This window comes from Doryrhamphus excisus, chromosome 17 (assembly GCF_030265055.1).
Source record: "Doryrhamphus excisus isolate RoL2022-K1 chromosome 17, RoL_Dexc_1.0, whole genome shotgun sequence".
Lineage (NCBI taxonomy): Eukaryota > Metazoa > Chordata > Actinopteri > Syngnathiformes > Syngnathidae > Doryrhamphus > Doryrhamphus excisus.
The window spans coordinates 6,487,692-6,609,587 of NC_080482.1; the positions used below are offsets into that span (position 1 = coordinate 6,487,692).

The 121,896-nt window shown below is 39.2% G+C and overlaps 1 protein-coding gene across 10 annotated transcripts; it reads right to left on the reverse strand.

Moving 5' to 3' along the window:
- Window positions 1-2,232: 2,232 nt before the first annotated feature.
- On the reverse strand, window positions 2,233-121,271 carry adgrb1a (adhesion G protein-coupled receptor B1a). Of its 10 annotated transcripts, none has more exons than XM_058052772.1 (31): window positions 120,871-121,267; window positions 100,915-101,760; window positions 79,740-79,850; window positions 77,682-77,843; window positions 77,277-77,441; window positions 73,029-73,193; window positions 72,778-72,942; window positions 72,541-72,642; window positions 72,365-72,471; window positions 70,851-71,045; window positions 70,136-70,204; window positions 68,775-68,883; window positions 68,510-68,653; window positions 60,905-60,980; window positions 56,388-56,490; window positions 56,254-56,297; window positions 47,789-47,915; window positions 39,684-39,787; window positions 38,191-38,293; window positions 37,960-38,110; window positions 35,879-35,948; window positions 35,611-35,677; window positions 33,431-33,516; window positions 26,727-26,825; window positions 20,206-20,377; window positions 19,230-19,325; window positions 17,126-17,165; window positions 13,794-14,455; window positions 8,518-8,553; window positions 6,763-6,921; window positions 2,233-3,848 (listed from the first exon to the last, which is right to left on the reverse strand). In XM_058052772.1, the coding sequence occupies exons 2-31, from the start codon at window positions 101,639-101,641 to the stop codon at window positions 3,651-3,653; spliced, it is 4,614 nt and encodes a 1,537-aa protein (XP_057908755.1). In that variant the 5' UTR covers window positions 101,642-101,760; window positions 120,871-121,267; the 3' UTR covers window positions 2,233-3,650. The 10 variants fall into 10 exon arrangements, with proteins under 10 accessions (XP_057908755.1, XP_057908756.1, XP_057908757.1 ...); XM_058052773.1 differs by having other exon boundaries at window positions 6,763-6,918; window positions 77,682-77,846; XM_058052774.1 differs by lacking the exon at window positions 26,727-26,825 and adding an exon at window positions 31,365-31,424 and having other exon boundaries at window positions 77,682-77,846.
- Window positions 121,272-121,896: the final 625 nt, after the last annotated feature.

The window sequence follows — 121,896 nt, forward strand, 5'->3', positions numbered from 1 at the left end:
CTTTTATTGACGTTCTTCTTATTTTATACTCAAAAACATATGACTTATGGTACCCATTATGTCATTGTATGGTCATATCACCTCTGTACTTTGGTACGGGACAAAAATATATAAAAAATTAAAAAAAACATATTAAGAAAGCAGGAAGTGAACAAATGTAACAGTTACTGATTGTAAAAGTACCAGATGGAGGGGTAGGATTTAATAAGCTTTGCTTCTTCCTACTCCTTTTGGACATGTGGAACTGTGAACTGATTATGGGATGCATTCAATTGTAATCTGATGCATGTTCAAATGAAATAAAACCATTACAATTACCATAAATGTAAACATTTGAATTTAGTTTCCCTTTTGCGATCATTTTTTCTCATCACAACGCAGCTAAGATGTCAGCAATACTGAACAGTAATACACAAACCAAAGTCCCATGCATGCTGTAGAGTCGTGTCAAACCAATCCATCCAGATTTCATGCACCCCAGGGGGCCTACCACCTCGGCAACCTCCTCATTGGAAGACATATTGGTGGGATGGAGTGGATGTTTCCTTGTACTAGTCCACAACATCTTAAATCCAGGTCAGCAGCATGTTGGTTTATTTTAATCAGGACTGTTAAAGCGACTTGCTATGGTTTGATTTATAAATCCGACAGCTTCCGAAAAGAGAAATGACTGCCGTATTGCACCTAATAAATGTTATCCATCTTACAAAGAAATATTCCACAAACAAAAGAAATGTGTCCTTACAACAAATGAATAAAGTTATAAATGTTGATCTGCTGTCACATAGATAAATGGGACATAGGGTTTTTATTTTTGATGCCTTAACAAATGTTTGATCTCCGCCATCCTTCTCACAAATTTACCAATACTTTCTATGTATTTTTGTCCAATATGACGATCTAAGGCATTTATATTGGAATCAATCAACAATGCCAGAGGCTGTAACTTTCATTGGCCTTATTGATTCTATTTGATGAGAACACATGAGTGTTCTTCCTGGCAAAGATAAATGAGAGAAATAACTGGAGATGAAAGCATGTTTGTCCATTCATGCATCAGACAAACTGCACACACACCGAAACGTTATTTCCGTGTAATTGGATATAGACTTCTTCTGTAGATAATTAGTCTTCTCATGTGGAGCAAACACAGTGTGTATACATTCGACTAGGAAATAAATGACAAGTGGATCAAAAAATATTGCACACACAGCTCAATTTCTTCAATTATCATCCAGGATCTCATTCACGTCTTGTTTTATAATCTAAATAAAGAAATGTAAACGGCAAAAATGAGCACATTGTTACATTTTCATTCATTATGCTTTCATACTAAATTGAAAGCCATTCTATTGCTTTGCGGGTATCCTTGAACACTTGTACACACAAGTACACTTGTACCAAGTAGTGCTAATCTATTTCAATGGTGGGCTACTAATAACATACTTCATGTCATGATATAAGGGCTGCACGGTGGTTAAGTGGTTAGCAAGCATGCCGCACAGCTAGGAGACCCGAGTTCGATTCCGTACTGTGTGGTGTTTGCATGATAATTGGCGACTCCAAATTGTCCATAGGTATGAATGTGAGTGTGAATGGTTGTTTGTCTATATGTGCCCTGTGATTGGCTGGCGACCAGTCCAGGGTGTACCCCGCCTCTCGCCCGAAAGACAGCTGGGATAGGCTCCTGCAATCCTTGTGAGGATAAGCGGTAGAAAATGAATGAATATCTTTGTTTTTCTGCAAATAGTGACAGCATGCTAGCTCGGGTCACAGGTATGCTGGAGCCTATCCCAGCTGTCCTCGGGCGAGAGGCGGGGTACACCCTGGACTGGTGGCCAGCCAATCACAGGGCACATATAGACAAACAACCATTCACACTCACATTCATACCTATGAACAATTCGGAGTCGCTAATTAACCTAGCATGTTTTTGGAATGTGGGAGGAAACCGGAGTACCCGGAGAAAACCCACGTATGCACGGGGAGAACATGCAAACTCCACACAGAGACGGCCGAGGGTGGAATTGAACCCTTGTCTCCTAGCTGTGAGGTCTGTGCGCTAACCACTCGACCGCTGTGCCGCCCACATGCCATTATAACTGTCAATATTTTAAAATATGATTTTTTTTTGTAGTTTGTAAGTCATCTATCAAAATGGGCTCCAGGAAAAAAGTGCAAAATACAGTAAGCATTTTACGGTAGGAGGATTAATACCCTGTATTTATATATAACCGCAGCAATAAATCATGATGATTGCTTTTGTTTTGGTATATAGATATGTTTTTAATAGAAATAAGACACATTCATTGTGTGCTCTGAAAACTGTACATTAAAAACAGGCAACCCCAGGTCAAATCAAAAGGCAAGTAAGGACTTGTGGGGAAGGGGCCGTATATATGACAGGCTGGGGGCACATGATTGTGATTGGGGCAGATGAGTGAGGGGGGGTGGGCGGGGGCAAGGGGAAAGCGTCTTAAAGGTAAAGCTTCCAAAAAGAGTAAATGGCGGTGATATAAAAACACGCACGATTACGATTGTGATACAGAACACACATGTAGTCCGGTATCCTGAAAAAAAGACAAGGGTAGATTTCTGTTCATATTTGTATATCAATGATGATATTGATATTGTATCAATGATGACAACTATTCCCCAAGCACATTATGAAAGACATTGAAAGGCTAAAATCCGATCTGTAGAACTCTGTGAAATAATTACAATGCTGTACATCATTGTGCTTTCTTTGCAAAACCCATTGTTCTTTTAAGTCAACTCTTCCTTGTATGTATCATCATGACATTATAGATATATATTTATAGATCCATTCACGTACACATCTTCCATTACCCGCACTCACATTCCTTATTAGCTTGTTCATGAAGTGTAAAATGTCAACAAATGAAGAAATAGCATGAAGTCGGATGTGCTGACGGCTGTCTGGATGCAGCAGCAAAGTCGTTTCTGTGGGTGGCACCGAGGTTGAGACCCAATTAGATAGTTATGTGCCATTTTGGCTCATGTTTTTTTTTTTTTTTTATCCTATTTCCCCCTTTCACTTGTCTTGCCGGGGTGGATAAAGTACAGGAGCCAAAAGGATGTAGTAGTAGAGGAGGCGTGAAGGGGGAGGGGATTGCATTAAGGGGCACAGCGGTGGATTCTTGGCAGTCTGCCTCTTCAAAACTTCTTGTTGAGATTTCATTCCATTACGGAAACGGAAAAACTTGATCCATGTAAAACATCAGTTTGGAAGAAAAAAGCGAATGCAACGGAGATGAAGTAACACTTTGATCCAAAAATGAAAAAAAAAAAAAAAAAAGGGATACATGACTAATTACATTACAACCATTACATACATACTAGACAACAGGTCATTTTACCTTCATGTATGATACACAAGGAGTCGCTGAATCCCCCCCCCCACACACACAATCTGACACAGTTTGGTATGCATGTCCATATTCAGAGGGAGATAAGTTCATATCTGATAAAAAGACCATCGGAACGTGATATGAAAATGACGTACAAATAGACATCATGATGCCAGTTCCACTTCCCACTTTTCCTCGTATTTTCAGTGCCCTCCATCCAGTACATGTGGCGTGTTGCTGTTGCTCGTTTGTCCAAAAGCCAAAGTGAAATATGATTTATCACACCTCCGTCTGCAGGTCCATGATCTCCTGGCCCACTAAAGGGATGGTTGCACTTGTCTTCTCCCACTCCACCGCCTGCATTTCCAAAGGGGAGGGAGCCGCTGCCGTGGCCAGGTCCTTCCTGACCCAGGATGGGGGGGAGTGGGTCTTTTTGATGCCTTCCCACACCCTCTTACTTGGGGTGTGCTGCTTATCCTGATCATAGGAAGAGAAAGCGTTTGCTTGTCAAAATAAGTATGTTTAAATCGTCTAATGTGTAATTACTATAGCAGTTAAAAGTCTGTGTGTTCAAACCTTTGTGTTTATATTACAAGGTAAACAAAAATGGCCGACAATTATTCACTATTATAACAACTTATGCGTTCTTCTGTGCCGAAACTATGATATAGCTAACATTAATATTGACAGGGATGCCCCTCCCTACACGAAGAACATGCGCTTTACACAGGGCTTAAAAACAAAAAAAATTCCTAAGCCTGAACCCCCCCCCCCAAAAAAAATATACCGTATTTTCCGGTTAGCTGTTCCTGCAACTTATACACCAGAGCGACTTATAAATGAAAAAACTGTTATGTGTTACGTTATGTTATGTTACATAAACAACTTTTCTGTTTATGTTTATTTTTTGTGTAGCTGAATAACCATTGTGTTAGCATATCTTAGCATATCCTAGCATATCTATATTCTTTTATTAATATTAGAACTTGCCTTGCAAAATCAAGTAATGTCTGATTTGGTCAAGTAGTTTGTAAAATAAATTCCCCGCAAAAAATGTGACTTATACTCCAGTGCGACTTATGTATGTTTTTTTTTCCTAATTAATTATGCATTTTTGGCCTTGTGCGACTTATATTCCAGTGCAACTTATGTATGTTTTTTTCTAATTAATTATGCAGTTTTGGCTTTGTGCGACTTATACTCCAGAGCAACTTATAAATGAAAAAAATGTTTATGTTCCATAAACACTGGACACCTTTTCTGTTTATGTTTATTTTTTGTGTCGCTGAAAACCATTGTGTTAGCATATCTTAGCATATCCTACTATATCTATATTCTTTTATTAATATTAGAACTTGCCTTGCAAAATGATGTAATGTCTGTTTTGGTCAAGTAGTTTGTAAAATAAATTACCTGCAAAAAATGCGACTAATACTCCAGTGCGACTTATGTATGTTTTTTTTCTACCTAATTATGCATTTTTGGCCTTGTGTGACTTATACTCCAGTGCGACTTATGTATGTTTTTTTTTCTAACTAATTATGCATTTTTGGCTTTGTGCAACTTATACTCCATCAATATGATGAGACCAAGTTGCAATTGCATAAGACAGCCGATCCATTGGCTAAAAATTGCTTCAATGGGTCGACTGTATTTTATAAGGAGTTTCCCGCTTTGTCTGATTCCCTTATGGAATGACGTGAATTCCAATTATTTGAAGCATAGGCACACTGTAGACGGAGAACAGTAAGAACCTACTTCACAATACAGTATTAGAAATAATAAAAAAAAAAGAACTCTTGGTTCGGTTGCGTGTTGTTTCACATCAAAACTGTACATGACACCAACTCATTAAAAAAAACTTCTAGATCTAGTATGTATCAAAATGGGCCTTGGGTGTAGCACCGCTCTCAGATGCCCTACAGTGTCCACTGTAATCATACATTTCTTTCCTGATCTGTTAAGCAGGGTAACAGTTGCTTATGCTTAACAACAAAATTCTAAAGGGCAGTTATGAAGGGGGGGGGTTGCAATTTCTATGGTTGCATAAGCATGAACAGAACTTAATCTCCCAATAGCAACCCGGGGCTCATTTGTCACACACACATCTTTTTTTTTTTACAGCACGAAAACAGAATCTGAAATGAAAAAGGAAGTTAAAATGATTGTAAGAACTGAAAGAGAAAGCTGGAAAAATGAATGCATATCATTCAACCAGACCATTTAAAAAATGTAGTAAAAATAATTTTTTTCTAATTAATTATGCATTTTTGGCCTTGTGCGACTTATACTCCAGAGCGACTTATAAATGAAAAAAAATGTTTATGTTACATAAACACTGGACACCTTTTCTGTTTATGTTTATTTTTTGTGTAGCAGAATAACCATTGTGTTAGCATATCTTAGCATATCCTGGCATATTTATATTCTTTTATAAATATTCTTTTATGAATATTAGAACTTGAATGATTTTTTTTGGTTTTATTTTGTTGATATAAGAGTTTCCTGACAAAGTCAAAAAGCCTTGATGCAATAAACAAATGTTATGTGATTATTTTTATGATTTAAAATGTAAAACCGGTCGGTTAAAAACCTAGTTCTGAGAAAAACAGGGCGTAAGACGTCATCCTTCAGTACTTCTAACCTACTATGACGCCTCAGGAGGAATCACTGAGTTCTATGCAGCAAAATAATGATAAGCAGCAACCAACACTACTGAAAAAAAAACTACCTACCCAGCTATAAAGTTTAGAATTTCACACATCATATTAAATTCATATTAGTCATTGCATCAGTTCAGGTTAAATAAATAGTTCCAAGCTGAAACACAATCACACATGCAGTACCCGTTTGCTTAATGAAATCCAGGTGGTGACCTTTTTGTGGGGCCAGGCGGTGTATGAATTGTGGCAGCTGCTTTGCTATTCATCATCAAGTCTGCAGGTCCATCATGTGTGCTTTTATTGTTTGCATGCAAAGAGTGCAGCATGAATGGGTTGATTGCATGCCAATGAAAAAAAAACAAAGCATGCATTTGCCTCTCCAACAAAAAAAAAAACACTATGTGGACAAAAGTATTAGGACACAGGAACTATGGAGCAGGTCTTCAATAAACTTTACTCTTTTTACCCTCTCACCAGGAAAACACTGAATTCCATCCAAGCATACTTTCATGGACGATCAGGGTTGAAAAGAAAAGGACTTTTCCTAATCCCTTACCATAAAATTGTATACCCAAAATGTGGAAAATGCTAAACTAATTGGGTTTTCATACACAGAAACAGGTTTTGGATTTAGGCTCGTGTTAGGTGAAAGGAACACAACATTAGATAGGAGGAAAAGGGGGGTGTGTGTGGGAAGGGGCAGAACAGAATAAAGTTAAACTCTTTACACTTATGTTGGTCTTGTCGCTGCTGGCAGAGGACACACTCCATCTTTTGGTAGCATTGGCATCAACAGGTGGAGAATCTCTATCCTTGTCTGCACTGTGAATCTTCCTGTTCAGGTCCTGAAACATGTCCTGGTGGCGTTTCCGGGTGTGCATTATCTTCTAACACAGGAACATTGTGTATTACGCAAGGGAAACAGCACAGACTACTATGAATTTTGTCCTAATTCTCAACACTGAAGTCCCAATCAAACACTAGCCACGTATACATGGACCCAAATATTCCAACTCCAATGGAAAGAATGTAACCTTTGTATACACCTCATTCCGAAAGAAAAGTGCCAATCCGAATGAACGTATAATCGGATTCACAGGGGTGGAATATTCCTTTCCCCAATCCGATTGAGGTATCTTGTACCCGCTCAATCGGAAAGTTTATTGGCGGTTGGCAAGCAGCTTTCGTGTGCATTAGCGCCATCTGTGGAACAGAATCTAAACCCTTCTATACGCCATTCACAAGTCCAGTTGTATTAAAAAACAAAATATATATCTATATAAAACATGTGCCGAGATTAATTATAAAATATTAGCAAGATTGAACTTTATTTTTTTCCTGTTCCCGGGTGCGTTCTTTCAGCGAATGCTGAGATATGACGTAACACGCAGTTCGAGACGTTGTTACACCCGCAAACGTAATAACTGCCCACAAACGTAATACAAATCTGCAGCTTTGAATGTAATAATCCCGCAAATGTAATAAATTTCCCACAAACGTAATAAAATTTGTTTGGAAAATTGTTACATTTTGTTTGTGGACGTACATGTGTGTTTTAGTTACAGTATATTATTGTATGTGTGATTTTGTGTGTATATGGGGAAGAAATAATCAAAATAAATAATATAATAATAATAATAATTTTATTAAAACAATCGCAATTATCATAATTATGTTAACTTTTTTTTATTTAAAATAAATTATAATTTTATAATTAAAGATTTTCCTTTAATGTATTCAAATGATACTCTTTGAATAATATTTTTTCCACAAAAAAAGAAATAAAAATTTCTTGTTAGAATCCTCAAAATGACATCTACACCTTCTCCCATATTAAAAGAAGAAAAGAAAAAAAAAGAAAAGAAAAATCATTATTTTGTCTCATATTACATTTGTGGGAAGTTATTACATTTACAGATTTTCACTTTCCCACATATGTGATAATTTTTAGAATTATTTGTATTTGTAATACTATAGAATAATAGAATAGAATTATAATTATATTGTAATATAATTATTTGTATTACGGGATTATTACATTCAAAGCTGCAGATTTGTATTACGTTTGTGGGCAGTTATTACGTTTGCGGGTGTAACGGACGTTCTTCGATTTAAAAAAAAAAATGGAGTCGAGCAATCGGCACTGGACTGCTGCGGAAAGTTTGTTTTTGATTCAAAGTAAATTTCAAGACCGGACGAACGAAAAATTGTCAATACAGACAAGTTTCAACAAGTTTCAACAAGTCGGTATCACGTGATGTTGGTGTTTATGCTTTACTGGGCATGCCCCATTGACTATTCTGATTGATTATAGCGGCGCATGTAGACACGCGATTGGAATATTCCTTTCCATGGATACCATTGTTTTGGGAAAGGTCATTCGGAAAGAGAAAAACTCATGTAAACGTGGCTAGTGATTAATACATAAGTGTAATAATCGTAGCAGTACTAAGGTCTGTATGAATCAAAGAGACTAAAATTACCTCAAAGTCAAGCTCTGCATAGCGTGATTTTCGCCTCTGGGGGGTGGGAAGGGGGAGATGATACAGACAGATTAAAGATATGCCTCGCGAGCAGACAAACGCTCAATCTTAAATACATTTTTCTTCTAGTCAAGCGTCAAAAAAAGTGTTTGTGCGTCTCAGAGGCAAGCGAGTGAGTCACCAAAAGAAGGAAGACAAGGTTTGTTGCTGGTCATTCCGACCCCGTTGGCAAAATTTTGCTGTTAACGCATTGTGACCAAATGACCTTTAAGTCAGCTGTCACCGAATCGAGAGGGGAAAAAGCTGACCTTCAGGCTGCTCAGTTGCTGTGGCAGCTGCTGCCTCGCACGCCATTATGGAAGTGTGCTTTTGCCCTGAAGTGAAAAGACACCAGCAGGCAGATGTCTCGGCCGCTGCGTGCTGATCGCTGTCGCCTCATCCTGCCACTGCGGTCCGTACTAGAAACTGGGACTAAACGCTAACCTTTTCAATGTTCAGTGTTTTCCTGTGCAATGAAAATCCTCTCTTCGACTTTAGATGTCGTTGTGTTTGCCCGTGAAATAAAAACAACATTTACTTTAAATCATCAGTGATGCAAAAAACACCTGAGCATGCATGAAATGGCTAAAAGCTGATATGTGATGAGGCAAAAAGGAATGATTAACCACAATGAAAAACATAAATGCATATTTGGCAACCTTGTCATGAATATGTCCTCCATTTTGTGTCATTTCACCAAATTTAACACGACAGTGACACCACTATATAAACAATGGCAATGTTAACAGCAAGAATCCAGTGACAACCATAGGACTCGATTATATAATTGGGACATACGTATGAACACCTAGAATTCAGGATTCTACTGTAGTTTAGGAAACTGAAAGTAAAGGCAGTTGTGGATTTGAGTATGTAACGTAAACCCCGCAGAACACGCGCATTGGTTAGATTTGTTGTCTGCTAACAATAGCGATTTGGCCAAGTTCAACTTCTCACATTATCATTGAATGCATCGTAACAACAACATGAAATTGCTTACAGTTCCTCTAAAAACTGTACGATTTAAGAGACGTTAGCATTCGTCTGGTATATTTGCGTTGAAGTGCAAAAATTTTGGGACCACCTTTCGTTTTTTCAATTGCAAAAAATGCAAAAAAAACATTCGTTTTTTCACCCCAGTAATTTTGACACAGTTAAAAAAAAGTCAACAAACTGAAGGTAAAGACGGTTGTGGATTTGAGTATGTAAAGTAAACACCGCAGAACACACGCATTGGTTAGATTTGTTGTGTGCTAATTGCTTACAGTTCCTCTAAAAATTACGATTTACGAGACATTAGCATTCCTCTGGTATATTTGCGTTGAAGTGCAAAAATTTGGGACCACCTTTCGTTTTTTCGCCCCAGTAATTTTGACACAGTTAAAAAAAAAGTCAACAAACTGAAGGTTGTGGATTTGAGTATGTAAAGTAAACACCGCAGAATACGGGCATTGGTTAGATTTGTTGTCCACTAACAATAGCGATTTGGCCAAGTTTAGCTTTGTCATTGAATGCATCATAACAACAACATAAATGCAAATTGACAATTTGTGTGACGCTGTGTTCTTTTAAGCCGTAATTGCTTACAGTTCCTCTAAACTGTACGATTTAAGAGACGTGAGCATTCGTCAGATATATTTGCGTTGAAGTGCAAAAATTTTGGGACCACCTTTCGTTTTTTCACCCCAGTAATTTTGACACAGTTAAAAAAAAAAGTCAACAAACTGAAGGTAAAGGCGGTTGTGGATTTGAGTATGTAAAGTAAACACCGCAGAACACACGCATTGGTTAGATTTGTTGTCTGCTAATTGCTTACAGTTCCTCCAAAAATTACGATAGCGAAGAGACGTTAGCATTCGTCTGGTATATTTGCGTTGAAGTGCAAAAATTTTGTGCCACCATTCATTTTTTCACCCCAGTAATTTTGACACAACAACATGAAATTGCTTACAGTTCCTCTAAACTGTACGATCTAAGAGACGTTAGCATTCGTCAGATATATTTGCGTTGAAGTGCAAAAATTTTGGGACCACCTTTCGTTTTTTCACCCCAGTAATTTTAACACAGTTAAAAAAAAGTCAACAAACTGAAGGTAAAGACGGTTGTGGATTTGAGTATGTAAAGTAAACACCGCAGAACACACGCATTGGTTAGATTTTAATAGCGATTTGGCCAAGTTTAGCTTTATCATTGAATGCATCGTAACAACAACATAAATGCAAATTGACAATTTGTGTGACAGTAAGTTCTTTTAAACCGTAATTGCTTACAGTTCCTCTAAACTGTACGATTTAGGAGACGTTAGCATTTGTCTGGTATATTTGCGTTGAAGTGCAAAAATTTTGGGCCACCATTCGTTTTTTCACCCTAGTAATTTTGACACAGTTAAAAAAAAAAGTCAACAGTAAGACAGATGACAAAATTTTCCGCAGAACCTTGTTTAGGGGGGGTGGGCAAATCAAGGGCAAATGACTCCAATTATGGTGTGGATTGAGATAAAGGCACAGGAAAGTGTTACAAGCCAATGGGATTGTCCATCCCCCTGAATCATAATAGCACGCCCATCTGTTATCCTCCATGTAAAAGCAAGTAGCCCGCTAACTAACTCACAGATGGACAAAGAAACATCAATACACTCCATTTTTTTTAACTGTTTGACTTTGGCAGAGGTCTGCCAACATCTCTCTATTGAGTGGCATTCTACGTCTAGATGGTAATTAAAGGGGACATTATGGAAAACTGACTTTTTAATTGCTTTTATACACATATTTGGGTCCTTGGAGTCCCTGACCGATCACTCGGTGTCAAATTACACAACCAAGTCATTTCTGGTTACACAACCAAGTCAAGTATTGTGATATCACCGAGTTCTCGCTGCGTTCCTGCTGAGCCTCCGTTTCTTTTCTCGCACAGATGTCACACATCATTGCAGCACGTACCTACCAGCCACAGATCACATTTATTAGCCATTCTTTGCATATCTTCATTAGGAAGATCCCCCCCCCCACCCCCCGCCCCCCAGGTTGTAGTTTTCTGGCTGTAACGTTGAAGGAGCGAGATGCGCTAAGCTGCTCTTTACTGCTCTCCCTCACATCACTTCTAAGTGCTACTGCAGTAGAGGGGCCAGGGGGAGTAGTCACACAAGACCCCCCCCCCCCAAAAAAAAAAAAATCTGCTGATCTGAATAGGGCTTTTTGAGGGTTGTTAGTGTCTGTAATTTGTTATTATTATGTTATTGTTAAGATAGTACATAAAAATACGTATTCAAGTATTGCATGGATGGATGGATGGATGGATGGATTATACGGGAGCCAGGCAATGACATTTCGTTGGCAATTTCACTGCTGTGTTGTTGTGCAATGACAATAAAGATCCATCCATCCATCCATCCTTTTTATGTACAGTAAACCTCGGATATATCGGACTCGGATATATCGGAAATTCGCTCACAACGGACAGATAAAAAAGAACCAATTTTTCTGTAATGCATTTCCAATAAAAATTCATTGCATATATCCGATTTTTTATAACGGATTTCGCCTATTTCGGACAAAATCTCCAGTCCCGTTCCAATGCATTTCCATTAAATTTCCCTCGCATATATCGGATGGCCGCATCGTGGCGCTCCGATTCGCCGAATCGTGACAGGCCGCTATACGACGTCATTTGCAGCGTTTGCAGCGTTGCCTGCGCGTCCAGGTACATTGGAAACATAGTCAAGGAAGTGCCTTTTTATAACGGATAAAATCCGATTTACGCATATACCGGATATAAATCCGATATATGCGTAAAACGGACATTTTCCAGTATACGCATATAACGGATTTCGCTTATATCGGACAAAACCAGTGGGAACAATTGAATCCGATATATCCGAGGTTTACTGTATCTTAATAATAACATAATAATAACAAATTACGGACACTAACAACCCTCAAGATTGATTGATTGATTGATTGATTTATTATACGGGAGCCAGGCAATGACATTTCGTTGGCAATTTCACTGCTGTGTTATTGTGCAATGACAATAAAGAAAGTCTATCTATCTACCTATCTACCTATCTATCTAAAATAACAGCACTATAGGTTTATGAATATATACAGTTTATATAGTTATATATAGTCTACAGTTAGTTATATACGTATATATATAATCTACCTCTATGTGGTTTTACATGTTCTCCCCATGCGTCCATTGGTTTTCTAGGCCAGGGGTCCCCAACCTTTTTTGCACCATGGACCGGTGTGATTTGGGTCTTTTTTTTCACGGACCGGCAATGTGTGGCATAAAAATATAGCAAATATAAAATAACACGAAGGGAATAAAAGCAAATGTTAAGTGCAGGGAAAATATAAATTTCCTGCTGAATCAGTGGGAGGCCTGAGCTTGTTTCGTTTCAGACGAGATGGTCCCAAATGCGTCACAGACCGGTACCGGTCCCCGGGGCCCCTGTTCTAGGGGTACTCTGACCTTCTCCCACATCCTAAAAAAATGCATTATAGTCTATTTGAAGACTCTAAATCAGGGGTGGGCAAACTACGGCCCGGGGGCCACATCCGGTCCGCCAAGTGTTTGAATACGGTCCGTCCGTTCTTTCCAAAGTATTTCATTTAAACTCAACATACGAACTGGCATCATGGCTTGAGCCAACCTTTTGATGGTTTTATCAATTTTGTTATTTGATGTGGTCTGTTGTTTACAAAGTGCTCCTGAAAAAAGGGACACAAGCATAATGATAATGATAATAATAATAATAATAATAATAATAATAATAATAATAATAATAATAATAATAATAATAATAATAATAATAATAATAATAATAATAATAATAATAATAATAATAAATTTTAAAATATTTAAATATAAAATATTTAAATATAAAATATTTAAATATAAAATATTTAAATATAAAATATTTAAATAAAAATATTTAAATATAAAATATTTAAATATAAATATAAAATAATAAATAATAATAGCAGATTGCATGACACTTTTACAGATACAATAATACCAGGTGGACTGTTACGCGTAAAATATATAGTCTGCCCCCCCCCCCCACCCCCCGTTTTGTTAAATCAATGCGGCCCGGGAGTCAAAAAGTTTGCCCTGCTCTAAATTGTCCAGAAATGTGAAAGAATGCTCATGATGCTATATATTTTTTTTTACAAATGAAATATGAAAACGAGCGTGTGTTGCTGAGACAGGATCATAAAAAGAATCGTACTCACCTCCAGGGAGCTCATCGATAGTGTCGAAACGGTCTCGCTCTTGGTCATCACAACAGAGTTTCCGGATTCTGCCCCATCACATTGGCTGCTGGCCGCCTGCGAGTCTCTTGGCACGTTTTGGAGGTTGTGCGCAGGTGAGTCTCTCTCTGAGCATGACACACTGACCTGGTCAGCGGGCAGGCTCTTCAGTCCAAAGCCGGGCACCGGCTCGCCACCGACGGGGTTAGCCAGGTGGATGAGCCGCGTCTGAGGCAGCTGCTCAACACTGATGTTATACTTAGTGGCTTGATCGTCTTTGCCCTTGGCCGGCTTTAGGGTGCCCGTGTTGTTGGTCGGTAAAAGAACTAACCCCGGGGATTTGCCACTGCCCTCATAGCTGCTTCCCTCTCCGTTCCCTCGAGGAACATCTCCATCCAGCTGCTTAAAGAGCTCGCTGTCACAAATGTAAATGGATTTGGCACCTGGCAACTCAGTGCTGATTCCTTTGGTGGTACCTTTCTCCCTGCGTAGAGTCAGTGTGTGGCTGGTGTAGTCCGCCATATTCTGGAGGTGGACTTTGGCCATACTGGCTGGCATGGTGTTGAAGTTTGATCCCTTCTGAAGGGTGAGAGCTCCAGAAGAAGTTTTTTCCTCTCCGTGGACGGATGAGGGCTTCACAGTACCTAAAGATGAGTGGAAATGGACGTTTATATACAGTATACACATCTTCGTTTTGAGCTTTTAATGATGTCTTTGTCGAGTGAGCTGGGAGATCTGAACCGTCAGATGTTGAGGGGACTGTGAGTGGGTGCATTTTTTTGTTATAGCAAACAAAACAAAGCAAATGTTGCAGGATGTCTTTACAGATGTGTATTCTTGATCATCTGGTCCTGAGACAAGAACTCCCAGTGGACATTGCAACATCAACAGTCCTTTAGGACATACCTCATACTGTAATCCCTTTATCGTGGTACCTTTAACTGGTGCTCGATTAATTAATTTCTGTGAAGTGGGATTCATTTATTTATAGGGATGTCCGATATTGGCTTTTTTGACGAAAATCAATATGCCGATATTGTCGAACTCTCAATTTCCGATATTGATATCAGTCGATACTACAGTATTAATTGGCCATGTACCCTAGAAACCGCCCATGAATGATAAGACAAAAGGCCGAAATGATACTGTGTCAAAACCCAGGGCAGTGATACTGATAAAATATAGAGTTTAACCATGTCCAGTATCAACCCCCGTAGCTGTCCACTCAGAGCACGCTGCTCTGGTATCGTGCCCGTGAAACAACCAATCAGAGAACAGCGCACGAGCGTGAACACACAGTTTACACTGTTTAGATATAATACATGTAATAAACTGAACATTTTCTGGAAACAAATAAATACGTAGTACAGTAAACCTCGGATATATCGAATTCAATTGTTCCCACTGGTTTTGTCCGATATAAGCGAAATCCGTTATATGCGTATACCGGAAAATGTCCGTTTTACGCATATATCGGATTTATATCCGGTATATGCGTAAATCGGATTTTATCCGTTATAAAAAGGCACTTCCTTGACTATGTTTCCAATGTACCTGGACTGGGCAATGAAAAGAGACGTAAGGTAATGAGAATTTAACTTTATTGGACTCTGAGAATAACAAATTGTTAATTAAGCTAGGCCCTGTTACGCCCGTCAGGCCTACGTTATTTCCAATAGTGAGGTTAAGATCTCATTCACTGCTGTGCTAGTATTATTGACGTCACTCACTTTTATATTTGTCCTAAATCTGGAGCCAGGAGAAAGACAATAGCCAGTGACATCAACAAGATTAGCATAACGATGCGGCCATCCGATATATGCGAGGGAAATTTAATGGAAATGCATTGGAACGGGACTGGAGATTTTGTCCGAAATAGGCGAAATCCGTTATAAAAAATCCGATATATGCAATGAATTTTTATTGGAAATGCATTACAGAAAAATCTGTTCTTTTTTATCTGTCCATTGTGAGCGAATTTCCGATATATCCGAGGTTTACTGTATGTGATAATAAGATCATCGCATGGTTTGTCTGGTATCAGGCCAGGTATCATGTCCCCCCAAGTGTCAGTATCATACTGGCACCATGTGATAACCTATAAATCTAACATGACATATGGTGGAATGCACATATATGTGATGTATACAGCATTTTTTTTAAATTGTTTTTTATGATCGGGATTTATATCAACCAATATCGCATTTTTATACTGATAATTATCTGTACCAATATTAATCGGACATCCCAAATTATTTATAAATGGAATATTCTCATAGCTAGAGCATAGAATACCAGTTTATGACCTTCTACATACAATTTTCAGTATTACCCAATATAGTGGATATAATACATAAGACATAAATAAGACTTCTTGCTAGTATGGCCACAACAATATTATTACAATTATGATGATGACTATTATTATTATGCCTGTTGTGGATTAATTCAAACCTGCAATATTTTTTATTGACAGTGAGCAAATCTGAGTGTTACTAGTGATATCTAGTGGCCAGTGTAGACTACAGTTCTTTAAACATCTTTAAATTCCTTAATGTGTATTTCTGTTTCATCATTTTTATGCTTGAAAATGCTCAATTTAAGGCGAAAATACATAAAAATTACCAACCTCATTTATGCTAGATATAGAGGGCACAATGTTCGAGCCACTAAGTGAAGAGAAACAACCGTATATGTGAATAACCACCTTAGGAATTGTATGGTATTCCATATTTTTTATTTACCTGATTCATTTGTATGATTTATGTTGTAAAAACACAAGAGGGTAATGTATGCCCACTTTCTATTCTATAGCATGCTTGCCATCAATTTTGCAGCCCCAAACTTGTATTGCTAAAATCAATAACAATTGAATGCAGAGGCAATTATCCAATAGTGTCGTGCGTCTTATATTGTTTACTGGTATATCAGACAACTATAATGCCGCAGTGAGACATAACAAATGTGTTTTGATAGTGTTCTCGAACCTCAGCTGTATTGATGTTAGCGCTTGTCCGAATGACTCGAAATCCATAAAACGTTCATTTATACTGTTTCTGTTTATGCCAAGATTATTTGATGTGACACTTTGTAGGGACTTCATGGGAGACGAGACTCAGACGAGACGCATCCGTTCTGTGTATCAGTGCATGCTGACTTTTGTTACGTAACTCTTGTATGTCTCTAGTCAGGTCAAAAACCCCAAGGCAGTCTGCCCCATGAATGTAGCGCAGACTGAGAATAAACATGCATTGTCTGTTCCAGTCAGGTTTTGAATGCAAAATGACAAACACTCCCAAAATAAGTCATCTTACCTGATCTGCAAGCCATATCAACATCTTTCTCAAAGTCAGTCTGCGAAGAGAAAATGTCAATGAATACATTTCATTTGTTCAAAACATGAACAATTGATATTAGACAGGGATGCAGAATAACTGGTGATATGATATTGCAATTTTTTATAAATATATAAAAATATTTTTTATAAATATAATATATTTTTTTTATATTTTTCTATTTTTTTTAAATTTTTTATATTGTGATAACATCACAATCAAGCAATTACAAGTTAGAAGAACTTAGTGGACTTAGGTTCATTGCTTGAATTAAAATACTATTGAATTCAGTCCATGTCCACAGCAGCCTTAAATTCAATTTTTTCGTCATTTATATTTATTTTGCATCATCCGGTATGTAGAGAGCACGACCCAAATTCGTTTAAAGGTCTATTTCTATTAATAGTCACAATGCAGCAGGGAAACAAAAGTAACTGGCATGCATGAATGGATGATATTTTTGGGCGGTTGAAAATTATTTCCTAAGGAAAACAAATCATCACTTTGGTTTTCTTATCAAAATCTTAAGACCAGTTGAAAAATAGCTAGAATTTTTGCACATTCGGATCTTAATGAGGTTTTAAGTATACAATATGCAAAAGCAAGAAAGGGCCGTTCAAGACAAGTAAAAAAAAAAAAAAAACCTCAGTAATGAGTAGCTTGTTAAACCATTCTTGTTAATTACTGGTAAAATTGGTTTGAGCATAATTGATACGAGTGTTTCCAGGAGGCAAACATTGCTCCAAGATGGCATCACAAAAGACATCAACTGTCTGGAACTGATGGCCGTTTTTGTAAACTTCCTTTCCCATATCTTCTCTATGGGATTTAAAATCAGGAGAACATGCGGGATGGTCCAAAAGATTGATATAATTTTCCGTTGTCCTGTCCAAAAATCCAGCTGTTATCATAACGGACCCGCCCTATATCAGGTGGGATCTCCTTGTCATGACGCTAATGTTGGAAGCCATCTGGACCGTCAAGATTACAGTTTTTCCACCTTTCAATATCCCATGTTTGATACTAAACTGGCAGTTTTGTGGCATTTGAATTTGTGTTATATTTTTGAACCCCCTTTACCCGCAGATGATGTCTGATGGTTATTATATGGTTATATTCATCACCAATAAGGACCTTCATTTGGGTCAAGGACCGCCCTGTGTCTTGATAGACATCCAATCGGTTCTACCACTTGACTTTTTTTGTTCCGTAATGCTCAGGATCTTTCCAAAAATGTGGAATAACTGTCTTACTACGTCCAACCTCAGCAGCAATGGCATGTTGAGAGAGGCCTTGCTTATGCAGCTCCACGTTCCGACTACGTTCAAGAAGAGAAAGCATCTTAGCTTTAGCCATGAGGAGAGCATGACCGTGTGAATGCCTGACAGAAAATTAGAATTTTGTGCATATTTTGGCCTTAAACTTTTGATCAGGTGAAAAACAAGTTTAACAAGTTTATTTCCAAATATTCCAAATGTTTTTTGTCTGACTTAAAACCTCATTAATGTTCAAAATGCATATTCTATACATTTTTTTAACTGGTCTTAAGATTTTGATCAGGTCTGTATTTGGTTTTCATTCATTCATTCATTTTCTTCCGCTTTTCCTCACGAGGGTCGAGGGGAATGCTGGAGCCTATCCCAGCTGTCTTCGGGCGAGAGGCGGGGTACACCCTGGACTGGTCGCCAGCCAATCACAGGGCACATATAGACAAACAACCATTCACACTCACATTCATACCTATGGACAATTTGGAGTCGCCAATTAACCTAGCATGTTTTTGGAATGTGGGAGGAAACCAGAGTACCAGGAGCAAACTCCACACAGAGATGGGCAAGGGTAGAATTGAACTCGGGTCTCCTAGCTGTGAGGCCTGCACGCTAACCACTTGTCCTCCATGCAGCCCTATTAATATACTATTAAGAATAATTCGTTTTTCATGCAGAAAACAATGCAAAAATCATTCTAAATGTCGCATGGAACATGCAAACTCCACACAGAGATGGCCGAGGGTGGATATTTGTTTTTTGGAACAAATTAAAACCGAAAACATAGAAAATAGATATAACATTTCTATCCATACCACAAGCTGAGCATGGCCATTCTGGAAAGATCCACCTGAATCCCCGTTACCGTCTTCCTGACGATCCACCACTCGACACTTTACCGCCTCCTGAACCTGTTTGAGACAGTAGAGCTCATGGAACAACACTTCATCATTCATTCATTCATTCATTTTCTACCGCTTTTTCCTCACGAGGGTCGCGGGGGTGCTGGAGCCTATCCCAGCTGTCTTCGGGCGAGAGGCGGGGTACACCCTGGACTGGTCGCCAGCCAATCCCAGGGCACATATAGACAAACAACCATTCACACTCACATTCATACCTATGGACAATTTGGAGTGGCCAATTAACCTAGCATGTTTTTGGAATGTGGGAGGAAACCGGAGTACCCGGAGAAAACCCACGCATGCACGGGGAGAACATGCAAACTCCACACAGAGATGGCCGAGGGTGGGAATTGAACCCTGGTCTCCTAGCTGTGAGGTCTGTGCGCTAACCACTAGACCGCCGTGCCGCAACACTTCATCAATAAATCCAATTTAATGAATAACAAAATCAATTTATTTAATAATATTCCCTGTTTTATTCATATGGAGTCTTTCTACCTGTGAAATATTCCAAATGCTGTTTTCCAACGTAATGATAACGGTGCACGCTGCTAGGCAAACAGCTCATTTACACCCTGATAACACAATGTCAAGAGTAACTGGGTTTGAGTTTCTCGCTTCAGGATATTCTAACGTGTAAAAAAAAAAAAAAAGGGGGATCGACGTAAAAACTAAAAATTTAAGAGAGGACGACTGGCGCACCTGACTGGCTGCCCTTGGCTCGTAAATGCTAATGAGACATTTAGGAGCTAGAATATGGTGGGGGGGAATGAGTCCAAAAACCTTTAAAAATAATCCTCTGAGGGCTGACTATATAATGGCGCTATGCGGCAGGAACATGAATATGAACATGAACATGTGCGGCGGCGTGCTTTACATGTAAAGGTACCTCTCGTCGCAGGATGCAGTGCACCATGACAATGACAAAGCCTTCCAGTGAGTCAAAGACGGCAAAAAGAATCTGGAATAGTGCGGAGCGCCGGTCAGTGATGGCGAGGACGGCTGACATCCACGTGAGAGCCAGAAGGGGCAAAACCACGCAGGAGCTCCACAGTGAAGCCCTGCAAGACGGGAGTAGGCCAGCAGTCAAAGATGATGGCAATACGCAATACATTGTTAGCAACACGATACAAAAACCGAGCCTACTTCCTGTTGACTATGCTATGCTATTTAAATATACAGCGTAGTTATCTAAGAAAACATTACAAATTTGAAAATCATAAAAAGCAATAATGCTACATCTTATCTGCGAATTATTAGGCACTGCGCAAAAATGTCTCACAACAAATCATACATTCATTATTCTCATCTTTATAGTTGCGGCCAGAAGTTTCCATACACTCATCATATGGGCTTGAATGTCACATTTTTAATCATTCTAATTCAAGGGTGGAATGATTCATTATGCAATGTGCTACAGTGTATTGTGACTTTTAGAAACGAGAACTCGGTGCAACAGGTATAATTAATTTTTTTAGTTTTTTTAATGTAAATTACAAGGTGTAATAATTGTACATTGATAGATTCACCTAAATCGTTGAAGTAGTGGTGCTTAACAGTCCTTAATTGACAAAGCCAAGCTAAATAAGTCCTACTGAAATTTACAAAGCTACAAACTCATTTGCATAATCCAAATGTGGTCTGGATAAATTTTTTTGTGGTCAAATTCCAAAGTTTCAACCAGCTGTCACGCTCCCAAAATACATGGAACAATGACGGAGGTCCATGTCCAATAATTTTTTTCAATTTTTTTTTCACATCAACACGTCAGATGGCTAAAACTTGAGGCAAAATGTTGTGCTCCAGCAGGACAATGATCCCAAATAAAAGCACGCTAATATTGGACACACCGTTTTTCACACATATATCCCCATCTCCAGTGTTAAAAAATATCCATTTATACAAGTGGAGCTAAAAAAAAAAAAAAAAAAAAAACACATTCACTGGCTGTCGTGCACATTTTGGAAGCCTGGAAAAGCAACCAGATAAAACATGGTTGCACTTTATAATGCTTAATGATATATTAAATGTACAATGATGTGTACTTCAGTGCAAATTTACACGTAATCGTAGTACTGCTGCATGAATAACTTCATGTTCTGTTGTTAAATAAAGTTTAAAAACATGATACAACATTGTACATTTCGTATGATGCAAAAAAAAAAAACATGTTATCTAATTATTCTACCCTGAAAAAAAAAATGCATCAAATAAAGCCCAGAATGAATATGACATTCATGAATGTATGTTAACTTCTGACTGCAACTGTATGTACTGTGTATATACAGTATATATGTATGGACATATATCCCATGCATGCATGTTTGACATGGGTCAAACCATTTAAATTCTAGTTCTATAAGGTAGAGGAGGAGGAGTAAGGTTGAGTCAAAGGAAAAACATGAGTTATGACGCTGGTACAGAATGCAAAGACAAACATAAGACAGGCAGGACAGAGCAGTAATGTAACATTTTGTTGAGTATCAACACAGGGTAGTAGTATTCATAAAAATGTTATCGTAAAAGACTTTTAGATTTTTACATAGTCACGTTTAAACAAACCAAAATTATGTTATTTTACAGTGAATTATTAGTTAAGTTTGATTTGATCCTCTGATGATTTTGTCAGTTTACTTCCTTTTTTAAAGATATGATATGAAGATCCAAAAAGGTAACTCAAGGATCTTTAATGTCCTACTTTTTAAGCAACTATTTTATGTTTTGTTATGCAACATTGCCAACAATTCCATGGTACAGGGTGAAGCAAAATGATCTGACACATTTGAAGGTTAAATAAAAGGCAAATAAAGTAAAGTAAACAAAAAAATGTATCATTTTCGAAACGTACATATAGTGCTATTTTGCTTTGTTTCTTTATAATGCCTTTGGTTTTCGTTTCTTTTTCAGTTGCTGCCATAAATTGGACTTTAATTTTGGAAATGTTTATCAAAACAAACAAATCTGTAACTGCGACACAACAAGCGTTCCGTTTGCACTTCAATCTTGGTCGACATGATCCAGTACCAACTCGAAACACCATCTTGTTATGGGTTACCAACTTTGAAACGAAAATCCACCACCCGACCTTGCACTGCTGGAACTGATTTAATTTTTAAAACAGAATATGTACTTTTCGAAACTAAAGACATGCTTTTGTTCATTCATTCATTCATTCATTTTCTACCGCTTTTTCCTCACGAGGGTCGCAGGGGGTGCTGGAGCCTATACCAGCTGTCTTTGGGCGAGAGAGGCGGGGTACACCCTGGACCGGTTGCCAGTCAATCACAGGGCACATATAGACAAACAACCATTCACACTCACATTCATACCTATGAACAATTTGGAGTCGCTAATTAACCTAGCATGTTCATGTGGGAGGAAACCGGAGTACCCGGAGAAAACCCACGCATGCACGGGGAGAACATGCAAACTCCACACAGAGATGGCCGAGGGTGGAATTGAACCCTGGTCTCCTAGCTGTGAGGTCTGCGCACTAACCACTAGACCGCCGTGCCGCCCCACGCTTTTGTTACTTTACTTTATTTGCCTTTTATTTAACCTACAAATGTCTCAGCTCATTTTGCCTGACTCTGTACGTCGCCCTGTTCATCACCACTTGATGCGGTGAAGTCGTCCTGCACCCTTAGCAGAGAAACAGCCCCACTGCAGAAGGTTTTCCCATCTCCAATCGCAATTGCTTTGTTGGCTCCTATTCAGAATTTCTCAAGTTGAAGCTCAATTTTGATGTCACGTATGACTCTTGTATGAGTCCAAGTGTTCACAGGAAAATCCCAGAATAGCCTGTACCTTTAATCCATTAAAATGATATGTGTTACCATGTGTTACAATGGTGCCGGTGCTCCCAACTCCCTTGACATTAACAACCAGTCCCTCTCTTATAGTCCCTTATCAGATCTCTGTTTTTTTTGCCCCATACTGATGAAAAGGTTTGAATGGAAGAGACTATTTCTGTGTTTTTTAAATTGACATCCATACCTGTTTCATTATGTCACTGAACCGTTCATCAATAAATGTATTTTTTAGACTAGGACCCATAGTGTCAGATATAAAAATATATATAACATAAAAAAATATACAAGCATTCTGCTTTGGGGATGTTTCTCTGCTATAAAGACTTTATCACCTTTACGGGGGCCATGAAGTGTCGAATCCTACTTGCCAACAAGGGTCTCTCTGGCAAGTACTAAGTCATGTTTTGCTCAGGGATCAAATATAATAAATCCCTCCATCAAATACACATGCATTCAAATTCAAAAGTTGTCGACTGTTCATATGGATGCATTTCCTGTTGAGATATCCAATTCTATTTGCAAGTGGACTAGCATGATCGAATGAAAAGTCAGGAATATTGCATTTTGTTTGGGGTTTTTTTTCAATCCGGGGTTGACTTTGAGTCGAACCAGTACCTTTTATTGCAAACTTGCTGCTTTTACTCGCAACACAGAGTCTGAGGGTCAAAGTCCAAACCTATGAATGTGCCAGTTTCAAAGGTAGTCTGTGAAAAAGCATTCCGTCTTGCAAGGACTTGGGTTGTGTTTAACACTGAAGACTCAGCGGCCATTGAATAAAAAAATGACACTCTCAACCTGTATTGTCAACCTCACAACATACGCTGACAGGGACCAAGCATGAATCGAAATATCCTGATGCATCAACAGTGAAGAGGCACATTCAGGATCCGGGAACACATGGCAGAATAACCAGGAAAAAAACAAACCTCGGGTTGGTCAATCAAAGGGAATAACTGAGATGGATAAAAGGGCACAGATATCGAACATAGGAAGACTGGACTAAGGTGTTATGGACAAATTTGAGGATATAGAGGTGCCTCTTCACTGTCGATGCTGACATCTGTGTATTTAATGGTGCACTATTTAGTGCCGCTGCAACCTGTGAGGTGTCTTTGTCTTAAACACCGCATGACAAACTACACACGTCCCTTGTTTGAACCACTTTGCGCAGCACCCTGAAGGGCGTCGTTAACAGCATGCAAAAAGACGTCTCCCGATTCCTCACATTAAAGAGCCTTCCTTTTAAAGCAAAAAAACAATAAGACTGCCGGGTCTCGAAAGACAGTTCCTTCGTTCCTCTTTGAGCCTGTAAACAATCTCCGATGCTTCAGACACTAAACTAACAAAGAACGGTATGCTCGCTTGTCTAACACAATTGAAAAAGTTTTCTAATAATGGTTATTCTGATTATGAATTAGAATTATAACATGGTGAGTTTATGTTAGAAGCCGTACTCGGTGCTTGGTGCAGAGGATGGACAGATGCTTGCAAAAACAGATCACTTCCCATTAATTGTAACGTTAAAAATAGTTTCTGAATTGCATGAATAATTTACACAGGGTCAAAATGTACATAGACATTTTAAGACTAGTTGAAAAATTGCAAAAAAAGTACATTTTGTACTAATGGATCTTAAGGAGGTTCTACATAGAGCTTCTAAGCTTTAAACCTTTAAAAATAATGTCATTTTCTGTCAGGTATTCACACTGTCATGATTTCAAAAAGCACAAAAAAAGCTAAATTTCCAATATTTAGATGCTTGGAAGGCACTATTAAGTCATGATTTATATTAGGTTTGTATTTTGTTTTTTTAATCCTATGTACATAAACTTTAATACTATTTTTGTTTTATTGGAGACATAAAGAAATTTGTGATTAATTAATTTATGTGTTTGTTTCGTCGTGATAGTCAACTGCCTAATCAATGAAATACATTTTGTGAGAACGTCTTGTCATTTAGCAACAAAAAAAAATAACCGCTAAAGCCTGTGCTCAACAGTTCCCCAATGTTCTCCATGAAAGCGGTGGTAAACTATGTGCAATATGTTGGAACACCAACGATGAGTTGACGATTGATTTTTCTGCAAAACACACACAGAGAATGGCTGCAATTTGTGGACAACAGAGCAGACAGCAAACGATAAGGGAGGCTCTTTCATACAGAGAGATGTGAGGCCAGACAGTCGGGGCAAGTAAAAATCACTTTTTGACGTCCGTATTCCAACATCCAAACTTCAGCACCTTGTTAAAATGTTAGAAAAAGATTTAAGATAGTGGAAAATTGGATGTGAAGTTTTTTAATTGCAACATACTGTAGGCCAATGTTGGTTAAGATACAATTTATGAAGTACTAATACAGTAGTACCTTGGCTTTCCTTATTAAGTAGTTAGAAAACCAAAACGTACATACATTTTTCCCATAGGAAATAATGTTAATCCTCTCAATCTGTTCCAGACACCCAATAATTAGAGCTGTCAAATGATTAAATTTTTTTAATCAGATTAATCACAGTTTGATAATTAATTATGATTAATGAAGAATGAAAATACATTTTTTTGTATGTATAAACAGCTCAAAATGCAATCAAAATTTTAATCACATTTCCTGCGATCTCTTTAATGGTAGAATATTTGAATAAAATGCTAATTCATTATGCTTAATTATTAATTATGAGCATTATGAGTATAAATTACGTTCAAAAGCACCACATAATTTACGTGTTTTAAGTCTGTGATTTTAAAAAAATTTGTGTCCAAAACCCAATCATACCTAATCTGGGACATACTAAAACCGAGGGTTGACTGTATATTTTAATACTTTATATATATATTTAATATTTGGTTTTGCATTTAGTCATCTTCAGTATAAACGATGCTTAAACTTAACGTTTAACTGTTTTTCTTCTTTTCTTTTTTAATGCAAAGATAAATTAAAGGGTAGTGACAAATTGTTTTTTGTTCTTTAATATTGATTTCATTAGTTATTCTTCAACAAAGTTTTTATTACAGTTTTTTTGGCAACATACACTAAGAACAACAAACGCCTAAGAACACAACAACTTTTAGGAAAAGTGCCAACAAAAATTAGACACGTATGGCCGCACCAGCCAGTGAAGCTATAAAATGGAATTATGCCAGTATGTATACATTTGACCCAGTGTAAATTGGAGAAAATCCAAAAAAACATTGATTATCTAACCTCCACCCTAGAAAAAGAATGAAAAAAGTAAAAAATAGTAGATCCTTAAGGGCCCAAAATGTATATGACATCCATGATGAGTGTATGCAAACATTTTGTTGATGTTCCTGAACACCAACACAATAAAACCATGTAACATCATGCTGTAAAAAATAACATAAAATATCCATCCACAGTGCACAAACAAGAGCGCTAACACGGTTTTGTAACCTCACATTGAAGCAAACATCCCTGCTAAGGAAATCAGGGAAGGGGGAAAAAATGACAGTAGGATGAATAAATGTGGGACCAATTAAGTGAAGAGAGGGGTGGGGGGGGGGGGGGAGGACAAGAGAGGTGTGAGGTTCAGGAGAAGATAGAGGATAAGAAGAGTTGAAGATAAATAATTAGCGGACTAACATGGCGTTACTGGTAGCTGTGGTGGATACGTCAGCCGACGAGATAACTCCACACTTGGCACATTTGAGCGTCATATTGTACAGTGGCACTGTCATCTGACTGCAAAGTCAAATTAACACGCTGTAACAACAACACAAACAGATACAAATGCACCTATACACAGACTCAGATGTGTGTGTGTGTGTGTGTGTGTGTGTACACAAGCAAACAAAACAGTCACGCAAACAGTGAGTCACAGTGGTCTCACACAATCTCTCTCTCAGGGTCGTGAGCCAGCTCAGAGTTCAGTGTGTGCGTCTGGGATTTATCCCTGAATGACTTGGAGGGTGTCCTAATTTTTTCACACAGTCACGTATCGAATTTGCTTAAAAAAAGTTTTTTCTACCACTTACCAAAAGTCAATATTATAGTGTCTCAATGCCATATGCGTAATACTACATGTACAAAACAACATTTATAGTCGTCACAAAGTGCAATTAAATACCAAATGTATATCTATATCCAACATTAATATCAAAATATCTCATCTTTGCCACAAAATCTTCCTTTCTGAATGTTTCAACCTCATTAAAACTTGTAAAAGTAAAAATCCACCAATCTGACCTTTTAACTTTAGCACCTCCACCACCATCTACATATTAAAAATATAAAAATAGAGTTATTATTTTCCGAGTCGTGCATAAGGTTACTATGTCTGCCTCAGAGACAACAAAAACCAAAAGGGTTGATTTTTTTGTATGCGACTTCAGATCTCAGTTCTGACCTCTTCTATGTGGAGTTTGGGATTAAGAAGTTTGGAAGTTCTGACCAGGAGCGTGGAAAGTAACATGCAGTATTCTATTCATAAATACTAGTTTGTCTCTTCACTGTATGGTAATGAAGTGAATCTGCAAATACTAATGTAACCAAACAATAAACAGAATCTATTATACATTTTATACCAAAATATACTGAATAAGTACAACAATGGACCTGATGTTAGAAACAAGGCAATTAAAGGCTTACTACTATTACAGTACATAATAATTCATTCATTCATTCATTTTCTACCGCTTTTCCTCACGAGGGTCGCGGGGGGTGCTGGAGCCTATCCCAGCTGTCTTTCGGGCAAGAGGCAGGGTACACCCTGGACTGGTCGCCAGCCAATCACAGGGCACATATAGACAAACAACCATTCACACTCACACTCATACCTATGGACAATTTGGAGTCGCTAATTAACCTAGCATGTTTTTGGAATGTGGGAGGAAACCAGAGTACCCGGAGAAAACCCACGCATGCACGGGGAGAACATGCAAACTCCACACAGAGATGGCCGAGGGTGGAATTGAACCCTGGTGTCCTAGCTGTGAGGTCTGCGTGCTAACCACTCGTCCACCGTGCCGCCTAGGATTCAGTTTTCAACCAGAATACATCTCGGTTGTCATAAACCCACACGGTCATCATATGACCAAACAATTATTAAGTGTGTTTATTTGTTTATATAAAGTACATAGAACAATGAACAAATTTGTATCCGTGTCATTACTTTGTGTTTTTGAGTACCATGTCGTAAGATGGTGAGACGTTCAACCGTATTGCGAATTTCTGAGTGTTAGAAGAATCAATGTTTTGAAAAACATGTGTGAAAGTTCCAGAACTTGAACAAAGAAGGTGAGAAAAATAATATAGATATAGTATATATAGTTTTCTGCTTGTAAAACTATACTATAACTACGTGTTTCTGTTAATATTCTTAGGTGTCCGGAACAGATTCATTGATATTATTTCTTATGGGAAAAAAAATGATCCTGTTTTTGTGTGTTTCAATTGTAACGGATTAATGACAAAGAAACAAGATTACTGCGTGCTAAGAAAAAACCGCTTAACATAGTCATCATAAATACATAATGCTAATAAATATTGATTACTTTCAATTAGCCCAAATCCTAAGTGTTTCATTTTGAATGTTAGTATGCATGAATCGTATGAATCAGAGTGACGAGAATGCTGAAAAAAAACATTGCATGGTTTGTAGCAAAGCAATCTGGTATGTTGTCTCCTGACAAACACAATTACCGCTGACAAACTGAGGGAATAGAAATTTGTAGCCTGTGGATGCCCGGATTAAAAATCACATCATGGAAGAAATTCAATTTCAAGTAAAAGGGCAATACACCTGCTAAATGTATGCCGGAGGCGGTGATATTAAAAAGCAATCAACACTTTTTATTGAAAAACACAATTTACCTGGACAGGAGAGTAAAGAGGCAAAATGTGTGTATGTTGATGGATTGAAAAAATACCACCATTTCAAAAACAAATATCACTATAAATACAATGTACGTATTAAAGTCAGCCGCCTCTCCACTGTTTAACGTTTTAGTGTTCTCTAATTTTGCGAGGTCAAGCTAATTTGTTGTGGGGGTGCGAATGGCGGCGAAGCCTGTCTCTGAGGGCAAATCTGCCTAATTCAAATGTTGCTGTGTGCTTAATTGGATGCAGCACAAATTAATTAACTTCAATAAACTTGTTTTCAATTTGAACCTTGAGCTAAGATCAACGCATGTGCTAGAACTGCTGTCTCTGGTGACGGCACACACGGCGCAACTCAAAGTTTTTTGGAACTTTGCAGCTTTATACACTTTTTTTTGGGGGGGGGGGGTAGATACATGAGGCAGCATGCAAATTCAGATATAATTTTTTTATGTTTTATTGTTTTTCGCTCTGAAAATAGGTCGTTTTAGGGGAACTGTTGAGACTTCACACTTGGCTCAGCGGTCCTTGAATGCACCATCATTGCTGTGAGATACAAACGTGAATATCTACACCGTGACTCATCTGTTTATATGTTATGTTGTTATTATTATTAGTGGTGAGTAGATATACATTCATTCATTCACGAGGGAAGGGAGGCTGGAGCGGGGGATGCTGGAGCCTATCCCAGCTGTTTTCGTGCGAGAGGCGGGGTACACCCTGGACTGGTCGCCAGCCAATCACAGGGCACATATAGACAAACAACCATTCACACTCACATTCATACCTATGGACAATTTGGAGTCGCCAATTAACCTAGCATGTTTTTGGAATGTGGGAGGAAACCGGAGTACCGGGAGAAAACCCACGCATGCACGGGGAGAACATGCAAACTCCACACAGCCTAGTCGATATACATTTTATCATTTAAAATAGGTTTAATATTTGTGTGAGTCATATTGAATAGAGACGATGGATGGATCTAATCTAATAAAATTAATATTATTGTAATTGTTGATCAAGGGTTTGGTGGGTGAGTGAGCCGTATGAAAACACATTTTTATGGGTATTAAGAATGTATCTACTATACATGTTTTGTTTTGTTTTTTGGCGTAGGGTTGGTCTTTCAAACTTTCATTTACATTCCCGAGTTGTTTACTTTTCAGGAATAACATAACAAAATGTTGAAGAATTTACAACTGCCTCCACTTATGACTGACTTTGTGACAATGTGAAGGGCTCAGCCATCTTCTACACATCCCCTATACCAAAATCACATCATGTGCTGATGCTGGGGATTGAACAAGGTCCAAAAAAAAAATCTAAAATAACGTTAAAAGTAGCGCTTGACAATATCGATTCGTTATCTCGATGCATCAAACTCACTGACAAACCGTAACACTTAAAATTCCAATGATATTCCATTAACTTTCCAATAACACACACACTGGTGATGTCATGTATTGTCAGGCAATGATAGCGATTTGACAAAGTTTAACTACTAACATTAGCTGTCATTGAATATATAAGTTATCATAACAACAGCAAGGATAAAAATTGATGAGAATGCCACGGATATGTACGTTAATACCAGAAAAGACATTTTTATGCAGTATAACCTGGTAATTCAACAAATAATCTGTTCTTTTATACCAACATTGGTAACATACAGTACTCTAGCCAGTGGTAGTATATTATATTTTTTATATTTTTGAGCCAAACAGTGATAAATGTACTGTATTTGCAAAATGCACAAAATATATTTAATTGTCCTGTTTGAATAAATTTGTTAATTTGTTGCACTAGTTTTCTTTACATGGGGGTCAGATAATTTTTGCGTGCAACGCTATACGGTAAATCACTTCAGTTCTTACGTGGCGCCTTCTACGGGTCAAATTTCTTCAAAACCAACACGGACGACGCTATCCAAGAACCCTAGTGAGATCATGTCATTATCCGATCGGGAACACAAGCTCGTAACCAACTGGACAAAGTCAACTGGAAGACTAGCATCTCATCATGCGGACTACAACGAACCGAGTAAACATAAGACAACAGGAAGCCAACACAGCAACCACAGTACTCCAAAAATATATCTGCCAATGAGATGAATCATAAAAACAGCTCAATATCTTCAATAATTGAAGCTAACAAAGGTCAATATTCCATGCGGGGTCGTGCTACTCTATGGTATAAAACCTATTTGGTCGTCGATTTCCCAACTAAGGCATCGATATGTTGTTTTCTGTAAAGCGTACACAAACTGAGATAAATAAAAAAAAGATAAATATTCCAAAATATCTAAGATTAAATGAAAAAAAATCTAAGATTAAACAAGTGTGGTAATGGGCGGGGCTGGAACTGTCTTTAGAATAGAATGGGATGGGCATCCAATCAATTTACCCAATCATTGATGGCATGGGGAGGGGCTTCTGAAGCTGATGTGTTCCTGATTGAGGAGCCCTGAGTGAGAGAGAGGGGATTCTGTGCAAACTCAAACATGACATTTCAGACAGAAACAACAGATGCAGTCGAACAGAGAGATCAGTGGAAAAATCTTACATCGTTTTAGAAGAGAAATAGTAAAACATTTGAATGTACCAACAATGCCAGAATCGCCGACTACGATTAGGGGGGGATTTATAGTCATTTGAATTTGAATTTATAACTCCTTACAAAGACATGAATAGTCCAGAATTGTCATGGTAGGTTTATTATAACAGAAAGAGACAGAAAAATAATAATAATAATAATTAAAAGGTTATATGTTGGTTAGTATTTGATGGAGGAAAGTAAGTATTTAATACCCAAGCAAAACTTGACATATAGGAATCCCGAAGGACTCGTTTCCAGGTACTCTCCTATCGGTGTATATCTTAAAGTTTTCACAGATTTTTAATGTGGTTACGGTCCATTTACTGGCTAGGATCTTAATACGCTTCGTTTTGAGTCACTACTTTGTTGACTTTGCGGTATTTTGGGATGGAAGACGCATTCAGTTCGTTTATCCACCTTTCAGTGCAGTGAAGACTTCCTGTCTATTAGAACCGCCATACTTTGACAGTCGAGATGATTTTGTTGGAGTCATCGTCAGGATTTATCTGCCTAGCAACACATGTTGATGTGTTCTTCAAAGAGCTTAATTTTTGGTCTCATGTGACAACAAGTCTTTGGGAGTTTATTAGCCAATTTACATCCTCCTGTAATTCTGGGTGAATCCTTCCAGAACTGGTTTGATTATAACTATTTCTTCACTTTCCGAATAATTATCATGCCAACAATGTTCTATTGCTGATGTTCTTATAGCCCAATCCAGGTCTACAATCTTGTCCCTTAGGTTCTTTGACTAAACACGTGTCTTATGTCAACTAAAAGAAGTTTCATATGTGAAGGTCAGGATGATTTCTGGTTGGCATGGCAATGAAATACTTATTTCCTTTAATCATATACAACTTCATTTAGAACCTTTATGTCATTTGTATCTCTCTGTTGCAATAATTCTACCATATGAACTAATTATTCATATCTTTGGAAGGGCAAAATCAGCAGGATCAAATACTTATTTCCCCCACTATTTGTAAAGGAGAGCAGGGTGAACGTTTTTTGAAAGTTTTTTTTTTTTTTTACAAAATCAAGTGTTTTACCAACAAAAAAAATATTATTTGTGTCAGTTTTTCCATCTGTTACATGTCAGCACTTGAAATTTAGCTCATTAAATTCAAGGTAGACCCATTCATCAAATTATTAGACTTTAAAAAATATATATTTTAATGTATTATTGTCAACATTTGGCAAAGGTATTGCTTTTAAGTTGGGAGCCAATATTTTTTCACTTGCAATGTAAATGCATTTAATGAATTAGCTAATTCAATAACCTCAAAGAACACCTTAAATAGTGTCCTCAATGTACAGTAGGCTATACGGCTAATAAAGTCAGGACGTAGTGATATGGGTGTGGCCTCAGCGCCAATACAACATGCTCTTTATGTCAGCATACCTGGCAAGAATCTTCTGCCAAAATGTAATTGAGTGAAAAACAAATAACAATAAAACCTGCTCTCTTATCCCTCATTATATTGATTTTTGCGGTGCAAAACATTCCCCAAAAAATAACATTTTTCCTACAAAAATCTTTTCTTGAAGCCCTGCTTCCCCTTACTAGAAATGACCATAGAGGAGAAAAATAAATAGAATTAGAATTAACACCGAAAACAGCAACAACACACAAAAAAACGACGATAGGTCAATGCAACAACATTTGGAAAGCAATGAAATACTACTGTCAATTTCATCATCTGCCAGATTATTAAAAAAAATATTTTCCATGATGTCAATTAAGGCGCATATTGATTGAATTTTGAATATTAATGAATCCAAAAACAGTCATTGCATTTGACCCTTGATGGGCGACATTAGCAGGCTTTTGTTATAGGTGACGGTGTAAAATGGATGTGTGGTATAAGGCATACCCCGCCCTCTCCTTTAGTTTCATATCAGTAATGCCGTCTTTGGACACCAGTTTGTTAAAAACGAGAATCCCAATAACCATGTTAACCTGCCGAGAGAAGAGGCACATGATTAATACACATAAAGACCGTTTCTTACTGGAAGAATAATGATGTTCATGGCAAGATGATGAACTGCAGCAAGCAAAGAATAATACATAAGTATTTTCCGGATTATAAATCGCACTTTTTTTTATAGGTTGGCTGTTCCTGGGACTTATACTCCAAAGCGACTTATAATTGAAAAAATTATTCACGTTACATTAACACTGGTCACATTTCTGTTCATGTTTATTTTTAGTATAGCTGAATAACCATTGTGTTAGCATATCTTAGCATATGCTAGCATATCTATATTCTTTTATTAATGTTAGAACTTGCCTTCCAGGATGACGTAATGTCTGTTTTGGTCAAGTAGTTTGTAAAATAAATTACCCGCAAAAAATGCGACTTATACTCCAGTGCGACTTATGCATGTTTTTTTTCTACCTAATTATGCATTTTTGGCCTTGTGCGACTTATAAATGAAAAAACTGTTTATGTTACATAAACACTGGACACCTTTTCTTCTTTTACACCTATTCAGCCTGTTCTATATTATTTTATTAATGTTAGAACTTGAACTTCCAAGAGGACGTAATGTCTGTTTTCGTCAAGTGGTTTGTAAAATAAATTACCCGCAAAAAATGCGACTTATATATGTTTTTCTCTACCTAATTATGCATTTTTGGCCTTGTGCAACTTATACTCCGGAGCGATTTATAATCCAGAAAATACGGTAATTGTTTTACTGGTTGTATTTAGTGACTGTACTTACCGTAGGGACCAACTATCATAATAATAATAATAATAATGACTGTAAATAGGATGGGCTAATGACATATTCATGTAATGTAAACAGTACAAACCTGAAAAAAATCTGCATTATGGAAGGATATACTACTGATGATATGATTGCAAATCCAAAAAGCACATTATTACAAATTTTTGTTAAAGTTTCATTGAAGTATTGATTGTTGTGAGAGTTATTAAACTGATTTTCAGTAATTTCTCACAAGGTCATGGTCTACCACCATCGAAAATTAGTCAGCCGGGCTCACATTAACGCAGTGATTCTGAAATAGTGTAGTGGACCGCCCCTGGGGAAGCGCAGTGAACTGTCAGGGGGGGGTGCAAGGCAGGGAGAACTTTCAGTATTAGTGTATTGTATTTTTTAATGTGACTTTGATCTGGAGCTGTCCTCCATGTGTCCTGTGTCACATTGTCCTATGACTCCCATAGTGCAGAAGTAGTGGGAGTGGGCGCCAAACTAGATTGTTGGATTTTTTTTTTTTTTATGACATTTGGAAGTATTTAAAAAAAATTCTGCATCATTACTGGAACAATTGCACACTCCCCTTCATCATCTCTTTTGGAATTTAACGGCCCTAGTTACCACCATTTTATTACACTTTTATTCCTTCCAAAGCCAGCATCCAGTGGAGGACACCATAAAAGAAAAAAATGTAACTCTCTAATTAATCGCATTAATTGTATTACATATACAGTAAAAATTTAGCCTCAGTTCAGTGAGTGTACTATGAGTTCAAAGTGGACCTATTATGCTCATTTTCCGGCCCTTTGTATTAAGTTGCAGACTCCTATAGAGCAGCTACATACAATAACCCGACAGCTTTCTAGATCTTCCAGAATCTGCACTTATTCCAGTTGTATTTCCTTGGATTACCAAAACTGTGTGTTTTAATTTATTCCACCCCAAGGCTTGCACTCACTGTCGACACACTGTGACGTCACAAAGAGCGGGTATTAGAAAAAAACGAGCACACAGAGACATCTCAAACTTCTTTCAGGTCTCACTTCCAAATGTGCGCACCTCGTTATCTAAAATTTTGGCATCGTTTAACACAATAATACAACATTCTAACTACATTTAAAGTACAGGAAAAGTGGAAAAAGCATAATAGGTCCCCTTTAGTGATTAATAATAATGATGCAGCTTAATATTGGCATGATGTATTCAAAGAAAAGAGTTTAGTAAATAGGTTTAGTAAAATTACCTAACTGCAATAAAGACAAATAATTACATTTGAAGGTAATTAGATTAAAAAAGGGTAAAAGGCAGAGAAAGAAGAAAGAAGAAATACCAAGACAACAGTGGCAGCGGGTCCAACAAATGCATAGAGAAGACCTCCTTCCAAAGACAACCAGCAGCTACAAGAGAGGAGCAAGCAGATAAAGGTAGTGTGATGGGGTGGAAGAAGAAAAAGAAAGTAAAAGTAGCGGGGAAATGTGTACTCTAGGATAAGATAAGAGTGGATGACGAAGGTAATATGCTAGAAACATCAAGCCTTCAATATTCCTGCATCGTCATAATATACACTACAGTACACAATAATAAACAAGCATACTTACTAGCTGGGTGTTCCATAGCCCTTTGCCTTGGTGAAGCCCACTGAGATTGCAACAACTAATGCAGGGAGACCTAAGAGAGAGAAAAAAAAGACATTAAAATCAAATAAATGAGATAAACCATTCAAAACAGAACCATTATACCATATGTGTCAAACTCAGGCCCCGGGGCCAAATCTGGCCCACGCTGCAATTTCAGAACAGGCCGGCAGAACTGTTTAGAAAATAGCATTGACTTGGCCCAACTCTTGGACCTTATCACACAAAGTGCTTACAGCGATTCAGCGGAATTAAGCAATTCCTCCAGTATAAACTTCTCCCTTGGCATTTTCATTCTAAATGTGGAAGAAGGACTTTATATAGCAGGACACTACCACTACCATTATTAATAGGGGTGCCGGATTCAGACAAAAAGTCTAACTCTACACAACTAAAAACGGCTAAACTTTACCTATTAAACCGTCTTTACAAAATAACACCTTAAAGAGGGATAAGACAGTCAAAAGTGATCATTTTAACTAGAGCAAAGCATGCTGGGAAATGTGTCAATCTGCCCATTCTACAGCTCTTCCGGGTTACACACCTCAAGGATTGTGATGTTTTTGTGATGACATAAATTACTGTGGCGAGTGGTTAGCATGCGGGCCACACAGCTAGGAGACCAGAGTTCAATTCCACTCTCGGCCATCTCTGTGTGGAGTTTGCCTGTTCTCCTCGTGGGATTTCTCCGGGTATGTTGATTGTCCATAGGTATGAATGTGAGTGTGAATGGTTGTTTGTCTATATGTGCCCTGTGATTGGCTGGCGAACAGTCCAGGGTGTACCCCGCCTCTCCCCAAAAGACAGCTGGGATAGGCTCCAGCACGCCCCGCAAACCTTGTGTGGATAAGCGATAGAAAATGAATGAATGTCATAACTATATAATGACTGTTAATACAATGTGAGGCAAAATGATCTGACACATTTGTAGGTTAAATAAAAGGCAAATAAAGTAAAGTAAACAAAAAAAGTGTTTTCATTTTCGAAAAGTACATATAATGCCAGAAAATGAATGAATAAATGACTGTAGCTTTTGCCCACAAATGAGAGAATGACAACAAGTTGTCAACAATCACTGCATTGAAACAACCATAAAACCACCATAGTCGTACATCCGCAGACTATCGGAAAGTAGAAATCTCAAGCAGGAACCAACGTAACCAAAAAATTACACATTTGCCCCACTCTGATGTAAAAAAAAAAAAAAAATTAATCCACACGCATTAAGTTAAAAAAAAATGTATGTCCACATAAAGACACTTTCACCAGCTAGCAAGTGTATTTTCATTCATTCATTCATTTTCTACCGCTTTTTCCTCACGAGGGTCGCAGGGGGTGCTGGAGCCTATCCCAGCTGTCTTCGGGCGAGAGGCGGGGTACACCCTGGACTGGTTGCCAGCCAATCACAGGGCACATATAGACAAACAACCATTCACACTCACATTCATACCTATGGACAATTTGGAGTCGCCAATTAACCTAGCATGTTTTTGGAATGTGGGAGGAAACCGGAGTACCCGGAAAAAACCCACGCATGCACGGGGAGAACATGCAAACTCCACACAGAGATGGCCGAGGGTGGGAATTGAACCCTGGTCTCCTAGCTGTGAGGTCTGCGCACTAACCACCAGACCGCCGTGCGCAAGCGTATTTTGTCCCAACCAATTATATTGGTATGTTCCAATCCCAGCCCTGCACTCGCAGGGAACCAAGACAAAGCTGGGTAGGCTACTTACTTATCTAATTGTCAGTGCTAATTAGACATTTTCTCAAAATTTGACCATACTAAGTAGTATTTTTCCAGCCTGGATAATTGGGCAACGTCCTGTTATTTTATATAAGACATGAGATATGATGTGCTTCATTCACCAATGTTGTTTAAAAGAACAAGAAATGATTATTAATCATTTCAATAAGCAGAGATATACAAGTGTTGAAAATTTCCGGATAAATAATAAGAACAATACACTGTTTTTGAGTTTTACCCCCCTGTGTGATTGAGTTTGACACCCCTATATTAGATGGACAGGAAAAGTCAGACTAACCCCAGCCAAGACAGAGAAACCGCTTGCGTATGATCCGATTCCTTAGGCGACCTGTCACTGCCATGTACGACTGCCATGCCTCCGTCAGGACCCAGCAGAATGACGATAGAAAAAAGAAATGAAGAAATGCAGCAATTACGGTGCATAAAACCTGAACGAAGAAGAAGAAAAAAGATAATCATGAAGACATCACAATACCACACAGCATCGTATAAACCCATTGGGTAGTACCTTATTCCGTGTCTGGGTCTGTCCAATGAGAATAAGGGCATTGGAGGAAATGATTGAGAGGCAGAAGTTGATTAGAATGACTGAGCGTTCAGACCGAATGTACCTGCATGGAAAAATAGATATGACATAATTCAAATACATAATACAATACACTGGTTTCATGATGATGTGGCTATTTTTTGTTGCATTGTTTTGCGCATTTGGAAATTAGAACATTTTAGAAATTTTGGATGGCTCTGCAGGCACAGTTTTATCAAGTTTTTTTTCTAACACCGAGTACTACTGACGTCAGTGCGACCCGGACTTCCTTATATGGGCTTCAGTGAACACGGACCTAGGTTTCCGGAAGTCCTCGGGAGTGCTTGAGGTGGAGTAAATTAAACAAACCGTTTGGGTCGGATGCAGGAAGAGGTGTAGAATTTGTAAGATCCAGAAAAGTTGGTGTTTGCAACTGCTCTATAGAAGTCCATAACTCAATACAACGCACCAAAAATGGGGGCATAATAAGTCCCCTTTAAATTTATTTAATAAAATAAATTAAATTAAATTTATTTAATAAAATTATTTAATTTAATTTATTATTATTTTATTATTTATTAGTATTATTATTTTATTATTATTTATTATTAATTATTATAGTATTATTATTATTATTCGTTAATTTAATTTAATGAATTTAATTTAATTTATTTAATTTAATTTATTTAATAAAATATATTTATTTAATGTAATTAATTTTTAATTAATTTTTTAATAAATTTTTTTTATTTTACATTTTAATTTAAGTGTAATAATCAAGAGAAAGGCCACAGCACCATCAGTCCACTTTAAATTTATTTAATAAAATAAATTAAATGTAATTTAATTTATTTAATAAAATTCTTAAATTAAATTTATTGTAATTTTATTATATTATTATTATTTTTATTATTTTTATTATTATTAATTTAATTATTTTAATTTAATTTATTTAATGAAATACATTTATGCACTTTATTATTTTTTATTATTTTTTTATTAATTTTTTTATTTTAAATTTTTTAAGTGTAATAATCAAGAGAAAGGCCACAGCACCATCAGTCCAACTGTTTGATTCCCTTTTTCCAAGTAAATGATACATTATTTTTTTTACTTTATTAGAAACTTTCTTCTGTCTCCGATTGGCTTAAATGGACATCCAGTAGGTCGCTGATTTATCCTGGCACTTTCATGGAGACATCATTTTGTGTGTCCATACACTTATAGTACAGTACTTTTAAAAACAATGCAGGGACATTGCCTCGGGATTTGGAGTCTATATGAAAAACTATCTGTCAACATTCACAGACAAAGCACTTTGACATAACTCTGGCAGTATGACAGTGGAAATATTACTTTTGATTCTTTTTTAAAGGATTTGAACACTTTGACTTTACCATGACAATGACTTATAAGGTAAATATTGTATACCTGTCTCTGTAAAGCAAGGATATGAACATGATTCACGTTCTCACCTCCAGACAGACACATAGATGATGATGAGCAGCAACAATGTTAGTGAAGATACTCCACAGCCCACAATCATTGTCACAGATGGAAGCTGTGTCTTATCCATGTTCTGAAAAAATAAAACAAAAGTGATTAACAGCCAGTAAAAAGATTTGTCATCATTACTTGTACACGTGTGAAATTGCAGAGTTGGCAATCACCAGCAGGGGGGAACACTGGATAGGGCAAAAGAGCTAAATGGCTTTTTTTTTTAAACGGGTTTTATCTCACAACCCCATGCTGTGCCTCCTCCACTTTGCTTTAGTCTCCACGGCAACCACTGGCACCACTTCCACTATCACACCTCTCCACCTTTACGAGCGTCTCCTCAACACCGTTTCTCCTCCTCCACCTCTGGATTAACATGCACCCGGCGTTACTTTGACAGCTGACCAGGTGAGGAGCAGCCATAAAATGGCCCAAACCTGATCAGTCCCACGGTCCAATCAGCAATTGGGCATCCTGCATCACGACCTTAAACTGGGTCAGATCCAGTGCTGTAGAAAACCTTCTGTTTGGTACCTGAACCCAAGAAAACCACCTCCTCTGATCTCAAATTTACCCTCGTTCTAAAAACCTAGAAACCTGCTCTGGACGCCATGTAGTTGACGTATGAGCCCTTGTTGGTGTGGTTGATGCTGTCATCTACAGTCATGGCCAAAAACATCGAAATATCGATATGCCAAAGATACCAATGCTTTTCGCCATAGTTGTATAAAGTAGGCAGACTTCCAATGTCAAGGATAGCCAATGAGAGCTAGGCAAAATGTGTAAACAAAGTTGCAAGAATAGTCCAACGGAAACACGTTGGCATCAATTGGCGTAGCGTGTGTCATGCTCAATACGAACACACATCATTTTGTTGGCAACCCTATGTGATACAGGACACATATCGTACTTGTCGCCGCATGCCGATCAGTTTTCGGCTTTGAAAAGCGTTTATTTGAGCATCCCTAAATGTAACACATCTGATGACAGGTTATTGTCTCTTGGGGAAACTAGTTCTATTTTAATATCTGGCTAAACGTTGACGTATCATTTTGGAAATAATGTATTATACCCCCTGCAATTCGCCTGCGTACCACTAGGGGTATGCGTATACCTGGTTGGGAATCACTGGTCCTAAACATTGACAAAACCAAAGAGCTTATGACTTTAGGAGGACATGGACCAGCCCTAAGCCCTTTACTATTTTGGAAGTACTTAAAAGTACACATGAACATTGGACTGGACTTGAGTACTAACAGAGTGTACAAGAACAAAATGAGCAGGACGAATTAGACCGAGGTTTGCCAACCCATCGATCGCAATCGACCAGTCGATCTTTGAGTCTCGTCCGGTCGACCAGCCCTAAGCCCTTTACTATTCTGGAAGTAGTGTAGTACAAAGTACTTAAAAGTACACATGAACATTGGATTGGACTTGAGTACTAACAGAGTGTACAAGAACAAAATGAGCCGGACGAATTAGACCAAGGTTTACCAATCCATCGATCGCGATCGACCAGTCGGTCTTTGGGTCTCATCTGGTCGACCAGCCCTAAGCCCTTTACTATTCTGGAAGTAGTGTAGTACAAAGTACTTAAAAGTACACATGGACATTGGACTGGACTTGAGTACTAACAGAGTGTACAAGAACGGAATGAGCCGGACGAATTAGACCGAGGTTTGCCAACCCATCGATCGCGATCGACCTTTGGGTCTCGTCTGGTCGACCAGCCCTAAACCCTTTACTATTCTGGAAGTAGTGTAGTACAAAGTACTTAAAAGTACACATGAACATTGGATTGGACTTGAGTACTAACAGAGTGTACAAGAACAAAATGAGCCGGACGAATTAGACCGAGGTTTGCCAACCCATCGATCGCGATCGACCACTCGATCTTTGGGTCTCGTCCGGTCGACCAGCCCTTAAGCCCTTTACTATTCTGGAAGTAGTGTAGTACAAAGTACTTAAAAGTATACATGAACATTGGACTGGACTTGAGTACTAATCGAGTGTACAAGAACAAAATGAATGAGCCGGACGAATAAGACCCAGGTTTGCCAACCCATTGATCGCAATGGACCAGTCGATCTTTGGGTCTTGTTCAGTCAACCAGCCCTAAGTCCTTTACTATTCTGGAAGTAGTGTAGTACAAAGTACTTAAAAGTATACATGAACATTGGACTGGACTTGAGTACTAACAGAGTGTACAAGAACAAAATGAGCAGGACGAATTAGACCGAGGTTTGCCAACCCATCGATCGCAAGACCAGTCGATCTTTGGGTCTCGTCCGGTCGACCGTGCCTAGGTTCACAGCCAAGACCAGGGATCTTGGTCCAAAAAGTTTGTGATCACTGGTATAACTTCTGCCAGTCTGTGGTCATAAGTGCTATTTACTTTGCTGTTCTCTGCTGGAGGGGCAACATTAGTGTCAAGGACGCTAAAAAGATTAATAAACTAATTAAGAAGGGTGGTGATATCATGGGACTGAAGCTGTAGTTGTTTTGAGTCAACCACAGTCAAGAGATCACTCAGTAAACTGCTCTCCATGATGGATTTGCATCCTTTCAATTAGTACTTGTTTAGTACATTCTTTGTTCCATTTAATACTATTTTTGTCCACAGCTATCCTAAGAAAAAATATGGGAATTATTACTTAGATTACATTATTACTTAGGTTAGTTAGTGTTTCTTCATCAGATACAGCATGGGATCCCGAGTTCATTGCCATTCCCGACTGTGGCTACTTGAGACCATAATGAACATTTAAAAAAAACACAGTAGCTCTAATTTTACAATTGTTGGTCATCTATGGTGCAAGTAAACCATTTGCAGTCTCATTTTTTTGGAGCCCAATACCATAACCAGTCAATTCCACAACATCAACCCTCAACTCTTGCAAGAGATAATTGGCTGAGTTTATAGCCTGTCTTGTCTGCTAGTTTGATGTGTGTGCCGGGGCCAAGTTAATTAAATCCCTCTGATTAATCTGCACTGCAGTGAGTTCCTTCTCTAAAAGGAAATGGGGGAGAAAAACATTACAAGTGCAGTGGACTATAAAGATGTCTGTTGAGAGAGTTTTACTTGTGTTGATGATGGAGCTCTGCTGGAGCTCACACAACAGTACGACGTCACCATACGAGCCGTGATAACGCTTCTATTTCGTCACCGACTATATTCCGCAGGTTCATGTCATGATTCACTTTGGAAATTGTACATTTGGATAAGATTTTACAGTCAATGGAGCGCATCATAAACCTTCAAGTGAATCCATCTACCTGTGTGGCTCAGTAGGAATCAAATCAGCCACGATGGATTAATTACATCCAAACCAATTTGATGACGCTATCCATTTTCCTTAACAAGCGCAATCATGGATCAGGAAATACACTGTCGGCTAGATGTATTATTTATAAATAGATAAAATAGAACCTACTTCAAAGCAAGGTTAAATCACAAACTTCCCAACAGGTGACTTAGGAAATACTACTATTTATATTTCGACTATTTTGTTTTTCCACTTTTCTGACCTATAAATGTAGTTACAATGTTGTATTCTCGGGTCAAACGATGCCAAAGATGCCCAAATGCTCGATTTCACTGAGTTTTGTCTAACACAAGCTCACTGTGATGTCACACTGACTTCCTCATATGGGCATGCCTGGGTACAAGATGTTAACTATAGTAGCTGAGTGGGACCAATCACAGCGGAGGCGGGTTGTGGGTGGACTAAATTAAAACAGACCGTTTTGGGAATCCAAGGAAATAGGTGCAGATTCTGGAAGATCTAGCTTTTTGTGCGGGTTATTGTGTGTAGCTGCTCTATAGGAGTCCAAAACTCAATACAAAGGGCCGAAAAGGAACATAATATGTCCCTTTTCAGTACACCTCTGAAAAAAACTGCAAAATGATGTCTTTGTGACAAACATATTAATCAACAAACACAAAAGATTGTGTCTGGACACACGTAAGACTATCCTTAAAGGTAGAGATGTACGTTGTATGTTGTGCTAACATAGCCTATAAGATATAATAATGCATTGGATTTACTATTGCACTAAAACAGTCATTCATTCATTCATTTTCTACCGCTAATCCTCACGAGGGTCGTGGTGGTGCTGGAGCCTATCCCAGCTGTCTTCGGGCGAGAGGCGGGGTACACCCTGGACTGGTCGCCAGCCAATCACAGGCCACATATAGACAAACAACCATTCACACTCACATTCATACCTATGGACAATTTGGAGTCGCTAATTAACCTAGCATGTTTTTGGAATGTGGGAGGAAACTGGAGAAAACCCACGCATGCACAGGGAGAACATGCAAACTCCACACAGAGATGACCGAGGGTGGAATTGAACCCTGGTCTCCTAAATTGGTCTCAAAATTGTACAAATGTTGACTTGTGGGACATTTCAAAATAAATAGTAACATATCTAAATAACCAATACCCATCACCATTGTATATAAACACAGCCCAGTCAACATTTATCAAAGCTTTAAAAAAAAATCACTGATTTAGCAAAACAATTCATTAAGCAAGACAACAAGAACTGACGCTTGTATTCCTTCAGTGACAAGAGACAAATGTATAGAAATTAAACATTTACTTTAAATGAAACAGTAGAAAAAGGCAGCTTCAGATATTGTTATTGTTATTTTTAGAATGTAGCCTAATTGGACAAAGAGGTATTTGACATTTAAAGGTCCCCTGACAGGAGTCAGAGATGAACAAACAGCCTATAATAACTAGCACTGAATGAAATAAGAAGAATTCAACACACAGTTGTCGCTGTGGTAATGAAATAGGCTAAGGTTCGGTTCCCTTTGACTGCAGAGCATGTTTTCTCCGATTTTTCCTTCCTTACATGCCTGCAGCAAATTTGGCCTGAGCAAAATGCACATGAGATGTAACAGCAAGCGAGCAATACATGAAGCAAGTTGTAGAGGTGGAAAGTGGGATGCAAAAAAAAAAACAAAAAAAAGAAAAATAACTGAGGGTTAGAAAAAGAAAGGGATTGCAGATCGAAAGGAACATGTGAAAAAGGAGAGAGGTGTTTATTATTCTGGGGATGTAGGAGTCTAGCTACAGACAGACTGGCTCGGCCATTTAGAAGCTACTAAGGGTTTCACAGCACATAATTAGCATGGGGCCCACGGATATCGAACAAAATAATAGATGGTAGGAGAGGGGACGACACGGGGAGGAAGACAACTGCTTGCCCCTTCATCCCTAACCCTTGAGGTACATGAAGCCTCCAGGTTGCAACAAAGATGTAGAACTAGTTTACATATTTGGAGGCAGTCAAGAGGAAACAACAACAACAGCCTATATGCCACAGTGGAACACACTTAATAACCGAAACTAACTATTACTTGCATATTTACATGAGAATGGGCAATAATTCAGTATTTTTTAACATACAGCAAGTTGTTCATATAATTTTTAATTTCGTATGTAGCCATTTGCATAAATGTATGTATTTTTATTAAGCATTATGTAAGGTTGCTGTAATTCCAGGGTTGCCCTTTAGGGGGCAGTAGCATTTGGCTCCTCTTTAGCACCAGCCCAAAAGAAAAGAGGCCAAATATTTTATGCTGTGTTGACTATACAGTAGTTACAGTAACAAATTAATAAAATTGATGCATTTTGTTGTAGAATCCAGGTTAGTAATTTAATGTTTTTGTTTGAGGCTTACTTTGTACTGAAGAGGAAGTCACTCCATGCATGTTTTTTTTTGTTTTTTAATCAAATTACTGTTTCAAATGTTTACAACCTCATGACTGTTAATGAAAGTGAAATGTGGTGCGTTATTAAAAAAACGATTTAAAACCATCTGTATGTCACCATTGTTGACAACTACTACTACACAGGAAGCTAAATAGCTAGCCACTCTAAGTGCAGCAGAACTTACGATGTCAGCCTATCATCCATCCCTGTTACTTGATTGACATACAGAACAACCAATCAGATGACAACTGAATTTTGACCTTTAGGTCACCGCTCATGCGTAAACAACGATGCAAAGTGCTAAGCTAGTCGGCGAATTGCGAGATTTTAAAGCCCTCGCTAAAGTTTATGGTCACTAAAATGAGTGAAGGAGCTGGAACAAGTAAAAAGGCAAAAACTGGACCAAGTAAAAAGGCAAAAAACATATAACTTCCATACGGATATGGAATATTATACGGATATTATGATACGGATATTATCCATGACTGATAAACATTTGTAAGTGTGCGTGAGGCTGGCTATCAGCAGCTACTGTCCGGACTATGCATCCCTGGCTGGTTCAATTCAGTGCAAGTCATCAAAGTAAACTCAGGTAATTACAAAAAATGTTAATAGTTAATTATGTGTGTTTCGCAATATTGGCTCATTTGGTTATGTAAGGTACATCAACATACATTGTACGTACAAATAATCCTCAATACATTTGAAAATAGATGTTTTGCATTTTTGTAGTGGGTAGATCATTTTGACTCGGTCATTTTAAAAGTAGCTCGCATGCTGAAAAAGTGTGAGCACCCCTGATGTATAGCATATATCAACTTTGCCTTGTCGGTTCAAGGGTGCAGGGGTTAGAATGAAACTAGAGATGCTCGATATTAGCATTTTTCCCGATATTCGATAATTCGATATCGTCCAGTACTTCATTAGTAATACTGATAGTGGCAGCAAATCTTTCCTCAAACTAATATCGTTTAATGAACACATGATGCTTATTTTGCACAAAATAAGACAAATACAACTGTATACAATACACGTTACAGTAAAACGTGCCATATTTGCCAATTATTAGTTTTTTTTATGCACATTTCGGCAAATTGTACATACTTTTTGCACAAATTAAGCATAAAAATACACAAAAAAAGTACAGTATAAGCCACTAAGACCACAACTTGCGATCACAACCTGTGAAAATTGGCCACTAGGTGTCAGTAATTGTTTGGTATATGAATAATAATACTGTTACTGATGCACCATAGACTACAATAAGCTAAAACTCAACTCTGAACCCCCAACGTCACTTCCTTAATGGCTTATTTTCTATGATACATAAATGTACACTAAATGTGACTAAATGGGTGTTATTTCATGTCTTGATGGCTCTAATAATGTTACAGAATGTACATTAGAAGATTGTAAACAAATTTTCTATGCCATAACTATGAAAATATTCATTTTATCAATGAAAATCATGGAAATTCACTTATCACGATCAAGTCGGGAACCAATTATGGTTCCAATGGTGTCCATCTTGTACACACACAAGTGAATGTAAACACTAGCTTGACATAGCCTTCCACCTGTACCGTAAAAATGGTTAAATTGTACCTGACCATGAAAATTGTCTTTATGGGAGCCCATTCCGTTACCAAGGCAACGAGTGCACAAAATGCTTTTAAAGCAATTTGCAGTCTAATAATAACAAATGGCAATAAATGAACACTCTCCACAAAGAGACACTGTGGGGTTTTTTTTTTTCTGAAGAAAAGAGGTTGCGGGCTTGAGTCCCATTCTGACTTATGCTATGTTTTTTTTTTTTTTCCATCATGACAAATATTTGTGCTCGGCTGTGTCTGGCAGGCATGTCTCTTTGTTACAGAACCGTGGTGTACACATCATGTACACATCATTTCACTGATGTGTAGCTTTCTTAGGGGGGGGGGGCAGCAAATATTTATAAATATACTCTTATTTGTTTAAGATTGTGTATCCATTGAAAGTACTAATATGAAATCAATAATTCTTAATTGCCTTTCCAGAGTAAGACCTCCCTCTTGGCAGAAAACAAAGATCCATGTCATTGTATTTGGAATCTAATTAATATAAATATGCTCGGCATATTGTTATGTTTGCGCAGTATGGCTTTGGCATGCCGAGGCAAAGATTGACAAGGATGGGGAGAGGGGGGAGGATCTGTTGAGGATGCAATAACAATGACGCCCTGGGTTAAAAAAAAAAAAAAAAGAAAGAAAGAAAAAAGAGCTGGTGCATGGACATTTAAACCACACTAAAATGACACTGTCTCCGCAATCATTTTTCTGTCGACTGTCGAAATCAAGGGAGATTTTCACACTTACCATTTCGGGATTAAGCCGTGCTAAAATGGCGAAGGTGGACAGTCTGTCACACATGCATTTGCTTCTGAATGAATCGACGAGCACGGCTTTGCAGACCCTAGCAGACCAGGATCCCAGCAGAGAGGAGCTACAAATAGACACACAATACACACACACACACACACAAAAAACAGGAGGCGATGCAGTAAACGTGGAGACGGCAAAAGGCAAAGAAAGCAGTTGAAAACCCACAGCTGTATAGCGGTTACCATATCCACCTTATCTCAGCTATTTTGCACGCCAAGGAGCTGCGGAAGACGTGAAGGCGGTGATGGGAAGGCTGCGAGGCGGCGTGCTTAGTGCTCTCTGCGTGGACACATTTTCACTCAAACATTGCCCTTTTTTTTATAATAATACGATCAACAATATCTGTATTCCTCACGAGAAAACGAACACAAACAGTAGTATCAATACATTATATCCCCTTTTTAATAATATACGTATTTTTTTTTAATTAAGTCAATCGGAATAATTTTCTTTTCTTATGCAATATTATAACTATTATTATGACTGAAATTCTATTTCATTACTTAATATGGCATCTATTGTGTACATTTGATTATTGTATCCTACTATTTTCGTGTTAAATTTATTATTTGAATATATAAGTATTAATTATATTTATTCCCTGTCAACTTTCCACATTTATACACAAACAGTAGTATCAATACATTATCTTGCTGTTTTAATAATATATGTATTTTTTTTAAATTAAGTCAATCGGAATAATTTTCATTTCTTATGCAATATTATAACTATTATTATGACTGAAATTATATTTATTACTTAATATGGCATCTATTGTGTATATTTGATTATTGCATCCTACTATTTTTGTGTTAAATCTCATTATTTGACTATATAAGTATTAATTATATTTATTCCCTGTCAACTTTCCACATTTATACACAAACAGTAGTATCAATACATTATCTTGCTGTTTTAATAATATATGTATTTTTTTAAATTAAGTCAATCTGAATAATTTTCGTTTCATATTCAATATTATAACTTATTATGACTGAATTTCTATTTCATTACTTAATATGGCATCTATTGTGTATATTTGATTATTGTATCCTACTATTTTTGTGTTTAATTAATTAATTATTTGACTATATAAGGATTAATTATATTTATTCCCTGTCAACTTTACACATTTATACACAAACAGCAGTATCAATACATTATACATTATATCCCTGTTTTAATAATATACGTATTTTCTTTTTTTTTTCAAATTAAGTCAATCGGAATAATTTTCGTTTCATATGCAATATTATGACTATTATTATGACTGAAATTCTATTTCATTACTTAATATGGCATCTATTGTGTATATTTGATTATTGTATCCTACTATTTTTGTGTTTACTAATTATTTATCTATTTATATAAGTATTAAATATATTAATTCCCTGTCAACATTCCACATTTTTACATAATTTTTTCATTCATTTTCTATACCCCTTGTCCTCATGAGGGCACAGCTGAGCTGGAGCCCACCCCAGCTGACTCAGGGCAAGAGGCGTGGTACATTCTGGTCCGGTTTGCAAACAACCTCAGCGCACACTTGATGGAGGAGACCTGTACCAGACAAGCTTGGATCATAACATGGCGGTGTTGTTACAGTGTGGATGAAGATTCGGACTTGCAGACCAGTTGGACTAACAGCCTGATGCAAAAATGGTTCCAAGGCTCCTGAATGATGATCAGAAGCATCGCCGCATGGAGGTGTGTCAGGACATCACCGTGGATCTTCAAACTCAACCATTCATTCGTTCATTCATTTTCTACTGCTTTTTCCTCACAAGGGTCGCTTGGGGTGCTGGGGCCTATCCCAGCTGTCTTCGGGCGAGAGGTGGGGTACACCCTGGACTGGTCGCCAGCCAATCACAGGGCACATATAGACAAACAACCATTCACACTCACATTCATACCTATGGACAATTTGGAGTCGCCAATTAACCTAGCATGTTTTTGGAATGTCGGAGGAAACCGGAGTACCCGGAGAAAACCCACGCATGCACGGGGAGAACATGGAAACTCCACACAGAAATGGGTGGAATTGAACTCGGGTCTCCTAGGCGTGAGGCCTGCGCGCTAACCACTCGTCCGCCGTGCAGCCCCATTCTTCTTCATTCATTCATTTTCTACCGCTTATCCGCACAAGGGTTGCAGGGGTGCTGGAGCCTATCCCAGCTGTCTTCGGGCGAGAGGCGGGGTACACCCTGGACTGGTCGCCAGCCAATCACAGGGCACATATAGACAAACAACCATTCACACTCACATTCATACCTATGGACAATTTGGAGTCACCAATTAACCTAGCATGTTTTTGGAGGAACATTTTGGAGAACATGCAAACTCCACACAGAGATGGCCGAGGGTGGAATCAAACCCCGGTCCTCCTAGCTGTGAGGTCCGCCGTGCGGCCCAAACTGAACCAAACTTGCTTCTGGTGATTAGGATCATGGATTTTTGAGTACGACCCAGAAATTAAGCGTTAGTGGAGTCCAACGTCTCCGAGGCCAAAAAAAGCAAGACAGTCAAAGTTATGTTGATCATCCACTGTTGAGTTCTTGCTACATGGGGGTGGGGGGGTGGGGGGGGGGGGGGGGGGGCGATCAATCAGTCTGTCTCCACAGAGGTCCTGCAGCGTTTCCTTCCTTCGCTCAGTGCGACTATGCACCTCCTCATAACGCTCTGAGCATCTGGCGGTTCATGGCCGAGGAGAACATCACCGTAGTGTAACAACCTTCCAATTCACCTGACCTTGCTCCGTGTGATGTTTTTATTTTAAGAGCTTGGCTGGCATTGTCTATGATGGCGACCAATTTGACAAGTACGCTCTCTACAGCAATCACCATGCCAGTCACAGAACTACACCTACTTGTTAGTTATCCAGCTAAAAAGAAGTTCTTCTTGGAGGTGCTGCCTCCCCAGCAGACCACAATACACACTAGACGGCCATGATGCACTTGAGTCATGAGTCTGTGTCTTCATGAAATTAAACAGGAATTCCCTTGGTCGGATTTCAGGAGGAGGGTTTGGAACACGAACAATGAAGGATGTCCTCCAGTGAGTAAACACTCTCCCACTCTCAGATGTAGACTCATCTGCTGTTGCTTACTTTCAGCATGTTGCTAATCTTATTATAGCTTAGGACGTCTTTGTTGACAATTCTATATGTCAACTGCTCAGACAGCCATGATGTGCCATGTTGGACATCCAGCGGCCAGTATGGGAGTAATATAACAGCTCTAATCCATAATGCACACATTTGTATGGTCCAGTCAAGCAGTTGATGGTAATGGTTTCATTTATTTTGAACATGCCTATAAGTTACATTGGAATACATCACATAGAATCAGTCACAGTTGTCCAAAAAGGAGTAGGAAGAAGCAGAGCTTATTTTAATCCTACCACTCATCCGTTTGATATCAATTGCAATACATTCAAATCCACCTCTGCAGACCTGCATAACAACATTCATTCATTTTCGACCGCTTTTCCTCACAAGGGTCGCGGAGGGTGCTGGAGCCTATCCCAGCGATGCATAACAACATATCTAAAGCAAATAAACCTAATAAGTTAAGCAGCTAGTTTGTAATTCAGCGGCAAAACATTCATTCATTCATTCATTTTCTACCGCTTATCCTCACGAAGGTTGCAGGGGTGCTGGAGCCTATCCCAGCTGTCTTCGGGCAAGAGGCGGGCTACACCCTGAACAAGTCGCCAGCCAATGACAGGGCACATATAGACAAACAACCATTCACACTCACATTCATACCTATGGACAATTTGGAGTCGCCTAGCATGTTTTTGGAATGTGGGAGGAAACCGGAGTACCCGGAGAAAACCCACGCATGCACGGGGAGAACATGAAAACTCCACACAGAAATGGGTGGAATTGAACTCGGGTCTCCTAGGTGTGAGGCCTGCGTGCTAACCACTCATCCGCCGTGCAGCCCCATTTTTATTCATTCATTCATTTTCTAACGCTTTTCCTCACGAGGGTCGCAGGGGTGCTGGAGCCTATCCCAAATGTCTTTGGGCGAGAGGCGGGGTACACCCTGGACTGGTCGCCAGCCAATCACAGGGCACATATAGACAAACAACCATTCACACTCACATTCATACCTATGGACAATTTGGAGTCGCCAATTAACCTAGCATGTTTTTGGAATGTGGGAGGAAACCGGAGTACCCGGAGAAAACCCATGCATGCACAGGGAGAACATGCAAACTCCACACAGAGATGGCCCAGGGTGGAATTGAACCCGGGTCTCCTAGCTGTGAGGTCTGCGCGCTAACCACATGGTCACCCTGCAGCCCGCGCCAAAACATTAATACATGAATATCACCAAAGGACAAATATAAATTATTGCACCAAATCAGACTAGACACCAAACACACACAGTATGATTTTAGACTGCGGTGGAATGTCTGAGTACTCAGTGAGAACCTACAAGAGGGGGAACATGCAAATTCCCAAAACAAGACTCAATGCCACATCCCAGCCAGAACATTCTTCCTGCAAGGCAGATGTGCTAACAGCATGTAGCACTGTGGTACATTATCAATAATTCATTCATTCATTCAATAATTATGCCGCTTAATTCTCTTCTACTAGGGTCGCAGGGGTACGCTGGAGCCTACCTCAGCTGACATCGGGCGAGAGGCGGGGTATAACCTAGACTGGTCGGCAGTCAATTGCAGGGCACATGACAGACAACGACTCACACTCATATTCATAACAGACAATTTAGAGTCACCAATTGATGAAAAATATTTAAGTGTTCTAGTTTTTCTAAGCAATACATAAAATGACAGTTACTATGGTACACATAATGTCATTGTATGGTCATATCACCTCGTACTTCGGTACGAGGTACATTATTTTAAAAAAAAACAACAACAACCTTAAACTGTATTATGGAAAGCAGGAAGTGAACAAATATAACAGTTACTGATTCTAAAAGTACCAGATGGAGGGGTAGGATTTAATAAGCTTTGCTTCTTCCTACTCCTTTTGGACATGTGGAACTGTGAACTGATTATGTGATGCATTCAATTGTAATCTGATGCATGTTCAAATGAAAAAAAAAAACATTACCATTATTTTTTTCTTATTATTATATTTTTTGACACACAAATCCAATTTTAGGTGCTAAAAATATCTCTATCTTCCCTCTTGGGCTTTCACATTGTACTCGCGGGGGTATGCTGGAGCCTATCCCAGCTGTCTTCTGCTAAGAGGCAGTGTACACCCTGAACTGGTCGCCAGCCAATCACAGGGCACATATAGACATGACACCTGCTACCAACACCTGTCACTCATTATTATTTGAGATGCTCGATATTAGGGCGGCATGGTGTTCTAGTGGTTAGCGCGCAGACCTCATAGCTAGGAGACAAGGGTTCAATTCCACACCCTGCCATCTCTGTGTGGAGTTTGCATGTTCTCCCCGTGCATGTGTGGGTTTTCTCCGGGTACTCCGGTTTCCTCCCACATTCCAAAAACATGCTAGGTTCCAAAAACATGCTAATTGGCGACTCCAAATTGTCCATAGGTATGAATGTGAGTGTGAATGGTTGTTTGTCTATATGTGCCCTGTGATTGGCTGGCGACCAGTCCAGGGTGTACCCCGCCTCTCGCCCATAGACAGCTGGGATAGGCTCCAGCATCCCCCGCAGTAGAAAATGAATGAATGCTCGATATTAACTTTAACTGATATTATGTAGTACATGATTACCGATATCAACAAATACCAGTATCGGCAGCAGCTCTTCATATTATGAAGACTGTATTATGCTATTTTTACTGTTATGCCATTGGGTGGATTTCACACATAAACATTGTTTGTGCAAAATACACAAATACTGCAACATGCAATACAAATTATAGAAAAAGTGGCATATTTACTTAAAATTGAAAAATTCATGACCAATCATCAAATGAAATTACAAAAGTATACATTTTTGAGTGTATGTTGATCATATAAATATCGGCCCTCAGCGTGTCTCCATATTGATTTCCACAGCACATGTAACTCAAATGGAATATATTCCAACTCTGTTTCTGTGTATATGTGATTATGTCTTGCCTGCAGACAGTCTCGCTGGATAATTTTTGTGTTAATCCAGCACCCCTACATGGTAAATATCCTCTGCCAAAAAGCAGTCACATGGATGAAAAAGATTTCCCAAATCAAACAGCTACAAAAAAAAATAAAAATATGAGTTCTGTCAGAAAAGTTCCAGGACTGGTGTCATAAAAGATATTTTTTCAAATCCAAACTAAAGGTTTTTCTCCTTTGAAGTAATCCATCTGGAGTCTAACGCACTTTCCCAGCCATCTCTGCCACGCCTTCATTCTTACGGGATCCTTTGCAGCTCTGTTGACACGATCATCTTGATGTTGTCCATGTCTTCAAAACATATCCCATTCAGCTTTGCCAAAGAAGACAAAAATCACATGGTCCTGTAGGAAGGTTATTCCATTTCTCCAGCTCGGCGAAATTTTCCTCTTCTTTGATATTAGCCTTGGAGGCAAGATCTTGCAGTAGACAATGTCCCTCACATTGAAGAATGCAATCAACATCAACAGTTCTGGAACTTTTCTGACACATCTCATACATAATGGGACATTTCCGGTGTAAAAATTGCCATTTATCCTGGAAAGTGTGTACTCATACAGAGTAGTGATGTGAGATTTTTTGCATTTTAGCATGGTGGCAGTTTCCTCCCACAGTCCAAAAAATACAGTACATCACTGATGTGTACAATTATTTTTATGACTAATAAAATCTATGAAAGTTTGGGATCACTTGGATATTTTTTGGCCAGTCTGAGACAAGGCTTTTTCTTGGTAGTCCTGCCATGAAATCCAGCATTCACTGTTGGTACTGACACTGGTCTTTGACGGGTACTATTTAGTGCAATTTTGTCTTAAACTACACTACTTTTTATGTCCTTGTTAGACCCAGTTTGTGCTGCTCTCTGAATGAAGGGAGTAGTGGTAAACTATTTTAGTTCTAGTTTAGATTTTTAGATGGGCTTCATAATAATCTATTAGCCTTATAAAATGATTAACTGATTAACCGATTAATTAACTGGTATGGCTGATTAACAACAGCCATACCAGGAGATTGATGCAGAGGACTGCCAGCTGTTGATAGTGGGCCTCTATGCAAAAATGTAGCTCATTCTTTTGAAAATCATCTGATTCATTTTAATTGTTTGTAAAATGGATAAAAATGTTTATTAAATGCATCAAAATGCGTTTTTCTTTGGAAAACAAAGACATTTGCAAGTGATCCAAAACTTTTTTAACAGTAGTGTATATGTGTTCTGTGATTGGCTGGCGACCAGACCAGGGTGTACAACGCCTCTCACCCGAAGACAGCTGGGATAGGCTCCAGCATACCCGTAACCCTTGTGAGGATAAGCGGTAGAAAATGGATAGATGGATGGATAAAATCTCGTACAATCGCCGTCCCAATTTCTTTAAATAAAAATATCCTGTATATAATGAGTAAGTTCATCAATACTGCAAGTGATACTGATAGTATCCACGCTCGAGCCAGTGTAGCGTATTGTTTAATGGGCAGTCATGTCATTTTTCAGGAAATATCAATTATTTTCAAATGCAAATATTGACAAGTATGACATAGATTAGTGTTTTTTTTTTACATGTATTTCCATTCCAAACCTCACATCAATCACCCACAAATTACTTTTTTTAAACCTTGGTATGCTCACACTATCATTGAGTCTGCTTGTCATTAATGCTGACATTCAAAACCACAAAAGACAGTAAATGGGGAGTCACGGTAACATTAATAGCGAAAGATAATTTTCATTAGCTTACTTTTGCATGCTTAATTTTTGGTATAGACTCTACGCCCGTGTTTCGACGTGACAGTTGACACCCAACTAATCTCTTTGCAAATGTACGGCGTATGAGGAGATTGTACATGTCAGAAAAATGAGAGACACTTCTAATTTTCCACACGCTTGCACCAGTGTTGTAGTACTGACAGTTGGCTGTTAATACTACATTTCACAAGAGAGGAGCTGTCCAACACACTCAGCACTATTGACTTAGATACTGGCACAATAATACTATATATATATATATAAAGATTTCAAAACCAAAGATGGCCGACGGTGCTTGGATTGTTCTCCAGGGTTCGACTTCCATTACGTAGAATATTATTTCCCCCCGGGATAAGTAGAATATTTGTTCAAACAGTCTCAGCGATGCATTTGTGGAATGTTTTGCATGTCAAGGCACGCGAGTAGAAGTAATGCAATAATGCAATGAGCATATTTAGATTTATACTGACTGAATACACACAACCCACGACATAAGAAAATATAGTCTAAAAACATGAATTTAATAACCAAGTGCACCTTACCTCTCACTCTCGTCCCAGGATATACAGGTCTGGTTTGTGGTGCCCTTGTGAATGAAATGTACAAATCAATTAAAAAGGCACAGAGAGCGCGGCTGATTAGCTACTTTGAAACAAAACATTGACTAGTCACTCACGTTGAACAAGTGAGAGAATTCAACGGTAACTGGAGCAGAGAGGGACGCAGGGGTGGGTTTGATGGTGACTGATACAATCTTGGAGTTGAGAACTGTGCTGTTTCTACGGGGACAAAGAAAACAGAATTACTGTGACAAAATCTAGAAGACAACATTTTACAAGACTCACTCGCTCCATAAATGATGAATGGGTGATATAGTTTCATAAGAAGCTTATTTACTCCAACCCCCCCATTTGTAGTTAGTTAAACATGGCTACCGATTATAATAACGCTAATAGTAAGATAACTTAACTAAGTACTCATCGTGACTGGCCTCGGGATGCTCCAGTCAGGATTTTATGGACTGAAATCGGTCAAAAACCAATAACATATCACATGGATTAATTGTATATATATTTTTTTATTTATGATGAGTGTTGGGCTGCAGGGCGTTCAAGTGGTTAGCACACAGGCCTCACAGCTAGGAGACCAGGGTTCAATTCCACCCTCGGGCCATCTCTGTGTGGAGTTTGCATGTTCACAGGGCACATATAGACAAACAACCATTCACACTCACATTCATACCTATGGACAATTTGGAGTCGCCAATTAACCTAGCATGTTTTTGGAATGTGGGAGGAAACCGGAGTACCCGGAGAAAACCCACGCATGCACAGGGAGAACATGCAAACTCCACACAGAGATGGGTGAGGGTGGAATTGAACTCCGGTCCCCTAGCTGTGAGTCCTGTGTGCTAACCACTTGACCTCCATGCAGCCCTATTAACAAACTATTAGGAATAGTTCGTTTTACAAGAAAAAAACAATGCAAAAATCATTCTAAATGTCGCATTGAAGAGATTATTAATCACTGAAGACTGTGAGAGAGAGGGAGGAAGGAGAAAAGACGGGATCCACACCAACATGCATGTTCTCCCCGTGCATGCGTGCATTTTCTCCGGGTACTCCGGTTTCCTCCCACATTCCAAAAACATGCTAGGTTAATTGGCGACTCCAAATTGTCCATAGGTATGAATGTGAGTGTGAATGGTTGTTTGTCAAAATGTGCCCTGTGATTGGCTGGCGACCAGTCCAGGGTGTACCCCGCCTTTCGCCCGAAGACAGCGGGGATAGGCTCCAGCACCCCCCGCGACCCTCGTGAGGATAAGCATGATTAGTGTTATTGCAGCCAGCAGAGTTCTACTGTAATGTCTTGGATAGTGCCCCCCCCCACTTCCTTCACACTACACAGGCACGCAGTGGCAAACCCAACATGTCACCCAACATATCCAATTTGTAAGAGTGATGTAAAGTTTGCATCCTGCAACAAATACCATGAAAAATATCTCACTGGAATAGAACAAACATTTAATAGAGTATGCCGAGTTTTCCAGGCTCAGGGTGCAGCCTGTCAAACGACAGCTAACATAGTCAACATTCCCCCCGTATGTGCGTGACCATCAGAAGGCTAAGCAAATAACCAGAGCAATAATTGAATTCATTGGACTACATGACCAGCCTTTTTCTGCCGGGTTCTACCGATTGCTCTCTTACATGGAGCACCACAAATACTACCTCCACAATGGTTTTGTCTAAAGTGATTTTAGGGTTTGTTTTTTTAGATTATATAGCAGGAATTCTGGGCTCCATCAAAAAAAAAATCACATTGAATATAATATATAATAAAATATCGACAGTCTGTATACTGTATGTCATCAATATTGATATCAGGTAATCCCTGATGGCAGCATCCCTAATACAAAGTCTCAGTAGTGATAGGCAAAACCGTTCATTTCAGTGAACCGGATCATTCCGGTTCATTCAATAAAAAGATCAGTTCATTTTGTTTGGTCAATTGGTCGTTAGCCTGTGATCTCCCCCTGTGCATAGACCCGGTCAGCCGTGTCGAGTCAGTCCGTTCACTCATGTTGACGTTCGTTCTGACTCAACAGTGCAACAACACATGATGACTAGTGGTGTGTCGGTCATGAACGAACGGGTCAAAAGAACTAGTTCTTTTTTGTGAACGGAATGAATGAGGTAAATGACAGTGTCGGTCAATCTCTCGGTCTCGGTCTTTCAGTCAGCTAACCCCACGCACCCGCAAAGCGAGGCGCGACGATAGGATAAGACAGGCAAGCACGCAGATAGTCCCGCCCTGCAAAAGGAACGGTCAACTGACTCTCCAGCCAATCAAAAGAAAGTATTTGTGACTGAACGCACTGAACGGGTATTTTAGAGGCAGTGACTTTGTTCATTCCGTTCACAAAAAAGAACTACTTCTTTTGACCTGTTCGTTCATGACTGACACACCACTAGTTCTCAGTATGGTGCGTCTGAAACGATCAGGTTTTACGGAACTGTCCAGTGCTGAATATCATGGCTTACCACTATTTGTTTTGATTTATTTGGATTATTTAGTTTTGTACGTATTTCACGCTTCTTAATAAAGGCAGTAGCAGATGACAAAGACGATCACTGTCCGTTACTGTGTTTTACTCGCTTCTCTCTCTCCATGTCTCCACGCTTCCGCCTCTTTGGTAGGCATTGTGATTCCTAGTCTTCATAGTATCTATCAATCATAGCGTATGAGGCAATCACAAAGAAATTAATTGCTACTGGAGGTGGTTTTTCTGAAGAATTCTGGACAGCCAAACACGTTCGACGTGTCTTGCTCTGGCTTCTCATATCATCAGTGTATGCTTTAAGCACAATTACCCCTTCACCATTGCAAAACACAATCAGTCACTTTAATCTTTCATGGCATCTAGTCTCTTGCCTCAAACTCATCTCATTTTGCTCGAGGGGCAATCAAATGCAAAAATGAAAAAAAGATAAGAAAGAACGGAAATGGCAGAAGCTGAGGGAGATGAAAGCCGTCCGCAGAGTTTGACCGAGGAGTGAGATTTAGGGTTTGTTTCACTTTCACAATTCAGTATGTTGAAATTCTTACTACCAGCTTGTGATAGTTTTCTACGACTCCAAAATGGTCATTTAGAATATCACCTTAAACATTATACATCATGTATTAAACTGTATATAAAATAAATATAAATAAAATAAATATAAAATAAATGTATAATAAACATGATGTATGACATAAACTGGCTTTCTTTCAATGCAGACCTGCCAACATGTACACATTTATAGTGCTCTTGCATATGTTTGTATGCTCTCCATTTTCCGGAAAATAATTGAGAAGCAATGAACTGGAGGCATATGGAGGAGGTGGCTTTTTCCCAGCGTGCGCATCTTGCTTTTTCAGAGAGGAGCTGCCATCTATCTCCACACATTTAAAATTGATGTGAAACAAAGCTGAACTGATGAGCTGTATGCTGACAGCATTTGTTTCACCGCGTCATAAAAATTCACCACAGAAAAGCTGTTTCCCCAGCAAGAACATGTTTGGTGAACGCATGGCTTGCGTTTACTGCACTCATGCATTGAATTACAGGAGTATCTCTGTTTTCTTCACAATTCGTTCCAAGAGGTCTGACCAAAGATGAAATGACAATGTTTTCCCATAGGAAATAATGTCAACCGTTTAATCCATTCCAGACACGCAAAATATTAACATTCATTCATTTTCTACCGCTTATCCTCACAAGGGTCACGGTGGGTGCTGGAGCCTATCCCAGCTGTCTTCGGGCGAGAGGCGGGGTACACCCTGGACTGGTCGCCAGTCAATCACAGGGCACATATAGACAAACAACCATTCACACACACATTCATTTGGAGTCGCCAATTAACCTAGCATGTTTTTGGAATGTGGGAGGAAACCGGAGTACCCGGAGAAAACCCACGCATGCATGGGGAGAACATGCAAACTCCACACAGAGATGGGCGAGGGTGGAATTGAACTCGGGTCTCCTATCTGTGAGGCCTGCGTGCTAACCACTTGGTCTCCATGCAACCCTATTAATATACTCATTCATTCATTCATTTTCTACCGCTTTTCCTCACGAGGATTGCAGGGGTTGCTGGAGCCTATCCCAGCTGTCTTCAGCCGAGAGGCAGGGTACACCCTGGACTGGTCGCCAGCCAATCACAGGGCACATATAGACAAACAACCATTCACACTCACATTCATACCTATGGACAATTTGGAGTCGCCAATTAACCTAGCATGTTTTGGAATGTGGGAGGAAACCGGAGTACCCGGAGAAAACCCACGCATGCACGGGCAGAACATGCAAACTCCACACAGAGATGGGCAAGGGTGGAATTGAACTCGGGTCTCCTAGCTGTGAGGCCTGCATGCTAACCACTTTTCCTCCATGCAAAAAATAATTTTAAATGTCGCATGGAAGAGATTACTAATCACTGAAGACTGTGAAGATGGTAAGAGAGAGGGAGGAAGGAGAAAAGACAAGATCCACACCAACAACATCTGGCCCGCGGGCCAGTTGTGGACCACATTTTTGATGGGCCTGTTAATGACCCATTATAGAAAAATTGGAGAAGAGTTGAGGAGTTGGTGAGTGGTATATTTTATACAAGATGTTTAAAAAAAAATGTACGCCAAAAATGGTCTTACCTCTGGAAATTCAGAAGGCTTCCCAGGTTTCTGTACAGAACTATTCCCGTTACAAACGTCGAGGTGTCATCTGAATCTGAGAGACAGAGGCACAACAAGAGAGAAACAAGCAAAGAGGTCAAAATCAGAATTCTGAATCTCAATGGTGCATTTTTTTTTTTTTTTTTGAACACGAGGCCTGTGTTAGAGGGAAAAATCCAGGTCAGCCATGCTGTGTCCACTCCTTCAGCCCCCAAGAGCTCTTTAGAATGGAGGTGGCCTACATGACTAGTCAGCTATAAATGGTGTTGCTTTACACAGATTCGCTTGGACATACATTCAGGTCATGTGTTTTCACAAGCTCGCTTTCATTCACATTTATATATTGATAGTGAAAACAGCAACACTTGGCACATACAGTATGACAGCTCATTCTTATTACCTGCTGGAAATATGTACGTATATATATATTTATATATGTATATTCGATGTACTTTTTGAAGGGTGGATTTATTTTGGTCTTGCTGCTACTATCACCGTGTTGCTGTGAAACTTTAATTTCCCCCTGCTGTCAAATGTTGAACATTGATTGATATCTGTGTAGGCTTGGCCTTATGTTCACTTTATAATACAGTATATGCCGTATATACAGTATATAACATATTTCAAATGTTTTTTGTACAGACGACAATCACTGTGTATATTTCCAGTCATCCTCCCATTTAAATTCATTCATTCATTCATTTTCATTTAGACCTAATTTCACGAGGATAATATTTTATTATTATGAGGGAAAATAATGTCATTTTTGTATAATAACGCAGTAATTTTCATAATAAGTCAGAACCAAAAAAAACAACTAATAAACTTGTATTTTTTGGAAAATTAAGTTGTGGTTATGTTAAATAAAATATGAAAGAAAAAAGTTTTAATATTGTGAGAAAGAAGCAAAATAAAATATTACATTTTAGGTAAATCAGGTTGGGAAAATATTTTAATATTATGGGAATACATCAATATATTATGTCATTATATTCATTCATTCATTTTCTACTGCTTTTCCTCACAAGGGTCGCGGGTATGCTGAAGCCTATCCCAGCTGTCTTCGGGCGAGAGGCGGGGTACACCCTGGACTGGTCGCCAGCCAATCACAGGGCACATATAGACAAACAACCATTCACACTCACATTCATACCTATGGACAATTTGGAGTCGCCAATTAACCTAGCATGTTTTTGGAGGAACATTTTGGAGAACATGCAAACTGCACACAGAGATGCCCAAAGGTGGAATCGAACTTGGGTCTCCTAGCTGTGAGACCTGTACACTAACCACTCACACGCCGTGCAGCCTTCCCATTTAAATTCATTCATTCATTCATTTTCTACCGCTTTTCCTCACGAGGGTCGCGGGGCTGCTGGATCCTATCCCAGCTGTTTTCGGGTGAGAGGCGGGGTACACCCTGGACTGGTCGCCAGCCAATCACAGGGCACATATAGACAAACAACCATTCACACTCACATTCATACCTATGGACAATTTGGAGTCGCCAATTTTGGAGAACATGCAAACTGCACACAGAGATGCCCGAATGTGGAATCGAACTTGGGTCTCCTAGCTGTGAGGCCTGCACACTAACCACTCAAACACCGTGCAGCCTTCCCATTTAAATTGTTTCCCGTATTTTACCTTCCTTCAAAAGGAAAAAAAAAATGTAAATCCTCTCAGGTGCTGCAGGTGACAATGGTGACGCGATGCGACTGACAGGCAGTATAAAAGCCCGGTTATGCACAAGTCGCTTGTGACGTGATTCATTCAAATTGACAGCGCGAGATAGAGGGATGAACGTGGAAAAAAAAAAAACATTGTTACATAAAATAAGATGTCGTTCGACAACAGCACTGCTTGTGCTTTCCTCACATGAAAAAAAAAAAAAATCAACCACTCCGGTCGAGACCCCCAATATGTACTTCCTGGAAAGTCTTATCAGGTAATTGTGCCAACATGGTGAATCAAATCATTTGAGCTTGTCAACTCCCAACCAAGCGAGACAGAGTATATACATATAAAACAGGAATGGCATCCTGATTCAATAGGAATGTCAAATCTGGAATTCTGACAACGAGAAGGTTTCAAAAAGGCCTCAGGCAAAAGGAACCCTTTTTTCCTGCTGATGTGTCAAAGGTGAAAAACAACTCCCATCTGCTGAGCCATCTGAAAACATCCAGCTCCTCTACTCAAGCACACTATACGGCAGCTTGAGAGAATGTCGCAGTGTGCCAGGCCGCAGGCGGAGACTATAGCTCCCAGGCAACAGCTGAGCTTTCATGGGCATCAAGGGTGAACCAAGTGAGTAGTGTATGTGTGTGCAAAGCAGATAACGCACTGCATTATGTTTCATATTCATCAAGCTTTTGGCTGGCCTATCTGAAATTCATATAAACCAGATTGTAGCCTGGAGGTAACATAAATCAGTGATTCAAATAATTTCTTCAAAATTAGTTTGGTGTGCTTGAACTGAGTGCACTGTCGACATAATATTAATTCACTTTGTTGCAAAAAAAAGCAATATTTAAGCAACATTTGCATAAATTGGGACTTATATTAGAACAAGCGTGGTAGATTTATTTTAACAGAGAGAGACTGACAATATATTAAATATGAATTTAATTTGTATTGGATATGATTGAAGGAAATAAGTATTTCATCCCCAAGTAAAATCTGATTAATCTAAGTAATTGGTGGGAAAAAAAAACAAAAACAGAGGTCACAGGGGTCACACTTTTTTCGGATGGATTTGGTCTTCTGCTTGCTACAGATACACTCCAAATCCTGAAGGTTTCGAAATTCGAACTTTTAGCTTCCTCCGATTATTCCTCAGATTATCTATGGTATTAAGGTCCAGAGACTGGTCCAGAATAGCAGCACGGTGGACAAGTGGTTAGCGCGCAGCCCTCACAACTCGGAGACCAGGGTTCAATTCCACCCTCAGCCATCTCTGTGTGCAGTTTGCATGTTCTCCCCGTGCATGTGTGGGTTTTCTCTGGGTACTCCGGTTTCCTCCCACATTCCAAAAACATGCTAGGTTAATTAGCGACTCCGAATTGTCCATAGGTATGAATGTGAGTGTGAATGGTTGTTTGTCTATATGTGCCCTGTGATTGGCTGGCGACCAGTCCAGGGTGTACCCCGCCTCTCGCCTGAAGACATCTGGGATAGGCTCCAGCACCCCCCGTGACCCTCGTGAGGATAAGTGGTAGAAAATGAATTAATTAATGTATATGATTAAAGGAAATAAGTATTTCATTCCCAAGCAAAATCTGATTAATCTAACTAAATGGTGGGGGAAAAAACCCTGTTGTTGGCAAAGATAGAGGTCACAGGGGTCACACTTTTTTCAGATGGATTTGGTCTTCTGCTTGCTACAGATACACTCCAAATCCTGAAGGTTTCGAAATTGTCAATCGTCAACTTTTAGCTTCCTCCACAGATTATCTATGGTATTAAGGTCCAGAGACTGGTCCAGAATAATAGTCTTTTTCAACTTAAGGCGCTGTTTTGGTGCCTTGATGCAGTGCTAGCTTTACATTCAAAAGTGCCCCGACCATGGCCCCCCTTGTTTTCACCCTCCTGGCAACTCAGTTTGGTTTTATCCACTAATGCGAGGTGGATGAGATGTGCCAGTAAAGGACGGCCATCCTACACAAATATCCTGAACTGATGAGCAAATAAGTTTCCCCTCCTTCCCTTGTGGCGCTCCCTGGAGAATGGAGTTCCGGGCAAATGCCAATGTTGCCCACAGCTAGAAGGACCAATGACCTTAAGTTTTGACTCATTGTCATGCTGGGAGACTCATCCAAGACCCATCTTCAGGCCCCGTTTTTTGGCCCCTCAATGCAGTTCATTGGTGGAACTAGCAACCTGACTAAATGTGTGTGTAGCACAGCTAAACATGTTGCCTTGATTGTTGCCAGGTGTGTGCCAGAGCACTTTTGTGCATAGGTTGTGTCACTTTGCAGAGTTTTTGTGTGCTACAAGCATCAACACGACATGTCCAGGAGGCATCCTAACCAGATGCACAAGGTCCCCTCATCTGGCTCCTCGAAATGCAGCAGAGCAGCAGCTCTGACATCCTGAGGAAGAAAGTCATTCTGGCTCTCATATCCTTGATCTTGTTCTTTCGGTCACTACCCACCAGACCATAGGCGACAACAGACAGATGCAGAGTCTGCATCCCTGCCAATGCCGAACTGATCCGTCTGTCAATCTCCCACTTGGTTCTTCACTCAATCGTGAAAAAGACCCCACAATATAATCGCTGGCTCAGAGTGGGCACTCTATGAAGACCGTGGACTCGGTTTTGGAGGGATTGATTGTCATCCCAGGCTGTGAACCACTCCGGTGAAAGATGAACCTGATGACAACCTAATGCTAGGAGTCCATTGGGCTTGGCGCGTAGTGGCTTGTTGTGGCGCCGAATTAACGCGTTTGCTCGGCATGTTGCCATGTTGTCGTTATTCAGCACCACAGCAAGCTACTATGCGGCAATCACATAATCTGTGGCGTGAACTGGCACCAACTGGCGCCGGACCAGTAGACTCGTAGCATCATTGGCGCAACTTGGCTCGTGCCATTACATTCCAGTGGATTCAAATAGGCAGATTGTTTGTGACATTTGGTTCCACTTGGTGGACACTTGCATCAAGCAATTGCCGCAATGAAGATTTTAAACATTTTGAAATTTTCTTGCCGCCAAACTGAATTTTTTCCGCCATTACGGGCCACCATGAGCCAGTTGGGAGGCAGTTTGAGCCACTGCACGCCACTAGGCACCTTATTGGCGACACTAGGCGCCACAGCAAATTGTATTGGCGCAAAATGGCACCAACTGGCACCGGCCCAGTGGACTCCTAGCATCATTGGCGCAACTTGGCTCGTGCCATTACATTCCAGTGGATTCCAATAGGTGGATTGTTTGTGACAGTTGGTTCCACTCGGTGGACATTCGCATCAAGCAATTGACGCAACAAAGATTTTAAACATTTTGAAATTTTCTTGCCGCCAAACTTAATTTTTTCCGCCATTACGGACCACCATGAGCCAGTTGGGAGGCAGTTTGAGCCACTGCACACCACTAGACACCTTATTGGCGACACTAGGCGCCACAGCAAATTGCATTGGCGCAAACTGGCACCAGCCCAGTGTACTCTTAGCATTAAGGCTGAATTAAGCGACAGTTTAAGCAACGCTATCTGGCTCCACCCCCTCCAAAGACTCCAGCGGACCTTGACACGCACCTCCAAAAATTTCAGAAGTTGTACCAGAGCTGTGATTGGCCGGCGTTTCTTCTTACATCATTTTTGATTTAGCAATTGCCAACCTTAACGCCACACAAACAGCAGAATCCACAACATCAATAGGTTGTTACGATACATTTGTTTTTTAGTTTCCACATTATGTGGATGGATCTTTTTAGGGCTCTTCTTAAAGACAGAGACCACCCAAACACCAAAATCATTGGGACTGGCAGTGGAATAACAAGCCAGAGACCAAACATGGGCTAAACCAGGGTTTGCATCAACAATGTCATCTTTAACAGTACTGACATTTTCGCAGTATGCCTGAACCCCCTTGTGTGGGACTGTGTTTGAATTGTTCACATTACTCCACTGCAAACTTTCTAATCCTCTCACCTCCTTTTTTTTTTTTTTGAGGTAGGATCATCTTCTGCCGCAGCAGCATCTAGGTTTCGCTTGCCTATATACCCGAGTTGAAAGGAGTAGGTGGAAAGGGCTGACAGCCACCTATAATTGGGTGCATAAGGTTTTGCATAATCTGGACATATGTCATAACTACCTAGAAATCTGTTCCATAAACGTCACAGACAGGTTGTCAGTAATTGCCAGTTTAACGTTAACAATTCTTACTTTTGTCTTTACTGAGCTTATACATATATTCCATGTTATTTCCCAACAGCCCTTATTTAAATATACAATATTTGTCAAAATGGGGCTGCACGGCGGACGAGTGGTTAGCGCACAGACCTCACAGCTAGGAGACCAGGGTTCAATTCCACACTCGGCCATCTCATGCGTGGGTTTTCTGCGGGTACTCCGGTTTCCTCCCACATTCCAAAAACATGCTAGGTTAATTGCCGACTCCGAATTGTCCATAGGTATGAATGTGAGTGTGAATGGTTGTTTGTCTATATGTGCCCTGTGATTGGCTGGCGACCAGTCCAGGGTGTACCCCGCCTATCGCCCAAAAACAGCTGGGATAGGCTCCAGCAGCCACGTCAACCTCATGAGCAAAAAGCGGTAGAAAATGAATGAATGAATGAATATTTGTCAAAATGGGGCTGCACGGCGGTCGAGTGGTTAGCGCGCAGACCTCACAGCTAGGAGACCAGGGTTCAATTCCACCCTCGGGCCATCTCTGTGTGGAGTTTGCATGTTCTCCCCGTGCATGCGTGGGTTTTCTGCGGGCACTCCGGTTTTCTCCCACATTCCAAAAACATGCTAGGTTAATTAGCGACTCCAAATTGTCCATAGGTATGAATGTGAGTGTGAATGGTTGTTTGTCTATATGTGCCCTGTGATTGGCTGGCAACCAGTACAGGGTGTACCCCGCCTCTCGCCCAGCACCCCCCGCAACTCGTGACGAAAAAGCGGTAGAAAATGAATGAATGAATATTTGTCTAAATGCAAACACAATATGGTTAGTTCAAAACATATGCATGTTCGCGTGCATGCATGTGATGTGTTTGCTGTTCTCTCTCTGCACGTTGCTGCAGGGCCTGGAGTTGAAGTAGGGGCTAATCAGGCCAAGTCCCTACACCTGGGCCCAGTGTAGCCTGAATGACTTAAAGCAGAGGCAATGGTAACCCCCATTGGCGACTTCAACTTGCTACTATCGACCTCCCCTGGCCCTTCTGTTTTTGCATGTCGCAATACATCAGATCAATACATCCACATCAGACATGAGCGATTGGCTGGCCGTGACATATTGACATATGAAATATTAGATGTTAGCCAATCTATCTTCCAATGACGGTTCAATTGTGATGAATGACTTCCTTTAAATGTACAACACTATATTATCTATGTTATATAGGTACTGTTTCTGCTATCCTATTGACCGTATTTTCCGGACTATAAGTCGCACTTTTTTTTCATAGGTTGGCTGTTCCTGCGACTTATACTCCAGAGCGACTTATAAATGAAAAAAAACTTTTATGTTACATCATTCATTCATTTTCTACCACTTTTCCTCACAAGGGTCGAGCCTATCCCAGCTGTCTTCAGGCAAGAGGCGGGGTACACCCTGGACTGGTCGCCAGCCAATCACAGGGCACATATAGACAAACAACCATTCACACTCACATTCATACCTATGGACAATTTGGAGTCGCTAATTAACCTAGCATGTTTTTGGAATGTGGGAGGAAACCGGAGTACCCGGAGAAAACCCACGCATGCACGGGGAAAATATGCAAACTCCACACAGCAATGTCCGAAGGTGGAATTGAACCCTGGTCTCCTAGCTGTGAGGCCTGCGTGCTAACCACTTCTCCGCCGTGCAGACACATTTTAATGATATGTTATATTATAATGTTGCAGCTCTCACCTGTCTTTCCCGTTAACAGGATGTGTTTTGGAATGGTGACTTTGTCCTCTGAGTTGCGGGCCCAATCCACCATGCCCCTCCAGCCCTTCATGGGGAAACTGATGTCAGCGTTACCCAGCATCGGACGCTTATGGATGCTCAAAACTGTAGCAGAAAATGACACAAATTAAACTTCGAAGACACTACAGTCCATTTATCAACATTTTCAGTGATTGTACAAGTAAAACAAAAACAAAGTTTTCAGGATTTGACCTTGAGGGCTTACCTAGGTTATCAGTCACTTCATACATGTCCTGAAAGTCTTTCATTCTAAGACCAATGACATCCACAAAGTCCTCAATCAGGCGGAACAGCTCTTTGACATTTGGACCCAGCTGTGAGAACACAATGAATACAAAAATCGGGTTGTTGGATTCGGAGTATATATATACTTCAAAGATGAATGAGAGTCAGGGATAATCTTCTACAAGTTTCTGCATCTTCTGGATGCGTTCCAGAGGACAGATAGCTTATAGCTGGGGTCTCAAACACGCGGCCCGTGGGCCAAATGTGGCCCGCAGGACACAAATTTTGAGGCCCCCGCCTTGATATGAAAGTTTAATGTCAGTGCGGCCCGCGCAAGTTTGATATGGATGCTGTATGGTATCATGTACCCAGAAAAAAAATTATTACGTTTGATTAATGTTCATGTTAAAGGTTAAATAACTGTTAATAGTTATCCTCCCTATCCGTGTGGAAGTGGTAAGTTTTTGGCTATTTAAGTTGAAAGGAAATAACTTGAAGGCTACCGTTTAGGTCGCTAGCTCTCTAGTTTGCGAGTTAGCATGTGTCTCGAGACCCTGCAGTTGCGCAATATGTTGTAAATAAAAAGAGTATAAATGTGACTATAGTCGTGTTTTGTCATGTCTACAGGGCTCTAATAATGCTTTGTTAATTTTAATCTGAAAAAAAATAATTTGTCTACCCACCAACTATATGTGGTTTCTTAAGTTTGTATTATTTGCCGTTTTATTGTTATTATTATATTTATTTATTACTGATTTATATTGATTTTCTTTATTCTTGATTTGTTTAGTTACTTTTCATCTTATTTTGTGCAGAAAAATAATTTATCAGAGCTTTTATTGTAGAAAATCGGAACCAAAGCACTGAAAAAGTTTGTATATTTTTCTGTTTTTAATAAATGCGTTTTTTTTTTTTGAAAAACTGATGCGGCCCAGCCTTGCCCAGACCCTAGCTCCAGTGGCCCCCAGGTAAATTGAGTTTGAGACCCCTGGCTTATAGTGTACATATTCAAGAGTAGACATGATGTTTTTTTTTGATACTCAGAGCTCAGATTTGTCCTAAATCCTTCCTGTTGTGCAAAGTTCCTATATAGATATAAGATGGTATTGCACAAGATGAGGAATACAGCAGATGGAGGAGTGGATGTTTCCTTTAACTCGTCAGCTTTAGCTATAGAAAAAATATACAGGTGTTTGTCAGACTGCTGTAAAACCAAGCAGTCGTGCAAGCACTGTGGTCATTATTATGCAAATTCTGTATAATTCCCTCGTGCTCCACATAAAGTGTAAGTAGCGATTTAGTGATAATGTACATGCAATTTAAAAAAAAGATTATCCTTACCAGTTGTGCTTCTTCCCATCGTTCCCTGTTCTCTTCCATTAGCAAATTGCTGACCGACTGCACAAAGTTCTGGAGAAAAGGAAAATAAGTCTCATTGTCTCTGTTTTCCATTTTGCAAGAGGAAGATTAGCAATATAAAAAAAATGTCATTAAATGTTTTCAAAATGCTACAATCCTTGATAAAACTAAAATCTCCCTGTCTGAGTTCAATTTGAGTACATTTGTTCAGCTTTAGACATTAAATTTGACGCATTAAAGTGTATTATTATACATGTTTACAGCAGGCCTCGTGTTTAGTATGTCGGATTCCTCCCATTTTCCCCAAAAACATGCATGTTAATGCTAATTAGAGACTCTAAATTATCCCCGAGTGAATTCTCCATATGTTCCCTGTGATTGACTGGCACCCTGCCTCGGGAGAACCCTCCCTCTTGCCTATAAGTCAACTGGGATAGGAAGGATTAATGAATGCTAATGACAATATTTAATTATTAAAATGTATTTGGTGCTTCCTGAGGTGACCAGAAAGTTCCTTTTAATGGATTCCAAAGTAAAAAAAAAAAGGTCTTCTCTGGCTCATCAACGATTAATGCTAGTGGGGCAAAACAGTTAATCTGTAATTATGAATGAATAATTTAATTTATAAATTTAAATGGGGGGGTTTGAGAGATTAATAATTCTGTGTTATAACACTATTTAACAAATATGACTTCACCCTCATGTCTGCGCTGCTGGGGCTGTAGTATGCCCTCCTGAAGATTTCAGTCATGTTCTTCAGGACGTCTATAATGGCCAGCAAATCCCCGCTGTAGCTGGTGCCGTCACTGGAAGTGACTCTCAGTTTAGTCATCACTTCCGAGACTCCATCTCCCACAAGGCCTCGCTGTGCTTTGGATAAATGATCCCGTGTCTAAGAGAGAGAGTTAATCAACACCACAATACACATTTTTTGCAGGAGTAACATTATACACAGTAATCTGTTTCATCCCTGGTCATTTTATTTAAGTAACAATGAAATGTTCTATTTTCCTACATTTTCTCACATTGAAAAATTGGAAGAGCCCGCATTTTTTTTTTAACTTGTACCTATCTACATAACTGTAAATGTAAAATTATTCCCGACTTTCACAGGAAGTGCAAATAAGGTCAGGGTTGAAGTGCTTTCCGCCAATTTAACAGCATGATACTATTCTAACAAATTTTACAGCAATCACGCTAATTGATTTTGAAAGGCCACATATCGTGCCAGAAATCATAGTGTAATTTGACAATATCATTTAAATTTGAATTAATTTTTCTATTCAACAGTGCTGTGCAGTCAGACCCAGCAAGGCCTTCTCTGCTGGCCTTCACACTATCATAAGCACAACTTAAATTGTCATACATGTAATATAATGTATAATGCGATATAAGCAGTTTCTTGACAGCGTACTTCCTGCGGTGGCTATTGTTTCATCAGTGTATCATAATGGCGGCTTTACATGTGTATTACCCAATATAGGAGACGTGACAAGAGTAAATTTATGAAGTAACTAAAACTCCTCTTCGTGTCTGTTACAGTAAATGTGTTCCCTAGTTCCCTCGTTGAACACTGCCACCTAGTGGCCGATGTAGAATACAGTACGACATTCACAGTTTCGATGCTTCTTCTGAGTTGTTATATTTTAATTCATTGAGTTAGTTTACTTTTGTCATTTTTCTTATTGAAAATTGTTAATTTAGCGGGGGATATGTACAATTTGCTTAAATTTGCTAAGTTCCCACTGAACTTGGGCCCAGGTACCCAAATGCACCACCCACTACTGCTATTCTATATTATATTATATATTTTTAATATTATTAAAAAATAATTTAAAAATAATATTATATAAATATTATTATATTTTTATTTTTTTCTATTTATTATTATATTATATTATATTATATTATATTATATTATATTATATTATATTATATTATATTATATTATATTATATTATATTATATTATATTATATTATATTATATTATATTATATTATATTATATTATATTATATTATATTATATTATATTATATTATATATATTCTTGATCTGGATTATCCTTAGGACTAAAAGTATTAAAAGTATTGAATGCTCAGCAATTATTTAATTATTTGATGTAATTTTTTCCTTATTTGAGGTTGCAACCATTTTCATATAATACACATTTCAGCTGCTATGAAATGTAAAAGAAAAATATGACACCCACCAAAGTCTGGATGCTGCGATAATCATTGGAAATGCACTTCATATAAGTAGGATTCTCCCAGAATGCAATTCCCTCCTCATCAAGGGTGCAGTGACGGAGAATAAGCCCTGTAATTCAAAAGAGATATCCATTTGGTATTGATACTCAAATATATGAATAATGAACTGGAAACTGACCCATTGCATTGGGAGGACATCGTACTGCTGCCGTATCTCCAGCAGGAGTCATCTTCCAAACAACGTTGGAATAGTTGTCTTCGCCGCATATTTCATGAGGTTCTAGTCACACCAAAATAGAAATCAATTAGTCGCACCAAATTCCGAATCATATAGAGTGATTTTATTTTCAAAATTACCGTCTCTCAAAAGGGCAAACTGGAAAAGCAACAAGCAAGGGTGTTTTCTTTCACTTACCCGGGCATCTTTTTTCATTACAGTGTCGAATCTCCTCTCGTTCTGCAGGGCAAGTCTGCCCTCCAAAAAAGGGCCCATAACATATTCTGTTTCTCTGCTGGCTGCCCCCACCACAAGTTTTGGAACAACTTGACCACAAAGACCATGGCTGCCACCTACCATCCACTGAAAGAATATTAACATTAATGCAACTACACAAAACGTACAACTTAAACAATGAATATGATTATGAAGTTGATTATGTCTCCTACCAGGACATTCCCCGAGGAAGCAGTCCACAGTCTCCAGCCACTCGCCTCTGCATTCCGAACCGCCATACGAGGGGCCGTTACACTCCCTTGTCCGCTGCATTGTCCCGTTAGAACAGGAGGCTGAGCAGGAGCTCCAAGTGGACCACTCATTCCACACTCCATCCACTAAAAAGTGGCAACAACAGCAAAGTAAATTCAAGACATGAATCACATGCTGTTTGGTAACAGCAGAAAGGACGCGCACCAGCAAATACAAATAAACGGTGTAGACATTGAATGGGTGAAAGAAAATACATTTCTGGGGATCACAATAGATGAAAATATGAACTGGAAACCTCATATTACAAATATACAATATATATTATTATAATATATATTTAAAAAAAATATTTTTTTTACGGTTGTGAAAATTAAAAATTAAAATTTAAAATAAAAAAATTTAATTTTTAATTTTTAATTTTTAATTTTTAATTTTTAATTTTTAATTTTTAATTTTTAATTTTTAATAAAATAATTTAAGATTTTAAATTTTAAATTTTTTACTTTTTACTTTTTACTTTTTACTATTTTTTATTTTTTATTTTTTATTTTTTATTTTTTATTTTTTATTTTTTATTTTTTATTTTTTATTTTTTATTTTTTATTTTTTATTTTTTATTTTTTATTTTTTGTTTTTTATTTTTTATTTTTTATTTTTTATTTTTTGTTTTTTTATTTAAACACTTAAACTATATTAGGAAAGCAGGAAGTGAACAAATGTAACAGTTACTGATTGTAAAAGTACCAGATGGAGGGGTAGGATTTAATAAGCTTTGTTTCTTCCTACTCCTTTTGGACATGTGGAACTGTGAACTGATTACGTGATGCATTCAATTGTAATCTGATGCATGTTCAAATGAAATAAAACCATTACCATTACAACTTGTTAAAATGACCACTAACGAGACAGAAATCAGACAGATATACGGTTGTGAAAGAGTACAATGACGTATATGTCTGGCTAAAATGTATGAGATGTATGGGATGTAGAGGTTTTCAGGTAAAGTACAAGATGGCCAATAAAGCTGTTTCAATCTTGAATTGGCCCCTGGGCAGTGCTTTAGAGGTAATAAAGAGTGAAAGAAAGATAGATAGATAGATAGATAGACTCCCTTTATTGTCATTGCACAAAAACACAGTAGTGAAATTGCCAACGAAATGTCGTTGCCTGGCTCCCATATAATAACAGACACAAAAGAAGATAAGTAAAAACAAATAATAATAATAATAATAATGTGGAGAATAAATAGATAGAATAGACACCAAATATGAACAACATAATATAAAGTGCAGCATGAACAGTAAATTGCCCAAATAATTTAAATAATTAAAATAAATAATAATAATGTAAGTAAGGCTTATTTGGCATTGAGCAGTCTGATGGCCAGGGGGAAGTAGCTGTCTCTGAACCTGGTCGTCCTACAGCGGATGCTGCAGAGCCTTCTCCCCGATGCCAGGCGAGAGAACAGTCCATGCTGGGGGTGTGTGGGGTCAGAGCAGATCCGATGGGCTCTAGATACACACCGGCTGTTTGCTATGTCCTTAATGGGGGGGAGTTGGGTCCCGATGATCTTCTCCGCTGTCCTCACCACTCTCTGCAGTAACGTCCAGTCCGAGGCCTTGCAGCTCCCAGACCAGACGGAGATGCAGTTGGTCAGCAGGCTCTCGATGGTCCCTCTGTAGAAGGTGGTAAGGATAGGAGGGGAGAGGGAGGCTCTTTTCATCCGCCGCAGGAAGTGCAGTCGCTGCTGTGCCTTCTTCGCCAGAGCGGAGGTGTGGAGTGACCAGCCGAGGTTGTCCGTGATATGCACCCCCAAGTACTTGGTTGTGTTCACAACTTCTACGGCTGTGTCGTTGATGCTGAGTGGAGTGTGGCTGGGTCTGGATCTCCTGAAGTCGACGATGATCTCCTTTGTTTTGTCAACATTCAGGATCAGGTTGTTCGCCTTGCACCAATCCACAAGGTGTCGCACCTCCTCCCTGTAAGCTAGTTCGTTGTTGTCCTGAATGAGGCCCACAACTGTTGTGTCGTCCGCGTACTTCAGGATATGGTTGCTGCTGTACTTGGGGCGACAGTCATGGGTCATTAGGGTAAACAACAGGGGGCTCAGAACACATCCCTGGGGTGAGCCGGTGTTCAGGGAGATGACACTGGATGTGTTGTTGCCCACTCTGACACACTGGGTTCTATCTGTGAGGAAGTCAAGCAGCCAGTTGCACAGGGAGGTCTTGAGGCCCAGTGGCTCCAACTTGCGTACCAGGTCCTGGGGGATGATCGTGTTGAATGCTGAGCTGAAGTCCAGGAACAGCATCCGTACATGGGTGTTTTTCTTCTCCAGGTGCTCCAGGCTCAGGTGGAGAGCAGTGGAGATGGCGTCTTCAGTGGAGCGGTTTGGCTGGTACGCGAATTGGAAAGGGTCGAGAGATGGGGGGAGTATGGAGGTGATATGGTCCTTAACCACCCTCTCGAAACATTTCATAATGGTGGATGTGAGTGCAACGGGCCGAAAGTCGTTCAGACATGTAATAGATGGTTTCTTGGGCACTGGAATTATTGTGGCGGACTTGAAACACGGGGGGACTACAGCTTGGGCCAGTGAGGTGTTGAAGATGTCTGTGAGCACGTGGGCCAGGATGCCAACAAAATTAACCTCCACCGTGGACAATCCACCTCACCTTCTGAATGTCACTGTGTGGGCTTCAAGCAGCTCCTGAACAGGCTGAGGGATTTGTGGTAAAGAACGTTTTGCTACATTCATTTTATCATCGATCTATTCTGCTGTCAATCTGGAGACGTTCTGGTTGTCTTCTTTTGCTCCTCAAGTCTTCAGAAAACGTATCTCGCTTGTTCATAACAGCTTGGTGTTGCTTATTAATTTGTGCAGTTTCCTGAGAATACTTCTTTCTTTTGGTCCGATGCCTCCTTACTTAATTTACAGATCTCCTTCTTGAGCTGATCTGACATCTGCTTTATTGTCTCCTGCTTTGAATTCCCTTTTGAGAAGTCATTCTTCAGCTCTGCCATCTCCTTCATTATGTTGTTTCTCCATGTTCACTTTGACAGCAACAGTCATAACTCGTTTTTTTTATTATCAATAAATCAGTACCTCGGCCTAGGGAGTTGGCAAACAATACTGCTTTTGGGGTCAAAGTTCGTGGTCAGGAAAGCACCAAAATCTCTGAAATGCAGACCTCCTTTTATCATTTTGAGGAGCAGGATAAAATATAGTATTTGTATTTATATTGTTGATTTATTTGGCTGTATTTAGCTGATTTTGCATTTTAATATTTTGCTGTTTGCCCTGCGATTGATTGGCGACCAATCCAGAGTCATTTTAACCAGTCTAGTCCCTTCTTATGTATTCCAAATAATAAGTTTTTAATTAGATTAGATTAGATTAGATTCAACTTTATTGTTATTGCTCATGTCACTGGTACAGGGCAACAAAATGCAGTTAGCATCCATCCAGAAGTGCAATTTTATAAATACCTTAGTAGTAAGTAAGTATAGAAATAGAATAGAGCTCTAAATGGACAGATATATGTACAAACTATAATAGGCTATGACTATAATACAGTGAGGATATATACAGGGGTATAAATGATTATAATATGGCTATTGTAGATTATACAGACTATAAACAGTATGCACAGTATGAATGTGACAAGATATAATAACAGTAATATGTACAGTATTGCAATGAAGTGACTATGCTACAGTGTGGATATATACAGGGATATAAGTGACTAGAGCAGGGGTGGGCAAACTACGGCCCGGGGGCCACATCCGGCCCGCCAAGTGTTTAAATATGGCCCGCGCGTTCTTTCGAAACTTAGCATACAACCTGACATCATGGCTTTAGCCAACCTTTTGATGGTTTAGGTAGTTTTTTTTTTTAATCAATTTGTTTATTTGATGTGATCTGCTGTTTACAAAGTGCTCCTGAAAAAAGGACACAAGCACATATACATAGCAGGTTGCATGACACTTACAGATACAATCATTCCAGGTGGACTGTTAGAATTATATGCGTAAAATATATAGTCTGGCCCCCTGTCAATTTTGTTAAATCAATGCGGCCCGCGAGTCAAAAAGTTTGCCCACCCCTGGACTAGAGTATGGCTATTGCAGATTATATAAATTATAAACAGTATGATCTATGAATGCATAGGTATGAATATGAGTAAAGCATGAAGATTGTGTCTCACCTGGACAGACAGCTATGTTACAGAACTTGGTCTGTTTCTCTGGACCCTCACAGGGATCTCCTCCAAACTGGGGAGGAGTGCAGGTTCGTGTCCGGGACCTATAACCTCTGCCGCAGGTTGACGAACATAAACTCCATGGAGACCATTCATCCCAAGCACCGGCCACTGTAAATAGAAGAGCTAGATTTACGTATATAGTAAATTTACATATCACAAGATTAACATGAATATAACTGAGTCGTTTGAATGTTATATATTATCATGGCTTGTGATGTAATATCCTTCTTTGTACATGGAAAACAGGTATTATATAGTTTTTCCGAAATATAAACCTTGAGTGCGTCCAGGAGGGGGGGCTTGGCAAGCGCAGAGAGTTGACTGAACAAGTGGGATCGGGGAACTTACCTGGACAAACAGCAGGGTTGCAACTCCTCTGCTCCTGCAGTGGCCCACTACACTGGGTGCTGTAGGAGGAGGACACACAGAAACGAGTGCGACTCTGCCAGCCCTCCCCACATGTGGCAGAACACACACTCCATGCTGACCACTCCTCACCTGAGGCTGAGTCTACTGGGGAGGGGGAGGAAGGGTGGGTCAAGTATGGGATAGTAGAAAAAAAAAAAAGAGGAAAGGAGAGGGGCCGTAACTAATTAGCATGCAGGATGTAGCCTCTGAAGGACTGTTGTGTAATGAGGGATAAATACTTGCTGTGGTACATTGCACCCTCTTATGACATGCACGTTTTTCCTGATAGATGGATCAGGATGTTCAATTCCACAGATAGGAATGTAATTTTTTTGAATGGTTTAAAACATTAAAGCTTATAGGACAAAACACAAGCGTTGTAGGTGGCCCATGGTATAACCAAATCCTTGGTTATCCTTGAATAAAAACAAGTTACAAGGCCTATGAGTATCCTGTATATTGGATGGGTATTACTTATGACTTAAATTTAAAATTGTACAGATATGGACAGTCGTTTCTGCCCTGAACATACAGGAAACCACCCGGTCTTGTAGTTCAGTCCTTATCTACTACAGTGGAACCTCAGTTTTTGTACAGCACCGTTTTTGACAAAAATTATCGGCAAAAATTATCAGCAAAAATTAGCGCCAAAAATTAGCGCCAAAAATTAGCACCAAAAATTAGCGCTAAAAATTAGCGCCAAAAATTTATCTCGGTTTTTCTAAACTGTCTCAGTTATCGTACGACCAAACACTGTGGCTAACAACCAAGTCCAGTGCTCAAACAAAGCATCCACATTGGAGACTCCATCTGTGTGGACAATGGATGGTGGGACATTATAAGTCAGGGAATCCATTAATCATCTTTATTGTGTGCGTTGGTGGGTTCATTTGTATGGATATACAAACAAACTTTGTTTTCTGCATCTAAAACCATAATTTTCTTCTGTGAGAAATGTATTCGGATTCCGAATTTTTCCGGTTTTGGTTTTCATTGTTTTTTTTTGGAATGAATTAATGACAAAAAACGAGCAGCCACTGTGAGGTACTGAAAGGCACGCCACAGAAGTCCGCAGCCTTCCAGCACTGGATTCACACAGGCTAATTGACTCTGGCTTTGTTTGTGTGTTCCCCATAACGCAAACGTTTCAGTCTGGAGGCTGTGAAGAAACCCACCCAGCTGAATAAATTTATGGGTGGATGGATGGATGAATAGACGTTAAAGGAACAATTACGTCATTCTTTGTTCCACCATTACTGTGCTCCAGTACAGAGAGCAAGAAGTGTTGCGAAATGGGGGTTTTTTTGTCTATAAATTGGAACCACGGTAAGCGTCATCAATCCATTCCTGAAGGTCCGACTTAAACCAAAACATACACTAACTGAATACATTTTTCCCATAAGGAATAATGCAAATCCAATTAATCAGTTATGCTCACCCAAAAATGCAATATAAAATGTCACGTAAAACAAATTTTTGACAAATTTAATAATTGAAGACCTTTGTTGACAAAGACGGTGATGACAAGCATGGAGGGAAGATGAGAATTTCACACAGATGACATTTTCATGCTTGGCTACAAGTTTTTTTTTTTTTTTAATTCAATAGTGTTTCTCACCCTCTTATAAAAAAATACCAGCACTTGAAACTTTGTTTGGGTCCATTACGGATTATTTTGCAGCCGTGATCAGTAATAAAAGCAAAGGGTTTTGGCATAACTGTGTTACTGAGAAAAGAACTACAGAGCCAAGCACTGATGATATCATAGATGAGAAACGAGCAAAACGATTTGTCATAAAGATACAAGACAAACAGTGTATCAGTAACACAACAAAGCACCGGGAAACGTACATTAACCAAGGCAATTTTTTTTTTGCCTAAACGAAAAAACACACTAACCGGGGCATATGCTAACCAAGGTTCCACTGTATGACATAGAACAAACAATTGATCAGTTAGTCAAAACTGATCTCACAGGGGAAATTCTTATTGTCTTACCTGTCTGAGGGTTCTGTTGTCCACTGTAGGACTTGTCGACATCTTCACGCTTGCGACTGTCCACTGAACGAAGCGACTGACTGCGGGAAACATGCAGGCCTTTACCTAAGACTGTCAAGCAAAACAAGAAGAAACAGAGGCTAGAAACCAAAGGCTCTTTGATTGTGGCACATTTGCGACACATGCTATAACAGGGGTCTCAAACACGCGGCCCGCGGGCCAAATGTGGCCCGCAGGACACTAGTTTGAGGCCCCCGCCTTGATATGAAAGTTTAATGTTAGTGTGGCCCGCGCAAGTTTGATATGGATGCTGTATGGTATCATGTACCCAGAAAAAAATATTACGTTTGATTAATGTTCATGTTAAAGGTTAAATAACTGTTAATAGTTATCCTCCCTATCCGTGTGGAAGTGGTAAGTTTTTGGCTATTTAAGTTTAAAGGAAATAACTTGAAGGCTACCGTTTAGGTCGCTAGCTCTCTAGTTTGCGAGTTAGCATGTGTCTCAAAACCCTGCATTTGCGCAATATGTAGTAAATAAAAAGAGTATAAATGTGACTATAGTTGTGTTTTGTCATGTCTACAGGGCTCTAATAATGCTTTGTTCATTTTAATCAGAAAAAAATAATTTGTCTACCCACCGACTATATGTGTTTTCTTAAGTTTTTATTATTTGCCGTTTTATTATTATTATTATTATTATATTTATTTATTACTGATTGATTTTCTTTATTCTTGATTTGTTTATTTCTTTTTCATCTTATTTTGTGCAGAAAAATAAAAATTAAGATATTTGAGAACAGTGGAATGTTTTATCAGAGCTTTTATTGTAGAAAATCGGAACCAAAGCACTGAAAAAGTTTGTATATTTTTCTGTTTTTAATAAATGCGTTTTTGTTTTGTTTTTTGGAAAACCTGATGCGGCCCACCCAGCCTTGCCCAGACCCTAGCTCCAGTGGCCCCCAGGTAAATTGAGTTTGAGACCCCTGTTCTATAACAATATTGACTACCTACGTTTTTCTGTTCTCTTGTCTTTTTATAATTGTGACTTAATTACGAGTAAATTGCAATTACCACAGACATTGTGTGAATAGGGAATGATACTGCAATTGAAACGTTGAAGAAAGAAATGCCTTGAGGGATACAACACAAATCATGGCGATACCAAGCATATACCATAAATACATATCCTGTTGGCATAGGCAAAATATGATTAAATGCTTTATATGTTTCTGGGTGATGCCATGACATCAATCCTTCATTGTTATTGTATTGTTGGTTTTCTGTAAAGGATATTGCCTATGTTTGTACAAGGTAAAACTATAGTATTTCAGTAGTATTTCAGTATCTCTCCTTGTATGCCTGCATGTGTGTGGTCTAATCCTTGATTGAGTGCAATACAACATATGTAAACGATTGTACACAGTGACCGTAACCCTGTACTGGGTTTTTGGGGGGCAGTTCCATACCTTTCTGTGCCTCCTTGCTGAGGAGCACCTCAATAAAGATTCTAACATCTTCATAACAGGACTCGGACTGGGTCCCTTGGATTTTGAAGCCATTACAGATTGAGCTATGCATTTTACGGATGCTCTCCACCATCTCTAGTTCAACCAAGGGGCAAAGAAAAAAGAAAGACAAAATCCTTTCTGCTTATCCCTGGTCTGCCCTAAGGCTCTCTGTCGGTTACACTCCTGGAACATCTCACAGGGAGGAACTCAGGAGGTAATCCTTAATGGATACCCCGGAGACTTCAACTGGCGCCTTTTGATATGAAATAGCAGTGGTTCTTGGTAGAAACTGGCAATATAAGACCGTCATCTTTTTGGGTTACCTTTACTACCACCACTGTGGAGGTTTTCAGTCATCTAGGACATGGCTGGGACATGGACTTCCCTGAACTTCCCTGTAGATGACGACGTAATCGAAAAGGCTTCTTTCATTCTAAATGGTTTAATGCATTTAATGCAGTCTTGCCGTATTTACACAACACCCTGGTGTGTGGTCACAGGATCACAGGATCAGGTCTGGAGTACAATGTACAGAACTGTAACACACAACCTTCATCAATTAGATCATAGTGTGCAATTTGCTGTGGCGCCTAGTGTCACCAATAAGGTGCCTAGTGGCGTGCAGTGACTCAAACTGCCTCCCAACTGACTCGTGGTGGCCCGTAACGGTGGCAAAAATTGAGTTTGGCAGGCAAGAAAATTTTAAAATATTTAAAATTTTCGTCCACCAAGTGGAACCAAATGTCACAAACAATCCTCCTATTGGAATCCACTGGAATGTCATGGCACGAGCCAATGATGCTAGGAGTCCACTGGGCCGGCGCCAGTTGGTGCCAGTTCGCGCCAGTGCAATTTGCTGTGGCGCCTACCGTCACCAATAAGGTGCCTAGTGGCATGCAGTGGCTCAAACTGCCTCCCAACTGACTCGTGTTGGCCCGTAACGGTGGCAAAAATTGAGTTTGGCAGGCAAGAAAATTTTTAAATGCTTAAAATCTTCGTCCACCAAGTGGAACCAAATGTCACAAACAATCCGCCTATTGGAATCCACTGGAATGTCATGGCACGAGCCAATGATGCTAGGAGTCCACTGGGCCGGCGCCAGTTGGTGCCAGTTCGCAACAGTGCAATTTGCTGTGGCGCCTAGCGTCACCAATAAGTTGCCTAGTGGCGTGCAGTGACTCAAACTGCCTCCCAACTGACTCGTGGTGGCCCGTAACGGTGGCAAAAATTTAAAATTGAGTTTGGCGGCAAGAAAATTTAAAAATGTTTAAAATCTTTGTCCACCAAGTGGAACCAAATGTCACAAACAATCCTCCTATTGGAATCCACTGTAATGTAATGGCACGAGCCAAGTTGCGGCAACGATGCTAGGAGTCCACAGGGCCGGCGCCAGTTGGTGGCAGTTTGCGGCAAAGATTATGACATTGACACATAGTGGCTCGCTGTGGCACCGAATAACAGCAACATGGTGAGCGAACATTACTTCAGCGCCACAGCGAGCTACTACGCGCCAATCACATAATCTTTGCCGTCAACTGGCACCAACTGGCACCGGCCCAGTGGACCCCTAGCATTAGGGAAAAACCAGCAGCACCAGTAAAGCCACTACCATTGTGGATGTAGAAGTAGCTAGTGCCATTTACTTTGTTGTTGTCTGCAAGGAGCGCAGTATCACTGCCACGGATGGTGGCAAGATTAATTAACTCATTAAGACTCGGTGAGGGACAAAAGAACACTGAGCAAAGTGCTTCCCACTATGGACAATCATTTGCATCCTTTATATAACAATCAGCAGCAGATGAGCTGCTTTCTTCAAAAGACTCATTCAGCTCGTTTTTAATTCTCCATATATTTATAGAACAGTATCTGTCTGAGAGAAGTGTATGTCATATGCACAGTAAAAAAACAAGTATATCGTACATAAGCAGGTAAAAACTATATATATTTACATATACTAAAAGCGGCAGTGCTTAACAAGTAAAACGTGATGAATGTATTAAGTGTGAGTGTGTGTCCCCTGGTGATATACACAAGATCTGTACTGGTATAATAGGCCAAATAGCTGCCTAATTTGGTCATAAATGTTTAATAGCACAGACATACGCCTTCCATCCCCCACAGGCAATGACAAGTGCAAATTAATCTGCATGAATAAATTCTGCATTTTCACAATGTACATAAACACAATTGTGAATTACTTGCAAGTCAGGTACGTTAGGAAGAGGGACTTTGGAACTCAAAGCATGATTTGATGACGGGTGATTTTTCCTCTACCAAATGTTACTGTAGAGCACAGCCTTGTGAGAAGACAAACCAGATTTAGACAAAGTGTCAGGAACATTCGTGTTCCCTTGGTGGGACAGGTGAGATAACTGTGTATAAGCATGGTGAATACAAGGGCTAAACAAAAGTACAAATGAAGAACCTTGGTTAATGTAATTTGTCTTGGTTTGCATACAGTCAATGAGATGAATCTTCATTCATTCATTCATTTTCTACCGCTTTTTCCTCACGAGGGTCGCGGGGGTGCTGGAGCCTATCCCAGCTGTCTTTGGGCTAGAGTCGGGGTACACCCTGGACTGGTCGCCAGCCAATCACAGGGCACATATAGACAAACAACCATTCACACTCACATTCATACCTGTGGAGAATTTGGAGTGGCCAATTAACCTAGCATGTTTTTGGAATGTGGGAGGAAACCGGAGTACCCGGAGAAAACCCACGCATGCACAGGGAGAACATGCAAACTCCACACAGAGATGGTCAAGGGTGGAATTGAACCCTGGTCTCCTAGCTGTGAGGTCTGTGTGCTAACCACTCGATCGCCGTGCCACCTGATGAATCTTCAATGAAGTTTAAAGTAAATTTAAATGTTCATTTCTCCCTTTCATTCATCACTGATACGTTATGTATATGTATTTTGAAGTAATTCCATACACAATATGTCCTTTTATCCAACAATTACAAAGCCAAGCAGAATAACCTCACACAGTGCCACAGTTATCGATGCTGTTTTCACTAATATCATGACAAACCACAACATCAATGGCCTGTTTATATGTGACATGAATGACCACTTATCCATTCTCACTGTTCAAGAAAACCAAATAACACTATAAACTATTAAGGAACCACAAATGGACTGAAAAACTGAACACAACTGAAGTCAATCTTACGCAACAACTTAGTGCAAGCCATTTGTTACGTGCAAAATTATACAAAAACCAGTGCCAAATTTTCGACGAGTCATACAAAAAACAAGGTTTGACTATCAAAACATTACTATAAGGCAGGGGTCTAGAACATGCGGCCCAGGACACTAGTTTGAGGCCCCCGCCTTGATATGAAAGTTTAATGTTAGTGCGGCCCGCGCAAGTTTGATATGGATGCTGTATGGTATCATGTACCCAGAAAAAATTATTACGTTTGATTAATGTTCATGTTAAAGGTTAAATAACTGTTAATAGTTATCCTCTCTATCCGTGTGGAAGTGGTAAGTTTTTGGCTATTTAAGTTTAAAGGAAATAACTTGAAGGCTACCGTTTAGGTCGCTAGCTCTCTAGTTTGCGAGTTAGCATGTGTCACAAGACCCTGCAGTTGCGCAATATGTTGTAAATAAAAAAAAGTATTAATGTGACTATAGTCGTGTTTTGTCATGTCTACAGGGCTCTAATAATGCTTTGTTCATTTTAATGTGAAAAAAATAATTTGTCTACCCACCAACTATATGTGGTTTCTTAAGTTTTTATTATTTGCCGTTTTATTATTATTATTATATTTATTTATTACTGATTGATTGATTTTCTTTATTCTTGATTTGTTTATTTATTTTTCATCTTATTTTGTGTAGAAAAATAAAAAAGTAAGATATTTGAGAACAGTGGAATGTTTTATCAGAGCTTTTCTTGTAGAAAATCGGAACCAAAGCGAAGTTTTTTTTTTATTTTTTTGTTTTTAACAAATGTGTTTTTTGTTTTGTTTTTCACCCAGACCCGAGCTCCAGTGGCCCCCATGTAAATTGAGTTTGAGACCCCTGCTATAAGGTGTTGAGGGACTAAATGGTGCATGATGATGATACAGAAAAATAACCATTATCTGCTCTCGAGACTTACTAAGTTTATTGTAAATGTGTTCTGAATGCAAAAGAAGATTAACCGCAGCTTGGCGCAAATAACAGACAACTCCCTCGATCAAGTGCAGACATGGCCAAAGCAAAAGAAAAGAGGGGATGGGGTCCATTTTAGTGATAAGATTCATTCTACTGCAGGATAAAAAAAATAAAAGACGATGACAAGACCGATGGACTTTTTTTTTTTTTTTTTCGTATTCGATAATCATGCTGTGAGGGAGTGAAAATGTAAAATAGCTCAGTGGTGTCTTTCTCCCTTCGCAAGGACATTTCTTTATGTTCTCAATCATTCAGAAGTGTTCTTTTGTATCCACTCAGCCATTGTTGTGGGGGGCTGCAAGGTCCAAGTTCCAATAATCCTCATCCTCTCTCCATTATTGCTCAAATAACTGCATTACTACGAAAAACTCCCTACTTTCTTCTGCATGGCATACGATTTAGAAAGAATATGATATTCAATAAATATAATATATGTCCATTATAGCACATATATACCAGTATGTAGTGCATTTTGACTGCGTTTTATTACTTCCTGATATCCATTGTCTGTTTCCACTAAGGGCAGTGGGATGAGAGGATAGTTTATCTCCGGTTACAGGTCCAATTTCAACAGCTTTGAAATCAATATCTGCCACCCAACCAGTGCCCCCCCCCAACACATACACACCAATTCATGCACTGCAAATCACACATGCACACACCATAGACATTGTGCACAAGGACTGCAGGTTTTTATTATGGCGTTTGTGTGCATGTGCGTGCGCTCTAAGGAAAGAAAAAGAAAAGGAAAAGAGGAAAATACTAGTTGGAAACATAAAAATGCTGACAGAATAACGGCGGCCAATTCACATGAAGCTGTATGGATGAATGAAGGATAAGGCAAGTGCTGACACCCAGAGGACAGAAGCAGTCTACTGCATGTCGGAGATAACAGGCAGTGAAAGGAAAGCAAGGGGGAGGGGAAGAGAAAGCAATCAGGAGGAAGAGGGAGAGAGGATGGAAAAAATATTAGGAGAGATAACATGAGAGAAGGGAATTGAAGTAGCAAAGAAAAAAGTTTATATACGTTATATATATATACATATATATATATACATATATATATATATGCCCTGTGATTGACTGTCAACCAGCCCAGCATGTACCCCACCCGGCACCTGAAGTCAGCTGGGATAGGCTCCAGCATATACACAATCCTAGTGAGCATAAGCAGCATAGAAGATTGATGGATGGATGTATCCATTTAAAAGTATATATAGGTTTTTATATATACTGTATATTAGGGTATATATATGTATTTTGATGACCAAAAACCAGACCACCAAAATTACTGTCTATAACCAAAGACAAATTCCAAATTATTTCAAAAACTTTTTTTTCAGGATTTAATTGTCCTCCAAATGATTGCTGATACAATATTACAATTAAAATTATTTTGAGACAATTTTTCCATTAATATAATGATAATATATGCCATAATAATGCAAATACACAATATCAAAATAAATAAGCATTAATTACTCAAGAGTTTTTAACATTGTAATTGGAAATTCAAGCGCTTTAAAATAAAATAAATTAAACAAGCAAGGAAATATGATCTAAAACATTCATTCATTCATTCATTTTCTACTGCTTTTTCCTCACGAGTGTCGCGGGGGGTGCTGGAGCCTATCCCAGCTGTCTTCAGGTGAGAGGCGGGGTACACCCTGGACTGGTCGCCAGCCAATCACAGACAATTAAAATTATTTTGAGACAATTTTTTCCATGAATATAATGATAATATATGCCATAACAATGCAAATACACAATATAAAAATAAATAAGCTTTAATTACTATTGAGTTTTTAACATTGTAATTGGAAATTCAAGCGCTTTAAAATAAAATAAATTAAACAGGCGAGGAAATATGATCTAAAACAATAGTTCGCCAATGTGTATTGATTAGAAAAAAATAGTTCAGTAGAAATAACTCTGAATTTTTTACAAAATTTGCAAAGACACTTCCTTGATTGACTTTTTTTATATGCCATAACAATGCAAATACACAATATAAAAATAAATAAGCTTTAATTACCAATGAGTTTTTAACACTGTAATTGTAAATTCAAGCGCTTTAAAATAAAATAAATTAAACAAGCGAGGAAATATGATCTAAAACAATAGTTCCCCAATGTGTATTGATTAGGAAAAAAATCAGCAGAAATAACTCTGAATTTTTTGCAAAATTTGCAAAGACACTTCCTTGATTGACTTTTTGCAACACTGTGTGCCATGCGCTGTTTACGTTTGGTCAAAGTACGTTGCTTTGGATGCATCTTCTTTGTTTTTTTCGGCCGCACCAAATGAAAAACAGCAGCCTCTCAGGGACGACGTCACATGTAGCAGTACCCTCATGCTCGTCAATTTCATATCCCAATGAAAAAAAAACTAAGAAAAATTATGGCACGGAGTCATACTGATTTCCTACACAGTTCATATTTGAATTGAGGGACAGGAAGTGTACATTACGCGTTCCGATGCACCTCCACAAGCCCGGGTAGTACAACATTAAGCGAGACAGTAGGCATGGCAGCAGCAGCGATCCAGGAAGATGAAAACAGTGCAGCCCAGCCTTTTTGGGCGAATATCACGGCTAGCGATAGAGCCAAGGAGAATCCAGGACCTTAGAGAACCTCCTCCATCATTAATGTCTGCTACTTTTTTGAACATTTCACCTCCCGGTGAAATATATTAACGGACAAATACAAGTGGGCAAAACAAAGCAGTGTGTGTGTATTCATTAGAGATTGGACAACAGGGCTTGGAGCTAAAAGTATTACTACTTTCATTTACTACAATTAAATTCACTGTTCAAATTTGTTATTGTTGCATTTGCGCTTTCCTGAAAAGAAAAGTTTAGCATTTTTGTATATCATACACTCCTTAATGCATATGTATGAATTATTTTTGTCTGCATGTTTTATTATATTTGTGCGTGGGTTTTCTCTGGATACTTCGGCTTCCACCCACATCCCATAGGCTCCATATCACCCGGTGACCCTAATGAGGATATGCAATAAAGAAAATCAACATATGAATATTAAAATGATATCACATATACCCCTAATGTATCTTGGGGAATTGTTTTTCAGCACTTTTGCACAACATTCCTTACTCAAGCACCATCGCAAACTGAATTGATGTTAAAAAGAAACATAAAGTTTCTTCCCTTTAAATGCTTTTACGATGACACAATATCCATTAGACGGATGAATCATCCTTTTTTGTGTAATCCCATCAACACAAAGCATCAACAGTCTCAAATTTCACAGAGCATCACCTCAAGAACACCCGACCGCAGTGTCTATAAATACATATCATGTAGGATACTCCTTGGTTTCAGGTGCAGGTCAGCAAACCAGACATTTCAATTCCGAAGATGGATGTCCCATTTCACAGGGAGTGATAAAAAAAAAAAAAAAAAAAAAGGCTCAGAAGGTCTCTTAGCGCAGGTATCAGATTTTCCTGTGTTCTTCACCACCTTGACTGACATATCACTTCGGTATGGCTTTACTTTACTTTTATGTCCTCCTTGACACGGATCCCCTTTTCGGAGCGGATAAAGCTTGCTTGCTCAAACAGCAACCGTGTGAACCCACAGAAGCTATTTTTTGTCTGGGTGGTTATGCAAATATAATGTGTACTATTTATTCATTCATTCATTTTCTACCGTGGGGGGTGCTGGAGCCTATCCCAGCTGTCTTCGGGCTAGAGGCGGGGTAACATTCACATTCTAACAACAAAAACTTGAATTTTTTAAATAAAGTAAAAAATATTAAGAGAAAAAAGATTTAATCTAACGAAAGTAGACCTAATTTCACAAGAATAATATTTTAATATTATGAGGGAAAATAATGTCATTTTTGGATAATAATACAGAAATTTTCATAATAAGTCAGAACATTACGAGAAAGAAAAACAACAAATAAACTTGCAATTTTTGGAAAATGAAGTTGTGGTTATGTTGAATGAAATATGAAAGAAAAAAGTTTTAATATTGTATATAAGAAGCAAAATAAAATAATACATTTTAAGTAAATCAGGTTGGGAAAATATTTTAATATTATGGGAATAACATCAAAATATTATGTCATTATATTCATTCATTCATTTTCTATCCCAGCTGTCTTTGGCCGAGAGGCGGGGTACACCCTGTACTGGTCGCCAACCAATCACAGGGCACATATAGACAAACAACCATTAACACTCACATTCATACCTATGGACAATTTGGAGTCGCTAATTAACCTAGCATGTTTTTGGAATGTGGGAGGAAACCGGAGTACCCGGAGAAAACCCACGCATGCACGGGGAGAACATGCAAACTCCACACAGAGATGGCCAACGGTGGAAGTGAACTCGGGTATCATAGCTGCGAGCCATGCATGCTAACCACTCGTCCACCGTGCAGCCGTTTACTATTTATTCATTCATTCATTTTCTACCGCTTTTAATCACGAGGGTGACGGGGGTGCTGGAGCCTATCCCAGCTGTCTTCGGGCGAGAGGCGGGGTACACCCTGGACTGGTCGCCAGCCAATCACAGGGCACATATACACAAACAACCATTCACACTCACATTCATACCTATGGAAAATTTGGAGTCGCTAATTAACCTAGCATGTTTTTTTTTAAATGTGGAAGGAAACCGGAGTACCCGGGGAGAACATGCAAACTCCACACAGAGATGTCAGAGGGTGGAATTGAACTCGGGTATCCTAGCTGTGAGGCACGCACGCTAACCACTCGTCCAACGTGCAGCCGTCTACTATTTATTGTAACTGAAATTCAACTGTTTTGAAACTTTACTTCCACTTTGCTTCTCTATGTGTAACCTTCCAGTCAGAACATTTATATGTGCAGTCTCTGGCTGTTTATATAAGAAGTGCCTAAGCCTTTGTGTCCATTCCTAGAGTGGCTTCCTCCAGCCTCCTTCTAAATGACTCAAAATCGCCCCCGCTGTGCTCTTGTGTATCGTCAGTCCGCTGCAGATTCTACATCGCCAATTAATGTGTCGTTTTTTTTCTTCATAGTCTTTCTCCAAGTCACTGGCAGTGCATTAACGACTCCATTATAAAGTCATACGGACAACGCTATGTAGAATGTATTCAGAGGCATCCAGGGATCGCAGACCGAGAAGCCTCCGCTCCTTTTGCAACACACAAACATACGCCAGCACACACAAATGCATATCTCTGAGCAATGCAGTTTTCTCTTCCCACACTTTACAATGCTCTCATACATCAGAGGCACTTGTCTCCCTCCCCACACAGTGTGGGATGGTGACTACATTGTGACTCACAGACAGAGAGACAAAGAGTGAGAGAAACAGAGGTAGAGGTGGATAAGGAGTTGGTGGAGGTGGTGCTGGGAGGCTCGTGATGGCAGTGGAAATTAAAGAGGAGCCATATGATTGCAAAGTTTGGATGGGATGAGTAATGGAGAAGTGTGGGTAATGCGGTCTGTGGCGGTGGGAGTCTGATTGGGAGCCAAGTGAACTTTAAAAAAACCAACGTGAGCAGGAGCTTATGGTAGCTTGTGTGGGTGTTTGATATGACATTTGAAATAGTATGCATGTACTATGCAAGACTCTCATATAAACTTGCAACAAATAACAATGAAACAATGAATAATTGATTAGCCAATTAATCGAAATTATCTTTTTTTATTTTATTCAAAATTTTTCTTGTTTTGGCTGCACGGCGGATGAGTGGTTAACGCGCAGACCTCACAGCTAGGAGACCAGGGTTCAATCCCACCCTCGGCCATCTCTGTGTGGAGTTTGCATGTTCTCCCCGTGCATGTGTGGGTTTTCTCCGGGTACTCCGGTTTCCTCCCACATTCCAAAAACATGCTAGGTTAATTAACGAAATTAAAATTGTCCATAGATATGAATGTGAGTGTGATGGTTGTTTGTCTATATGTGCCCTGTGATTGGCTGGCGACCAGTCCAGGGTGTACCCCGTCTCTCGCCCGAAGACAGCTGGGATAGGCTCCAGCACCCCCGCGACCCTCGTGAGGATAAGTGTTACAAAATGAATGAATGAATGAATTTCTCTTGTTTTAATTTCTAAAATGTGAGTTTTTATCCTTTTTATACTCACGAGGGTGCTGGAGCCTATCCCAGCTGTCTTCGGGCAAGAGGCGGGGTACACCCTGGACTGGTCGCCAGCCAATCACAGGGCACATATAGACAAACAACCATTCACACTCACATTCATATCTATGGACAATTTGGAGTCGCTAATTAACCTAGCATGTTTTTGGAATGTGGGAGGAAACCGGAGTACCCGGAGAAAACCCACGCATGCACGGGGAGAACATGTAAACTCCACACAGAGATGGCCGAGGGTGGAATTGAACCCGGGTCTGCGCACTAACCACACGACCACCGCGCAGCCCGAGTTTTTATTTATTTATTTTAATGTGAAGAAAAAGGAGGCAAAAAGGAGGCTCTGGAGTTGCTCGTGTCCGACCCCCGTGCTAGGTCCTAACTGATTACTCGATTAATCGAAACGGCACTAAGAAAATAATCGTTAGTTACAGCCCTAATTTTTCTCAACAACTTTAACGCTCTTTCCCAATGCACCAGAGGCAATTCAAGGACAAAGAATACGTAGTCAAAAGCCAGCCATAAAAATAAGTCTTTAGGTGAGACCTACAGATCGCCACTGAAAGCCACTGAGTCAAAGGTTACTTGTTTCAGAGTTTTCTGACCACAACTAAGAACGCTTGATCACATAGACCTGAGAATGTGAGCATGGATATATGGATGAAGTAGACCATAAGATAAGATGGGGCATCACCATTCAAGGATTTAAATGCAAATACATAAATAATTTTAAAATGAATATGGAAACGTACAGGGAGGCAATGAAGAAAGGTAAGGACAGGGGTGGTGTGTTTTCCCTAGAGTACGAGGGAGGAATCTGACAACCGTGTTTCCATCAACGCTTGTAGGCGGGCAAAAGGCAGTAACATACGCTACAGAAGTCATAGCGAGTTGTAATGAAGACAAGGGGGTTTGATCTCAGACAGCCTCCTTAACTGGGAAAAATATGATCTGCTTATTGAGTTTTGAATAAGCATCTATATCAGGGGTCTCAAACTCAATTTACTTGGGGGCCACTGGAGCTAGGGTCTGGGCGAGACTGGGCCGCATCAGGTTTTCCAAAAAAACAAAAACAAAACACATTTATTAAAAACAGAAAAATTAATAAACTTTGCTTTGGTTTCGATTTTCTACAATAAAAGCTCTGATAAAACATTCCACTGTTCTCAGATATCTTAATTTTTATTTTTCTGCACAAAATAAGATGAAAAATAAATAAACAAATCAAGAATAAAGAAAATCAATCAATCAGTAATAAATAAATAAATATAATAATAATAATAATAATAATAAAACGGCAAATAATAAAAACTTAAGAAACCACATATAGTTGGTGGGTAGACAAATTATTTTTTTACATTAAAATGAACAAAGCATTATTAGAGCCCTGTAGACATGACAAAACACGACTATAGTCACATTTATACTTTTTTATTTACAACATATTGCACAACTGCAGGGTCTTGAGACACATGCTAACTCGCAAACTAGAGAGCTAGCGACCTAAACGGTAGCCTTCAAGTTATTTCCTTTAAACTTAAATAGCCAAAAACTTACCACTTCCACACGGATAGGGAGGATAACTATTAACAGTTATTTAACCTTTAACATGAACATTAATGAAACTAGTGTCCTGCGGGCCACATTTGGCCCGCGGGCCGCGTGTTTGAGACCCCTGCTCTAACATGTAATGTCCCTCTGATGTACTAGTTCCTGATCCTATCCATCCTGGTCACTCCCAATGTGAACCTCAGCATCCTCATCTCTGCCTACTTCCAGTTCTGCTTCCTGTCTTTTCCTCAAAATGGCATTGTCTCCAGACCAAACTGTGGTCTCACCACAGTTTTGTATACATATACAAATACGATCTTTTGGTACAAAACCCAAAAGTAGTATTTTGTAAAGACAGAAGAATAATGGCCCAGGGATCGGGACACCCATGGGACACCGAAAACACTATTGTCAAGGCCTACACAAAAACTCCTGTCAGATGTGTAATATCTAACCCACTTGAGAGTTGCCTCTGTGATGCCCACCCACTGCTCAACAGGGAGGATGCCATCATGCTGTTATACTGTGGTAAAAGCACCTGAAAGGTAAAAACATAATGGCCTGTTTGCATTTGAAAATAAGGGACGTTACATAGGAAACATGAAGGGAAAGACCTGACTGCACCACTGCACCAGATTTATTTTAAATAAAAGTTAAATTCCATGAAATTGACAATAAACTACTTAATCCATCTTCATTCCTTATCCAATGTCGGGATAAGAACAAAGTATCTCTAACGTGTTCTGGGTTTTCTTCAAGGCCCTGAACACCTCCCGGGAGGCAACCTGACCATATGCCCAAGTCACTTCATCTGTCTTCTCTTAGCGGTTCTACTCTGACGTTCTCCCGTATGACAGTTCCTCTCACCTTATCTCTAAGGGACAGTCCAGCCGCCCTATGGAGAAGACTCATTTTGGCTGCTTGTGTCAGCCATCTTGTCCTTGGGTTGACAGGAAGGGAATTATATTCTAAATATATTAAATAGTTATTCATTCATTCATTTTCTACCGCTTTTCCCTCACGAGGGTCACAGGGGGTGCTGGAGCCTATCCCAGCTGTCTTCGCGAGAGGCGGGGTACACCCTGGACTGTTCGCCAGCCAATCACAGGGCACATATAGACAAACAACCATTCACACTCCGGTTTCCTCCCACATTCCAAAAACATGCTAGGTTAATTAGCGACTCCAAATTGTCCATAGGTATGAATGTGAGTGTGAATGGTTGTTTGTCTATATGTGCCCTGTGATTGGCTGGCGACCAGTCCAGGGTGTACCTCACCTCTCGCCTAAAGACAGCTGTCTTTAGGCCTAAAGACAGCTATACCTAAAGACATCCCCCGCGACCCTCGTGAGGAAAAAGCGGTAGAAAATGAATGAATGAATATAATGACATAATATTTTGATGTTATTCCCATAATATTAAAATATTTTCCCAACCTGATTTACTTAAAATTTATTATTTTATTTTGTTTCTTATCACAATATTAAAACTTTTTTCTTTCATATTTCATTTAACATAACCACAACTTCATTTTCCAAAAATTGCAAGTTTATTTGTTGTTTTTCTTTCTCGTAATGTTCCGACTTATTATGAAAATTTCTGCGTTTTCTGCAAGGGTGAGGAAAAAGCGGTAGAAAATGAATGAGAATAAGAAGATGAGAAATGTGTAATTTTTTGACTAAATAAAATAAATACTACCTCATGAACATGAATATTGAGTATGTATGACAGCCAAGTTGGATGAAATGTGTATTTTCCTTGTTTGTTCACACCAACGTCAGCACCAAGCAGCAAGTTCATGTGAACAGGCAGCGTTTGCCAAAATGCACTAAAAAAAAAATGATTGTGTGTTTGTGTGCATGTGTGTACATGTGTGCATCTATATCTTGACTCGGTGTGTATTCTGACAGCGTTTCACCTCTGGGTGTCATTCCAGGTGATATTGCCAAGGAGAGCATCCCTTCCCCGCAGAGCCACCTCCTGCTCTTAACAAGGACACCGTGGAAAACAGATGCAAAAGCACCATTTTTAAATCCACATCTCGAGGCAATAAAAAGGGTAGATCACAGCGTGATCCCAGACTATTCATTTTTATTGTTTATGTCATCAAATCTAATGAACCATAATGAGACACTGAGACCATGTCCTAACAGTCAAGAAAGCGGGATACACACATTCTCTATTTTCTCCTTCACACCCAATTTCACCCTTCACAGACTCACAGTCCTGCAATAATAGAGTATTTTTGGAGCAGTGACAGCTTTTAATATCCAGGATTCCTTCACAACATTGTCGACTGCAAATGGTGACAAATGCTTGTCAGAAAAAGGGGGCTTCCTATGGCGTCCTAATATCATCCGACAACTAGTGTATGCTCCTGCATTTCATATGACATGACTGATGGGGGAGGAAATATTTTTTCTTCTATAATCCTGTAACGCTTTCATCATTCCCAAGTAAGTAGCGACGCTGAAATTTCTCAATTAAAGCATGGATGTTTAACGAACCCCCAGGCCAGATAAAGAGGAGCGTGGCATAGATAATCCATTGAGAGTACATAAGAGTATATAAAATCCCACAGGTGGCATTATTTGGACTTCCCCTAGAATCAGATTACACTATATATATATATATAAACACAGTGTAAGTACAATATAATCATTCATTCATTTTCTATACCCCTTATCCTCACCAGAGGCGAGGTACACCCTGGACTGGTCGCCAGCCAATCACAGGGCACATATAGACAAACAACCATTCACACTCACATTCATACCTATGGACAATTTGGAGTCGCTAATTAACCTAGCATGTTTTTGGAATGTGGGAGGAAACCGGAGTACCCGGAGAAAACCCACGCATGTACAAGGAGAACATGCAAACTCCACACAGAGATGGCTGAGGGTGGAATTAAACTCAGGTCTCCTAGGTGTGAGACCACTCGTCCACCGTGCAGCCCACAATATAATCAAAAAAAAAGTAAAGTGATATCAAATAAATTGATTCATGCCACATTTTGTACAGCATTATCAATATTAATGTAAAGTATTCAATATTGTAAAATTGTAAGTGCAATTTAAGGGGGAGTTACATCACAATATCCATGTTGGCTACATGCAATAAAAATGGAGAAAAATTTTTGGGGTTCACGGCCGACGAGTGGTTCAATTCCACTCTCGGCCATCTTTGTGTGGAGTTTGCATGTTCTCCCCGTGCATGCGTGGGTATTCCGGTTTCCTCCCACATTCCAAAAACATGCTAGGTTAATTGGTGACTCCAAATTGTCCATAGGTATGAATGTGAGTGTGAATGGTTGTTTGTCTATATGTGCCCTGTGATTGGCTGGCGACCAGTCCAGGGTGTACCCCGCCTCTCGTCTGAAAACAGCTGGGATAGAATCCAGCACCCCCCGTGGCCCTTGTGAGGATAAGCGGTAGAAAATGAATGAATGTTTAGTATGTAAATAAAATATTTTTTTTTCATATATGCCACAATTATTGTATATAGCTAATCTAGATACACATATTGAGTATTATACTGAGTATACTGTACTAACTCAACTCACATTCTAAATTCCCCTCACACTCGTCAAGCTTCCGTGCTCAAAATTTCAGGTTAGTCCGTCAGTCCACATCAACAACAACGTCATTCTCCTGTCTGTTTCTGTTTTGGGTCATTTCTATTCTGTTGTGGCATTTCTTCGCATGCATTTTGAGGCGATGTGCAGTCAGGCTTTCACTTTTGCATTTAGTCAAGGTCCCTTTGCTGCTATGCTAAAAAAAAAATTGGGAAAATTTAGCAATTTTTTAATATCATAATAACACTAAAGTTTGGTTTTAAATATATGTAACAAGAATTTTTTTTAGCATTTTAATACAATAATATAGTCTCTACATACATTCATTTTCTACCGCTTTTCCTCACGAGGGTCGGCGGGGTACACCCTGGACTGGTCGCCAGCCAATCACAGGGCACATATAGACAAACAACCATTCACACTCACATTCATACCTATGGACAATTAGGAGTCGCCAATTAACCTAGTATGTTTTTGGAATGTGGGAGGAAACCGGAGTACCCGGAGAAAACCCACGAAAACTCCACACAGAGATGGCTGAGGGTGGAATTGAACACGGGACTCTTAGCTGTGAGGCCTGTGCGCTAACCACTCCACTACCGCGCAGCCCAATGTATAAATTCATTCATTCATTAATTTTCTACCGCTTTTTCCTCATGAGGGTCGCAGGGGTGCTGGAGCCTATCCCAGCTCTCTTTGGACAAAAGGCGGGGTACACCCTGGACTGGTCACCAGCCAATCACAGGGCACATATAGACAAACAACCATTCACACTCACATTCATACCTATGGACAATTTGGAGTCGCTAATTAACCTAGCATGTTTTTGGAATGTGGGAGGAAACCGGAGTACCCGGAGAAAACCCACGCATGCACGGGCACAGAGATGGCAGAGGGTGGAATTGAACCCTGGTCTCCTAGCTGTGAGGTCTGAGCGCTAACCACTCGACCAACGTGCCGCCCCGCTACATACATCATACGTTTTGTGTTATGAAATTTCATGATTATGACATTCTGATGGACCTAAGTGGTTTGGTTCATTAATATGAGACTCTAGTTCAATGCCGTCAGATGAAGAATATGTAATTGCGTGGTGCAGCAACACTGAGGAAGGACAACGTCACGCACGTTTTCTCTTGGCAACCTCCTACCAACCGAGCATGGCAAAAATACTCCGAAAAGGGAGAAACGCAGAACGGTCTAAGCTTCTCAACTACCAGAACCACATCAAGAACCCACTACCCTAAGATTCTGACGTACGTAAGCATATCCGCATTGTTGACATGAGTTCACACACATTTTTCTGTTAGCAGAAAAGGTCTCCAGTCCCTTAGCTGAGAGGTTGTGAAGGGGGCTTCAAGCAAAGTGCAATCTATGAACGCTTCAGTTGTGAAGACCACTGAGACCAACCAGGTCCGGCTGCAAAGTGCCCGATCCAGAACACATACAGTATATCTATCCCCATCAAGCCCCGTCCAGCCATGACAACCCCTCATCAGCCTCTTCACTCTCCTTTATTTTCCTTTGCTGCTCTATCTCGCTCATCTGCGTCTCTATTGTCTTTCTCTCATTCATCACTCACATCTATAAACCTTCTTATTCCACCCTTTTGCCAGCCCATTTCCACACTGAATCCATTACACTTACCCCAGGCACTCTTTATCTCCATCAAACAATTGAATCTACCCAGTCATCCATCCTCGCAGATTTTCACAGACAGTTTGTTTCTCGTTTGAGTGCATCATGAGATACCACATCCCTTTTGAACCTAGCATCGCCCTGTAGGAAAGGCATTCCCGGTGGGATAAAAAGCATATGGAAAAGGAGAGCTTAGTGTGCATTTGTTGATTCTTTTGCATAGAACAGCACCGGGAAGAATATTTCCTTTTTATTTCAAAACACCTTAAAAAAAAAACACACAAAAATCCCGCACGGAGCTGTTAAACAAGATTGTGACTAAAGGGGAGAAGCATGCATCAGCAGTGGATATGAATATAGTATAAGATATGATTTGGATTCAGGCAAGCAGTGGGGAAAATAAGATAGATTTTGCAGTTTTTTGCCAAAAAATTAACAGTTCAGAATTCTATGGTAGGCAAAATAAAAACATTAAACAAGCTATGAATTAAATTGTATTAATAAAGGGAAATACATATTTAATCCCCCAGCAATACATGACTTACATGAGTATTTGGTGAGGAAACATTTGTTAGCAGAAAAGTACGGTCCGGGCCCAAACTCACCAGTAATTTTACAGAAATAAGTCAAAATATTAAGAGGAAAAAGTTGTAATCAAACAAGAACATGTCTTAATTTTATGACAAAAACTAATTTTAGTTCAAATAAAATTGAAATATTAAAAAAAAATATAAAAATATAAAAATATAAAAATATAAAAATATAAAAATATAAAAATATAAAAATATAAAAATATAAAAATATAAAAATATAAAAATATAAAAATATAAAAATATAAAAATATAAAAATATAAATAAAGAAAGCAAATATAGTAGCAGACTGTGATTGGCTGGCAAACAGTCGCCGGAAATCAGCTGGGATAGGCTCCAGCATGGTAATATGTCATACTTGCGAGAAAAAAAATCAAGAAGAAAGTTGAATAGTTGAAAAAAAACATTAGAAATTGAAAAAATTTTCAAAAAATGTAATTTTACGAGAATGAAGTCAAAATATCAAGAGTGAATGTGAAACCGAACGTAAAAAAAATAATAATAAAAACTAATAATTTGTTGCAGTGAAATCAAGTTGAATTAGGAAAAAGTCACATTATGGTCAAAATATTAGGGGAATAATGTCATAATTCCAAATTAGAAAAAAAAATTACCCTTGCATTTTTCCACAATGTGTCTCCAAAAAGAATTATAGCCACTTACAAAACCAATAGGGGATCAAATACCTACTTTACCACTAAGATAGACCAGGATGGCCCAAAAGAGGAACCGCAGCAAAATTGAAAGGTAGAACAATGAAAGGTTAGAATTAAAAAAAAAAAAAAAGTGGAGCCAAGATCTGTCTGAGCCTTCTGGCAATATTCCTGACAAAGTCGGCGTGGAAATGGCAGGCTACATCCTGTCTGCCGGGGGTCAAGGGAATCATGATCAAGTAGCTGACAATTAGACTTCAATCCACAGCCTCTTCCACTGTCTGTCTTGTGGTTCTTTTACATTAGCACCCCCCACTCTCTCTCTCATCCACTGCACTATCCGATATCAGCATTTTATTCTCTTGTGTCTACAAGCCCTCCCAGAAGCTGATCAAGTGTCCCTGCTTGGAGAAAACAGGCATAAAATACAGTATTGACCTTACAAGGACAAAGAGCTCACTTCCACCGGATGAAAGCCTAAACCAGTGCTCTCAAACACGCGGCCCGCGGGCCAAATGTGGCCCGCAGGACACTAGTTTGAGGCCCCCGCCTTGATATGAAAGTTAAATGTTAGTGCGGCCCGCGCAAGTTTGATATGGATGCTGTATGGTATCATGTACCCAGAAAAAAATTAGTACGTTTGATTAATGTTCATGTTAAAGGTTAAATAACTGTTAATAGTTATCCTCCCTATCCGTGTGGAAGTGGTAAGTTTTTGGCTATTTAAGTTTAAAGGAAATAACTTGAAGGCTACCGTTTAGGTCGCTAGCTCTCTAGTTTGCGAGTTAGCATGTGTCTCAAGACCCTGCAGTTGCGCAATATGTTGTAAATAAAAAAAGTATAAATGTGACTATATCATGTCTACAGGGCTCTAATAATGCTTTGTTCATTTTAATCTGAAAAAAATAATTTGTCTACCCCCCAACTATATGTGGTTTCTTAAGTTTTTATTATTTGCCGTTTTATTATTATTATTATTATATTTATTTATTACTGATTGATTTTCTTCATTCTTGATTTGTTTAATTATTTTTCATCTTATTTTGTGCCGAAAAATAAAAATTAAGATATTTGAGAACAGTGCAATGTTTTATCAGCTTTTATTGTAGAAAATCGGGAACCAAAGCACTGAAAAAGTTTGTATATTTTTCTGTTTTTAATAAATGTGGGGTTTTTTTTGGAAAACCTGATGCGGCCCAGCCTTGCCCAGACCCTAGCTCCAGTGGCCCCCAGGTAAATTAAGTTTGAGACCCCTGGCCTAAACCATGCATCTTTCTACATCTGCTAATTCCTCCCTGTTATCAGCGAATCAAGACATATAATTTCACACACGTTTTACAAGCTACAAATTTCCTATAAACGTCTTTTTACTCACCGTTTATTTTAGGAGCGTTTCCACTTCCTCCGACGCCGGTTAAACAGTTATCCAGGTAAACTCCATTGTGGTAGCAGCTGTTGCCATCGCTATGCTGTGGTGGTGACATCCAACACGTACACGGCATCTGCATAATGCCACACGGCCTGCTTGATGTGCTGGGGGCGAGGCAGTCCTCCAGCCACTGGCACAGCATCTGACAGGCTGCCATGCTGGGGTTACGTTTTCCGACAACCAGGTACTCAACTTTGAAATTTCCACGGTCACTGGTACTGGTTGCACCTTTCGGATGAGGACTCTTCGTCATTTGGAGAAACTGCTTCCCGACCTCTAAAAAGGCCATCGGGGTAGACGTGTCGCAAAGTCGTACAACCTCGTCAAAGCTCTCAATTCCTAGGTAGGTACGTGTGGTCTCCAGGAAGGAGTCATATTGGAAAGTACGATGCTGCAATGGCAGGCAGTCCTCGGTAGGTTTTGTTACCTTGATGAAGATGGTGTAACGGCGGGGATCAGGATTCTGCAGGGTCCAAGAGCAAGGCACACTGGGGAATACTGATGATGACAGGAAGAAGCCAAAGAAGCGGCTTTGTACCAATGTAGAACAGGAGTCTGACTCCGGCCCTGAGGGAGATGCGTGGCACCACTCTCCCATCAATAGCAGCGGAAAAAAATACCGGATCACCCCTCCGAGTGGCCATCTTGCCAACTGAAAAACAATGCTTGACATGGTTTCAAGGTAACCAGGAGAATGCGGATTGGTGTTTGAGGTAAAATAAGGTGTAAGAGTCTGGCCCTCAAAGATCCACAGACTGGCGCATGACTTCAATGGTTGTCTTTTCCAGGTATCTGTAAAATAAAGGAAACAAGAAATAAAACTACAGTAAAATGTATGTTGTACTTCTTTCTACATGCCGGTAAAGATGGCTTGTATTTATTAGTTATTTAGTTACTATGGTACCCATTATGTCATTGTATGGTCACATCACCTCGTACTTCGGTATGAGGTACATTATTTAAAAAAAAAACAAAAAAAACCTTAAACTGTATTATGGAAAGCAGGAAGTGAACAAATGTAACAGTTACTGATTTTAAAAGTACCAGATGGAGGGGTAGGATTTAATAAGCTTTGCTTCTTCCTACTCCTTTTGGACATGTGGAACTGTGAACTGATTATGTGATGCATTCAATTGTAATCTGATGCATGTTCAAATGAAATAAAACCATTACCATATTTATCAGTAGTTCAAAACATACCATTCAGTTTTGACGTTATCTTTTTAAGATTAAATTTAAATTAAATTAAAATTTTAGATTAAAATTTTTGGGCCGATCACCGATTCCCAGGGACGTCATACACCTCAATGTTCCAATTTGATTTTGTTGAAAAACATGGAACAACACCAGGAAAACAACACAATCTTTACCGTTGAATTCACATAAGGAGTTATTTCAAATATAATTAGCCACGTTTACAAGAGGAGTTTCCGAACTGAATCTTTCCGAATGACTTTTCCGAAAATAATGGTATACATGAAAAGGATTATTCCAATCTTTGGTCTACATGCGCCGCTATAATCAAACAGAATAGTCGTTGGGGAAAACGCAACATCACGTGATATCGCAAGTTTTTCTTTCACCTGTATTGCGAGTTATTCATCCGTCCAGTCTTGAAATTTAGTTTGAATCAAAAACAAACTTTCCACAGTAGTCCAGTGCTGATTGCTCACCTCCATTTATTGAAAAGCTATTGAAAAGTTTAGAAAATTGCTGTCCAAAGTACTAAATTCTATCAGTTGGATAAGATTAAACTTGCACAATACGATACACTGCAGACCTGATGTCATCCTTTTTACCGAAAATAAAGTGCACACCCATCAAAATTGGCATGAACTCCATAATTTTCCTTGTAGCAGATTTGCTCTTTTCACTGCTCAAAAGCTCAAAAGCTTTAGCTAGCTGTCAGTCTGGCAGAGCTAACAGGGACAGTGGTTGACTTTCAGAGTTTTGTAAAGATGAATAGGATCAGTGGATAAGATCGGTTTCATATGTAAAGTATGTAAACACAGATTCCCAAAAATTTAAGCAAATCAGGGCCGATCAGTCGGTCGATCGATTGGTGCATGTTTACATTTTCCCACTCATAAGTAATACGAATTAATTTATACCACATTCATTCATTTTCTACCACTTATCCTCACGAGGGTCGCGGGGGTGCTGGAGCCTATCCCAGCTGTCTTCGGGCGAGAGGCCAGCCAATCACAGGGCACATATAGACAAACAACCATTCACACTCACATTCATACCTATGGACAATTTGGAGTCGCCAATTAACCTAGCATGTTTTTGGAACATGAGAGAAAACCCATGCATGCACGAGGAGAACATGCAAACTCCACACAGAGATGGCCGAGGGTAGAATCGAACTCGGGTCTCCTAGCTGTGAGGCCTGCGTGCTAACCACTCGGTCGCCGTGCAGCCTGTTTTAGTTCATATTTAACCTTTTTTTATTCATTCATTCATTCATTAATTTTCTACAGCTTTTTCCTCACAAGGGTCGCGGGGGTGCTGGAGCCTATCCCAGTTGTCTTCGGGCGAGAGGCAGGGTACACCCTGGACTGGTCGCCAGCCAATCACACGGCACATATAGACAAACAACCATTCACACTCACATTCATACCTATGGAGTCGCCAATTAACCTAGCATGTTTTTGGAACATGAGAGAAAACCCACGCATGCACGAGGAGAACATGCAAACTCCACACAGAGATGGCCGAGGGTGGAATTGAACTCCGGTCTCCTAGCTGTGAGGCCTACGTGCTAACCACTTCCCCGCCGTGCAGCCCGTTTTAGTTCATATTTAACCTTTTTTTTTTAAATATCCTACTTATTACAGAAGAACACATCACAAAACGAAGCTTCATCTAGTGGATGAAGGAATGCGCAGGAAGTCAATCTAGTTATGACATAACCATCATCAAAGAATCTTCGAAAAATAATGTTTTCATGCACTTTAAAAGTTTATTACGAGTCGCGCAAAAATGTTTTATATCCTATATGTCAACCAAATGAACATGTCTAATAATAGCCGATGCCAACAATACAGTCAATTACACAAGATTTAGTTTCCATCAATTCAACAAATGTAAATTCTAAGTGGGAGTACTTTAGTGGAAGCTACTATTATGTCGTACTCTTCTGCAGTAAATGATCCTGAAGCTATGCAATTATGCATTCATTTCAGCCCATGGCTAGAACAGCAAGCAATTAAGAGAACAAAAGGTGTTGCATTAGCCAAAAGCAGAGAAGAACAAATCTATGTAAACATGCCAAACAAGCTTTTTCTGTCGGAAAAATAAAAACATGTCCCAATCACAAAGATGTAACAGTAATATTTAAACAGTTAGAGGGATAGAAACATAGGAGGGCAATGATGAGAAAATATCACGCAATGAGGATTTTTTTGTGACAGAAGTTAATGAATTGTGTACTGAGAGACGCAAATGGCGACAAATCCCACTGAGGCGAAATTACAGACAGCTTATACTGGCACAGAGTTTGTCTGGCTGTTGTATGTCTGTCGCGATGGCGGAGGTTCGTCCAGAAATTTTTTACACACAAAAAAAAAGAGGAAATTTTCAATTTTTTTTTGAGGAGTTAATTAGCTGTGCTAACATTTAGCACCATTGTTGTGCTAGCGGTAGTCAGGCAACACATAACATTGCGTGCTTTAAGGAACAAAAGCAACATGTGTCTACTTTTTTATTGTAAAATACAAATCATTCTATAGTTCGTACTTTAAAGGGGATAGTTCGGATTTTTTTAACAAAAAATTGTATGATACGCCTATCAGTAATGTAGTACACCAACGTTAGCCACGTTTACATGAAGGGTTTCCGAATGGAATCTTTCCGAATGACTTTGATGAAAACAATGGTATACATGGAAAAAGAATATTCCAATCTCTTGTCTACATGCACCGCTATAATCAACCAGAATAGTCAATGGGGCATGTGCAGTAAAACGTAAACACCAACATCACATGATTATCCTCACGAGGGTCGCAGGGGGGTGCTGGAGCCTATCCCAGCTGTCTTCGGGCGAGAGGCGGGGTACACCCTGGACTGGTCGCCAGCCAATCACAGGGCACATATAGACAAACAACCATTCACACTCACATTCATACCTATGGACAATTTGGAGTCGCTAATTAACCTAGCATGTTTTTGGAATGTGGGAGTACCCGGAGAAAACCCATGCATGCACGGGGAGAACATGCAAACTCCACACAGAGATGGCCGAGGGTGGGATTGAAGTCGGGTCTCCTAGCTGTGAGACATGCGTGCTAACCACTCGTCCACAGTGCAGCCCTCTTGCTAATATTTCATAATTAAACTCGGGACATGTTCCACAGATGGTGGTAATGCACACAAAAGCTACTTGCCAACCGCCAATAAACAACAAAAGAAGAAAACGAAGAAGAACCCACACTGACAACTTTCGGAATGAAGTGTATACAAAGGTTCAATTCTTTCCGTTTGGGCAAATAAACCGAATGCAATTAAAATATTTGGGTCCATGTATACATGGCTAATGACTTACTCCCCCAACCTGTCCAAGGAGTCCAGTTCTGGTTGGATTTCTGTGACGAGGAATATTATTCCGCTTACTTGCTGGGGCCATTTAAATGAAGAATTAAGTGAAAAAATCTAGCTCTCACAACACGGTATATTAGATGCTAGCATTTTCCGCCGCTGTCGAACACATACATCAACAAGATGGCCACAGAAGTAGATGTAAGAAAAGGAAAAAAAAAAGCGTTTTGTGAGGTCTGCATCTTAGCCGCCTTTGTCAACAATCAAGGTCAAATATGTATTCATAGGCATTATGAATTGCTTTCTGGAAGTCTTTTATCTTAAAATGCTTTTTTGTAAACACTGTCAACAATATACAGTAATTAATTTTATATGCATTTTAGGAAATGGGTGCACCACTGCATCACTCTTAGCTGTAAAACTAATCAACATGATGTAGAGTGAAGAACCATTAACAAATATTTAATAAAAATTAAGATTATTATTCAATTGACCAAAAATGTTTTTTTTTCTGTTGTATCGTAAGATTAAACCAAAGACGAGATTTAGCATACATACTAATTTGCTGATAGTGACACTGGTTTCGCCTTGAACATGGCTGCAGTAACTGCAGTAGGAAGAAAAGAGCGCACAAGGGCGAGATTAGAGCCTTGATGCATGTGCCTGTGGGCATGCTTGGGTGTTATCTCTCCTCCCTTATACCATAACTCTCAGTGGGGATTTTACTGATAGCAATGATGGTCCTTTTTTCCATTACTGCCGTAAGACTCAGTATAATGCTTTGTTCTGAGACATAATCGCATTAATATGAAAGGCAATTGCTCTGGATAGCAAATCAAATCAAGATAGATCATATTCTGATGAAAGGAGTTAATTGGACAAGCCATGTGTTTCAGCTCTTGGAAGGGGATTAAAACTGAAAAAGTGACTTTATATGACAGTGATCGCACATTCTATTATTATTATTATGCCGGAGTAATAATGGTAAAATACGGTTTTTATCCACAGAGTTTATCGACAAAATGTGATTATGGTGGCATTAGCTGAAAGGACGACCGGTTGATAAGTTTGTTTATGTATTTATTAAGGATCGACCGATACATCGGCCAACCGATATATCGGGCCGATTTTTGTGTTTTTTACTTGAATCGGTATCGGCCGATACGCGCGTGGGTTCGCCGATATATTTTTCCGCCGCATGATTTAAAACTTGAGACCTGTAATATTTGTTATCATTGTAATTTTTTCATATAAATTGAGGGAGCAAAAGCAGTATCGGCCACAAATATCGGTCCAAGTAAAATCGGCGATGGGAAAAAATCGGTATCGGCATCGGCCGGAAAAAAAACATATCTGTCGATGCCTATATTTATACACTTTGAATACCTATAAACAGGCTGCACAGTGGAAAAGTGGTTAGCATGTTGGCCACACAGTCAGGAGATCAGGTTCAAATCCCCATCTCTATGTGGAGTTTGCATGTTCTCCCATCATCATCTAATTTCACAGTAACACAGACACTCACGCCTTTCAGCGAATTCTCATTTATTTTCTTTTCACATTAATATATGTGGAATTATTATTATATAGATAAATTGTATAACATTCATAAATTGCTCTGATAGTTAATTCTTAAAAAAAAAAAAAAGCTCCAATGAGCAAATCAAGTGCTTCTTTTCTGTGACAGGCTGCAAACGGCCTGCCATAACGTCCCCTGAGCTCACTTGTAAAGAAACATAGCATCGGTCCTGTGGGACTTCTCACTGTTTCTGGCGAAGGTTTTTTATCAATTGTGCCAAATGCTTTGCAGAAATTGTGCCATTAGGGGAATGCGTCATGGTAATGGTTATGGTTATGGTAATGGTTTTATTTCATTTGAACATGCATCAGATTACAATTGAGTGATCACATAATCAGTTCACAGTTCCACATGTCCAAAAGGAGTAGGAAGAAGCAAAGCTTATTAAATCCTACCCCTCCATCTGGTACTTTTACAATCAGTAACTGTTACATTTGTTCACTTCCTGCTTTCCATAATACAGTTTAAGGTTTGTTCGTTTTTTTTTTTTGTTGTTGTTTTTTAATAATGTACCTTGTAGCGAAGTACAAGGTGATATGACCATACAATGACATAATGGGTACCATAGTAAGTGTCAATATAGTGATATGTATAGCACATCATGACTGGTTTCTTGAATTGGCTCATCGTTGTGCATTGTTTGAGGGTCTTACTCAATCCATCCCATAGTTTGATTCCACATACTGAAATGCTATGGCTTTTTAACATAGTCCTAGCATATAAGTGTTTCAAATGTAGTTCTTCCCTGAGATCATATTTCTCCTCTCTTGTAGTGAAGTATTGGATGACATTTTTAGGTAATTGGTTATTTTTTAGCCTTATGCATTATTTTAGCTGTTTGAAGATGAACTATATCAGCAAGTTTGGGTATTTGTGATTTTAGAAATAAGGAGTTAGTATGTTCTCTGTAGGCGGCATTATGAATTATCCTTACTGACCTTTTTTGCAGTACATTTAGTGAGTGCAGATTTTATAGTTATTACCCCATATTCCCACACAATAAGTAATCACATTAAACTTTTTTACCTCCAAGTATGCATAAATTACAGTTAAATAAAAATGTCAAAAACAATAGAAATGAAAAGTTATTGCAGGAAGTTATCAGTATCGTAAAGTATTGTGCATCCTTAATGCCAATGCAAATAAATTTGCTAATAGTGTTTCTCAATTCAACTGAAAATGATGAGCACTACTGAAACCCAAGAAATAGCTCATGACACAACAGGAAGGTGGTGTCCGTGTGGTGAATACATTCAGCACACAGTTGGACTCACGGAGTGTATAAATAACACAAGAAGTTATACCATATTGGATGGAAAATAAACGCAAACCGAGGCAAAATTATAGCATACATTTTCTGCATTAACTGCAAACTAAGATTCCAGCCTAAATTCTGTTGTATTTTGTATGAAATGAAGTATAAATAATATTCATGGCATCTAAAATCCATTCAAAACGGTCTCTCAGCCACAAATTTGTATATGCACACACTTGTAATTGAAGGACTCCTGTGGAATATTACATCAATTTATAGGCTGGGGGGGGGGTGCCCTGCATTTGGAGTCGGTGCTGTGGGAATAAACAGAGAGCAAGGCAGTACAGACTTGCACTGTCTACTGCTCATCATCCAGCTGGTTTGTGTGTGTGTGTACAGAGTGTGTGTAGATTGGCTTGAAGGGTCCCATTGAGCAGGCTATCCTCTTTTCCTGTCATTGCCATGCAAAAGGTACCAGCTGCCTACACTCGGCCATGACGGCTAAAATATTTACCACTCGGTATACCGGAGACATCTTAAAAGACGGTCTCAGACCACCACTTTTTAGCGTTATTATTCCCAAAAATGAACACATCGTTCCTTTTCACCTGTTTCTATTGTACTCTATATGTGTGCTCTCTAACGCTACTGGCTTGGAACATTGATTTTGTCATTAATAGTCATTTTGAGTGACAGAATTGAAACCTTTCCCATTGTAATGATATTTGCTGTCCCCCTCAGTGTGTCATCCACTATCAAAATGTCACAGGCAGATTTACAAGTGCATCAGCTGCCAAACAAAGCTTATTTTCATCTGGAGCTTGAGGGCGGCTAGAAAAATCCATATGCACTACAAATCAATGGGGGGAAATTTAAGGCTGGCGCCTGGGGTTTGAAGATTGCAAGTAACTTTTCCCACAAAACGGTGAATGGGTTGATTGCTTTGATATGAATCAATTCAGTCTTATCTTTTTACATTGTGCAAAAGAAAAAAGGATGACGATGTTGTATTATCTTCACAACTGGACAGTATCCACCGGTCCCACGGCCGCCTGCGCACGTCCTTTTACCTCTTTGTCCCCGGACCAATCGATGCAAATGGATTACCTGTCATCTGATTTCTTTGACACGCATATTCAGTCTGCTTTACCTCAAAATCAATACACCATCTATTTATACCTGTTGTTCATTGTTTTCACAGTTTTTGTCTTCTTTTTTTTTGTATCTTATTGTATATCCAGAGATGATGGCATGCGTTATTAGACCTGTTTCCGTTATTAATTAATTCCAAAATGTCCGAAAACTGAAACGTAAAAATCGTAAATAAATAAAACAGACGAACAGACAAGGTTTATACCATACTGGTTCTAGGCAAGGGTTCTGGATAAGGGAGAAAAGATACAACAATTCCAAGGGTCCCTGAGTGACAGAGGCCTTACAGAATAAATTCCGGAATAAGCCTTTTTATACAGATCCTCAACTAAATTTCAAAACAATCAAACAATACACAACGATTAGCCAATTCAAGAAACAATACAAGCAGATGATGTTTGCTAAATACAAGGATGAAGAGTCTTGAACCAGTCATGATGTGCTATACATATCACTATATTGACACTTACTATGGTACCCATTATGTCATTGGATGGTCATATCACCTCGTACTTCAGTACATGACAAAAAACTTTTGAACAAAATTACTTAAAAAAAAAACTTGAACTATATTAGGAAAGCAGGAAGTGAACAAATGTAACAGTTACTGATTGTAAAAGTACCAGATGGAGGGGTATGATTTAATAAGCTTTGCTTCTTCCTACTCCTTTTGGACATGTGGAACTGTGAACTGATTATGTGATGCATTCAATTGTAATCTGATGCATGCTCAAATGAAATAAAATCATTACCAAATTTAACTTGTCTTTGATCCATGTGTCACATCTCAAAATTGGTTCGTATTGTTTTTTGTGTTGTCCTGCTAAATGAAAAAAAGTATGATAACAATACCAGTGGTGGTGTATGACTTTTACACAGTTATGTATAGTGGAGCCTTCATTTTAGTAGGATTACGTTTTCGCTGAAAATACTGTATGTCTTGGTTTTTGTACACTGTCTTGGTTATCATAGGGCACTGAGCCTAATAAACTAGTCAAGGGCCCAAACAGAGCATCCACGCATTGGTGACTCAGTCTCAGGAAAGGATTAATAGCGGTTCTCTTGGTACACTATAGACAGATTCTGTCCCTTTATCAACACAGGTCGCAGGGGGAATGGTTGAACAGAAACACATATTCACATATCTTTATTAAAGGTAAAAGTCATGTTAAATGTTCATTTATCTTTTCAATTCCAGATTTAGATTAATTTTCTTTGGTTTTCTGAATGTAAAACTACAATCACTATCATTTAAAATGTGTTTTGTGGTCATATTTTTGCATGTCTGGAACACATTAATTGGATATACATTATTGAATACAGGAAAATATATTCTGTTTTGTACATTTTGGCTTTCGTAGGACCTTTCAGAACTGATTAATGTCAAAAGGGTCCACTGTAATATTAAATTGGAAAGAAATAAAGGATGTGGGAGGCGGGAATCACAATGAAAACCAAATTTCTAACAAAACAAAAGCGACTTCTCTCTCCAACAGCTTCTTGACAACCCACTGATTCTTGTGACACCAAACAACTATACTTTTAGTTGAAAACAATGTGAACTACAACTGTACAAAAAGTATCCCTGCTAATTACAGTAAAAAAAAAACATATTACAGTGAAAATGGAGTGTGGGTTGTGTTGACATGTATCAACAGTTCATATAGGAAAAAAACGATATCAGCCCTATGACCGTCCGTATCTTCAATTTCAGCTAGAAAGATGAAATAAATGCTTATTTTAAGACGGCAGGCGATCGGTCTCCCACACTAGCTGTCTAGGCTGTACTCAGTTTAAATGCCTCTGGGGCGCTGGTGTGATTCCTCAACACCAAAATTCTGACATGCCTTTCAGGCACAATTACCCAATGACAGCAACAGTTAAGGAGGTTCTTCTACAACTTCTCCCTGAGGGTATGGTCACAATGTATACGCGGGAGTAAAAATTAAAGAGAACATGCAATAAATAAATAAATAAATAAGTGAGCATAATAGCCGCTGTTTTTCTTCACCTTAACATCTCCTGTCAAAGAAGGGCGCACAAGTTCTTAGCAGGTTTGCATCACCTGAGATCACCTTCAACAAAGTGTCCCTAAAAGCCTGGAAGATGGTTTTGAGTCCATCTTTAATCCCAAAATGTTCCACTTAATACTGAATTAATACCACAAGTCCACACCAGCATGGTGTCCACATCCACCATGCTGGCGTCTGAGTCGAAGGAACTCAATCTATTTGGTCCATCAAGATTTACTCTCATCTCATCCGTACATAATAATAATACCATGACCTTAAAACTTCTTGTAACACATTCACAGAAGGTATTTGATGTTCTAGATATGTCAAATTTTGCAGAGATGTGACATTTACCTGCATTGCAGACTGTAATGCAATTACTCCTTAATTTTTCTAAATGAAAACACCTTTCATAACAAAAATAAATAAAAAGATTCAATTTAATCCGCAAACTGAAGGACCAAAGTACACTGGGTCATGCACAAGTACATGCGTATAATATAAAACAGTGATACAATTATGACTGCTTCTGCTCCACATTATGAATCATAGCCACCATCTCACCCAATAAAAATGAAACAGAACAACTCCAAATAATCGGCATGGTCATCACTGTTTAATGAAGTGATGGCACATGTAAATGAGGCGACGCCTGAATGCCCCCCAGACCAGAGTGGGGAGTCATGCTTAAATCTGGTGAGCTGGAGTAACTGACTTATGATTTACAAAGGTAAGTAGGGCTGTAAATCTGTTAAGATATTTAATGCTGATTAATCACATTTTGTCTGTAGTTAACTCATGATTAATCACAATTAATAGCATATGAAAATACATTTTTATTTATGATAAATATATAGGGGGGCGGCACGGCTGTCGAGTGGTTAGCGTGCAGACCTCACAGCTAGACCAGGGTTCAATTCCACCCTCGGCCATCTCTGTGTGGAGTTTGCATGTTCTTCCCCTGCATGCGTGGGTTTTCTCCGGGTACTCCGGTTTCCTCCCACATTCCAAAAACATGCTAGGTTAATTGGCGACTCCAAATTGTCCATAGGTATGAATGTGAGTGTGAATGGTTGTTTGTCTATATGTGCCCTGTGGTTGGCTAGCGACCAGTCCAGGGTGTACCGCGCCTCTCGCCCAAAGACAGCTGGGATAGGCTCCAGAAAATTAATGAATGAATGAATGAATGATATATATATAGTTAGGAATCCCCCAGTTTGCATGTTTAATGTGAGCGGTGAATTGTCCCAATTTGTTGGACGGTCCCTGAACTCACCTTCTAACTTTCTCCCACATTGCACAGAAGTACTGTACTGTACTTTCACCTCATAATTGGTCCCAAATGCTGATACTATGTGGAAAATGCATAATGTTAAGATTTAATGACCTTACTGAGTGCTAATGTGCGTATTTGTGCGGTGCATCTATCAAAACAAATTCCAGATTCATAATGGAGTTTGTATTCATTTAGTGCTTTTCATTTGATGTTGTTCCTGTCATAAATGAGACGAATTAGATTGCTATGATGTAGATATGATTTGCTGATGTGTTGAAAAACTTTCCCGGTGACTAGCTAGCTCATGATAGTAAGCTAATAGCTGCTAATGCTATTTACATTCATCGTCAGTCATGGTGGCATTGATACAAACCCCCAAATAGCTGTCCTTGGCTATGCCTGCCGGTAGCTCATAACCCAAATTTTAGCTCGCAGTTCAAAGCAAAAAAATTGCCCAAATACGCCATAGTACCACTGTGTAATATATCCAATATAATAAATAAAATGACCATGACAAGTCAACTCACAGTTACAGTAGATACAAATTACGCTGGTCTGCAAGAGCCATCTTCCTTGGCTTTTTTTAGCTAAACTTATCCTTTTCTTGGTCTACTTCTGCTCAATATTTGTTCCCGCTTGTAGCTCCACAACCACTGCTTTCCTCACACAAACAGTGTGGGCCGAGGGTCAAACAGAACGTGTACACATTAATCGTGCAACAAAAAAAAATATTGCCGGTAAAGTAAATTTATGCGTAAACATTGACAGCCTGACAAGAAAATTATTCTTACTTAGTATTTAAACCCTTGTAATTTCCCTCATGTGACAAGGCTTCAGTTGAATTGTTTATTTAGATTAGTTGGTGTGTGCGTGTGCGTTGCCGAGGTGAGGAGAATATCCCGCTTTGCAACAAATAATGCAACAATAAAAAATTAAATCATATATCAAATCATTACATTCCAAATCCGAATATCTCTGATTTGATAATACATAATTGAGACAATTGTGATGTTCTGCTACAATATTTTGCTTCAAGATGAACAGTGAAAAGCTGAACATTGACGGTAAGTATCATTGCAAAAGGCAAGGCTGTCATACTGACACACAGGGCATGGCATAGTAGGACAGAAGCGGAATAGTGAGGAGGAATACTGGAAGACAAGCTTACAAGAGCAGGGGGGGGTTGAAATTTGAGAAATAATCGCATGAGAGGATGGAGACAGCTGGAACTGAAGCCGAGTTGGCTGAGTCAAATAGAACTGAGAAGATAAGTGGAAAGGGGAGAAATGTAAAACAGTGTCAAAGTGAGACAAAAGAGGGAAGAGATTACACCAGGCAGGGTATGAGAGAGGGAGGGAGATTAAACATCTGCAAGGATAGGTTTAGATTTGCAGAGGAGCAAAGGAGGAACAAAAAGAGGGGAAAGGTATTCAAGCTAAATGAAAAATAAAATTGCATGGTTGTCTTTTTTTTTTTTTTTTTTGGAACATTATAAAGCACTTACAGCCAACGGGAATCAGACCTGCAGCCACCTTGTACTTCTAGTGTAACTGTATGTGGTGAATATGTTTTCTTTCAAAGACAGCATATCAATTATTGTAGTTTTCCATGTGCAATATGATGGTGAATTACACTTATTTTCATTTAATTATTGTTATTAATCATAAGTACGATTCATTGCTACTCATGATACTATGTAAGTATATGCTTCCTAAGACTCACATATTACACTGCTTGCACTTAGTTCTTCAGTGTTACAAACAATAGTACAGTGGTCCTCAATAGGCGGCCCGTGATACCTCTTTGATTTTAACCATTTTGTGTTTTACGGCAGGTTCTGAGTGAAAAAATATGAGAAGCACGTTTATCTTTGAACGTAGCATGACTTAGCCGTAAATGCACATTCTCCACACACACTTATGTGACTGTCCGTCAAAATAGGACCGCCGTTTGCCCCATGTCTGCATAAACAAAACAAGAATATCATAAAAAGTACCTTACATATGCAGTTGGAATTGCATGGGTGACTACATCTTCCTTAATCACAAGCACAGGCATTAAAGATTGTTATTATTTAGTAGCAATGCGGATGAGTGGTTAGCACGCAGGCCTCACAGCTATGAAACCCGAGTTCAATTCCACCCTCGGCCATCTCTGTGTGGAGTTTGCATACGTGGGTTTTCTCCGGGTACTCCGGTTTCCTCCTACATTCAAAAAACATGCTAGGTTAATTGCCGACGAGTGTGAATGGTTGTTTGTCTATACGTGCCCTGTGATTGGCTGGCAACCAGTTCAGGGTGTACCGCACCTCTCGCCCGAACACAGCTGGGATAGGCTCCAGCACCCCCGTGTGAGGATAATTGAACAATTGAACAACCTTTCGAAACCCATTGTGGATGATTGGCAGTCCTAGCAGCCCAGAACAGAAGTACATACATAACATAATACAAAGTATTACATAGTACAAATATAATTCTACATCAAACTTACTTTAAGATGCGTCTGATCAAAGATATCATAAGCCTCGTTCACGTCACCATTTTCATGACCTGCACTTGTTTTGGTCTGCTGCCGACAACCCCCTGTTGTCTCTGTTCTGTCCTGCAGCCGACTCCTGCCTTGCTCTCCTAGTCTGCACACCTGTTGCCTATCAGCCATTAGGCCTTCTTATACCACTCCACTTCCATTTTCCCCCTTTCAGATCGTTTGCCTTGTCATGCCTCATCGCTGTCTTGTACTCGTATTTTTGCTGCCTACTGTCTAGAAGTAGTTGAGCAACTTTGTAAATCCTTATTTGATATTTTGTACTCTTTTGTTTGTAATTTTAGCTTCCCGGTGACCTTCTGTCACTGGCCTCTTTGTTTATCATTAAATACTTTTTTACATTTTTTTACATTACATACATTTTCCTTGGTCTCTGGTCTCTAACTACTTCCTGAAGCTGCAATCTCAGCATCATTTGAAATTTGGTTTTTAGCCATAAATGAGCCGCGTAATTGTACAAGCCACAGGGTTCAAAGCATGAGCAAAAAATTGGCATCTTATACACCAGAAATTATGGTTCCGCTTTGTTAGGCACACTGTTTGGCCGTACGATAACTGGGACAATATACAAAAACCAAGACATATTTTTGGCTAAAATTTTCATTGTAAACCAAAATCCTCTGAAAACCGAGGTACCACTGCAACATCCATTATCTAACTGAGCAACAATAGGAGCAATGCCACATCTGGACAAGTGTGCAGTCACACAATACAGAAGCAATAACCCTTAATGAAGATGAACTCATCTATGAATCATAAGCCAACTCCTTCACATCAAAGATTTTCCCTGCACTTTGAAATGATCCTTATGCCATCTTCAAAAAATACACAAATAGTAAACATTTTAATGAGTCTAAGGTATCAGTGCATAATATTTTCATAGGAAGACACAATTCAGCCCAAAACAAGGTTATCTTATCACTGCGTTAGAGTTGAGTAAGCATCTGTGATTTTTTTTTTCCACGAGGGTGTCATATGAACAGTTTGTGCGTGGGGGAAATGCCAGATACCGCGTGGTTATGACCAATTTCTTATACTTGCAGCATGAGCAAAGAAGCTGTGGGAAAAAAAAATGTTATTATTAGCAAATGAAGCAAAAATAGTTAGGCAGCCTTACCATAAACCTCATTAAATAGAAGTTTCTAATTTATGGATAAATGTAATACTAAAATAAGTATTTGAGCAAATATTTTGCCCCCAACAGAGTGGTTATGTCCCTTCAGTGAGACGCTTGGTGAGAAAGAGATGACTGTTGGCGTGATCATTCCAAAAATGGAAGAAATACAAGATAAGAGTCACTCGCTCTTTTCGCTCTTTTGGCTGTGATTTGATGTGAGCAGCTCCACTCACTTTGACGTGATATTCTATGCTTCGATGGGCATTGACTTGTAGATTGGCTAGTCGAGGGTGCAGGCTACTTTTGTGAAACAAATTGCAGAGTTGCTATCCAAATTCTGTTAATATCGTAGTTATTTACATCTCAGTTGTTTATAGGTTTGGTATTACTTATGATGTAGGTGTTTGGTTTTTGGTTTGAATTGTTTTGGTGGTAGTGATGTCATTGGTGGGTGATGTGGGTGCTAGTATTGTCAAGGCCATATCTGGGCAAAGTACTGCAGTTGCAGGTCTTGGGTGGATGGGGTCAGTAAAGTCAAGACTCCGGGTACTTCGGTTTCCTCCCACATTCCAAAAACATGCTAGGTTAATTGGCGACTCCAAATTGTCCATAGGTATGAATGTGAGTGTGAATGGTTGTTTGTCTATATGTGCCCTGTGATTGGCTGGCGACCAGTCCAGGGTGTACTCCGCCTCTCGCACAAAGATAGCTGGGATAGGCTGAAAAGTGAATGGTATAAAATGAATGAATATAATGACATAATATTTTAATGTTATTCCCATAATATTACAACATTTTCCCAACCTGATTTACCTAAAATGTATTATTTTATTTTGCTTCTTTCTCACATTATTAAAACTTTTTTCTTTCATTATTTATTCTTGTAAAATCAAATTTTTTTCCGCTCTTTTATTTTTACTTTTCCAACTATTTCAGCTTTCTTCTTGGAAATTTTTTTCTTGTAATTCTGCTGACTTTATTCCCATATTTTTACTATATTCCTGTAATAAAATCACAACTTCATTTTCCAAAAATTGCAAGTTTATTAGTTGTTTTTTTTTCTCGTAATGTTAAGACTAATTATGAACATTTCTGCGTTATGATACTAAAATGACATTATTTTCCCTCATAATATTAAAATATTATCCTCGTAAAATTAGGACTACTTTCATTATATTAAATCTTTTTTCTCTTAATATTTTTTACTTAACTTTAAAAAATCAAGTTTTTGCTGTTAGAATGTACCGAAGGCCACAAATGGCTCCCAGGCTGTGCTTTGCCCACCCCTGTTTTAAGAAATAAAAAAAAAAACAGAAATGTTATATTTTATTGAATGGCCTTTAGCTTGCATTAACTGTAGCAATGTCTGCAACGTTGCATCCAATTTGCGCTAAGATCTTGCATTGGTGACAGACTACTGCACAAAGTCTTCTCCAAAAGATTCTCAATGGGGTTCAGGTCTGAACTCTATGGTCGGCAATCCATGTGTGAAAATGATGTCTCATGCTCCCTGAACCACTAGGGGGGTTCTCAACCGCTGGGCGTGTAATAATGGGTCGGAGGGGAGCGAGCACAGTTTCTGGTCACTTTTTGTGTGCATCCAGAGGAAATATTCAAAGCCTTGGCCATGTATGATAAACACCGCCTGCACTAAATTGATATACACAAATTGTGTTTCTTTTTAAATTGTGATCACCCCTGCTCAATCCATTCCCGAGCATATTTTTCCTGGGTGACTAACTAATGGCAAGTACAGGGTAGAGAGATGTACAGTTAGATTTTTGCTGATTCTGTAAGCATTCATATTAAGCATAGCAGTCATACATCCTCATGACATTTCCTCTGCCATGTGTGAGACATTTGATAATGTGTTATGCTTTAGGAGTTGTTTCTTTTTAGTTCTTTTTTTCCTCTCTTTTAGATGGAAAACTGTTATTATTATATCTATTGCAATCTAATATCTTCACAGTATTTTGCTTCTTTTTTTTATTCTATATATGTTGTAAGGGTAGTGGGTATTATTTTCCTTCCACGCATTATACCATAGAAACATGTGGGCACACTGACATGGCGGGGGCGGGGGGGGTCACAGTGATGGGGCAGCAAAACTATTGCAATCCTTGGGCGATTTGTGCCTTGCTCAAGCTCACTCGGTCCCTATTTTCTTAAATATATTCCTCCTTACCGTCTTACTGACAGTTTTTCTCTGACCGTTATATTAGGGGGTGCCCTGCAGCCCCATTGGCACCCCCCCACCCTCCCAAAAGGTCATGTTAATTGTATTTTCTATACAGCGCTAGAATACAAAAAAAAGCATTTAAAAATATCATTCCTGTTGAGTACGTTTATAACTTGTGCTTGTATTAAATTAAATAAATTGCCTTATTTTATTTATCCTACACGATGGTATGTCATATCTGTCGCCATGGTCACACATTTGTAATTCATCTGTAAGTATCGGGTTCATTATTTGAGTGATTTTTGGCTACAAATTAATTTCATTTTTTTAAATGTATATATATTTTTAAAGGTAACTGTTATGTATTCAAGTGGCATTCTACAGTATGACTCAGCTACCTTGTGTGTGTGTGTGTGTGTGTGTGCACGTGTTTGTGTCTGCGTTTATCAAGATAATCAAATTGCTATAAACCCAGTGGACACACGTGATTAAGAACCTGATGTGGGAATAGTTTAGGTTATTTAGGCTCGGGTTAGTATACCGCGGTGTTTGTTTTGGGTAACCGAAGCTGTCCATTTATTTCAAAACCTTAGTGGGCGTCACAGGGAAAGTCATCTGTCCTTCTCACAGGCAGCAAAATAGCACCGTCTGTCTTAATGTCACACCGTGTTGTATTTACATTCCCTCTTCATAGTGCTTTTAATCCATCTTCTGTTGTCCCGCTGACTGTGTTTTCATCACCCATCTATTCATATCGACTCCCTTTTGTACTCCTGCCTCGCTGTCGCCTCTCCCACCCTCTGATGTCACCAATTCAGATATGAAGTTTGTTGATGCCAGACAGCCTTTGACACTGCGACCCTGTTTGGGGGCCGGGAGGGGATAGGGGGGGGCGTTATCATAGAATGAAAGTATGTAGTGAAGACAGGGCAGTTGTCTATGGATATATTTTAATGGCAACAGGAAAATGCAAGATGCAGAAACAAAAGGGGACATCTAGGTTAAAAAAACATGCATGGGTGGCTCTGAAAAGGCCTGTGTCGTGTTGCTGGCTTGTCTCAGTCCCGTGACTGCAAGCCAATTTGGCAAGTCACGGCATCACCACAAATATATTTTCTTATTCCTTTATTATTATTATTATTATTATCTGTATATTTAGCATGCAATATCAACTTCTTTAGGAGACGTTCCATTATTTTTAATTCCAGTAAAGTGACAGTAAATACCCTTAAATGCATCACAATTCCCATTTCAATTTGACATTAGCAACAGTACTCGTTCTAAATTACCATTAATGATAACAAAAACATTCCAAATAAACACTTGCCCCTTTCCATTACGGTTTAGCTTGTTTTCTTACTGTAATGTTTGTCCAAATACTTTATTAACACCTCATATTTTGTACTTCTTTGTCTTATAAGAAGGTTTCCGAGCATCTTAATAAAATGTCAGTTTAACATGCCTTTGTCGCATAAATGTGCTTACGTTTCATGTGAGAGCCACAAAAAGAGAATTTTAAACATTCTTGATCATTTTTTTACGCTGTATTAATTACTACAGCACAATAAGGATACAAAACAATGATTATTATTCCCAACTTTAAATTTGAAACTGGCAAATGATGGCCATGTGTTAAAGAATTTCAATATGTGTTTTTTTTTTTTCTCTTACACTAAAACTACACCCTGATCTCTTCATTGATTTGTGTGTATCCAACATTGACAAAACCTCTCCTCTGGTTGATGGTTGATGCATGGCTTGTGTGTACAAATAGAAAGTTTTCTGCAAAACAGATGCCTTGCATTCATATATCATTATAACCAACTTTAAAACTAGTTATATTACTATTGGCATTGTTATTATAGTCGACATTCAATTGTTTTGACATTTTCAATGCATGTTTATTGCCCCTTTAAAGTTGATTAAAGAGCAAACCGTCATTGTTATATTGCAGTATTGCAAGATAAGTGGGCAGTGTGACGGACGGCGAATGCCCACCAGCGACTCCCTTGGCTTTTTATGTTTCAACGTGCCGGCATTTAAAGGGCGATATTTGGAAAGTAGCATAAATTAGAATAAAAATGGACCTCGATAAACCGAAATAGGCTATGTATAAATACAATAATATTCGCTAATATTGTCCCACACCACCAAACACAACTCACATTGAGCTCAATACAATGTAAATAAATTGCATCTTTATAGTAAAGTTGACGTCAAATGAAGTAAGATATGTTTACTTAACTTACCTGGAGTAAGTCACTAGACGCTAATTCCAAGATTTAAAAAAAAGCCATGACAATAACTCCCAGGAAAGCTCCAAAGAATCCAGAAATGCTTAAATTGTTGAAATCCCAAATGAGTTGCTCGTGGTAAAATGATAGCGAAAATAAGGACTTTCTTCTTCTCCTTTTAATGTATTTACAAAATATCCATTAATACGCAAGGTGCTAGTTTTCACACATTTTGTTGAAATTCCGAGAGTTTTCACAGTCTTCCAGGTGAGTTGAGAAGGTTTGACCGGCTTGCTCTCATCCCCGGAGCCGCCGTCCCCTGTCCAGCTGGCGGCTTTGGTTTGTCTGTGTCTCCTCTCTGCTCACAGCAACAACCGGGTTCCTTATTTGGACATCTCGTGGTTTACAAGACTGTCAATGTCATTGGATTTCACCAAAGATACTTCCAGTGTGTTGTTTCAAAATAAAAGAAATTTAATTATTCCCTTGGGAGGGTTTTTACTTTGAAGGTAAAACTTCCTCAATTTCCTGTCAGATTCGCTCTGTACTGCAATTCAAAAGATGATAGGGAAGCCCTCACATAGAAAATTCACCCAGCAGCCCCATCTTCTGGAGTCAAAGAGCATCGCCATAGAAAATTGAAATTAAAGACCGTACTGTGTGCTGTCATAATATTACATCATTATACGATCGTTGTCTGTTTTCATGCTCAAAAGATATTATAATTATTCAAATTATGAAGAAGATTTAGGCTCTTGTTCTATGCCTAATATTCACACTATGAGGATGTCACTGTCACTAATGACTTGTTTCTCTTGATCTTTTTTTTCCCAAATAGACAAAATAAGACAGCAACAGCAAATAGTAAAAAATAAAACACTTGGGGTGATTCAAATATTGATGGCATAGTCGCCTTTCTTTTGATATTTATATATGTTTGTGTATATATATGTATTGAAATAAATACAGAACGGAATAGGCTAGTATTCATGCTAGCATTGACAATATCTAATGTGGATGGCCCATAATTACTGACTAATT

Bases quoted from the DNA above. Each gene is read 5' to 3' on its own strand.
- adgrb1a (XM_058052770.1), bottom strand. From the start codon at position 101,641: ATGTCAAGCATTGTTTTTCAGTTGGCAAGATGGCCACTCGGAGGGGTG. The intron at 60,981-68,509 runs GTGAGAGCTGCA...TCTGTCTCTCAG, and splicing joins CCTGTTAACGGGAAAGACAG to ATTCAGATGACACCTCGACG. The intron at 19,326-20,205 runs GTACCTTTACAT...TGTCTCAAACAG, and splicing joins ACTGCATCCTGCGACGAGAG to GTTCAGGAGGCGGTAAAGTG.